Source organism: Trachurus japonicus, chromosome 13 (assembly GCF_045865225.1).
Source record: "Trachurus japonicus isolate A0001 chromosome 13, Traja_1.0".
Lineage (NCBI taxonomy): Eukaryota > Metazoa > Chordata > Actinopteri > Carangiformes > Carangidae > Trachurus > Trachurus japonicus.
The window spans coordinates 27,215,908-27,360,086 of NC_140919.1; the positions used below are offsets into that span (position 1 = coordinate 27,215,908).

Below are 144,179 nucleotides of genomic sequence, written 5' to 3' on the forward strand. Positions count from 1 at the left end.
TGCATTGATCTGAGAGCTGCACTAAGAGTTGAATGTGATGTTTGTGCAGCCAATGAGAAAAACTGAACGGAAAGCAGCTTCATCACCAACACACCCTGTTACTAACTGGATGAATAATAATAATAAGAATGAGATAATTGTAGTTGTGTGCTTCTCTAGGTGTGACAGGGTTTAAAACACTGTGACAGTGAACTGTTGATCAGTCAGATGAGATGACTCGCTGTTTTTTTTAAACCATGTTGCAACAGCAGCAATGGATAGGAGGAGGAGCGTCGACCGGAATAGCAGGCACTCAACTTTTACTTCCTATACAACACGCACGCACACACGCACATGCGCGCGCACACGCCGCCTATAGACACTCACCACTCACAGCTGCTTTAACTTTTCAGTCTCAACTTGACACAGGTGTTCACAGCTGTAGCTTCAATGAACTCTCTCAACTTGTCCATTAGCGCGTCCCGTTAGTCCGGATCATTAGTTAGCCGGACGCGCTCCTCAGCTGGAAGTCTCCTCGGACCATCTGTAAGCGGCAGGGCGCTGATTTACAGCCGTGATCGAGCCCCGACAGGCTCGTTAATCATCACTACCCGCTGCTCCCGGTGCTGCGGTGCTAACCGAGGGGAGTGTGTCTGTATGTGTGTGTGAATGTGTGAGTCAGCAGCATGCAGGACTCAGTCACCTCTGGACCCACACACAGTAAACAGTAGAGACCCGGGATACCCTCTCAACCCGGTCTAGTCCTGGATCACTCCCGCCGCCTCCCGGCTCGGCTCCACTGTCCGTGCGCTGGGACGCTCAGGGCTGAAACCCCGATCGGTTCACCGGACAGACACCGAGGACACCGTCCCGTCCTGCTGATAATGTAAGTCCACCAGCTCCTGCTGTCTTTCATTTCTTCTGTCATATTTGCTCTGCTGAGGCTGACCCGTCTCCGGGCTGCTGTTGTAGGCTGTTAGTGATGATAGAAAGACAAGTGCAGGCAGATGTGATTGTGTTTCACTATGAGCACCAGCACCACCCTGAACACTGGAGTCGGGGTAGACCAGTCCTGCTCTCCCAGTCCAGAGAGCTTAGGTCGTTGTGTGCTGCACTTCAATACTAATAGGCTACACTTCACCAGCCTGTGCTCAAACCGACACAATATAACAGCTGATAGTGTTTCTAATTAGCTCACGGACGGTATAGGTACAGAGACAGCACGAGAAAATCATCATCAGCCTTTATGTAGTCTAGAGTGTAACTTGCTCCATATTTAAAAAGATGAATTTATCCCAAGACCTTTAAGATGTGCAAACAACAACTTTTTTGCCTACAAATCTTCGATGTGAATCGAGGGCAGTGTAAAAAATAATTTGTTTTTTTGTTTTGTTTTGTTTAGCTTTCTCTGGGGTCAGATTCTCTCCATAAAGACGAGGAGTCTGTACGTAGAGACGTAGGCTACTTCTTCTCATCGATCCATAGGCTAATCTGATGATAGTCAGTCAGATAAGTTTGGGGACTTTTGCAGTGAACTGCAGAAACTCAGCTGAACACTGCAGTTCACTTGCCTCTTCATCATCATTACCATCATCAAACAGTTGCATGAGAACAGGAGAAACTGAGGTGCTGTCCCCAGTGGCCAGTCAGGTTGTAAAAGTCACTACACGTCACAGTCATACTGGAAGCTGTTATGAGGAATGAAAATAAATGAATTACTGTAGTGACATGTTACAGTAAAAGATCTTTGTAATGAGGTAATTTCTTAGGGCATCTGTCAAGCTAAGCTGTATCATCAACATCTGTATTTACACAGTAAAACCCCACGCAGTCAGTCACATATGAATCCTATGACTAAGTGCTAGGGCCACAGTAAGGAGAACATATCTAAAAGTATAAAGCCATATTACAAGTATAAATCTGTGATTTTACATGAAAGAGTCATAATCATATGAGAATAAAGCCATGATATTATGAGAATAAAGTCACAATGGTATAAGAATAAAGTGTTGATTTTAGGCTCGCAGATACATGGAGCTTCCTGCAAAGTTAATCTTTTGGCTCAGGACACTGATGAAGAGGAAGATTATTACTTTATTCTTTTTTATTTCAGATTCCTTTTTTCCTCTTTTTTTTGTTTCAAAAAATGTAAGCTTCGTACCATGTAGTCGTTTTCAGCCTCCTGGTGTTGATCAGTCAGGTCTGTCCTGCAGTCCGTCTCAGGTGAAGATCCAGTTGGTGCTCGTGACCGAGGCAGTATTTGAATTGTCATCCATATGGGACATCTCAAATAGGGGAATAATAAAAAAAAAAATCCTTGCAAAACATAACATGGATTACCTGCAAAAGCCAGTCTCTTGCTCAAAGTCCCTGTTCATCTCTCAAAAGTAAATATCTGTGCCAATGAACATGTCAGTGCCATCAGAATGACAAGTCCTTGTGTCATTGTGTACGGATAATACAATCAAATTGCTTAGTCATGTTTTCAATAAGAGTGTACTCTGGAGGGATGTTCTGATGTAAACTATGGCTAAAGTTTTGATGACAGTTATTGTAAATTGTAAGTTATACCTTAGTGTATGTGGGACGATTGATTGCAAGAGAGTGGACAAGATTCACATTTACGCTTTTACTGTTTGTGCTGTCATTGTTGACAGACCATGTCATTGTGATACAGAAAGGAAAAGACAGCAGCACAAAGGAAAAAACAAAAGTAGAAATATGAACATAGGACTTCCTCTTCTTCTCTCTGGCTGTTGACCAAGTCCAATTCCAATTTGTCCTTATTGTCAGGCATTGTAACGTTGTGTTGTGCTCCAGACTTGCCAGTTGATGGTTCATGAGATGCACCTTTGAGCTATTTCAGAAACTGGTTGATCATTGGTTGATCTAATTTCCCCTCGTTAGAGAAAGTCAAGATTCACCTGGGAGCAATTTACCAATTAGGGGCAGATATAAAAAAAAGTCTAATGGAAATGTAGGCTATATAAAAATGCTATTATGACAACTTGTTCAACCATTTTGCATGTAAAGACTTATGCGATGAACTATTGCCTATTCAACAGAGACCCATTATAATACATTTTGATCAACATTTTGACATAAGCAATTGATAAACAGCAGAGAATTGTACATGATCATTTGCATGGATGTACCAAAGCATTTGTAACACAAGTAGTTGACACAAGTAGTTTTGAGAACTTTAATTCTGATCGGAGAAATGTACCAAAGCGACTGAGAAAAACTGTAGATAATGGAGAGGCCTTTTTATCTGGTTTCCTGCCGCCCCTGTAGCCCCCTCCACAGCTTGTTACATTTCACCTGTCCTCTGGGGGGGATGGGCAAGTTATCTAACATGACCCTGGAAAAGGTGCTGTGTCTTTCATCTTGTCAAAACGTACAAAGGGATGACCCAGGGAAGAAAAAGAACAAAGGAAGAGGAGGAGACATAGAGAGCTACAGTACTGTTATGTGATGACATGAATACTCTATTACATTTATAGTTACCATTGTTGGAGCGGAATGTTAATGCCAGCTCACTTTTGGATGACAGCAACATGGATTGCTAATCAATAAATAGCTTGATCATCAGTTAACATTAATCTTACCTTATTTTCAGGGAAATTGGGAATTATTGATGTTCTGCCTATTCAGGTGTTGTTTTCACCTGCTACCTGTTATCTTGTAATAATCTCACTGTCACCAATGAGCTTAGATTGGCTAAATGACGATGGCATGCAGCATTAATGACAAACACCCTGCTATGGCAGCATGAGGAAGACATGATGACACTATCACATAATGTTTTTACACAAGATATTTTGTAAGCAGCTCTGTCGACTTTCCATTGACTTACATCTGGAGGTAGGCTTGGTTGAGGTGAGTCTTGCTAAACTTCGTTCCTCCAGCCAAGCTGGTGAACAAATCATCAATTTAGGGAAGTGGATATTACGCACTGTGTTGACTTTAAACTCCACAAACTAGTTGACAGGCTTCAGCACCCCACATCTGGCCAATCATTGCACCTTTACTTCTGCTTTTGGCCTCATCGCATGAGATACTGCTTTGGCCTTTGGTCTGCGATCATACTTAAGGTTTATCTTAACCATAAGATCTTTCATGTTACCTATGGTAAGCAAACTGAGTAGACTTTCCTCTCTTTCAACCACTGCTGCAACTAGACTAGAATTCGGAAATAGAGGTTGAATGGTAGTGGATTTTTAAAGGCCAATATAATAATTTAAAAAATATTGCTGATAAATTAAAATGACTGTAATCAGTGATGGCCACCCCTTGGAATCTCCTCAAATATGTACAAGCCTGGTGAACGTTCAGTCCTGCCTGAGCTAACACTTATGTGAAGTGATCATTGTGCCCTAACTGGGTCTAATGGATCCATATGTATAGTCAGGCCTGGCCTGCACAAGCAACCTGCTCAGACGCACTCGTTCAGGCAGAGTTTGCTGGACATTATATGCCTTTACAACCCACACATGCCTGCAGCAGCGGGACTCACAAGCATTACTACATTTTTTATACAATTTAATGCATTTGACAATCAGTGGTTCTGCTCAATATCATGGGAAGCCTGGACTTTGCACCGAGTCCAAGTTGCAGTTATTGGAAGGATTTGTGTTAGTGTAGAAAAAGATTTTGTCTAAAAGATCATCAGCAAACAGCCTGAACGATACATCAACAAATTAATTTATATCACAGCTGGTGCAGAGTAGTCATAGTTTAAACTCTGATCAGTAATGACCCATGTCTGTTCCCAGGCGACATTTGTGTGTTCACTTAAATGTTCATGTTTATTCTTCAGGATAAACACACAGGGCTCAACCATCTGCTGCACTGACAACATAAACACTCATGCATCGTGTGTGTGTGTGTGTGTGTGTGTGTGTGTGTGTGTGTGTGTGTGTGTGTGTGTGTGTGTGTGTGTGTGTGTGTGTGTGTGTGTGTGTGTGTGTGTGTGTGTGTGTGTGTGTGTGTGTGTGTGTGTGTGTGTGTGTGTGTGTGTGTGTGTGTGTGTGTGTGTGTGTGTGTGTGTGTGTGTGTGTGTGTGTGTCATACCTAGATGACCACAAGTCAGAAGCTTGTTTGTGTTACTGTATCGTCACATTATTGTTACTGTAGCAACGTGTCCAGAAGTTGGACTGACTTCTGGGTATCACTGACATGCAGAGCAGACATCTGGGTTGACAATGAAACCTGTGTCTGACCACTCTTAGATAAACACACACACACACACACACACACACACACACACACACACACACACACACACACACACACACACCACAAACACAGGGGATTTTCCATCTTTGGTTTTTATTGAGCTCTATTTGGCATAACGTGTGTGTGGTGTGTGTGTGTACTATGTGAGTGATGGATGGTGTTGTTGAGCAGCTCTGGTTCTGTATGTCCCTCCTGGGATCCACTAGCTCTGCCTGATCGACCACCATGGCGCGTTATCTCTCCCTCTGTCTGTTTCAGCCTCTCTTTATCACTTTCATTCCTCCAACTCCTCTTCCTCAGAAGCTCCTCATCCTTCTCTCCATTTTTCAAATATGTTGTATTTGAAAGAGGAGAAGAAAGGGAAAGGAGATAGACTTTAAATTTAAATTCGTTTAGTGTCCATTTGGTATATCAGTGTAGGACTGAAAACATACAATTCAAAAACATACATACTGTATATAAACTTCACAGACCATGATAGAAGCTCAATATGCAACCCTAACCCAGGGGTGGACTGGGGCATTTTTGTCCCAAAGCGGCTCACAAGACAATCTGTTGTGTGCTACCAATGCTTTATTTATTTTTTATTCGCTGCATTTTTTCAGCGATTGTTTATCCATGTTGTCACCTGAGACCTAATTAGCCTTGCTTTGACACTGTCATTTGCCCAGTCAGTACCTGGGTGATTGACAGCCCCTGACTGAATGACATTTAACCAATTGTCAGTTCTGTGGGAAAAAAATAAATAAATCACCTGCTGACCAGCCCACGTTAGGGCATCGGCCTACCTGGACAGTGCCCAAGATGGCCAATCCACTGCTGCCTTAAAGACATGTCTGTGACATGCTTCAGTCAAAATACCCCAAGGATCAAACATCACAGCACTTTTCATCCTCTCAAAACAGCCTTGTTCAGAACGGCTGGGTTCAGTGCCTGCCCCTTTAAATGCCAATGAACCACTGCTCACCGCCTTTACCGGCACCAGTACTCACAGGTAGGGGTGGTATTATGCTAATTCAAAAACTAATGACATCATTACACTGTAACTCATATGGATTTCAACCTAGGGAGCCTGCAAATTACAGATTTTTTTTGTCAATTCTTACATCATGGGGGCGGAAGGCAGGTCAAACACCCAAATATATGTTAAAGAGCCTTCAAAAAGTGGTATTTCCATAATATGTCCCCTTTAAGATTCAGCAACATTCGTGATGACACAGATTGAAAAACATTTAAGTCAAGCGAAGTTCATTCATTTAATCCTGGAGCTCAGTGAGAAAAGTGTAAATAGCTTCATGGACAGACCAGTGATAAAACACAGATAGAAATTAATGAAAAAAATTAAAGATCTCACATAAGTCACATAAAGAAATATCAGCAGAGGCACAGCTGTTCACACTTCACACTGAGTGACTGAACATGAACAAACTTATCATGTGTGTGTGTGTCTGAGCTGAGAGGAGTGTACACAGACTGGAGGAAAAAAAATTGTTTTCTAAACTGATGTCAATATTGTTTTCAAGGAGGAAGTTAAGTGTCTCAACTGTTTCCAGAGAACAGTGAGGACAGTCCGTCCCGTGTGACGGTTACAGATGCACTGTAAGAAAAAAGTGTTGTGGCTACAGCCTTTTGTTAATTTACTGTTGGCTATATGTCTGTAGTGTTGTCATGTGTGGGAGAAGTGCCCTTTGGAGGATGAACTCTGATCCAAGTCTAAATATTTTTGTAGCTGCTCATTACTCTGAGGAGGCAAAAGTGAATAAATATGTAATTTACTGAACAGCTCTCAATAAAGAACAAATGTATGCCATTGAAAAAGTACAGAGGCTGTATGCTTTATATACACAAGGATATGAAGTGTATATTTTACCACACTGTGAAGTCTGTTTTCCCATCTGCTGATTGAGATGTGATGTTTATGTTAGATGAATTGTTACAGTCAGTCTGTTACCGGTGTGCTGAAGTGAAACTAAGTTACGACTTGGCGTATTGCATCATCTGCACTGAAAATTGTATTGAGAAGTAAAAAAAAAACAACAACTTTGACAAAAGTTTTTATTGACAAAAAATATCTAAGGCCACAATGTCCAACCAATATCCTGATTTGGATATTCTTCCTGTGACTTAGGCTGTGGTGAAAACGCAGATAACAATGAGCCACAGGAACATTTTAATTTAAAAGTATTTGGGACTAAAATTTGTACCTGGAACTAAAATTTTACCTGGTATTTTTGGCTGAAATACAGTTGTTACCAGAGACCCACAATTATTGCGCAAACACATAAATGAAAACATGAAATCTAATGTCCAATCCCTTTCAGGTGACACCTAAGTCAGTATATTCCACATGGGTCTGCTGCGCCGGTAGAGATCATGGGCAGCGGACTTCATTCTACTTCTGTAGCTACAGGTGAAGAGTAAACATGAACCATGTAAACACTGTGTCCCACATCTAAGGTTCAAAGGTCGACACTCAACTGTCCACTCTTCAGCCTACGCAACATTCAACACAGTTTGAACCATCTCAGACAGTTTCTTAGTTTATACCTATCACTCAAACGCCTCACACAGGAGCAGACTTTACAGTTTTTTTACAATTGCTAAGACCCTTCAGTTCAGTTCCATTTCTGAAACGCTTAACACAGTTACCACAACATCAGCCTGTGTGGACTATACAATTAACACATTTCTTATTCTTTTGACACACAATGCATGCCTTTAACACATTTAGAAAATGTTTTAACTTCTTTTACACACAAGTTCAACCAAAACCAAAACAGCAGATTCTAACTGCTAAATTTTCAATTGCCTTTACACCGTTTGTCAAAAGAGAAAACCTCATGTTCAAACATGTACAGTAGGTTAAGGCTGAAGTGAACAGCAGTTCACATTGTCGACTGAAACAAATTCATCTCTCCTATGTATATATATGACAGATTACCGCCTCCCTTGTCAGATGATGTATGGAGTCGAGGTTGTTAATTCAACATCCCTCTATACCCACCCACTATTGTTTGTCCATTTGTCCAAATTTCCTCGTATCCAAATGTTAAAGAGATGCACATGTTCTGAACATGTCCTAGTCTAGCCTATGTTCTCCACACCATATATACCTAATCCTCAATCTTGAGTTAGCCCAAACCTCTGGTGTCACTGGAGAGAATGGTGCAGCCTGACTCCAAACAAATGCTGCACATTGTCCTTCACCTCCATTTTGCCCAGGCGTGCAATATTACTTTGGTGGGAGGATGCTTCCCCTCCGACCAAGGCTCAGCAGCTGGGGGACATAATGTCCTATCTAAGCCTTGAAAGGATCCATTTTTCTGTCTATAATTATCAAATCATTTACCATCTATAATGTCATTTGATTTTTTTTTGGCATTATTACAAATGGTTTGTACAGTTCTCAAGCCTTGTTTTTTTATCAATTTATTTTTTCTCTTTCTGAATGTAAAACCTGACTTCCTGCACCTCTGTAATATACGTTTTTATAAATGGAAGTCTCAATCATACGGCGCTTGAAAGGGTTAAGACACCTGGGAACAATTTTAGTTTGTAGAAAATGAGCATAATATGTCTCCTTTAATATGTGAATTAATAGTGCACGTAAACGTTCTCTCCATCTGTTTGCAGGGCGGTCTTCGTCTCCACTTTCCTCCTCCTCTTCATCGTGGCAGTCGGGGTCACACCAATTATCAGCCAGACAGGTAGGTGACAGCTGTGACAGCAGAGGACACAAATCACTGCCAGCAGTCTAAGCAAACAGATGAGTGAGCAGCACACTGGGAATTCCACCTGAAAAACACAGTTTGTACTTTTCATCAGCTCTTGTATCAGGTCAACACTAATACACATCACTGTGAAAACGTCTGTGTGTAAAGACCCACATGTAAATGAGCAGAAAAGAAGCACAGATCCATCGATATTAAAAGTGATAATCATTATGCGTTGGCTCTATTTGTACAGACCACAGTGCAAAAGCCTCTCAGGTCTTTTTTTTGTTCATGTTGGTGCAACTCTGCAAAACTGGGGTTAATTAAAGCTGAAGCTCTCACCCCAAGGGACAGTGAATGGATGTTTCCAGGGAGAGAAGGGTCATTTGTAAGACTTTCTTGAGTGTGGAGGCGAGAAAGGGGGAGGGTGCAGAGGTGAGGTGGGGGTGGAGGGTGGGAGGTCGGCATGGAGGAGGTTGAATGGATGAAAAGTGAGCAGAGGAGCGGATACTGCAGGGGTGAGATGAGATGAAATTTGAATTAATCCTTTGGGGATACTGGTCATTACATCAACAAACTGCAATGCTACAGTCAGTACATAGAACGTGTGTAATGTCCCGTCACTTTGCCGCTGTAAGCTCATAATGTGTTTGTGCAGCAAGTGATTATGACCCAATAGTTGTATTTTGTTGCTAGGTGACATCTAGTGGCTGTAGTAATTGTGACAGGATCAGGGAAGCATAAAAAGACAATGTCCCTGTCAGACAACAACATTCACCACTGTACTGGATCAGAAGAATTATTTCACTCCTTGCATTCAGATCACATAAGACAGGACAAACCCAATATTGACCACTACCTGAAATCAGTAGGCCTATGTTTCACCAATATCAGGATAATGTTTCCATTTGTGTTATGCTCCTAATCATTCATCACATAGAAAATGTATTTGGATGGTACAATACTGTCTTACCTGCCTCTGTGTGTAATATTTTCAGGAACATGCAGAGAGCTATTACAGCATTTTTGTCTTTGTAACTGCAGGACAGGCAAAACAAAAAGAAGCATTCTTTCACTTGTACTTCCTTTATAGTCCCTGATATTTGCATTTAATCTAACACTTCTTGTTGTCTTGATATGGAGCGGAACACAGCTAAACCCTGCAAGAAAATAAAAGACCAGCAGCATGTTACAGATGAATGGATATGGTCGGTGGTGTGTGTGTGTGTGTGTGTGTGTGTGTGTGTGTGTGTGTGTGTGTGTGTGTGTGTGTGTGTGTGTGTGTGCACTGTTGTTCCTATCTAAGAGGGGACATCGGCGTCGTTACACATTCACCAACAGGGGACCAAGCAGCCAACAGGGGACTTTTTTTAGGTCCCCTGTTGGACATGCTTTAAATCAACTTAAAATCATGTGAAAAACCTTCTGGTTAATTTTTTTAACTTTAGCCAAGAGGGGACCTGAGTGTGTGTGTGTGTAAAATACCATATTCAGCAGTGCCCCGGCAGGCTGGAGCAGGGGTTTTAACGACTCATTCACACACGTCGTTTCTTACACTCCTCCATAGTGTGAACGACTTGCAGCCCCGGCAGCCTTTCAGACTGTAGAGAGGCTATCAAACAGGCTCCTTAGTGAACAAACCAGTACCTTGAAACATAATTTGTTATTCTTTGTAACAAAATATAAAGGTTCCATTTTCATGGATGTCTTAAGTTTGAACTCAACACTGTATTAGGTATAATAGAAATTTTAAAATAATGAAAAAATTGAACACCCATAACACAATTAGAAATAAAATGGTCATTTAGATCATTTTTGTTGAATTCTGATTAAACATTAAAAATAATTGACCTTGGTATTGTTGCTTGTCCAGTTTTTTTAAGCGCAGGGTTTCAATTTTATGTGTTCTCAATCTGTATTTATAGTAATTATTAGTTGATTTACATTGCAGAAAAAGGTCCACACTTGGTTTATATGGAATGACAGGGGTCCACTGTTGGTTGATGTATAATGACACGTTCCCACTTAGTTAGCATTGAGTGACATACACACTCCATCATATATGATTAAGAAAGAAATAAGCAAAAGTGATCATCCTTAAGAACAAACTTTCATCAAAACTTAAAACAAACATTTCTAATAAAGTAGCACCAATAATGTTGTAATTATTTTTTAAATGTAGGGTGTACTACTGCAACACACATTTCTACAGTCTATTAATTTTTTAATAGAGGGTTTTAAGATTTAGGGTAATCTTAATGTACGTGCATCATAAATCTGTATTCATAAGGATGTATTTTATTTACTGTTTTACATTACAGAAAAAGGTCCACACTTGGTTTATATGGAATGACAGAGGTCCACTGTTGGCTGGTACATAATGGCGCAGGTTCCCACTAAGTTAGCTTGGAGCGACATACACACTTGAGCATACGAATAAAAAAAAAGAAGAAGAAAATTTGATAGTTCTTATGAGAAAACTTTCATCAAAATGTAATACAAACATTTCTAATGAAGTAATAACAGTAATGTTGTGGTTTTTTTTATGTGGGGTGTACTGTGAAAACTCAATGGCAACCTACGATGATATATTATGTAGAAGTAAACCATCAAAGAGTAACTGATATTAACTCATTGAGTGCCGCGCTCCTTTCCAAAGTTTTAGTCAAGTGTACCGGCAAATTAGACCATATTTGACTTTTTATTTTAGAGCCATAGTGTATTCTATATTATTGCCACCAACACATACTGTAGCTCATTTGAAAGGTTTAACTTTATGCTTCAAATGGCCACAAACCGTTTGTTTCTACGTGCCTCCGTTCCTGAGAAAAGTCAAGCTAAACATGGCTGGGTTTCACCAAAATCCCTCCTTTTTTTCTAGAAAAGGAGATAGAGCGTCTTTTATGAAAGGTGCGCTGTTTGTGTCTGTCGCTCTTCTGACACTCGCATTTCTGGATCAAAGGGCTCGTATAAGATAAATATACACAACAATTGTTGTTCTATTCACAAAACCACCATCGGGGGCGGGGGGGGCGCCACTAAACAGCAATAACACAGACGCACCGTGCCGTGTCACAGCCTCTCGCCGCAGAACGTGAGGCTCTGCCGGCCACAGCGGCTCGCGAACACCGGTCCCGCCGGTGGTCGCGGTCCGTCTGTGGTACGGGTCGGTGGTGCCGGTCTGCTTTGACCCAGAGACCATCAGATTTTACCGCGGGAGGACTTTGGGGAGGACACGGTGTTGCTCCAGATGAAGACCGGGCGGGACAGTGGGCTGAGAGCTTCCTGGTTCAGCTCCCAGCTGCTGCAGCCTCGCGGGTGAGAGCGGAGCAGCAGCGGAGCAGCTGCTGCATCTGCATGCAGAACTCCGTTTGCAGAAGCTGAGTTATGATAAAAACTTCCAGATCATGAGCTGTCATGTGACTTTGATCGTCATCTATTTCAGTTCTCCTCGTCGTAGAGTCCCCAAATTTACATATAATGTGTATTAAAGTTAAAGTATTGGCACGGCAATTTGTTATCTTTGGGGGAAAATACAGAGGGTTTGGGAGATCATCAGTTTGTCAGAGAAACAAGGGATAATTCATTGAGAGGATTAATCTCACAAAGTCCCTATGTTAAACTATTTCTACAGTCTATTAATTTTTCACTGTACTGGTGTTTTATACTACTTAACTGCATTGTTGTCATGGGAAAAATACTTAAACTACTCACAGTTTGACATGAGAGCCACAAAAAGTTACTTTTTGGCCACGTACATCTCATGTAGATGAAGCCCTGTTGGGGCCACCTATGGTCAGCCTTTTACCTTTTAAAAGCATGTGATTTCAATCAATTTTAATGTAGGCCTACTTGCGTCATAAATCTGTATAGGAATTATTAGTTGATTTACGTTGTAGAAAAAGGTCCACACTTGGTTTATATGGAATGACAGGGGCCCACTGTTGGTTGGTGCATAATGTCACAAGTTCCCACTGAGATAGCACGGAGCGACACACACACTCCATCATGTATGAATAAGAAATAAATAAGCAAAAGTGATCATCCTTAAGATAAATTTTTCATCAAAACTTAACACAAACATTTCTAATAAAGTAGCACCAATAATGTTGTAATTATTTTTAAATGTAGGGTGTACTACTGCAACACACATATCTACAGTCTATTAATTTTTCCCCTACAAGAGTTTTATACTCCTTGACTGCATTGTTGTTATAGGACAAATATTTGGATTAAAACTCAGGGTTTTAGGTCACATTTAATGTACTTGCATCATGAATCTGTATTTATGAGGATGTATTTTATTTACTGTTTTACATTACAGAAAAAGGTCCACACTTGGTTTATATGGAATGACAGGGGTCCACTGTTGGTTGGTACGGAGTGACATACACACGGGTGGCATGGGTGGATAAGCAGAAATGAGAGAAATTGCTAAGTTTTAAGATACATTTTAAATCTAAATTTAATACAAACATTTGTAACTATTAATACACATAACACACACACAAACACATCAAACACACATATTTCAACTTAAGTAGCACTGGTGAAGTTGTCATTGTAGTTTTGTTTTTAAACATGGGGTTAGGGTTAGTTACTGTGAAAACTCAATGGCAACCTATCATGATACTTAAGGGAATATTTCAGTTATTGACATTTATGGATCAACAATAAAACATGTATGGGAAAATAAAAGAGGAGCTGGGGGGTCATCAGTTTGTCTGAGATACAAGGGATAATTCTTCTAGAGGATCGATTAACCTCAAAAGCTCAAAACTTTCATCAAAACTTAATACAAACATTTATAATGAAGTAGCAACGGTAATGTTGTGTTTTTTTATGTGGGGTGTACTGTGAAAACTCAATGGCAACCTACGATGATATATTATGTACAAGTAAACCATCAAAGAGGTACTGATATACGACAATTTGATATGGGAAAATACAGAGGGAATGGGGGATCATCAGTTTGTCTGAGATACAAGGGATAATTCATTGAGAGGATCCCTATGTTAAACTATTGCCACACACATTCACACAGTCAAAATGTTTTTAAACTGCCACGACCTTGAGAAAGCCATCCATGCGTTGCAGTAATCAGTTCTAGATTGGACTATTGCAATGCATTTTATGTTGGCGTCTCCCAGTCTTCGCTCAGTCGCCTCCAACTTGTCCAAAACGCTGCTGCCCGTCTTTTAACTAACACTAATAGACGTGAGCACATTACTCCTGTTCTTAACTCCCTTCACTGGCTCCCTGTCCCTTACAGAATTGATTTTAAACTTTTAATGTTTGTTTTTAAAGCACTTAACGGCCTGGCCCCACTGTATTTATCTGAGCTACTTTATTAGAAATGTTTGTGTTAAGTTTTGATGAAAAGTTTCTCTTAAGGATGATCACTTTTGCTTATTTCTTTCTTATTCATACATGATGGAGTGTGCATTTCACTCCACTTACTTACATTCAAAACAGACTGACTGAAACATGGGTACATGCAATATAGAGTCACAGAGCATTTTTATGAGCTACCATTCTCTGCCAGAAATGTTGTCTGGGAACAACATCTTACTTAACATGGCACAAGAAATTAGGATTCATCAGATTGTCAGAAATACAAGGGATAAGGCATTGTGTGGATGGAATAATCCCAAATAGCTCAATGTTGAACTGCTGCAACACAAATAAAAAAGTTGACAGTGGTGTGGACCGTGTCTGAGGAATATAGTTATTGCTGTGTCCTTGTCCTTTACAAGGCTTTGTAAGGCTTTGCATGTGTTTTTATATTTATGCGTTCCTTTGTTTCCCTTGATTTTCTAAATACCTTTTAATGAGTAGTTTAACAGGGGGCTTTTGGGGGTTATTCCGTCCACACACTGACATATTCCCTGTATCCATGACAATCTGATGAATCCTAATTTCTTATTCCATGTTAAATGTTGTTCTCAGACAGCATTACTACTAGCAGACAATGGTGGCTCATATAAAGGCCCTGTCACAGAATATTATAACAGGTAATTACACACATTCACAAAACTCATCAAAGAACTGACAATTCTTTAGACAAAATGGAATATTGCTGGTACACCCACTCTTTACAGTTGCCACAGAAGTTGAGTCACCATAGGCCATAGGTGCGTAGGTAGCACATGGCCAGCCTAAGACCTGGGAATACCTGTGTCTCAGTTGGTCTGATTTGGATAGAAGATATTGGCTGAAAGAAGGTAGAAACTCTGAAGCCCAACCTGAAAATGCCTAACGATCATCGTCAGCTACGACAAACCATCCCCCACACTGCCCACACTCAAGGACTGACACAGGTCATCTGGCACTCACTCCGCTCTCACTCCATTCACTCACTTCTCAGATCCCAGTTCAACAACTCTACCTGAAAGTTAGGATCTGTGAAATACATGAGTGCTGGTGACTTAACTACTTCAATGTAGAGGAATGTTTTGTGCCCACATCATAGACTGAAACCCCATTAAAAATGTTCAACTCTACTTAGAAAACTGTGTGTAAATGTAATGAAGTCACATTGCTTACTACAACATGCACAAGGTTATACACCTAGATAATAAGGAATATACACACTTGTGTTAAGCTGGGTACTGAAACGAAAGAAAATCATTAGGAAACAACCAAAATAGATAACAAATTAATTACTTAAAAATATAAATAAATTAGATAACGTTTTACCATCTTCTGAACACAATTAATTGAATTTGTTTATAATTCACTTCAGATGCTATGAATAAGGTAATATGGGATTGTTGAATGTACAAGCCACACATCCTAAAAGCAACCAGACCCATTTCTGCTGAGCACCAGTGTGAACTGAATACAGCTTTTATTGTGTACTTCCCACTTAATGTAAACTCTCTGATCCTGTGCCAATCCTGTACCTTTTGACAACTTTAAATTAGGTTTCAATTCATACACCAATTTCATCTATAGATGTGTATGACTATGTGATACAGTGTGTAATATACAGAAGGAAAAAAAACACAAATTTAGTTTTAGTTTTCATTTTTGTTGTGGACCAAAAATATTCAGACAGGTATACATGAACTCCAGTAGAGCTAATAGTTTGGTAAGTAAAAATGTGTGTTGCAGTAGTTCAACAGTGGGTATTTTGGAGTTATTCCATCCACTATAGCTGATTTATCCCCCGTATCTCTGGCAATCTGATTAATCCTAATTTCAGACAACATTTCTACTGGCACACAATGGTAGATCATATAAAGGCTGACAAAATATTATACTGATCACAAGGCATCACACACCTTTACAAAACTCATCAAAGACTTGACAGGGTGGATTATTGCTGGGACACCCACTCTTTACAGTTGCCACAGAAGTCCATAGGTGTGTAGCACATGGCCAACCTAGGACTGGGGAATTCCATTGTTTGTTAGTCTGATTTGGATATAAGATCTTGGCTGAAGGATGTTAGTCTTTTCCAGGTTGCCCTTCAGAGTTGCTAACGACCATCGTCAGCTACAAGAAACCATCCCCCACACTGCCGACAGTCAAGGACTGACACAAGTCGTCTGGCACAGATTTAAAGCCCTCACTCACTTCTCAGAAGCCAGTTCCACATTTAGAGTGGAGAGTGGAGGTAGAGTTAAGCCTACCACACACATAAAGATAATTGGGCTGATTTTGCCCCGATTTTCCCCTTCCGACCAAAGACAAAAATCGACCAATTATCCTAAAGTCTTAAGATTATTTTATGAGATTCTCTTGTAGTGTGTGGTGTGTTAAGAGTCAAAATTCTCACAACAATCGCCTCGGAAAACGTTCGCCGCCGATAATCGTAAATATTAAACATGTTCAATATTTACAAATCAAAAGTCATCTTGCGTGTGGAAAGCTGGTGTTGTGCTGAGAAGTGCCTGCTTGCCAAGCTCTGCATGCTGCTCGCGGCAAGCCACTTCTCGACACAACACCGGCAATCCTACAGAGAGCCACGGTGCAGCCCTGGCATTACACGAGGTTCACACAGACATTCACATACACGGGAGATTTCCTGATAGCCGATAGCAAAGACGGTAGCGATCATAGCCGGCAACAGCCAGCAATAGAGCAGCCATGTTTAAACGATCATGTGACCGCCGCTCACAGCCGCTTTACTGCTCGGCGTCCGAAGCCACAGACACACAGACACACACAGATGGTATCGTTGTAAAGGCTGAAGTGTCCCGCTTTCATTTTAAAAAAATTACATCGCTCTCATTGTCCATTCCGGAAATAGACCCGAAAGAGTAGCTACAACAATACGGATCTCAGTTTTCTGACCGGAGGGTCAAGATTCTGAAAAATCTTAATGTGTGTGTGGTGAGCTGTGTTTGGAATATCACAGCACACCACACACAATACGATCAAAACTGTTCAATCACAGATTTTTTATCTTCATGTGTGGAGTCTTTCACAGATAAAAAAAAATTTGTTGAAATTTAGAGAATCTTTATGTGTGTACCAGGCTTTAGGATCTGTGAAATACATGAGTGTTGATGACTTCACTACTTCAATGTAGAGGAATGCTTTTGTGTCCACATCATAGACTGAAGTCTATGGGTGGGAATTGAGAACTGGTTCCTCTTCAGAACTGGTTCCCACGTGATCATTTCCTTGGGATTGTGTGCGTGCATGCTTAATGATTCTGCTAATCGATTTAGCTTTTTTTTCTCCTTTGCAAATGTGCATGTTTCTAACCCAAACAACACATGCCATGTTCAGGTCAGAACGAAGGCAAACACGGCGTCGAGACAGAAGAGCTCTAAAGTGTCAGGGTAGATGTGATGTGACAAAAAATATTCTGATTTATAAAACACTGCATACACACACTTGCAAGTAAAGTGCCTGCAAGGCACATACATACTGTAGATAGTAAGGAATATACACACTTGTGTTTAGCTGGGTACTAAAACATCAAAAAATCATTAGGAAGCAACCCAAATGTGTAACAAATTAATCACTGAATCAGATTGCCATTCTACTATTTGTTTTCAAAATAAATTTGATTAGAATTAGATTTATTGTGTACCTCCCACTTAACTCATTGAGTGCCATTGACGTACATATACGTCAAACGCAGTTTTCTGCGGCTGGTAAATGGGGACGCTGTCGCCCACACTGTGAGTAATTTTGGGGCTTCTGGGATGTGTAGAACGAATGAGACTGTAGATCAGAGCAAGAAGTGAAGAAGAAGGAGAAGACGAGTGCGATCGCTACGGAGATAAAAAAGTTGGAAAAAGTTTAGATTTCTCGAGAAAAACGACGGGCAGAGCCTGGAACAAGTGTAACGTGGAGCTGTGATGAAAAATTTATCTTACGGATGATCACTTTTGCTTATTTCTTTCTTATTCATACATGATAGAGTGTGTATTTCACTTCATGCTAACTAAGTGGGCACTTGTATCATTATGCACCAACCAACAGTGGACCCCTGTCATTCCATACAAACCAAGTGTGGACCTTTTTTTCTGCAATGCAAAAACAATAAGTAAAATGCATCCCTATTAATATAGATATAGAATGCAAATACATTAAAATTGATTGAAACCATGTGCTGTTAAAAAGTAGAAGAGTGACAATAGGTGGCCACCACAGAGCTTCATCTATATGGGATATTAGGTGACTACAGAATAACACTTTGTGGCTCTGGGCCATCAGACCATGTTGAATCCTGAGTTTAGTTATTTAAAGTAGTTTTCCCATGACAACAATGCAGTCAAGGAGTATGAAACTTCATTAAGTCAAAAACTTGACAGACTGTAGAAAGGTGTGTTGCAGTGGTATATCATATTACTTAGTGAGGTTAATCCATCCTCTAGAAGAATTATCCCTTGTATCTCAGACAAACTGATGACCCCCCAGCTCCTCCTTTATTTTCCCATACATGTTTTATTGTTGATCCATAAATGTCAATAACTGAAATATTCCCTTAAGTATCATGATAGGTTGCCATTGAGTTTTCACAGTACATCCCATGTTTTAAAAAAACTGCAATGACAACTTCACCAGTGCTACTTTAGTTTAAATATGTGTGTTTGCATGTGTTTGTGCATGTGTGTTGTGTGTATTAATAGTTACAAATGTTTGTATTAAATCTAGATTTAAAATGTATCTTAAAACTTAGCAATTTCCTCTCATTTCTGCTTATCCACCCATGCTGGAGTGTGTATGTCGCTCCGTGCTATCTCAGTGGGAGCTTGTGTCATTATGCCCCAACCAACAGTGGACCCCTGTCATTCCATATAAACCAAGTGTGGACCTTTTTCTGTAATGTAAAACAGTAAATAAAATACATCCTCATAAATACAGATTCATTATGCAAGTACATTAAATGTGACCTAAAACCCTGAGTTTTAATTCAAATATTTTTCCTATAACAACAATGCAGTCAAGGTGTATAAAACTCTTGTAGGGGAAAAATTAATAGACTGTAGATATGTGTGTTGCAGTAGTACACCCTACATTTAAAAATAATTACAACATTATTGGTGCTACTTTATTAGAAATGTTTGTGTTGGGTTTTGATGAAAAATTTCTCTTACGGATGATCACTTTTGCTTATTTCTTTCTTATTCATACATGATGGAGTGTGTATTTCACTTCATGCTAACTAAGTGGGCACTTGTATCATTATGCACCAACCAACAGTGGACCCCTGTCATTCCATATAAACCAAGTGTGGACCTTTTTCTGTAATGTAAAACAGTAAATAAAATACATCCTCATAAATACAGATTCATGATGCAAGTACATTAAATGTGACCTAAAACCCTTGGTTTAATTCAAATATTTTTCCTATAACAACAATGCAGTAAAGGAGTATAAAACTCTTGTAGGGGAAAAATTAATAGACTGTAGAAATGTGTGTTGCAGTAGTGCACCCTACATTTAAAAATAATGACAACATTATTGGTGCTACTTTATTAGAAATGTTTGTGTTAAGTTTTGATGAAAAACATTATCTTAAGAATGATAATTTTTGCTTATTTATTTCTTATTCAAACATATTACATATTAATGTATTTCCTATTACTGTAATTGGTTGAAACCAGATGTATGGAGCATTTTGACTATTTAAAATTGAGATGATAGTAGGTCCCCTCTTGGACTGCTAAGAATGACAGAGGCAACACATTTATGGATGAGTAAAGACAGACAAGCAAATTATCTTTGTTAAGAAAAAAGGAATTCATTCATTAAAGCTGGTTTTAAGTAAATGATGTTGCTTATACTGCAGAACTTGATATTAGTGCATGCAGCCATGTTACTTCTGAATTGCATGCAATTCAATAAAAAAATATTTACTCTCAAATGTGGCCATGATTATATATATATATATATATATATATATATATATATATATATATATATATAATTTGTATTACAGAGACTTTAAAATAAGTAATGATAACTCTCAAGTTATATTATCCATTCTTGAAAGAAACTGAGAAAGTCATTGTTGTAAACAAAGACTCATTAGGTGAATGGGTCGTTAGGTGAATGAATGGGTGCAGACAGCTCCACTGCAGTATGTGGAGGTCCACTCTTTGATAGGTAAATGTCGCTCAGAGATCCAAGTCCCCTCTTGGCAATTTCTTTAAAAATAATTAAAAGTCACATTTTCAGTAATATTATGGTAAAACACCTTAAAAGTCAATTTTATATTCCATTTTTGGTTTTTCAAAATAAGCAGAAACATAAGACCCCTCTTGGCAGCTTGGCCTGACAGGTCCCCTCTTACCCCTATTGGTGTGTATGTGTGTGTGTGTGTGTGTGTGTGTGTGTGTGTGTGTGTGTGTGTGTGTGTGTGTGTGTGTGTGTGTGTGTGTGTGTGTGTGTGTGTGTGTGTGTGTGTGTGTGTGTGTGTGTGTGTGTGTGTGTGTGTGTGTGTTCTTGTACATACTACATTGTGAGGACCGGCGAGAGTTTTTAACCAACACTGTGAGGACACTTTTGGGATGTGAGGACATTTTGGCCGGTCCTCACTTTGTCAAGCTTTAAATTAGCTCTAAATGCTATAAATAAGCTCCCCTCTGTTTTTCACAGAGGGTCCTCAGTTTGATAGTAAGTTAAGAATTTTTCGCCAGAATTTCACACACTTTTTGCTCTCTGCTCCGCCTACTGGTGAAATTTGGTACTGCACCCAAATATTCACCAAACGCTTAGGCATATAGGACTAATCTCCTGCTGCTGTACTAAGACATTACTAGAAATCATGTTTGTTTTGTTTTGCATGGCCATTTATGATTTTTTGAAAATTGTTTTAATTAATTCAATGGATAATTATTGAATTTGTGCTATGACAATATTTTTCCATGTGATTTGTTTAAATTTAAAAGGATTAACATTTAAAATGTTATTATTATTATTATTATTATTAATAATAATAATAATAATAATAATAAGCAAATTAAGGCTAAGTGCTGTCCAAAACCCACTGTCATATTTGTGAAACTTTTATTGTCGTTTAGACTTCATTTTACATGGTCCAGATCCAAAACTACTCTACTTAGACAAGACAGATCATTAGTTACATTACTAGATCATGACAGAAGCTGGAGACCTACCAATTTTTAGTTATATAAAACCTTTATTCTATTTATGAAAATGCAATAAAGAGACATTTTGCTGTTTTTCTTTTTCCACGTCTAGACCATTCATGTCCGAAATAGTGAAAGCTTTTTTTCTAGTTTTATAGTTCAGTAAGAACAGTTTTCTGTTTGACACGTAGACCACGTTGGACCAGGTCCATATCCAAAATCACCATACAGAGGCAACTAGTACCTAGTACTAGATTAAATACTGTCTTTTTGGACAAATCATCTTCTTGCATGAGCACTACTGGTCTATGTGGTCTACATCTGGGGGAAAAAACAATTAAAATGTCTTTTTTTTTTCATTATCATAAATAAAGCACAGTGGTGGTGAGGCATTCCTTACTTTTACAATGTATGGCGTGCCATCACAACAGATGAGCAACAATGAGAGGACCACTGTTTGTTACCCTACAGTTTCCCCTCTACATCAGAGGCTGTGGACCAGAAGCCATCCTCAATGTCATCCATGACTCTACCTGCTGCATGCGGAAACTAATGACTTTTTTTTTTAAAGAGGGCAGTTAATGGCTCATTATAGTTAGGCCTATCTTCCAGTCGCCTTTAAAGCAGATATCAGGTGAATGTTTTTGTTAATATAAGTCCTAAATAGTCCTATTTTCTGTCAGCATCACTTCCATAGAGTGTTTGGTCTCTCCGTCACTCTGCTCTGCTGTAAACCAGGAGAAAACTTTCCTTGTAGGATACAAGTGTTATCCAATGAGGAGAGAGAACGGCATGAAGGGCTGTGTGTGCAGCCAAGGGATGCGCATGAATGTGGTGACGTAGGGACGAGGACCAATAGATGCCTGACGAGGGCGGGGGCTGCTAACTCATGGTGCGTTCAAGGAAACTCGTAACTTGTGTTTTTCCTTCCTGTGAAGTCATACCAGTTCGATCTGGTACGAGTTCACGGGTCGGAAGTTACGAGTGGCCGTTATAGTGACTTTCACAGGCAACAGGACGGTAAAAACACGAGCTACGGGTTGGAACGCTACAAAGTCGTAACAAAGCTGTAACTTACGGTTTCAAAAGCCTGGAACGCAGCATTAGACAAAACCACCGGATCGCTGATATCTGTTTTAATATGTGAAGTGGTCTGACTTCAGGAAAATGTTGATAATTCACGGTTTTATAATGATTATTCATTTTAATAGTTTTGGCTGATACAAAGACATGACATGGCCATAAATATGTGGCAAGGAAAATTTGATATTTTATCTTTTTCAATCATTACCTAGTTGAGTACTATATTCTTTATTTATTAATATAATATAAATACTTAAAGATTCCCTAAACCAAAAATCGTCTTTTTAAAATAATTAACATGTCAATTTAGTGTATGGGCTCTGCTACAAGGCATTTCAGGAGCAAAATTGCTAATCCACGCAATAACTGAGCATTTTAGACTTGAAAATGCAGTTTTAGTACCAGAGTCTGAAAAAACTGAATTCAATTTTTCAAATTGGAGTCCGTTTTCGTGCGTCACGAAACTATAGCAACCAATCCCGTTGATTTCCCCCCCATCTCATTATATAAATTACCCACAGGGTGTAAAGCTGGAGTAACGTACGTTAAACAGCGATGACGGCGACGTTGCTCTGTGCTCGGTGAGGAGCGGTTAAGGACGGTGATACCAGCCTGTTACCAGTAGCTCAGAGACTGTGGGCGTGGCCTCTGGATGCGAGCACCTAAAGAACTTTATAATTCACAGCAGCGGCGGCTCAGGAGCTCATGCCGCTGTTTGTTGTAGTAATTCACCGCGATAGCGGCACTTCACTCCTACATAACAGCTGGATGCACCACAAAATTATGTGTGGCAGCGGTGGCAATGTGGTAATGTCGCTGACTTATAATCTGTAGACTTGGGTTCGAATCCTGTGATCCATTTTCTTTCTCTGTCTTTAAACTTCATTCACTTTTCGGTTTACATTCAAATTTGCATTTTAATACAAAGACTCCCCAGAGGAAACACAAGCTTGCACTTGAAACCTGACGTGAGCTTCGTGTTTTCAAATCACCTGTCTGTCTTCCTTGCCCCTGACGCATTGACGCGGGGGGGGGGGGGGCAGCCAATGAGTGCTCGCGGCAGCGCCGCTGCTCGTTGAATACAGCTGTAATAACGTGATTTCAGGTCCTGAAACATTTGTAATATCTCTGGAAAAAGTCACTAGATTTGTCGCTAGTCGCTTTTTACAAAAGAAGTCGCCAAGAGGGTTTGGAAAGTCGCCAGTTGGCAACACTGCGCGCACCGCCGTTACCTAGCAACCCTGACCAAGCAAATCATGCATATTAATAAGATGTGAATTTTTCAATGAGGGAGAAATATGGACGTGTTGTTAGTGTCTTTGGAGATTTATTTTAAACAACTTTTTTTTATCAAAAAATAGTCATAGCAGAGCATTTTTACACATTTTTTTACATGCACATCATGCCCATGACAATGGGACTTGAGCTTTCATTAGTTTTCACAGCACAAACAACATGATTTAAAGTCAACAGTGAACATTACGGCCCTTTCCTGTATGTCATTCCCCCCTCTCTCTGCCTCCCATTTCCTTTCACACTCTGAACTGTCCTATCAAATAAAGGTATGAAAAGCCAAAAATACTGTATATAGGCTACTTAAAAAAAAAAGACAGACGACAGTCGCCATGGTGGGGATCGGCCCACATAATAGGTGCCAGGGGTCTGCTGCACTTGACTCGTCTTGAAACACAAACCAAGGAGTCCGAAGGGACAGTGTTGTTGTGTGTCCTTGAGAGGAACAAGAACGACAAACACACGGTGACCTTTGACACGTCTGAGGGTCGCACGGAACTCCACACAGTTGATGGGCCTCACTTCCTGATACACAAACTCAAATGTCTGCCTCCTAGCTTAAAGCGTTAGTGAATTATTTGGTGTAGATTTGAATCAGCTGTTCTAAACCCTCTCACGCCTTCTCTATTTCCCACTTGCGCTGGTTGGAGGGACGGAGGTGGGAAAGAGGAGGATTTGCAGTAGGGTGCGTGGTGGACGAAAATTGCAAAGTGTGCCTAAACACGACAGAGACTGGGAGAGAGCTACGAAATTAGAGCCCTTAATGTGAAAAAGAAAATATATCTAAAGGCATAAAAAGTGATGCACTTTTTTTTTAATTTAGACTTTATCCAGTTAAAGGAATTGTGTGAAAATATGTTTGTGTTTTATGGTCAAACGTCTTCAGTAAGGCAAAATACTGAAAGGGTTAACAGGGTTTTAGTGAGGTGCTGGAGAAGCAGAAGCAGGACTGGGGCTCTGCTAATTAACGACCCATCAACTCAGCAGCCAGAGCACTCTGTGCAAGGTGAAGAGTTCACCGGCTGAGTGACACTGGCTGCCTCTCACCTGTTAAAGAGACAGATGGAGAAATTTAAAAGACTGCAATTTCATTATATAAAAACAATGATGGAGGCTCATATTAATTCAAAGGACTATGAAATTTTGATTTGGAAATTTTCAGGAAATGTAAAGTATTGATGCATTTTCTTCCTCCATCTGATTCAAATTTACCCATCCTAATACAGCTCCTGAAGAACGGTTCAGCTAGAGAGATGGCTGAGGTCTAATTTTCTTAGATTCTAAGAGTTATATGCTAAGAGTGCAAGGAGGAGGAAAATCAATATACAGATCATCTTTACAGTATATGGAACTGTACAGGACAGATAACTATCCCTCAAGATTTTCTCCTCAATAACACAAAATTTTATTTACTCTGGGAATCTCATTTGAGACTTTTGCTGAAAGTATATCAGACAGACAGAATAGTGAACTCAAACAGTATGTCACAAAAGAACATCAGAGAAAGTTACAGATACCGGAATTAACTTTAACAGAGGTTTATCATATCATGTAGCTCGTGTTATGGTGGTGGAGCACTACAAGTGGGTCCACAGTCTCCAAGAGATAATAACAGACTGAGATCTGGAAAGTCTGTAGCTACAGAGTTAATTCATGTTATTTTTCATATTTATTAAATCATAATTTCCACATCATCTTTGATTGCCAGTTTTGTAAGCAGGGTTTCCACCGAATCAACTGCCTTTTTTTTTTTTTTTTTTACACACCGCAACATATGGTTCACGTCATAACTTCATATTTTGGCCATTCAAGCTTCCATAGTCCATAGTTCACTTGTTTGTTTGATAGTTCAAAGACTTTTGGTTAAGTAGCCATGGATAGCTACCCCGCCGTCATTGCGGCCATCGCCGGCCATCGCTGGCCAAGTGTGTTCTGTTTCCTCATGATAACAAGATAAATCTTATTTTAAGAAGAAAAGTTTTGTTATCCTGAGAGAGCAATATGCACACATCTTGTCACCTTTGATTTTAGGGAATTTCCATCTGTCATTTGAAGGGTTAAAATCCTGTTTATGATGATGGAGATTATTTTATGATCAAGACTGAATGTGGGAAAAAAAATATAAAAAAAATACACTCATTATATTTTTATTCATATTTATGAATATGTACACAAAATGTATATGAGGGTTTTTTGAGAATGCACTTGTTGGAACTGTGAAAATATGTTCAGGTGTTAGGGTCAGCCTTCATCAGAAAGGCAGAGCAGTAACAGAGTTGTTGAGAGCTGCTGGAGAAGCAGAAGCTGGGGCCTCTGCTAATTAATGGCCCATCAACAGCAGCCAATCAGAGCGCAAGGTGAAAAGTTCAAATCGGTCCTCACTCTGATGGTTAAAAACTTTTTTCCTGAAACTTTGTTTTTCACACAATCTGAACGAATGTATAGTTTGTTGGTTCCCCCTAGTGTTCAGACATATGTTTCCTGTGTTGACATGAGGTCTAGAAATGCCGGTCCTCACTTTGCAGGAAATTCACTCGGTCCTCACTATGCAGCAAGTACAAGAATGTGTGTGTGTGTGTGTGTGTGTGTGTGTGTGTGTGTGTGTGTGTGTGTGTGTGTGTGTGTGTGTGTGTGTGTGTGTGTGTGTTGTAAGGTAGAGGGGTGGGATTGTAGTGGTGGTTGGGGGTGGATGGAAGGATGAGGCTGGAGATATTACTGTAGATGGATGGATGGATAGTGAGGGAGGAGGAGAAGGAGGTGGATGGATGTTGTGCCAGGTTTTAATACAAAGACTAATACTCTGGCTGGGAAAACCTGACAGGTCAATTACCAGCATACACGCACAAGCGCACACACACACACACACACACACACACACACACACACTGCACAAGTGTAGAGAGCCACCATTACGTAATCAAGCATTCAGTGTTCAGGATCTTGAAAACCAGCAGTGCTGAAACGGTTCTGAACTTCAGTTACACTGAATCAGAGCTGATCCTCAGCCTCTGCTGCTGCTGCTGGGACAAATTCATTTCACCTTTCATTTAACATGAATGGAAAGATGTCTGTGAACATAACTTCTGTCTTATCTGGGTGGCAATTAATGATTATTTTGATTATCAAATCATTTACCAAGTATTTTCTGCATAAGTCACCAGTAATATTTATTGAATACAGTTACTGTAAATAACTGGAAAATGTGATGCATATTTCATGTGTTGTTTAAGGAATAGTCAAAGTTTAAATTTACGTTGAATATCAGATTTATGCAGTTGTATGCAAGAGTTGCAAACACTGCAAAAGCGACACAGTGGTATTTAGAACTAGTTATGAAAGTTGCTGTTAAAATTCATGTAATCTTTAATGGATTTGAGGAGTTGATGTTGCACATACAGTGGCGGCCTATACAGTAGGTTGAAAGAGTTTTTTTGATGCCCAAGTTCTAGAGGATCATGGTTCTTGTAGTATTCCATAGTCCTATTGGGTTAAATGTTCTTATTTGAGTTATGAAAGACTCCCGTGTCTCAGGGATTAAATTATTCCTTGAGTTCTTGGTATGTAAGAGATTCAATAATTTTGGTTTCTGGTTCTGATGTTCAATGAAGGTGGCTAAGATATATCAATAGGGTTTTCAGGTGATCATAATGTCAAGTTTCATTAAAATATTTTCACTTTTTGTTTGTGGTCTTTTGGGAGTTTGATTCTGTCTGATTTCTTTGATAGGAGTTTCAGTGACGGGTTAGGAGGATCTCTAGATGTCTTGGCATCTTGGATCCTAAAAAGGAGCAGTTTTATTGATCCTTTGGCTGATTTGATTGTCTTTCCAAGGTATTAAAAATTGTTTGAGGTTTTCAGAGTGGATCTGTGAGGACATTTCTGTAGAAGGGATTATAATCATGCAGTTACAACCTTTGGTATAGGATCTTTTAGGATAATGAGGATCCAAAGGGATCTTTGAAGAGGCAGTTGGGGGGTTATTCAACTTAAGGGATGCTTCATCCTCCTTAGTTCCCGTATGTAGATTTTTATTTTTTATTTTATTCTTTTAGATTTCTAATCGGTGACCTTTTAGGTTCCCTCATCTCATCTGAAACAATGGAGGAGACTGTCACTGAAGAGCTCATTAGTCATCACTATTCTGATGCACAATGAACACTCATCCTCTTTATCCCCCATCTAATTAACTCATCTATTATAAATGAGGACCTGGATGAGTGTCTCTGTGATTTGAGTGATTGATTGATCGATTGAGTGAAGACTGAGGACTTAAGTCAGTGCTGAAATCATTAGTCAGTATTGCAATCTAAGCTCATTTTGATTGATTGATTGTAATGTGAAAATGTACAGTTTCCCTTTTATAATATGGTGGACAGTTAGAAATGTTTCCGGAGACCGGTTCAAGGTTCAAGGAAGTTCAAGAAAAGCATAATCATCCCCGAGGGGCAATTTGTATTACAGCCAGCAGTGTCGCACACAACCATCAAGACACATACAATATCACAGTCAATCTTTGGAGACATTGCATTAAATCATATCATTGTTATGCAAATGATAGTGAGTTGTACCTGCTGTTTCTTGTTGCAGACATCTGACAAACTTTAATTTATTCATTACTGTCATAATCTGTCAGTATGTCTTTTAAAATAGGAGGTCTGATGTTTTTCTTATCAGATTATTTAAGGAAACACCATCATGAGAAATGCTAAATCTGACATTTGCTTCTGTTTCAGAGCTTTCAGATCACAACAAAAATACATCACTGAGTGCTGGACTATTTTCAACAGGAGGTCTGTTCACATCTGTCTCACTGCTTCCAATGTCTCTGTTTTTGCACTGCAGTTTGTTCTACATTTAAGAAATTAAAAAGGAGAAACAGTTAAGTGTTTGATGAGCAAATCAGATGAGTTTCAGTGTGCTAATGGAACAGCTACTGTCTCTGCTTTCTTCCTTTAATGAGATGGAAGTCTAACAGCATAATTTGTTTAACGAGGCCAGTTAACGATTACATCCACTGAGCTCTGTTTTATTCTCACATAAAACAATCGGAGCAGGAGCAGGAGCCTGGACTCACACTATAATCATGCCCATACTGTTTACACTTTAAGCCTTCATTTTTACACCCGTAGTGCACCTTACAATTATCATGTATTAATATATACTTTGACCACTTTGCTGTAATTGTATACGTTGTTTGCATTGTCAAAAACTGCACATGAACACATTTACTGTGCACATTCATAACTGAAGGAATACTCAGCTGAAAGCTGAAAACTCTGTGAACGTGGCATAGTGATTGTTCACAGGAAACAGGAAGTCTGCTTTACATCTGCCCTCAGTTATTATGTTATTTTTTTATTTTGGACAATCTGCCCAAATCCTGACACACGCACTCTCTCTTGCTCTTTCTCTGTCTCTGTCTCTCTGTCTCTCTCACAGAGCCCATGTGTTATGACTGGGGGGAGTCCAGAGAAGGGGCGGTCTCAGTCCTAGAGGGACAGGCTGGTTGGCTCTCCTGTCCTCTTTTCTCTCATCCCTCTGTCTATAACTACACATCCACCCAGAGTGCTGGACACAACCTCTTCTGGTACCGCCTCCCCGAGGGCCACGACCTGGAGCAGCCAATCATGTACAGGTGCAGCTGCAAGAAGTTCATCCTACTGTCTCTTTTTATACCAGAGTTGTACATGTAAAATGAAGGACGAGTAAACGCTTTGTCTCTTCAGCAGCTTCATCACAGGTCTACAAGGGCAGTGATGAGTGAGAATGAAACTATGAATTAATAAGTGTATATGAAAAAAATATAATATTTTTGACACAATATATAAATATAATATGTTGGAGGTGTTTCACCTTTCCATCATTTTATTTATTCAGAACGAGTCAGTTCTTGTTGCTCCATTCACTAAAGACCATTGTCATTGTCAGATCCCTATTCTTCTCTTCCTGTCTGTTCCTGATACACACCACAGTAGCTGTTTCATCGCAGTATTTCAGGATGTGGCGAGACTCAGAGTTGTATTTAAAGTTTGCTGTATACAGAGTGAACAGGAACAGAACCAGAACAGTCCCCTGTAGAGTCCCAGAGCTTCTCATCACGCTCACTCAGACACAGTTACCCAGCCTGACGTTCGGCGGTCGTCTTGTCAGGTAATCCACAAGTGATGTTAGTTGCACCTGAAAAATAAAAGAACTTAATTGTCAAGTAACCTCCTGGCTCATCCACATCGTCAAGAAGCCAAGAAATCAATATAGTCTGCGGTGCAGCCAACCGTTCTGTCAAGGTCAGTGTTGTTGCTGTTTTCATTTTCCTGTGTCTACAGCAGCACATTGAGTCTGTGGTGGTTGCAGCCTGCCTCAATCCACATGGTTTATAGAAAGGCTGGAGAAAAGCCTGGTTATGATCTCATTCGTCAAGTGGTGGTAGAGCTCAGGCAGTGTAAACCTCGTTGATGTTTGTACAAAACATTTCAAGTGTTGTATTTTTTCTCAACAAACTGAGTGAAGCCAGTCAGGTGAGAGGTGACATCGTAAAAATGCCTCAATATCTGGATGCTTGGTCTGAACTCTTGCAGTGAGCATGTGTGCATGCCACTCAGACTAAATGAGACACTTTGAGAGTAACTGAAGGATGAAGTGCTCTGTAACGATTTCCCTTCCAGAGAGGATGTATGTTGTTTTGGAGGGGAGCAGCGTGATTAGTGTCACTGAGGACATTAGATTTTGTTCTAATGTCGTTGTAATTGAATCGGATCTGATTTACATTTGTTCAGGCTCTAATGAATGATGATGACTCTCCCCTGCAGCTCGCGTCTCAGTAAAGACAGAGAGAGGCTGTGGCTGCAGCCGGCCGTGGCTGAGGACACTGGACAGTACATCTGTATGTTACGGTGAGAAACTGCACTCCCTCAAATCACCACGCTCTTTGTTTTCTGACAGAAGCTTCATCTGAATTAACAGATATCTATAATTAGCAACATTTGATTAGAAGGAGACTGAATGGCTCTGAATTAAAAGTTTTCTTTAGATTATTAGATAAAATGCTCAGATTCTTAGCAAGGTTTTATGCGTTGTGTGGGTTACATTTAGTTTCAGGATATAGCCAGCTGTGTCTGTGATGTGTTTCTAAGCACATCAGATAGCTAAAGCTAAAAAAAAGAAAAGGACTGCAACATTCAAACATCTGAAAAACAAGCCTTCAGGAAGAAAATCCTTATGTTGAAGGTTGTCATTTGGTCTCACATCAGCGACTCAGAGGTCGGACCCTCAGATCCTCCAGATAAAACCTGCTGCTCTCTCAGTTTCGATCCTCCGGCTCTTAATCAGCTAAAGTGGCTCTGAGAGCATCTTAAAGATCTGCTGCTGCTGTTCAGCTCAGGATAACAGAAATGGAGCTTCAGGGCTCAGATCTGACCCGTCAGCTGGACCCGGTCCAGACCTGCATGTGACACTCAACAGGATCAGTTCATTTACTAAGAGGGGGTCTGCAGTTCACAGGGCTGAGAGGATGAGGCAGAGCGAGGGGGTGGACCACTAAGGTCTGGTCAAAACCTAATAAGTTCTAGTCTGATGTTGGATTCTGATTGGTCCTGATTTACCATAGAAAAAAATATGCTCCCATTGTCCTCCAATCAAAATGCTGAGAATTGCTGACACAGAGTGTTGTGTTTGTGTGTCAAAGTGCAGACAAATAGGTGTGTGTGTGTGCTTGTGTAAGATCTTCAGCATCAGTTGTGCAGTCTAATGTATGGTTAAAAACAAAGATCATTTCTTGTTGATTATTCATCCAATTATTTAATAAATTAATTGTTGTTCAATCTATCAAATGTTCAAAAACACCACACAGTTACACGTCTAGACTCTAAATACTTGTAGAGAAGCTACAAGATGTTGAATTTTGAGCATTATGCATCTCAACCCCAGTGATCTGAGGGATTGAACACACACACACAGTTTGTATGGACAAACCTGAGTAAGTGTTATCATTACCAGTCAGATACTGACTGGAAGCCCGTAATCGACTCAGTCTCACACACACGCACACATGTGCGCCAATCAGCAGCATATCAGTAATAGATGGAGATAAGTCTTTGCCAAGAAGTGCATTACTGCTCGAGCAGAGTGTGCTTTGACGTTCTGTGGTAGAAGATGTGCAACACACAGCAGATATCTGAGTTCATTAATCTGCTGCTCTTGGTGTTAACGCAACTACAGCATCATGGTACACAGACCTGGAGGAAGATCAAAGCTGTCTGCCCAATCTGATCTAGTTTGAGCTTCCTTTGTGGTCATTTGTCACATCGTTGTTCCTCTGTCATTGAGGGCACCCACACAAAAAGACTATTCAGAGTAGAGACAGGTGTCTGTCCCAAAAAACAAGCCTCACGCTCACTGAAGACGTGACCTGGTTTTGTGGTTTTTAATTGTCCTACTTTATTTTTTCTTCAGTTTTTTTTTCTGCACCAGAGATGAACTCAAAGGTCTAAGTCAACCACAAGTCCCAGAGAGCAATGTCATCAAATCAGAAGAGGAGAGAGGATCAGTTATGTTCAAATGTCTCCTCTCTCTGTCTCACAGCAACAAATCGTCCTGCAGTAAGATCGCCATGCGTCTGAAGGTGGTGAAACTTGATGATGTGGCCCGTGAGCCCAGCTGCCAGGCTCCAGTTGCCGTGGTGACTATGGATATGATCATCCCGCTGCAGGAGGGGAAGACCCTGGAATGTCCCAACATACAAGATGCCACCAAGATGGCTGACGCTGACACTCAGCCAAGTGTCACCTGGTACCACGTGAGAACAGACGGCATGGTAATGCAACTGTCTGTCTGTCTGTCTGTCTGTCTGTCTGTCTGTCTGTCTGTCTGTCTGTCTGTCTCTCTGTCTCTCTCTCTCTCTCTGTCCGTCTGACCTGTCTGTCTTGTCTCCCTCTCCTTGTGTCTCAGAGGTGTTACGAGTACCCTTTCTGGAACACAGACCGGACGAAGAAAGGAACCAGTCTTCAGTTCTACGTCATGACAGAACTATACCAGGGTGTATATGTGTGTACAGTCAGCTACCTGAGGAGAGGCACAAAACTCAACTTCACCAGGAGCATCAACGTCACTGCAGTCAGTAAGACAGCCACACTGCCACTCACTACACCACCGTTACCACTGCTGCTACCATTGTACTGGGGAGAATATGACTGTGCCGTGTTTCTCTCTGTCAGATCCATCCAAGCTGCCCAAGGAGCCCACCATCCTCTACCCGACTCTTCACCAGGTCTTCACTGTCAAACAGGGTAGGTCAACTACGTCAACTGTCAGACAATGAAACAAAATCAAATCCAACAAGCCTTTTAGTTTAAGCATGTGTCGTGAGACCAAGAGAGCACCCAGTGGTGATTTAGAAATATCCACCAAGACTGAAAGCTTGAATATGCACTTGTATTATAAGGATGATAAGGATATTTAAGTTCCTTTACTTAACCACTTCCAGATGTTATGGGATGACACTGGTGAAGGTTTTCTAACAGGTCTGAGCTCTTTGAAGTGACACTTTTGTGCAGCCACAGCAACATTATGAACTGATTATGTCTGATTGGCTGCCCACTTGTGTCCCACCTGACTGTGTCATGCATCATGGGGGACTCCTGTGCTGTATGTATATGAGGCTGCAGACACATCGATCAGTGCAGATGACACTCAGGGGTTGTTGTTGTTGAAGGATGCGGTTGTCACGGTGATAGAGTGTTACAGCAGAATCGGTCACTGCGGTAATTTGCCATCGATCAGAAGTGGTCAGAAAGAAAACCGCGGTCATACATAGCAGAGGCGGCTGCCAGTGCAGTGATACTGCAGGGATAACAGAATGATTCAACACATCCATGTCCTCTCTTAAAGTAATTCTACTGTCCAGTCCTGTTGCTATGACCTCTCAGACAAGTGTTTCTGTCCTCAGACAAATCAGGTTGTGACCATCACATAATATGTACTGGTTAGAATAAATACTTCCCAGAATTCTCCATGTGTCGCATACTCCTGAACATTGACTTCAAATATGAGATATACATTCACATAAGGCTCTGAGGAGTTCCAGTGCTCTTCTCTTTCTATAGCTCTTTAGCCACCAAAGTCTGATCAGTTTGTCCAGGTGAAGAAGTTCCCTCAAGGTATTACTGAGATATTGTGTCTATGAGAATGGGACAGAAGAACAGCCCCCTGCTCTGACTGCTGTCTGTGTGGAGGAATAAAAGCATTGTCTCAGTCTGGGGCCACAAACTCACCCATGTTATAAATAACCTGAAACAACAAACATAAACCCAGAGGCAACCAGCCTGTATCATCACCACTGTGGTGAACAGTGGAAGCTGTCACTGCCCTCTGTTGGTCAGGTTTGTAACATAACTGGACTTCAATATTCTGTGAAGCAAATTCACAGATTTATTTACAAAAACATAATATTACAGAAATACTCCTGAGAAACTGAACTATGTGCTACTGAATTGTGGAATGAAAAGGTTAAACTGTATTTCATTGTTTCTGAGTCAGTTCTCACTGTCCAAGCATCTGTAAAGCAGCACAGAGGATCTAACACTGAGGCTTTGTGTGCTTTATGCTGCTGCTGCATTAGATTTACAATATCAAGCATGATGAAAATACTGTAGATAAGATAAAAATATATTAAACATGGAATGCCTCAAAGGATGGTACTGGTACACGTTTGGGAGTGTACAGTGTATTTCTTTGTGCAAGGCATAAGTGTCTATGTTTAGCTAAAGCTGAAATACTTGTGTGGATATTTGCTCTGTAATACACTGGCACACTGTGGATGCAACAGGAAGGTTTTTTTGTTGTTGTTTGGTCTGTCCCGTTTGTTTTTTGGCCCCCTACTCCATAATGTCATGTTTGCACCGACCTATGAGCAATGAACTAACTCTGAGGCTTCAGCAGAAATTTGACACTAAACTCAACAGCGAGGGTCGTTACCCTGGCGCTGATGCACTGACACCAGATTTATAATCCTGAACCACACAGTGTAACCACAGCTCTGCTTCCACATGAACGAGTGACTGCATGTAGAAAACCTCTCGCTTCTGATTGGCTCGTTTTCATTAAGCGACATCCCGCCTGCCAACCTGCAACAGGCCGTGACTGGAGGATAATGAGTCCTTAGCTGCAGATCTTTCCAGCATTTAGATGATGGCACAGACACACAGCTGGAAAACAGCTGGATCTTCTTGATAAATTCAACTCCGGCAGTTCAGCAGGCGTTCACATTTTCCTTTGACAGTTTAGCTAATCAGTCGAGCAGTGGCTGTTGTGACTCCGTCTCTCAGTTGCAGCAGGTACAATTCATCAGTATTGTCTTCCTCCGTCTCCTCCACCTGCAGCAGGACCCTCAGAACATAAAGCTGCCGTGTCAGTGATGGAGAGGCAGAGCGTGCTCTGCCAACAACTTCTTTTAAATTGGTTTTTCCTGAGAGCAGCTTCAACAGCTTCTACATTCACAGAGTTAATCGTCCGTACAGAATTAGTGGAGACTGCAGGAGCTCGTCCCATAAAACAGAACAAGCTGCTAACGGTGTGTAGGGACGCACCAGTCCTGTACAGACACACACACACACACACACACACACACACCATTAAAGCACACATTATGTACATGTGCGGTGAATATTACTGCTGATGAAACTGAAGAGTGTGTGAGCAGCAGGATTACAGTCACCAACGTGTGTTCACTTGATAAATATTCAAGGAAACGCGGTCTTGTTTACAGGACTTCAGGTGCAGATGCTCTTCACTGTCTCACTTCACTTCACCGTTTATTATTTGATCAGAGACAGCAGCTCCCTTCCCATTTACTGTAACACCAAAATGTCACAAGGTCATCTCATGGTAAAAAAAAAAGAAGAAACAGAAACAGAAACCACACGGCAGCTTCTTCTGTAACCACAGAGCCAGAGCTCTGATGATTCAAAACTATTTGGGTTTCCAGTACAGTGCAGACATCAGACTACTGCTCCACGTAGGGAAAAAACCATGACAACAAAGATCTAATACTGATGAAGTATTAGTTAGACTGCTGTGTGTACCTGTAAGAAGATATCATCTGTCCTGGTGTACTCTCCATGGGTTTCCATGACAACATTGCAGCAATTGCACCTGCTCAGGTGGGGTAAACTTTGACCTCTGGTGTTACTCCCACATTACATCTGATCTTCATCACAGTTTCTGTAATGCACTACAACACATGAAGCCTCAGTGTGCTGTTATTCTGTATTCTTCCTGTCAACACATCTAGTTGTCCGATTGTTAGTCTGTCGTGTCTGTGGCTCAGCTCCAAGCTCATCCGTTCCTACTGAAGGTGTGATCATAAAACATCTAGTTTGTTTGTTTTTTAATCTCCTGAAACAGTGTCTCACTGTCATTTGAATGGGACACACTGGAAGACATGGTGCACAGGTCTAACTGGGTATATTGGTTGCTCTCCCCCTCAGAAACAGATGTGCGCCTGGTGTGCAGAGCCCTGTTCCCCTACCTGGAGACCCCCTGGGAGATGTGGTGGACCGTTGATGGGAAAGCGCAGTATAAATTTCCCAACCAGCGCTTCACAATAAGCCACAGGTAGAATGAAAACATCCACCTCCAGTTTGAGATGTGGTCACCTCCTGTGTTTCACTGCTGTTTGTCTTTTTCTCTTTGCTGGAGAAAAAGACAGGAATTGCATAAGCATTATCACCAAACTGTGGTTACAGTACCACAGTAAAGGTACTTCCTGTAGTTAGAATATCACAATACTTACCCTATTGTAAAATTACTTGAGCTTAGAATTATAAGGTTCTATCTCCGTTTTGGGTAGTTCCGAGATATTGAGCATCAAAGTTCCAACTCGGCTTGTGTTTTGGTTGATAGAACCTTTTTATTTTATGAATAACTAATTAAAAAATGTTGAAAATTTAAAAATAACACCACACAGGCATTAACAGACCACTAATGGATGATATTATGCAAAAAAACTCAATTTTGAAAAAAATGGAGATAGAACCTTATAATTCTAAGCTCACGTATTGCTATTATTATTACTGATTATTACTATTACCAAAAAGTTCAAATACGTATATATACATATAAGTATAGTACCTGAGTGAATGTTGTTTACTAAACTATATTTCAACACCCCTAAAGCAAATCTCTCTCCAGATAAATAAAGTAGCCCTTCTTGCTGGTTTCTGAATCCCTAACCCCCACACCTGACTCCCAGTAAAATCTCTGATCCCTGCACTGTGGTTGACTCACAGCCCAGAGCTCCACAGGTCACCACTGACGACATCTAGGGTCAAACACACAGGATTTATTGGGCATAAATCCTCCTGCAGGTCCTGAGTGACTCAACAGTCTGTGTTTTATTTTGAAAGATATGCGGTCTGTGTGTGTGTTTGCAGCCACATCAATTATGACCTCGGGGACCGGACAGAGGAGAGTGTGCTGGTGATCCAGAACTTCCAGTCTGAGGACCTGACCAGAGAGTATAACTGCTCGGTGAGGAACGAGCGAGGCTTCGAGACCCGCAGAGCTCTGCTGGAGGAGGAGGGTGAGGAGCAAACACACACGTCAGCCTCTGATTTGTGAAGCTGGAGTCAATAAATATGTCTCCACCCTCTCTGCTGTAGTGCCACATGATACTCAGACAGTTTGGTAAATCCTCCTGTTTGTCGTCACAGATCAGCTTTGAGCTTTGATTTCCTGCTGACGTTTCACAAAAAAACAGATTATATGTATCATCATGTATCATTGTCATCATTGTCATCATTGCCATGGTCTCTGAATGTATCAGTGTCACTGCCGTCGGTGGAGTTGGGTTGTGGTCTCGGCGTGACCCTGGTCCTCATGCTGCTCCTCTTCGTGGTCTATCACGTCTTCTGGTTGGAACTGCTGCTGCTCTATCGCTCCTGGTTCGGCACCGATGAGCGACACACAGGTAAGCAGCAGGTCACACTACAACCGCTACACCTGCACCATGTCACCTGCAAGGATAACATTTTTTATGTTTTTTATTATGAGTGTGATAAAACTGGTCTTCAATGGGAACGAAGGGAATTCTGTAAACGTTGTAACATGTTCTCTCATTGCACTTTATATTTATTTATATTTTGTTGCTGCTGACAGAGTCAGGTTAAGCAGCAGGTGTAGGTTTTACTGAGTGTGAATCAGCTTTTTGTTGAATTGAGAAAGAAGCAGGAGAGGAACATCCTGTGGAGGAACTGAAACTGTCCTGGTGTTTTTGCCATGTCACCTGCACCACTTCAGTCTCAACGTTCTGGTGTTTAGTGATGATTGTTTCTGCCTGCCTGCATTCACAGCATTAGATTATTAAACATTGTACCAGTTCTTTAGCCCTTTTGGCAGATTTATTCAAACTTGGAGACACTGTGGATGGAGGAGCTGCCAGCTGAACCATTTTCACTGCGCAGTTTTATAGCGAAGCCTTTAACTCTGAAAATCAAACATCACCTCCATTGAATGCCAGTAAAATTTACCAATTGGTTGTAAAAGTTTTACCACTCGCATTTATTTTTTTGCCAAAGGTATCACAACATTGTGAGGCAATGCAGCTCCAGCAAGGCCCTGTCTGATGTTGATGCTTTCAAGGACACTTTGACATCTGAGAACTGAGTTCAAATTCAGCACATGTTCACTTGAACTCAAGGATGAGCTGATTACATTTTGGTGGTCAAAGTTCAAAGGTCACACAACACTTTTGAGCCATTATTACAGTATTAAAGAGACACAGCAATTGCTATTTAACCCTGGATAAATAGGGATGTAATCTATAACTAGTCTGAGTGGAGAAGGCAGATGTCTTTGAGGAGGTGACTGGAGTTTATATTTTGTCTTGTGGCATCAGCCGTACACTAAAATGATTTTTTAACAATCCAACATTATTTAATATAATATAGGATCCATGAACAGAGAGTCATTTCTCAGCCTCTGCTCACAGCTGCATTGTCACCTGAAGAAAACGTGAAAAGGTTGAGTGAAGATCTGTCTCCACATCAGGTTTCACTGCCTTTTGATCTTTGTAGACATAAACTGTAACGAGCAGCAGCAGCAAAGAGTCGACATGAAAACTGATGCAGGATTCAGAAAATGATTAGAGGGATCATTTGTGCAGGATTTGTGCCTATGAGGAAACAGTGCTGGTTTGATGGTTCGTATTAGGGAACACACCCTGTGGTGAAATCATTTGTTTTTTTCCATGGAAACAGTTTTTTCTGATGATGTCATATCTCTGAGGTGCTGACTTTGTTTCCTGTGCAGATAACAACGTGGAAACTTACATATCAATCATAAAACTCCAGAGTTGCACTCTGTTGATTATCTGTGTTTGTGCGTGTGTGTGATCAGATGATAAAGAGTACGACGTGTACATCTCGTACGCGAGGAACAGCGAGGAGGAGCAGTTTGTTCTGATGACGCTGCGCAGAGTCCTGGAGAATGAGCTTGGATACTCAGTGTGTATCTTTGACAGAGACAGTCTGCCAGGAGGGAGTGAGTACACACACATACTACAGCATGACACACACATGCTACATCAGACACACTGAAACGGCAGTGCACACATTTACGGCACTACATTTCATCATGATACTGCAGCACACACACTGATGCTACAACACAGTACACATACAGTACTGTACACGAACTGCACCACATGTCTGGGGTGATATGCCCAAAAGATTTCTGACAAAACTATTTGAAATAGTCAAAACCTGTATAGCAGCAGTAAAAGACAGTGCTTTAATGGAGAGGAAGGAGTAAATAAGTAAGACAATGAGTCCATGATGGAGTAAAGAGCAGCTTGTAGCAGTACTTCTGCTGTGAAGGTCAGGTCAACCAAGAATAGACACATACGGACAGGCAGGACCATCCATCCATCCATCCATCCATCCATCCATCCATCCATCCATCCATCCATTAACCATCCTCTCTCCCTGCAGCCATCACAGATGAGACACTGAGTTTTGTGGCTCGTAGCCGGCGGCTCCTGGTGGTCGTTAGCCCAGGCTATGCCTCTAAGGGCTCTCAGGCTCTGCTGGAGCTGAAGGCTGGCATCGATGGCATGGCACTGGACGGGCACCTGCGGGTGATCCTGGTCCAGTACAAGCCGGTCCAGAGGCAGGTGTGGGTCAGGGAGCTGCGGAGAGCCCGGGTGGCCCTGGCACTAGTCCGATGGCAGGGGGACAAGTCCAAAGAGCTGACGTCCCGCTTCTGGAAGAGACTGAGGGTGGAGTTACCTGTGAGGAGGGTTGGCAGCAGGGAGGAGGGAGAAGTGGACAGTAAGGAGGTGGCTCTCATGAGGCTGCACAGTCAGAACAGCACAAACTCCCAGACAGGACTCATCACCACCACTGTCAAAGACCCACAGAAAGTCTTCAACAGTGCAACGTAGCCGTGATGGAGGTCAGCAGCTACACATGGCCCAAGTGTGTGCTGTCTGAACGGAAGTGTACAGATGTTTTAAAGGATATGAAGTGTGTCAGTGATCTACAGAGAGCTTCCCTGCTTCAGCATGCTAAAATGATCCCAGTAGCAATGACAGCATGTTGATGTGAAGCAGGTATCATGTTTAAGGTAATCTACTGCTATAGTTTACTAATGTTTCTGATTTACTTCACTTACTGGTAACATTGGTACAGTTGAAGCTGATGGGGATGTCATTTGATTTTTAGGCATTTGGTTGTTTACTTTTTGACCAAATGATCCTCCATGTTTCTGCAAAAATGACACAGCAGTTCAGCCTGCAAAGCAAAACTGTCAAACCATGATGGTGCTAAGAAAGGTCAGGTAATAACCAGAATTATCTGAGATATTTACTATAACTAAAACAATCTGATGACTGAAGTACTCCTATCAGTACAAGTTCATCTCCATTGGCTTCACACGTAGTGAAGGTAATGAGGATAGGTCCCAAGTTTGGTCTGAGGGTGGCACTAGAGGAAATGGATCATTATTAAAGTACAGTTTAAGTGGTCAATGTCTCTAGAATGTGATCAGAACCATCTCGTCCAACAGCAGATTGACATTCTCCACTAAATATGGTGAGGCAAAATAAGTTGGAAGAAAACACTCAATCAAGAGACAAAGGGACAACTCTAGGAGCTCATAAAGAAATACTACTACTACTACAGCTAACCTACAGTATAAGTGCAGAATCATTTCCATAAATCATCTAGGCTACTGTTCATTGAACTTTTTATTTTATTTTGTCTGTCAGAGTTTTGTTTTATTTTTCAGAAGTCTAGCTGCAGTGTTTGCATGAACTGGCTAAATTTGCACTGAATGTTTTTGTTTTGTTTTGTTTTGTTAAGTTCGGAGTTTGGGCTTACCTTGGAAAGCAAACCAACCCAATACAGCAGCTGATAGTTCAAGACACATATCAATCAAGTTAAACAAATACTTCCTCTTACACCAAGACACATTTGAAGAAGTGAAATACGTTGAGCTTGTAGCAATACACACATGTAGCATCTCTCACTTTATCATGACTTAGCATTTTAGGATTGCTAAAACTCTACCATTAGGATGTTAGCAGTTTCAGTCTGAGAGGCTTTAAGTTGTGCCTTTGGATAACCAGAGGTGTTTGATTACACTGTAGCTTCTGTATAGGAGAGGAAACGTCAACGGATGACTTAGGTCAGAAGAATTTATTCTCAGGGGATTACTGTACTAATGTGATCAAGATATTTAACCCTAAACCAAAGTGTTGGAGTCTTTGGCAGTTTAATACTTAAACTCACAACTCCTGTTCACATAAAATGTGTTGCCTTTTATATAAGGTCTCAATACAGTAGAAAAATGTAGAGATTCTTGTGTCTTTTGAGAAAAAACTGAAATTATTGCATCTTCAGAAAGAACTTTTGGAGGGTTGTAACTATTGAATAAAGTCAGACCTCTACCAAAGCTCCACCTAGAGGTCATTACAGGGACTGCATCTTTTTACCCTTAAAAGTCACAATTATTGTGTAAAATTGAGAGTTAGGAGTCATTTTTAACAGTTTATTCTGGTAACTGTGGGATGCCTCAAGGCTCCATCTTGGGTCCCATTCTCCTCTCGATTTATATGCTTTTCTATATAATATTTCACCGCTTTGCAGATGATCTCCTTATCTACCTGCCTCCATCCAAGGCCTGCTGAACAGTCTTAAAGACGTTCACACAAATCTGCCTGCACAACAGTGAATGACTTACTCAATTTGTGAAGCCACTGTTGAACTGCCACTTGTAAATTAGCTCAGTGCGATAGACAATGGTCTTTGGTTCCATGGGTTGTGGGTTCAATCCTCAACTGGTGCAAATTGAACATTATAAGGTCAACTGTCCTGTCTTCCTATTCTCCTGTTTGTTGCTCAGAATTTGCCTAAATTTGCCAAAATTAGCCCGGACCCGACCCATTGCTGCGCAGCAGCTATAATTTTTAATCTTGTTTTTAGTATAGCTTTTATTTGTATTTTACTTTTATTTTAGTGATGATATGTGATTGTGATTGTGATTGTGATGAATGAATGAATGAATGAATGATTGTTTTGAATGTTATTGAATGTTATTGATGATTTGTGTTGATAATTTATGTTGTTTATTTTACTGTCATTTTTATTGCTGCCATTTGATTATATTTATATTTGAAGGACTTCTCCAGCACTTTGGTCAAATAAAACACAACAGCTTCATACTGTTATAGGGAAGACAAAGATCCACGAAGGAGGATTTCATGCACTGCGACTTTCAAATTTAAGTTTTGTCACAGGAAATATAAAACCTGCCTGAACATTACTTTTCTTTATTTCTTTTTTCTTTTTTTTGTGTGTGCAGGGGTAGGGGCACAGCTTTCACTGTTATCAATATATTATAATAAATGCATAAATCAAATATAAATGATAGGTATGTAATTATTTGATATAAATAATATATTATATAGAATTTTAAGCTATGCAACATGCTATTCATCTTAAACACTTAGAAACAGTATTGTAATGGGAGAATGCATTCCGCACTTTGTCACACTCTGTGTTGTAGCAGTTTTTGTTGTTTTTTGTAATAAATGAGTTTTTCTAATATCATGCCATCATTGTCATTCATTTCATTGTTTTTCATTTCATTAACGATTCATTTAGCTATAGCCCAAGTTAGGTTCATAGTCTCTTCTAAGTTACTGTATTAGAAGTTATTCTTGAGTTTCATGTGGGGAGTTTATTCTGAGAGTCTGTTTTGTTTTGTTTACAAAAAAGGAAAAGAAAAGAAAAGGTTGAGGACTTGGTGGTTGGTTTTGCAAATTTTATGTAGCTGCAGTTAACAGCCACTATATAAAGAGGAGCTGCTTAATCCTCAGAGTTTCTGAACCGTGACTCAGGGCAATCAGGCTAAAGCTCAGTCTGGATAACATGGCCTGCTTTTTGGAAGCATCAGAATTTGAAATGAATTATCTGATATCTTATTCATTGATATTTTATCAGTTGTTGTTTCCTTTTTCTGTCTGTCCTTTGGCAGACCTATCACAGGCCATCCTTCAGTCGATGCAGCGGAGCCGCCGCCTCCTTTTCGTCCTCAGCCCTGACTTCCTGAAAGAAAAAAGCTTCAGCCTCCTGGAGTGTCGTCTGGCTCTGTACCTTCAACACAGCCACCAGGCCTCCATTGTGGCTGTTGCTTACCACTCAGTCAGTAAGCTGCCCTGTGTGGAGGTGGGCCAGATCCACCTGGCGGCTGTCAGCACGGTCAAGTGGCGAGGGAGTCGATCTGAACCACGGCGCTCACGATTCTGGCTGCGGCTGAGGCTGGCGCTGCCTGTCCGGCCTCTGGCTCTGGGCAGGAGGTTAATTGATAGCACGTCTTCTCACTCAGACCTGGCTGCTCTGGCACAGCAGAGAGTTCAACAGAAGCAGAACCAGTGGGACAAAAATAATCAGACCCACAGAAACCGACGGGCTTCAGCCAATCATAGCCACAGAGACAGACAGGCCCCACTTAGAGGGAAGGGCAGGGTGAAAAGGGGGGGTACCCGCAGGGAGGAGGGGCTACGGCACAGCAGCAACTTCTCAGCGTGTGCTGTGTTTGTTGGCCAGGTGGAAGACAGAGTGGTGGAGCAGCCAGTGGAGACAGAGATGCAGCAGGTGACACATGAGAGGACTGAGATTCGTTCGGACCCTGTTCCAGAAACAGATCACACACCAGTTCCAGACACCACTCATGGCACACAATCAGCTCCTAGCCACATCCCTATATCTGTCCCAGCTTCAGACCCAGGCCCTGACTCCGACCTCCCAACCTGCGCAGAGGATAACAGTGGAAAACATGAGCAGTAGCATCTGATTCCAGACTTTTATACAAACTGTAAATGAAGCTGATGCTGTGTTGAGGAAAGGCCCAACCCTAACCTTCAGGATTCATCCTGAAAGGAGGAGGAATGTCACACATATGGGTTCAGTCAGTTCCTCTGGACTGGATGACTTTGTGACTGTTTAATATGTTCAGTGTTAATGTTGATGATGTTGTTAGTCCGCAGAGCTCAGGGCAGCAGGGACAGGAACAACAAAACAAAGTTAGAACCAGTTGGTCAAATGCTAAATGAACATTAGAAACTTTTTGTGTGTAACACTAACACATTAACAATTGGTGCCCTGGAAAATATGTAATTCATGACATATAAAATGAATATGTTTTATATCTGACTTTTGAAGCTGGAACTGACCTGAGTGAGGTGTATTAATGATGAGACAATTTGGTGTGTTTATCATCTGCTCTGTTTCCTGCCACAGTCACATTCACTAAGATTTCTGCAAAAGTAGTGTGGGTATCAACCACGTAGTCTGTGACTCATTTGACTGAAATGGAAAACAATGTAAATCTGTTATTGGATTTAAAAACCGAAACAGACAAAAGTGAATCACGATGGTTTGTTGTCTTCTGTTACTTAAACTTAAAATGATGAAATTAATGAAATTGTATGATCTATTTTTTTTTTTTGCAGGTTGCATGTATGACAGGTTGAGGCTTAAATGATACCTTTGTCTGAAGTCTCTGTTTAAAAATGACACCAAAGTTGACTGAAATAAAACATAAAAGTGAAATCTATCCAAGGCTTCATCTTTCAAATATTTTTATTAGAGCACATTGTAACATTGTTACATTATCTATATCATACACATCCAAGAGTATAATGTATATCCATATAGAAATGTGTTTCCTTTTTAGAACATATAACAATGGCAAATGTGAATACAGAAAAATAAACGAACAAAAACAAAACCTAAATACCCAGCCTTACCCTTCCGTCTAAATACTACTTTATTATTATAGTAAGGGGGAAAACATTAATTTCCACTACCAGGTGTGAGATAGTGAATGAGAGGTGACCAAATGTTTTCAAAGTGTGGGAGTTTATCCATAAGAGTATATTTTATTCTCTCTACGTGGAGAGTGTTAGTAAGATCACTAAGCCACATCTTTGTGGTGGGTGCTTCTTTCTTTTTCCAATGCATGAGGAGTAGCTTCTTTGCGATGATGAGACTATAGGAGAGGAAACATTGTTGGTAGTTGTTTAACCTTTTACAGTAATATTGTCTGATATTCCCAAAATATTGATTGATATTAAGCCAAAAGATCTTCATTAACGTTCTGTTCACTGTTCACTAAATGATCATCCTCTTTGTCCTCATGGTTGCCAACAGACTTCTTCTGGACTAACTGGGCATCACGTGGAAGGTAGATCAGATCCTGATTTAATAAACTGTTCTCAGATCAGTCTATGCAGCTTATACTTCTAATAATGAATGATGCTCTTGTGTTTTACAGGGTTCACAGTAGGTCACCTGACTTTAATGAGTTACTACATGTGATAATACACTGCTGGGCCGGGACCTCTGTCAAAACACAGAAAGAAAGAAAGAAAGAAAGAAAGAAAGAAAGAAAGAAAGAAAGAAAGAAAGAAAGAAAGAAAGAAAGAAAGAAACACCCGACACAATATCACTTTCAGGTTGCAAAAATGTTACATGGCAACGTGTCCAGTGCCACCTGCGACTGAGGAATAAAAAATCTGCCACGTCCAGTTAGATACTCGGACATCTGTCACTATTCTGCTCATCAGGATTCAGTGGTGAAAGTGCAGGTGAAAGATGACCTTTCTAAAAACACTGAGGATGAATGTGAAAGCATTTCACGACACAAACAAAAAGCTGATACACACTCCATTCTTTTTATGCTTCAAAATTTTCAAAAATAATAGGCTAACAATTTTTGTATTTTTAATGAATAAAGGTTTGTATCTAAAGGTCAGTTTAATCCTAATCAGCCTTCTGGCATCCCTCATCTCACAATGGTCTCACATTGTGTTGTACTCAAAGTGCTGTTTGGGATTGGAGGGATTCTGGGAAGTGTAGGAAATTACAAAGTGAAGTCAGGTTGTTATCTGTGGACTGACTGTAGTTTTTTTTAATTTATATATATATATATATATACATTTTGTGTTTGTCAGAGTCTGTGGTTTGGGGGGATCTGGATGAAACTGCTGTCTATCAAAGTGAAGCTCAGTTCCAACAGAGCACTGACACAGTCACAGTCTGCAGTAAGACCTGTTCACAGATGCTCTATCAGTTCATATGTCATCTTGTGTGGCTGAGGTTGTGTTCATGTTTTAGCTTCAGACTTTATTGCTTTATTTTGAAAATCTCCAAAGTGAAGTGTTAGAGGTTGTTTTCCTCACAGCTGACTCCTGCTCCAGGTTCACTGACTGATTTCATGTCAGTAAAAAACTAATGTTAACACTGTGTTACTGTAAAACAGGAGGGCCAGAGGAGTTTTATTTTGAAATCCTGGCTCTGTCTGGTGATAGATGACAAGTGCATCAGCAGGTGTCACTGTTCACCACTGAACCTGTGTGTGTGTGTGTGTGTGTGTGTGTGTGTGTGTGTGTGTGTGTGTGTGTGTGTGTGTGTGTGTGTGTGTGTGTGTGTGTGTGTGTGTGTGTGTGTGTGTGTCACATTTTAATGTTTGGTTAAGATAAGGACAAATAACTTTATTTTCTGTAATTTACTGAAACCTGGATTTCACACAATATGTGAAATTTGATTTTAATCCCTGAACAAGGACAGTGTTCATGAAATGACCTGAAAAAATGTGCAGTGGAATAATAATATTTACAGGGATAAAAATAGGAAAAACAAAAATATATATCAGGTTTATATATGTGACCGATGTTGTTCTGTGACCTGCCTTGAGCAAGTTTCAAACCCGGGTCTCCCGCACCGCGGACGATGATGCAAACCGTTTCGCCAAGAGGCCAATGGCCACTTGGCAAGTGGGTTAGCACGTGTTTTATGGGTGAGTGAGTTTAACTTCAGTACTGTACCACTAACCGCCACACGTCGTCACTTCTCCTCATGATTGTGGCTATACATGCGGACCTCCGTTACATATGCTCAGTAAAAATGTAAAATACATAACAGTCTTGAGTTTTACTGCACAATAAAATGTTCAAATGTACAGAACCATGTGGAGGAGATAAGGATTAATCAGTTCATCAATCTGAGTGAGTCTGTCTTTGATCTCAATGGTGTTTGTCTGAGTTTAGAGTCTGGAGGATGTTGTTGTTGAGTTTCCTTCAAATTCACTGCTTGAGCTGGCTCTGCATCTTCACTTATATGTCACCAGCCCAGCTCCCTCCTGTAAGACAGAGGGGCCTTATGGGTAACCTCACAGGTAAGTCAGTAGAAAGTGCTAAGACAAGCTCAGAGGAGCAACAGAAAACTGTTGAGAGGCTGGAAACTGGGTTTGCTGCCAGCAAGTTAATGTAAATGCTACTTAATTGCCTCATCATTCACTCAGCCAAACAATCCAAGTGCTCCCACAGAGAAGAAAACTGATGTTACGGCTCTCTGAGCAGAGCAGATAAGGACGTATTCACTGCACAGGAGAAGAAGATCTCGCCCATTGCTCCTCAGGGATGGGTTAAATGCAGAGAAAGAATTTCACTGTACTAGCTATGTGACAAATAAAGTACCTTTACCTTTACCTTTACCTTAGGACGGCCTGAGAGAATTTTTCATAATGTCTGAGGTGACAAAACATGTTTTGTGCGTGGACCAGTGTGTGGATCAGGTTCAATAATGTTCCCTCCCTTTAAACTTTGTGTTTGATCTCAACCAACTCATCTTTAGCTGCTTCACTGTTGCTCCATCTTCACTGCTATGAGCTGCTCAGCAGGTGGAGGACAGAAGCTCTGCATGGTCGGGTGGAGCTGCAGACTCAGCTGATGACTCTCTGCGGGTTCATCACTAAAACTGTGTCAACCCAGTCTGAAGGTAACAGCTGCAGGCTGTGGAGGTAATAAATAATATTTATTGATTTGTTTAAAGATAAACACATGATCAATCTCGGTGTTTATCTTCAGCATCAGTCTCCACATTACCATGATCAGGTCAGGGTAATCAGTTACCCCTGGTCCGCTGACCATCGGTCTCTTTTATTGTTGTGGAGAAAAAGATGAACAGCACATTTACAGCACTTCTATCATTACTGAAGGGAGTGGGGCTCAGCTGGATTTGCTGTGAAAGGATCAGAGAGAAAGTGAGAAACTCATTAATGTGCAACACTGAGCCTTCTTGTTGGCATTCATTAATTCATTATGCTGCATTACTGCCTCCTTCTGCTTCCAGCTGTAATCATCACTTCCAAACATCGCAATTGGGTATGGACCAACAAGTCTCAGCCAGGATCATCACTTTTTAGTGCCTGGAAACACTTCTGTTGTGTTGGATTGTCCTGGTCAATCACACTCAAATGTGATCAGGATGGAAGTAGCCTATGTATGAAAATGTGCTTGGAAAGTATAGTGCAGCTTAAAAACTAGCTGAAAAGAAGAAAGAAAACATCAGACTGGATGCTGTTTTTTAGAAGAATCAGTGTAAATAGTTGTATTCAAATTTGTCTCTCTACCAGGTTAACTCTAAACAATGGCTGAAAGGACAGAGAAATTTAAATCAACATCTACAAGAACTTTAAAGATAACTCACAGTGAGAGTCTTTTGTGTTATTAAACCGAGGTGTAGACCTCTCTGTGCTGACCCTCTCCAATCATTTACAACCTGTTTCTATGGGCGTTGATGGGGCGTTGAGTGTTTTTTCTTCTTTACTGTAATCCTTCTGCTATTTCCTGAAAAGTGCTGCTTTGTGTTAAAGCCGATTTCTTGGTTCCATTGAGTGAGATTACAGTAATCAGCTGACGGACAGGTTGACCTCAGAGGCTGAGAGCAGAGACACAGCTCACACAGCTTCACTGTCAGGAGTTCAGCTGATGGACACCTGGACTGTAGGTGGTCGTCAGATTGACTTCCCAGTTCCCACTCCAAGAGATGAAGCATGAACCATGTTATAGTAGCTGTATCTGTCTACAGCCTTACATATAACACTGAAATGTTTATATATATATAGTATATGTATATCACAAAAAGTTCTGTCCAATTTGACTGACAGACTGCACCCTACAGTGACGACCTCTTTCAAAATGGTGCATTTCCCTTTTATATCCCTAAGACAGTCACACAGTTTGACAACGTTTGAAGTGAGAAATGTGCATGATATTTTGAATATCTTTATTCAGTTCAGCTTCCTTGGGTTTTTATTGTGGCTATGTTGGTACAAACAGTGAATAAGAACATTCTGAAATCCCTTGGGTCATCTGTGCAGCTCTAATGCTACGTCAACACTGAGTGTTGTAGTATGACAAGAGAAAATCATTACCATGATAACTAAGTATTTTGTCTAATGATAATCAGAGAGCAGCAGCAGCAGCAGCAGGATGGTGTGGTGTTGCAGGTTTACAGCAGGTCAGATGGTGCAGTGTATGTGAGGCTGCACAAGCTTGAATGAACCTGTTATAATTCCTTCGAACAGAAACCATTGAAACCAAACCACTTCCTCTGTGCTGGGTCAGGTTTCAGTCCTGAAGCTGAGCCGCAATCTGACTCTAATCCAGTCCTCCTCTCACTGACTGACACACTTCAGAATAACTCCCCTGATGATGATGATGATCATCATCATCATCAGCAGCAGCAGCAGCAGCATCATCAGCATCATCATCATCAGGTATTTCATTATTTCTCCTCTGTATGTTGCTGGACAGTGAGGGTCATCATAAGACATAGATTTAATGCCTCAAATGAAATTAAAAAAGCCAAAGGGGGAGAAGAAATGAATTATCCATGGGAGAAAAGAAAAGAAAAGAAAAGAAAACAGGGGGGCTTGCAGAAAAACACCTAAGCTGTTAAAATAAACTGTAATTAGTCAAGGCCCAGAGTATCATCCATCATTTCCATTCACATTTCCTGCTCTTACTCACTGTGTGTGTGATTGGGGGAGGGAGAATCAATGGGAAGATGGTAGAGTTCATTTCATTTAACCTTTATTTAATTCTGGAGCAGAAACCTAATTTTCCATGATGATGGAGAGCACAGAAGAAAAATCAGTATAAGCAAGCGTGGCTTGTTAAGCAGTTAGTGAACAGACTCACGTGAGTTGGGCCGATATCAATGCAACATTTTCACAACAAATTCCACGTTTTGTGACCTCTGGCCTGCACATATGTTGTCCAATAAAAATCCATCTTCACTGACATGATCTGTGAGTGGACGGAAAGCCAGAGAGTCAAACATGGAGGATGCTGTCACCACTTGAATCAATGTCATGGAGAAGTTATTAGTACTGTAATAAAAATTCGGTTTTAGTAATCAACCGCTTATAGTGATCAAATTGACTCTGGACAAACGTGATCACTATAAGCGGATTCCACTGTATCTTCTTTCTTTACAGTGTTTTCCCTCTTGTAGATTTTCACCAGGAGCATAATGAGAAATGATCTCCAAGGAAACTAGTGCTGCAAACAGTCACCTGTAAGCTTTGCAAATTCTTTACAAACTCTAGCAGGGTGAGACTAAAACCTCTGTGAATTATTTCTTAATGGAATGTGCTCATAAAAGTGACTAATAGAAGCACAAAAAAGCTCAATAAATAAATACAGCACCACCCGGCCTTAACTGAATCTTCTTGTCTGTGTAGATTGAACTCTTCTGCTCAGTGTCATACAAAAAAAACTTGCAGTAGAAAGGAATCCTTTTTTTTTCTCTTGGATCTGTTACTGAAACTCATCAGGCTGCATTAACAGAGACAGTGGTAGGATTTATATCAGCTCCCCAGGGTGTAGAACATGGTCGTCACCCTGACCTGCTCCCCTCTGTCGCTCTTTATTGTGCTCAGACTAATAAAGCAGAAATGGCTTTTAAAGAAAAACAGACTCCTCAGCGTTTATTAATGCGAGCATGCAGCTCGGCCAGACACTCTCCTCTCTCTGGACCATCCATCATTACCTCAACACTAACGTGTAGCTCTGCGAAACCAGGCGCTGCAGTGATATGATGATCAATTAAAAGTTCAGTTCAGAGGAGTTTTCTGTGGCAGCTACAGACCTGATCATTTATACTCTACACACATGTGGGGTTTCTATTTTATTAAGATTCAGGCTTGAATGAGTTTAACTGAAACACATATGAATAGGTTGCTCCCTATGAGTTCATAATGCATTGAGGGTAGAGTGCGTCCCCCGTTCACTTACTTTCCACGACTTACAATATAACTACTGGTCATTTACCATGTACTTTACGGGTCTCACAGTATAATTATATTATTATTATCATATACCATACTTTCTGGGGAAAGTACATGGAAACTTAATTCATATTCATCAGGCTCTATCCTTCCTTCGTCTTCAGGTACAAAATGCTGCTGCCTGTCTTATCACTGGGACAAACTGTTCACATGACTCGTCTGTTGGCTCCCTGTTAGATTTACAATCCATTTAAAAATGTTACTAGGCCTACTGAATTTTAAGGTTTGAAATGGCCTTGTCCAAATTGCATCTCAGATTTAACCAAATCCTGCATGTTTAACTGAAGGGGGCGTGGCCTGACACAGGATCCAACGTGGATCTGTTGGAATCTCAGAGCCGATATCAGATTCAACAGTTCAGATGCTTGTGTGTAATTCGGTCTGCTGTTTTCTGTGGCGACTAGTTGGACTGGTTATTAATTATAGCTGTTAGTTAAATCATACTGGAGTCAGGCCCTGTGCCAGCAGCACATTATGTCTGAGGTGTTTATGTTTGGACACAACTGAATGTGTCCATGGCACTGTGCCAGTGTAGAGGTACTGTGTGCATGTAAGTGTGTGTGTGTGTCCACAATGCCAAAGGTTGTCTCTGTTGGTCGACTTACATTCCACACACGCTTAGAACACGCGACCGCCGTTATTTGATCCACTGCTGGAACACCAGCCGCCACTCCCACTCCTCAGATTCATGTTCCTGTGTTTTAGACTCTCGTCTGATTCAAGCACTTTGTATTTCCTGTTACTGTAACATTATATTGATCTTCGCATTAACATCATGGCGAAGCTGTGATACAGAACATGTCAGTGCTGAACTGTGCTGTCAGTTATCCAGAGTGGTCTCATCACCACATCAGTTTCTGACCTGTTTCATATCATGTCCTTATGTGTGTGTGTGGGAGAGAGAGAGAGAGAGAGAGAGCACTCATTGGGTTAATTGTTGAGCAGGGGACTGCAGCACCTTGATATAGTTACTCATCATCAATGAGAATACCATGAGGACTATGAACCATTAAACTGAGTGCAGACGCGCACACACACACACACACACACACACACACACACACACACACACACACACACACACCAGCATGTCTCCTTTCATGCAGACAATCCTCTTGCTCCTCTGAGTTTTCTGAACATCTATTTGTTCAGAAAGCTCAGAGGAGCAAGAGGCAATACTCTGTTTTTGGAGAGTAACTGGACTTAGCTGTGATTTCATCTGTTTTTACTGTAAAATGATCACAGAGAAAATTAGGAGACACAGACTATTTGCCTTTTTTAAGGGTTATTTCTTTCTGGGCTTTTGCTTTTATTGCAGTCAAAGTGACAAACAGAGAGACACAAAGCAAAGGTCAGATTGGAACTAGGCAAGAGATTATGTCAAATGTCAGTGCTCCACCAGGTTAGCCACTGAGGCCCGAGCCTCAGCTCACAGCCTCCGTCTGGGACTCACAATAGTCTTCATTTAGTTCAACTCCACAATGTTACAGGCTTTCATTAGAAAGTTAACTCTCTGTGTTTGATATGTAGATTTGATGGTTAATTTGAATTCTTGTTACCGATGGCTTCTCTATCCCTCTATCGGCTCAGTGTGTCTTCTGTTTAGTTCTGCCTCTGTCTCCTTTAGTCAGAATGATACTGTACACATAATGATAATCATTTCCTGTAAAAGAGGTGAAGTTCAGGAGTGCTCCTCTTGCTTCACTGCAGTTCCTGAGCAGCTAGGAAGTCAGAATGGCTCAGACTACTGGTCAGCACTATAGCTGACCATTATGGTCAGTCAGTCAGTCAGTCAGTCAGTCAAATTCACGATAATCAGGACAAATTTCAACAACACCGGTGCCGAATGGCCCTTTGCTGTCTGTCTCCATAATAAGCAGTCCTTAATCCAGATTCAGGTTTGTTTTCCTCTTTAGATGATCCACCAACTTTGTGCTCACCGAGTGCACACCAAATTCACCTGTAATCACAGCCTACAACTAACTTTACATCTTTATGAATAATTTATATTTGCTGTGTGTTTGTGTGTGTGTCTTTTTATGTACATGAACTTGATGCAGCAGCATGCCTCCCCTGGTCCCCTCTCTGCTGCTGGTGTTCTCCCTCACTGATCAGTCCATCCAGAGGTCAGCAGCATCCTCACACTTATACATGACATATTACCCAGAACCAATTAGAGTGAAACACAGCAGACTTTCAGTCAATCTGTAACTACTGTACGTGTGTGTGTCTGCATCTGTGTGTGTGTCTGTGTCTATGTGCATATTGTGTCTGCATTGCTACACTGTAAAGCCCCCTTTTGTTCATTGATCAATCAGCTAATTACTGTTAGACACCAATCAATAGACTGTACACACAAACCCAAAGCTGTATGGATGTTGAGAACGGCCTCTTTCCCTGCTCAGTTAAAATAAAATGGTTATATCTAGAGCACAGTTTCAGTGGCCCAGCTCAACACATTGCAGTTTAACAAAGCACATGCAAACGGATAAAGCTCAAATAAATCCAGAAATAATCTCCAACACACCTCTGTCATCATAGTAAACCTCTTATTGACTGTTTGTATTAGAAATAAGTGTCGTTCTTTATGACTGTGCTTGAATACGAGAACACACTAGTGCTCTGGCAGACGGGGTAACATCATGGAGGCAGGGTTGGGGATAGTGGGGGTGTGGCAGCTCATTAAGAGTTAATGTGCTAATGTGTTGTTAATGTTACACCTACACCTGAGTGACAGCTGCTGGCTCTTCCCACCTCTCACCACCCTGCAGGACCAGCCATGTTGGACCCACAACTCAGCTAGCCTTGACCTCTGACCTCTACTTACCTTCTATCCTTCAGCTCCTCTGAAGAGTACCTGAGGAGTTTTTGTGACTTTGGCTGAACAGTGACAGTGATGTACCAAGCGGTCAAGCCATGACAAATAATACTGCCAAGCACAGCATTATAGCATGATGTCAGGATTTACTCCAGGGGAATTTGTTTTTTACAATCTGGACCTTATTAAAATACGATCATTTACTCACCCAGATAACTTTGTCATTACAAGTCGTTAGTAGATGTTAGTACTAGGTCAACCTACAAACCCCGGATGTTGACACAGGACTTTAATATGCTCATTCAATTTTAATTTATAGTCTAATAACATCCAGGTATTTACATGAATCCACCTGCTCTATTACACAGTTCACAATGGTAACAGGGTCATGGGCTCATACATCCCATTTAGCTTCTGGACAAGCAGGTGAGGCTGGAGCGTGTTAAAAGCTGAACTAAAAAACTGCAAATAAAAAACTTGCATGGGCCTTTGGATCCTCGAGGTGCTTATTTTATCAGTCACACTTAATGTGACAGTTGACGGTCTTGTCATTATGCCTTCCTTTGGTCGAATGGTCAGTGTGCATGACTCTTACCCGGGAGACTAGGGTTCAAACCCTGCCCAGGCCCTTCTTCCTCCTGCCACACTTATAGCATCCTCAGTGCGCCGCCCTTGCCTATATGCAAATTGTAGGGGGTCCATGCAGGCGCGGCGCCAGGATTTCAATTTTGGACAGGCCAGAGTCATTTTGGATGGGCCACTACTTAGGAAAAAATAACACTAACATACATAGAGCTGGAAATTATTTCTGAATGACTCGTTCGTGTCTATATTGCCCTGAAAGCACACACCATTTCTGCTGAGACGAGCGCGGTGCGCCGCTCTCTCTCCCGTTAAAAGTTAATCTAGCTCACCCAGCGGACCTCTCTCTCTCCTCGTATCTCTCTCTCTCTGCTGTTACTTGTGTGTTTAACCAAATGCACGAAAAGCCAAATCAAATCAGAAATGCGTAGCCCACTTCTTTTTAACTCACAGACATTTATTTTCATAAAGTAGGCTAATAAAATATCTGGACATTTTGCCATCGTTAACATTGAGACAACAGGCTGCAGGTGTAAGAGACATACAGGCTGAAGATAGACAGCACGGTGTGTGTGTGTGTGTGTGTGTTTGTGTGTGTGTGTGTGTGTGTGTGTGTGTGTGTGTGTGTGTGTGTGTGTGTGTGTGTGTGTGTTGCAGAGTGGGTGGTTCAACTGGGAGTAGGCGTGTGTGCGTGCGTAAGTGTGTGTGCGTAAAGGTGGGCACTCACCGGTGACACAGATGAGAGAGAGAGAGAGAGAGAGAGAGAGAGAGAGAGAGAGAGAGTCAGGGTTGGGAGTAGCCGTAATTTTTGTTGACCGCTACTCATTCATTCATTAATCACCCTTTTTTCCTGTTTAATCCGCCAGTCTCATTTTTACGTTTATCCATCCTTGCTGCGCTGTGATAGCTCTGTGCTGTTTTGTTACAATAAATGCACCAAAAGCATTTTTGGATCTCAGCGTATGTTTATCATAATCTACTATAGCGCGTCACAAATCTACGTACCTGAGGACCCAACCTCATACTCTCAGCGGCTTTAAAGGTTTGTGTTTGGAAGCCGCAACAGCAGGAATGGAAGAAGAATTCGGCAAATCATCTTATCACGCAAAAAGGCACAACAAACAGGTTTTGCACAATGGTTTGCACAGATAAGTCTTAAAATATGTGCAACACCTTCTCATCACAATCCATGCCATCTACAGTACGTTATCAGCTGTTATTAAAACCCAACTCATCACAGGATCATGTTATTAGACCACCGCTAACATTACACAACAAACCGTTAACAATTAATCCACACTCAAACCGAAGCAACAATAATGTTAACTGTATTTAACAAGCTGTTATTACAAGGTTTACAACTGATATGACAGACTGGGCCGTGAGTGTGTGTGTAAAGAAGAGAGAGAGAAAAAGTAACTACGTAAAACTGTTAGCTACCGTAGCTCAGGCGTCGGTCTCCCGTCAGGTAAAAGCTGCCATTTATTCCTCAAATGAAGCTCATTACGTTGTTGAGGCTCTCCGGTACAGTTATCCATCACTGCTGTTGAATTAGCCGCTAAACAGCTGGAAGCTAAAATCAAGGGGGCGTCTGTTTGTTTACAATTCACGAAAGCAACGTGAACGTACGTGCCGCTCACACTCAGTAGAGTTACGCAATGAGGCAGCGGACAACGAGACGGCGAGTGGCTTCTACAGCCACTGCCTGGCCGGAGGTAAACTCAGTTGAGTCGCGTTTATTAGACTATGAAAATCACCAGAATGCTGACACATTTAAACCTGTGGTAAAGTTATCTGAAATAAAAAATATATAATTAAACCTTAGATTAACTAAAGTTATGTTCACCCTGTCATTTTGGATGGGCCAGTTGTACAAGTGGGTGGGCCCAGGCCCGTTAGGCCCACCCATAACGCCGCGCCTGGGTCCATGTAAGAAGCCACTTCAAGTTTAAGCATATCTACAATTAAGCATTTCATAACGACTGGTGTTAAAGGGCTAGTTAAAAATGTTGGCAAATTCATTCACCATGCTATAAAATAATTATGTAACATTACAACAAACGAAGCAATTACTCAGAATTACTTGCTTTTGAAATCAATGCGCAATGTAGTTCCAGTTACGGATTGGCCTTGAAAACAACTTTTGAAATGTTACATTATTATTTCATAGCGTGGTGAGTGTGCAGGTCACAACTTCTCCACAAGAGCGTTTTGGAGTTGTTGGATTGTGTATTTGATGAGGGACAGGGGACTACTGTTTCTACCGTTACCTGAGCAGCTCAGCTGGCTCCACGTCTCAGTAAAAACAATGACGGACGAGACTCTGTACTCATAGCAGTGCCATCTGTTGTGCAGAGGTCCTCCAGCTTGTCGCAAAATAACCTCACATTGGTCAGTTTTATGGAGGGCAGTGGCAGTCGATTGCCTCTTTGATGGAGCCGTTGGCAAACACCACCTCGCTTAGAACAGTACGGGGTCATCCCTATGTTCCCACAGCCCTATGTTCCCTCAGCCCTATGTTCCCTCATTTCTAACTTTTGTTGTCACTGAAAATTAGGCCCTATGTTCCCTCAGCCTTTCGGTCCCACCATTGGTTGGGTTTAGGCAATGAAGAAAGGAGTTGGTTAAGTTTAGTAAAAAGACCAGGTAGAGGCTAGACAGGCCAGATAGATAGAGTCCAGATAGGTAGAGAGAGTCCAGAGGGAACATAGGGCTGAGGGAACATAGGGCTGTGGGAACATAGGCACGCTTCTCAGACCATAAGAAATATGGTCAACCTCCGGTAATGTCGCCATGGTTTGGCGTGTGTTAGGAGTGTCTGTCCCTCAGCGTGGTTGGCATCTAGTCGAGCGTGCTAGCTTGTTAGCTCGGTAGCCGCGTAGAGGTGTGTTGTGTCCCACGTCTGTTCCAGCAGGTACGCTGACTTTCCATGACTACTGAGTAGGTAGTCTGTAACATTAAAAACTGAGGTAGGCTACACAGAGCACTGCACAGACACAATAAAACAAATAAAAACACATCACAGATGCAGCGCAGCACTCAAGCCCAGGTCAGTGCCACCGATGTCGACGTCACAGCAACTCTGATCTTTAAAACCACTCATGAGAGGCCTGTGGGTGATGTCCATCTTAAAGTCTACTAATCATGAAGTCACCCCATAAATTATAACATAGTTCTCCCTTATGATACATGGCAGGTAGGTTGTGAGATCAGCACTGATGGTGGTAACAGCGGAGACTAAGGCCCTGTTCAGGAAACTGTGGCATTAAAGCTGAAACAAGTTAAGACTGTGGGAGAGAGACGACCCCTGACTCATTAGTTTGTATGATTTGAGGTGAGCCAAGCTGTCGGGTTCTGCGAGAACGTGGAGGTGAGGCCGTTCCCCGATAAGACGGGGTGGATTGAATTTCAGCCGCCCGGCCTCTTTAATGACCCCTTTCCCTGGCCGACACTCAGCCCACCAACAACAACAGAGCCTGTGATCTGGAACGGCCCTCCTTTCACATTCCTTACAGACTCCGAGGCCTCACTGCCTTCAAAGAGCCTCCAATCTGTCGGACATCTGCAGCCTGTCTTACCTTGTCATTAGAGATAGACCACTCACTCGGCCCGCCACGGACACAGCTCACTCCCAACTTTGCCTCAGCCCTAGCTCGCTCTCAGGAGACCCTGTGTTTGCCCCCCCAGGGGATGGAAACCCCTCGATCATTACCTGTGTAGGGCGTATCGGGGTGGAGGGGAAGGTGGGAGTGTGTCTCCAGGGAGCCGTCAGACTCCTTTTGTTCCTGTGGGGAGAGGGAGCTGGAGGATGGTCAGACTGGTTTAACTGGTAACTGAGCTAAAGTCTGAGGCGGGCTGTGAGACAGCAGATAGGAAACTTTAACAAGTCCTGGTCCACGCACACTTGAATCTGACACCTGAGAAGAAACATACCAAGTTTCCTGGAGGACACCAGATACGTTCAAAGGAAAAGGATTTGAACAGAAACCAAAGAGACAGGGGACAGTTGAAACACTTTTTTCATTTCTCTTAGCTACTGATTGTGACTGTTTGGACTCAAACAACCAAACCTTATATTACTGATTGGTGATTTATCATTCACAATATTTATTTTAATGGAATAACTGAGATGTTGTAGCTGATCCAAATCCTGGGGACACGGTTACAAATTTCACTTCTTCACTTTTGTTGTAACACTAAAATTTATGGATCTTTTTTTTTATAATATTAAAGTTGTACTTTTACTATAAAGCTAGAGTATTATATTCATTCAATGCTATTGAGTTTTGTTTATAACACAAATAATTGAGTACATGCGTTATATATGTACACATATATAACGCAGAACCTACCTTGAGTCAAGATAGGAACAATTTATGCATTTTATCACTTATGATGAATGGAACAGGGAAACATATAAGAACATGGGATGTTGGCAAAATATCTTTGTAACTTTGTATTTTCTTATGTGAAAATGAGAAATTATTGTTGTCCTGTTTTGCAGAAATTCATAGTTTGTTCTATTTTGGACTAAAGATGTTGAAACTACTGTTGTGCCGTGGTTTATGGTGATATTTAGACCTTAAAAACACACATTAAGTTTGTGTTGTGGTAAAATATTGAAGGAGTCAAAGTTAACCTGAGGAATGAAATGAGACAAACTAAAGGTCACTATTGACTCAACCTAACAAACCCGAAGTAATTGAATGTGAGGCCTGGTTTCTGTATGACTGTCAGTCAGCTGACCTCAGACCTGCAAGATGTGAGTGGTACAAGACAAGCAAACATCATGTTGATGTTAATGTCGCTTTTACAACCCAAACATCGTGTTGATGTTAATGTTGCTTTTACAACCCAGAGGTCGCTGCACTGAAGCTCTACTGATGTTCCTCACTGACACAAATATCTGACAGATTAATGAATTGGTAATTAAGGTTGTTGGGTTTGTAGCTGCGAGGCTTCACCAAGAGCAGGTTGTAAAAGAGAGACAACTCAGGCATATCAATTAGTTTTTTCTGTCACAGTTAATTTTGTTACAATTCTGATACAATTAGCTGCTAGACTGTCAGTGTAGGCCTATAGTAAATATTTGCGAATGTTAATGGCAGCAGAAGTTTGCACCAGATTCAGATCATTTGACAGTATGGTGACACTCTGTGTCAAGTTCATCTCTGATAAAGTTGTCAATTTATAAAAACCCAGACAACATTACTTAGAAATAGAAATATATACTGTGTGTGTGTGTGTGTGTATATATATATGTATATGTATATGTATATGTATACTGAATAACGTGTAGAACGTGTAGAAAAATCCATCTATGCACACATCTGATATTTCGCATGTAAGATGTGACATCATCACATGAAAATATTTCATACAGTCCTATGCATGATTGTGCACATTGTGTTCACACAATAATAATTTCTCATCATGTATTTTCTAAGTCTTCATTCAGGCACGTGTGTTTTATAACTCAATCATAAAAGCATAGGTTTTTGGTTTTTTTTAAAAAGGGGAATGAGACATTTTATGTTGTTCATTCACTGTTAATTTCTTTGCATGAAAATCACGATACAATATGTGAAACATGTGAAATACACATTATACCGTCACTATCCTGTCAAAACCACCTGTCTGGGTAAATGGTGGTGTTTCTGTGTGGATTCAGAAAATTATCTCAACCAAATAATCCATTTAAAAACTGAGTCAACATTTCAAAACATATATCACCTATACATCAAAAATGTGTCACAACGTTTAAAACATGCTTCTCACAGGACTGAGACCATGGAAATGTGGCAGTAAGTTAATTTATCATACGTAAAATGGTGCTCCAACAGATGATTAATTCACATGGGATTAGTCAGTTGGCTGTTTATGTGTCATTCATGTCTGGCACAAATAAAAATCACAGAGCAGACACCTGTGATGAGGCATGTAGTCCTAAACAGATTGTTTTTTCTTTGTACAAAAGCTTTAGTCATAATGTTAGTTGGATAGTTGTTTTAAAAACCAGCTTGCACTAATTTGTATCAGTTAATAGTTTGTTAATGGCAGTGACACCTTCTAGCTCACATCAAATCCAAGCTGGATATCATCAACCCTCGAAACAGAGGCAGCTTTAACATGTAACCTGTTTTTGCTTTCATTTACTTTAAGGCAACACTAGTCCCATCTTCCTTTATTCTAACAAGTCAGTGCAGATGTTTTGTCATCAGTTGGCAGTTTCACACATCAACATTGTGGGCAGTCCTGTTAATTTTTAGTGTTACACTTATTATAACTTGGCCCTGATAAGCTACTGTACATACCTACGTCTAATTAGCTACCTACCTGAAGTGTAAACTCTCCTGTAATGCCCACAGTTTGACCATAAAAAACAAGCTGGTCATTCTCTGGTTCCACTGGTTCTATAACTCTCTAAACACTTCCTAGTCTGTGATATTGAACAAAAGGCAACACAGGTTTGAGATCCTTATTCATGGCACAATCATAATGCTTCAACAAACAAACAAACAAAACTCATTGAGGAAAGGGATTTCCATTCTCAAATCAAAGGTGGCAGGTTTCAGGGAGTAGTAGCAGTTTGTACAAAGTGTGGCCTTTTGAGGGCCTTTGATTTGCTGCTCATATGTACAATCAATGGCCCAGGGCCCAACACAGGTACTTGTTCAGGCAACTACGGGAGAGAACCAATGTCTCGTTGAGGGGAGATGTTCCCTATGGTCCTTGTCGGGGCACCCAGGTGAAGTTCCACCTTCCCTCTGTGTCTTTCCTGATGAAGGCTTGTCCCTGGGGGAAGCTGTGGGTCTTGACGCTGCTGGTCATGTTGAGAGACATGCTGAATGCCAAATCTGTCCGGCTGTGAGGCGTGACAGGAGTCTGAGATCCCGCCAACAGGCTGGATGGGCTGCAGCCTCCGACAGGAGTCCAATGCGGGTTTGAGACTGGAGTTGAAGACAAGATGGGAGAGAAATGGATTCCTCCTGGTGAGCTGAACTGAACTGTGTCCTGTGATGGTGTCTGGCTGTCTGTCAGTGGAGACCAGTACGCAGGGTGTTCCTGTGATGATGTCTGCACCTGACTGGAGGCAGCGATGGAGCAGATCTCTGTCGTGTCTGGTGGCTGGGTGAAGGGCAGGGTGTTGTTTCTCCTGATCACAGCTTCAGGAGCTTCATAATGTCCATTGAGGGCAGTGGCAGTGAAGTCAGAGCGTGGGCTCGGAGAGGCAATGCAGTTCTGAGCTGATTCAGCAGGACCTCCACCGTTTGCTTCACTGTACCTGTACTCGGGTTGGCATGTGGAGCTTTGGCAGTAGCTGTGAGCAGAAGAGGGCGGGGAGGTGGAAAGTGAAGGGCTGAGAGAGTTCAGAGTGTATCCAGAGGAAGAGACAGAGGTGACTGCTGTGTCATAGACTAAACCTCTGAGGCCGTATCCAGGGGAAGACAAAGAGTCGTTGGACGTATCAATGGTGTCTCGGTCCTTCAGCCCCAGCGTTCGCAGAACCCAGAGATCCAGGTTTTGTTCTGAGGATGCAGATGTGTCAGAGGACTCGGAGGAGAACTCAGGAGTTAGGTTCCTGCAGACTCTCTTGCTGACAGGCTGATGACCACAGTTCGGGAAAGATCTTTCATTGACATCCATCAGGTTTCTCTTCAGCTTCCTCCTCCCATCAGCAGTTAATTTCTATGGAAGGGGGAAGGAACAGAGTGAGGTCACCTTCATATTTTGATGGTTTTATATTTTCATTATAAGTTCATTCCAGATCTGGGAATTACTGCACAGGATGTGGTTTGTTTCTTTAAGTGTTAGATCGGGTTATATGATGTGAGGTACTTAAGTGTTTTTTTAGTGTGTCTACCTGCAGTAGACAGACTAGCTCTAAGTTTACAGGAGCAGGAGAAACGTCTTAGTGAAGAGCTGATGTGCACAGGGTCAGCAAAGATGTTTGTAAAAACAACTCCACTACGTGTACCTAGGGTGAGCTCTGTCTGATTTAAACAGCTGATCTGTGGAGTAATACAGTGTGCACTTTAAGTGCATTCATGTACTGTATATTAATACTGTAGTTCAATGGTTCCCAAACTATGGTCACAGGGAACAGAACCGGTTTAACCAATATATACTTTCTGTGGGTATTGTTATAGTAGTTAAAACACTTATTTCTGCTGACGTTGTCTCCAGCAGCTCATCACTCAGCTTCTGTACTGGTGCTCCACCTGCTTCTCTACCTGATTCAACCTAAACTGAGAGCTGATCCAACAAACCTTAATTAGTAAAATGACCAGGGCTAATGGAGATTATTTCAATAAATGGAGGTTTCTAAAAAGGAGGTGTCTAAATCCAATCCTCCCCTCCACTCCTCTCCTCTCCTCTCCTCTCCTCTCCTCTCCTCTCCTCTCCTCTCCTCTCCTCTCCTCTCCTCTCCTCTCCTCTCCTCTCCTCTCCTCTCATCTCCTCCAGTACATTTTGAACTGTCATTACCATTATCTGTTGCGCCTTGTAGTTTGGCCTTGGTGTCTCGCACTCTCTCTGTGTCTCTCTCTCTCCAGAGCTACATCCCTGTGCACCAACCACCGCCTCTACCGATCTTCAATCATTATATATTTTAAGTGTAATATTTTACAAGTGCGATGCTCATTTTTCAAATATTTTCAATAATTTGAAACTCTATGGAAAGCCGCCCTGAAATGGACATTTCACTGACAGTGATGTTCAGTTTCCTGCCTGGCACTGACCGACTTGTGAAAATGATTATTTACTGTAATTGTTACAGTTTGAAAAATAACCACGGTCATCAGAGTGATGACCCGAGTGAAAGATCTTGGTGTTTAGGAAGCAGTGAGGGTGAGAACAGTTAAAGGATGGGATAATGAACTGACTTTGGCCTTTTCCTCGAGGGTCCTCACGAATGAGGAGCTGAGGAACTCTCTGAGCTTGTTGTTCTCCTCCTGCAGCCGGGCCAGCTCCTCCTCTCTCTGCAGCAGAGTGTCCTGAAGCTGGAGACACGTTCACAACATCAGTCAAACACAGCAAGACTCCACAAACTTGAGCTCTGTTGTGCACGGATGCATGTGACATAAATGCATAATTTTTAAGTATGATGAAAGAAATACTGGATTTTATATTAAAACTGTTCTTTCAGAAACTATACAGTGCAAAAAAGAAAATTACACCTATTCTCACTGCGCTTAGTGAATGTTGCAGTAAAACAATAAAAGACAAACTTGGTTCCATGAAGACTGACATATTGTGCAGATGTTAGTACCTGTTTGTTTCTCTGGAGGTGAGGCGAGAGCTGCTGTGTCCACATCGGGGCAGCAGGAGGAGAGCTGCTAGAGACATACTCAGACTCTGAGAAACAAAGAGAAAGACCAATGTTACTTTTAAAATACAATCTCTGTCTACAGTGGTAACACAATTATCTGTGCAAAAGAAGCCTTCTGAGACACTGACATCTTGCAGGTTGAGTCAAAATTCACTGCCGTTTTTAATGCTGTGTTTAAGTAGGATATTAACCATGTATTAATATATATTGTCAAGTTTAAAACAATAGTATTGGTAGCTTCAAATATCCCAAATTAATCAGCCTCTGTCGCTCACCATGTCATCTTTGGCTGTTGCCATGAAAGGGTTTTGAATTGGGTGGTGCTGACAGATGGAAGTTCTTGTCAGATCATCAGATGACACTACAGTTTACATGCACTTAGTTAAAAGTACAAAAGTGTCACTGTCTATTGCCAGAGCGCTGTCACGTTCAGTACACTCTTTGACTTGGTTTATCCTGTTTCTTTTCGTTTTTTCGTTCTTTCGTTTCTTTTTTTTCTTTCTTTTCTTTTCTGATCTTCAAGAATCCACTAGCCATCAACAAGACCCTCCCCCCAAGGTCAGCTGCCTGTCTTCCCCACTCTGGACTTCTGTACCTCAAATTTTAAATACTGTACTGGAGGAAATCTATTTGATTGGTCTCCACTGGAAATCAGCAGCTGTGACCGTGAACGTGTTGTTCTTGATTTGTTTGAAGGCGGTCAACACACTAACAGGCACCAGCAGTACATGGGCCATCAGGGGAACTGCAGAACTCAAACTCAATTACAGTTACTCAATTAACTTTCGAGACAACTTAATGAATTGAATCCTCTGAGTCAGGAGAAAATGTTAAAAAATGAATCTCCATATAAACTTGTCCAAACGTTTCAGCCGCAGCAGAGAGAACAGAGACAGATCTCTCATGTGGAACCTGCCGCAGCACTCGGGCACCCAGAGTTCAAAGAGAGGCGAGACGCTCTCCAGCGTGATGAACGAGCTGCAGGCAGGAAGAGTCCCACTCTGCTGAACGTGGCATTTACACAGAGGTAGATATCATATTTTTTCAATATAGAGTAAAGCTCTGTCAGCCAATACACAGGCAGCTGCACTATGTTCTGACAGCCACTAAATGATTTACATAATATAAGACCACTGGAATAAAACTGTAAAGGTCTTCTATTATCTATTAACGTTACATTGTTATTAAGTCCAACTGGTTTCAGCCCAGGGTCAGCTGTTGTGGGTCTGCTGTAAACACCCTCTGATAATACAAACTGTTGCTGTGTCAGTGGGTCCAGTTGACCCCCTCTCTCCCCCCTGCATGACAAGCTCTGAATTCATTCTTTGTTAATGTTTTCAGCAATGTTGGAGGCCAGGTAATGTCATTTCTCTTTGGATAGTAAGTTGCTATCTGCATACAGTCTGTTTCTATGTGGATGAAATAAATCAGTACTTCTTAGAAAGAAACAAAACAGAATCCCTCTCCCTTTTGCTCCCCATTCAACTTAACCATAAAGCTTGTTTCGCTACAGTGTGATGCTCCCTACTGGTGGCACCAGTGTGCATTGTACTTACAAGTGTAGCTCTCAATGTTTAAATATTATCTTACATTCAATGGTGGAAAGCAACCAAGTACATTTACTGTAGTACAACTGCGCTTCTGGGCTACTTGCATTTTATGCCATATTTTACTGAATTTTATTAATTTACAGATCAATGTGCATACAACATATACGTACTTTACTAACAAAAACACTACCATCAATTAGTGGATAATATTATATTCAGTAGTTTAATTAACTCTTGGCTAATTAGCTCTAATAATGTTTATGTGATAACATAAGAACAGAACATCATTCTGCACAATGAGAACATTTAGCTTTGATACTGTGGATACATGTTGTTTCAAACTCTGTTAAACGGAGGACACTTTTACTTTTAACTTTCTGGCTCAGTTAGTTTTGCTGAAGATTAAATGAGCTGTTTGTGGGAGCTGGACTCACCCCACACACTCGACAGCTCGTGCCGCTTCTCTCCGAGGTCCCTGAGGTCACAGGGGTCACTGGGATCATGGGCCCAAATAGAGGCCAGTGTTTCCATGGAAACGTCAACAGTGTCAGGGCCAAGGGCAAAATCCTGGAGCCTGAGGTGGTGATGATGATGATGATGATGAAGAGGAGGAGGAGGAGGAGGAGGAGGAGGAGGAGAGGGATTCCCTACAGGGAGACAGAGAGTTTGTGTGTGAATGAAGGAAAGGGAGGGTGTGTGTGTGTGTGTGTGTGTGTGTGTGTGTGTGTGTGTGTGTGTGTGTGTGTGTGTGTGTGTGTGTGTGTGTGTGTGTGTGTGTGTGTGTGTGTGTGTGCGCATGCGCGCATCCATGCTCGGCAGTGCCAGCTGACTGTGTGTTGATATGGTGATGATCAACACTTCACTCACATTTTAAGATCCAGACAAAAAAAACTCCTCTCTCTGTCCAACTTTCAAGTTTGCAATCGACAAATCAACACATACATAACACAATATGATCAAAACTATGTGGACATCTAAACATTCCCTGCAGATGTGCCAGATGCTGAACCTGCTCCCATTCAGATACACTGGAGCATCAGTGTCTGAATCCCAGCTTGTGTTACAGCCTGAGGTCAGAGCTCTGTGCAGACAGGTCAAGTTCACACCAGAACTTAATTTTCCTCATAAACACTGAGATTATACAAAACAGTTTCTAAAATGTTAATACAATTTAATTCACACGGACTAAGAAGTCTGAACAAGCCCAGACCCACACTAAGTCATATTTGAGTGATTTACAGTCACTCAAATAAAATAATGGGTATTTTCAAATTATATTTTTAAATCAAAAATCATTAAAATAATAAACAAAAGGGAATTGAGAAGATGTTTGAATAAACATGATGATCAAATTAAATGGAAATAACAGCTTTCTGACTGCAGTCAATAGCACAGTCACATAATAGCTGCTGTGAAGGACATGGAGCACATGTTTCATTTGTTATTACTTAATCACCATTTCTAATAAGACATGTTCAAATTCAGACGTGAACTCACGTGAACTCAACGGAGAATTGGATTTTCGTGAGATCTTCCTACTCAGACTGCACGTGTTGCGCGTCAGAGCGCGCGGCAGACTCCCCAAGTGAGCGACAGCAAAGAGGACTAAAAAACACACACACACACACACACACACACACAAAAAAAAAAAAATGTTGAATGAACCAAGATTAGTGGAATAATGACAGGAGACGAAATATCCTGACTCAGTAAGGAGGAATCCGGTGTGAGACTCACCGCGGACTGACACGGAGAAAAACCTCCAGCAGCTTCAACTGCAGCTTTTTGACACCCAAACAGACAGGTGTGTGTGTGTGTGTGTGTGTGTGTGTGTGTGTGTGTGTGTGTGTGTGTGTGTGTGTGTGTGTGTGTGTGTGTGTGTGTGTGTGTGTGTGTGAGAGAGAGAGAGAGAGAGAGAGAGAGAGAGAGAGAGAGCGCTGTCCAATCAGCCAGCCGGTCGGAGTCGCTGAGCTTTGTTTCCTCTGCTTTCCTCTGCCTCAGTCCGTCAGGTGTGCGGACAGAAGCTGCAGGAACAACGACACTGCTGTGTTGGTTTTGATTGAAGTTCTCTGCCTGTCTTGTCTATGTACATATTTCGAAAATATTTTTGTTATGATTTTTCATAGGCTACAAAATGTTGTGATTCTATAATTAGGCTACATGTTGCATTTTTGTATGCAACAGCTGAAAAAATCTTTATGTTCATATACTATTTGCTCTTTCTAATGTCCATATTAATGCACTCTGAGACTCTATATTTATGTCAAAACAAATTTCTACAATATAATCGCTCATTTTCTCAGGGCTCATGATGGAGCACCAGTGTTATAGCTAACATCAGGTCACACATGACATTTCATATTGCTGAAATGACAGGCGAGCTCATTTAGTCAAATTTAAACTGTGCAGTAAGTTTACAGGTTAAAGTAAGAAACTTTCCAACATTAATGTCTATTCTTGACACAGTCTAATTAAAAGTCTACCTAAAGCATTTCAACTTGCTAAGCACAGACGGAGTAGGCTAAGGCAGGCAAGTGAGATGTGCAGTTGACATCAGGGTTAAGAAATGGTACACCCCTCTATAGTGGAATATGATAATGCTTCAAGTCCCCTGAACTGTTGTTTTTTACCACACATTACTCACATTTACAGGATTTATTTTTCTACAGTTCAGACAGGTTTCACTGAGATTTACCTGAGGAGAGCTGGGGGTAGGGTGGGGAGCGGTGTGTCAAAATGGTTATAATAAAGCCGGTTAAGCTGAGGGGCAGTGAAACTCAATGTGTGAGTTGATACTATACTGCTTTGTACACACACTCTCTCTTTCAAACACACACACACACACACACACGCGCACACACACACCTGATCCTCCTCCACTGAGTTAACCTATAATCTGACAGCAGGTCAGTTAAACTGCAGCAACAATTAGGATCTAATTCACAAACTGACATACCAACAAGGTGACGCATTAAGAGAGGAGAGGAGAGGAGAACAAGTCATTCCACACACAGATCCAAGGGGCTTTACATTAAAACAGATCAACAAAGAATAAAAAGAATATGTTTCAGGGGCTGTATGTGAAGAACAACTTCATCGAATTTCAGATTCTCCATATTTTACTGGGCCACAAACTGGTGGATCCTTCGAGGTATAAACTATCCTGACTCCTGACTGATTCATTGTAGTGTTGTGTCATTCCCGAATGTTGCGTTCAAAGGAATGAATTGTTTGAGTGAACGAATTGAATGGAATTCCTTCCTGACCTGATTCGTTCTTTTCTCAGTTCAGTTGAGCTCAGCAGCAAGCATGCAGGCTGACAGAGGAACTGCCATGTGGTCTGGTGGGAACTTTCATTGCAAGGGAACGGTACATGTTCAGTGATGCATTCACTGAATGTACTGTCACTTGGGGCTGAGGGCTCATGTTCACTGAACACATATCACTCAAAGTAGTGTTGTTTGTGAACGTGCCGCTGTGTCGCTCGCAAACGTCTCTTCAGTAGCTACATTCAGTGAACGTGCCATTCAGACCTATAGGCTCACGTTCACTGTATGGTACATTCACTGAACGTACTACAATCGACACAATGATATGTTCGCGAATGACAAATATGTTTGCGGAGGTGTCGTTTACTGAATGTAGTACTGAAAGTAGTGTTGTGCTGCAAACGTGTCATTTTGTTGTCGCAAACATCTGTGCCCTTAAACTAGTGTTGTGACGTTCACGAACGAACCGATTCTATTGAACGGCTCGTTAACATGAACGATGGGAACCGAGTCACAGCTGGGAACCGTTCTTTTTTTTTTTACATCTCGGTGTGTTCATAACAGTTAATTGAAGCTGCTCCATTGGCTACGTAAGTGGCGTGCAAACTCAGATATTAGTGGGATATCTAATTTTGTCTTAAAATCTCACGCCATTATTTCCAAGATAAAATGAGTTACCCCCAGGCTGGCTTCTTAAAACTTAATAAATATTTTTAAAAATCAGTCAAATGAGCCAGTTTTTTGAACGGCTCTTTGAAAGGAACGGCTCACTAAGATCCGGCTCCCCTCAAAGAGCCATAAATCCCATCTCTACCATAAACGTATCAGTACATTCAGTGAACATACTACACAGTGAATGTGAGTCAGAAACTGAATCGTGATCGGCTGGGAGTCAGACTCCCACCAACCACTGAACGGTTTGGTGAACGGATTTTTTGAACAAATCTTTTTAAGGAACTCATTTTAGTGATTCAGTACTCTCAAAAGTACTGCCACTAATTCAACCACCACTAATTCATTGCACGCCAGAAATGAAAGTATTGTGAGAAAACAACACTGACAGAGAGCCTGAGTATTACACTGTTAAGTGTAAGTGATTGTATCAGCTTAAAGTACAACTGCAAAAAGCATCCAGATATGTATTTTATATAGGTTCATGACAGGGCTTGAACCAAGTTCCCTACACCCACTGCTAACCCTGACTCCTGATAAAACCAAGTGCTTAAAACCTCAATGTTGTTAAATGTTACATGTTGTCAAGGTTGTCTAAACTGAGACAGAGCTAAACTTGCATTCATGCATAGAAACAATAAAGTACATAAAAATCATTTAAGAGTCAGAGTTGAGTTGACTTTTTAATCTATTCTCAGCAGTTACAATCAATCAGAGGTGAATATAAACACAATTCAATTCTTCAGGAGGCTTGATTCAGCTGTGGGCAACATAATAATTATAGGATCACAAACCAGACTCTGACCAGAGGTCAAAGGTCAGTTATGGTGCTGCCTTGACAGACTCTTGTATGTCCATGTTTGAGGCTCAGTCTAACGAGCAGTGTGTCCCAACGACCAGCTCGCAGCAGACGTTTCTCCACCTCCAGCTGAGGCAGAAATCTGTTTGCCTCCTCCACCACAGGGAAACTGGCCGACCATTAAATTTAACTTTTCCCATTAGCTTTTGTGGCCGGTTAAGTGCTCGTGGAGGGGGGTTAATCACCTCCGCCAGCAGGCCTGCTGCACATCAAATAGCAGCAGAATGAACACAGCCACAGTCATATGTAGAGTCTGCAGGGGAGGCCCAGTGAATGGGAGGCTGCTGGTTCAAATCCCCTTGCCTACATGGCTAATGTGCTGTGGAGACTAATAATGTGGAACCATCTAGAAAATACTCAAAGCCTTTGTCGTGTTTACCAAAGTTTCTGGGTCAAAACCGAAACCAGTAACAAAATAAACCAGCATCAAAATGAATAACTGTTATGAGGACAGTGTCGACAGTGTATAGACAAATATTAACAAGGCAGAAAAATAAATAATGTGTGTGTGTGTGCGTGTGTGTGTTTGGCAAACAGGGGGTGTATGTGGGTTTGTCTCTCAGCAGCTCGTCCTCTCAGCTCCCCTTTGATGTCTCCTGGTGACCTGCTGAGCTCTCATTTGTAGCTACTAGCTCAGGATGACTTTTGCCAATTAAACTGAGCCTCCAGGCTGCCATAGTTAACCAAACCCAACCAGGAGGCAGCAGGTCAGAGGATTACTGACCCTATGCAGTCTCAAGTTCGGCAGCCACCTGGTTTCATGCAAAAACTCAACATCTTTCCAAGAATATTTGTCTTATTTCTTGTCAAAATGTCTCATTTCTAGTCAAAACTAATCTCTTTCCACTTAAAATAAGACTCATCACCTAAAAATGAACTTGTTTTTAGATCATTTTCACTTCTTTCAAACTAATTTTCACTTGAAATAAGTAGAAAAATCTGCCAATGAAAACAGGTTTTTTGTGCTTGTAATAAGAAAGAAAAACTTGCTCCACTATCAGATTTTTCTACTTATTTCAAGCAAAAATTTGCTTGAAAGAAGTAAAAAGTGTCTAAAAATAAGCTACTTCTTAATGTGATTAGTCTTATTTTAAGTAGAATGAGATTGTTTTGACTAGACATAAGACAAATGTTCTTGGTAAGAGTTTGAGTTTTTGCAGTGTAATGGGGGCTCTGCTGAGGTGCTCTTGAGCCAGGCACTGAATTTGATACACACACACACACACACACACACACACACACACACACACATAGTACATATATACGCATACATATGCATATACTTTTATGAGACCTGCAGTGACACACGTGTGTACCTGTGGAGCTCTTACAGCCGCATCAGGGTTAAGGTGACAGACACTTAAACAAACAGCCTCCAGTCCTGGCAGCAGTTAGCAGCTAATTACCCCTCAGTAGGGCAGTATGGGGCTACAGGTGGGCTACCTGGTGGTCTAACTCAGGTTCAGTGGGACAGATGTAAAACCCCACCGCCCCCCCTTTGACTCCTCCACCCTGCTGGGATCCTAATAACAGGGGGATGGACGACAGGATTTGTTGGACAACAGCGGCGGCTGCCTCACTGCCAGCAGCCTGCTCTCTACTGGACATCCACATACACACATGCACGCACACACACACACACACAAATACACATCGCAGACACACTGACAACCACTCCCACTATACACACACTTCATCTAAACCCGATCTCTCAAACACATTCACTTGTGAACCTTTAACCTGATCTAACGGCCACCAGAAAACCCTTTACATCCAATAACCACAACCATTTACCACCACCACAACACCTCCATTAGTTAACTTTAAACCACATTGTAGTGACCATAACAACCACAGATCCTCACTCAGTGACCTGAAACCCACAACCTGGAGGGTAAAACCATTTAGTCTAAAATAAACTGAACTGAAGGGGGACAATAAATCACCAGCTTTACAGTAACTCGTCACTGGCCTCTGAAGGAAAATAAGTCTTTTGCCCACTTTGCTTCTTTCGTGTCAAACAAAAGTAACATGTCAAACACAAGAAACAGAATATCAGTCATTCATGTCCAATGGCACAGTGGGTTTGTGTGTGTGCTCTGCTTGTGGTTTTCAGTTCTACTCAAATACAAATATTTCCCCGACACTGGAGACACTGTGGAGTTAGTGTCTGCAGGTATCATCTCATATTAATTATCCAAAATAGTCCCGCAGATGATACAGGGGCAATAATTCAAAACATGTATGAAATTACATCAGAATAATCTTGATGTGGGAAACGTATATAGAGAAACTTTGTCCGTGGTGAAATTCTGGTGGATTTAAACAGTAAATGCACAGGAACTTTGTCTTTACCAGTGATCTCAACAGAAATTTCTCTAGAGCCATTTTCCACTGGTCAGAAACCCGCCAAGACCCACTGACATCAGGCTTTTGTCAGTACTGGATGGGCTCAATCTACATCCACACATGGGTCACAGCCTTGAAAACACAGATCGAAGCATCTCACACTAAAAGGCTCTAACACTAGTCATCCCGAGGGATGTGAGTCTACACAGCAGTTTACAGCTCACTCTTTCCCCCGTGTCTGTGTCTAAGTGTGTGCTGTGTACCTGCCTGTGATAACATTTCTCCCTGCAGTTGTGTGTGTCATCAATCTGAACAGAAAAGCTGAACTCTGAGGTTGGTGTGAAAGGTGTTACGTATCTTTTTTTAAGCAGGTGTGCTTGCATTCAAAGATCTGCTTCTATCAGCTAATATTGGTGGAAATGATTATCAGAGATACCAGGATGTGCATGAATGAGAACCTGAACATCTGGACAGTCCTCTCTGTTCTTCACTAACTCAGTTTGATAGATAGCAGCAAACTTTTTGAACATATTTTTTTGAACATTTCTGGACCTGACAATCCAGATACTTCAGTAGCTTTAGTACAACAAACATATCATCTGCAATGCAGTTTGAATAAACTACCATAGAGACCATGCACACAACAAACATACTTGAAAGTTCCCACATATCATCTGTTAATCTCATGTGCCCATAAAGTGCAAAGGTGCACACACACACACACACACACACACACACACACACACACACACACACACACAAACACAGACACAGACACACACATTAAGTACTCCCCTCAAAACACAAACATTGGCACACATGACATGTAATACCCTCCTAACACACACACACACACACACACACACACAAAAGCACTATAACAATTAAACTCGGTGTGTGTGTGTGTGTGTGTGTGTGTGTGTGTGTGTGTGTGTGTGTGTGTGTGTGTGTGTGTGTGTGTGTGTGTGTGTGTGTGTGTGTGCGTGTGCGTGTGCGTGTGCGGCTGGACGTTGGCCTCGTGCTGCTAAGCTTCTTTTACATCCACAATGACGACCTGCTGAGAGCTCAGGGCCAATTAAAGCCCTGGGAGAGAGAGAAACACCTCCAGGCCTCTAACCTCGCTCGCCCAGGGTGCTGATCACAGACTGGAGGGACGAACCAGCTGCTGCTAACAGAACCCATGAAATTATGCTCTCATATTTCATCAGTCTTCCTGGGGTTAATGTGACAGGTCTGTATATGATGTTTGATCACAGGCCGACAACATCAATAAAAGTCTAACTATCTGATCCTGTCTGCCTACATAGGGGAGAGTGGGGTAAGATGAGCCATCAAGACAATTATAGTTCTGTTGCCAACTAATATGCATATATTTCAGGATGTTGTGTATCCCTTCAAACAAACAGAATTATGTGTAAACAGAGCTGTTTTGAAATGATAGCGTGTTCAAAAAAAGTGGTGTCGTGGCACAAAATTTCCCTCTTGTATGGGGTAAGTTGAGCATAGGAGCAGGGTAAGTTGAGTTTCCTAGCAACAAGGGGTGGCTCAACTTGCCCCTATGCTCAACTTACCCCAGTCTCCCCTACTCATCTAACGACTCTTATCTTCCCAGAAAGATGAAGCCTGTTGACTTTGGTGATCTTCTGACTTTTGCCATGAGTTTTAAACATCTCCAACTATTTATTTCTATTACATACAGTTCAGTTTATTCTCCTAATGGAGATTTCAGGATTTGATCATGTCCTGACTTTTGGCTTTTCCACCTCTTCAACCCTTACATTTCACAAGGAGAAACAGCAAAAAGGAAGCCACAACAATTCCAATGCCCATTTCTCAAACATTTTAGTTTCAGTTTCAGATTTTTCATTTATATACAGTATGTATATTCACATTTTTACACTTATCTTAAACAGGTATTTTTCAGTCTTTTCAGGTCATTCAGCCTCCTGCTTACAAGTTCTACTTTTACTCTTCAGATATTGCTTCATCTTTATTCATATTTGTTCAACAATGTTTTCAAGCTGTCATTTTATTATAAACATTTATGTATTTGAGTAGACTTCAACATTACATTTTTTCATACTAATCTTCAACAATTCAAGCAATTTAATGCAAAATTAACCTCCATCGTACAAGTTCTACTTTTTAATCTATTCTCAACATTTGCTTCAGCTACTTAGCAATGGTTCATCAGTTTTCTTTACTGTCAGGTTCCAGTACTTTTTGCAGCTGACCTCAACTCTTCAACTGTTTTCTGATTTTCAAAATTTTCTTCTACCTTTTTAACACTTAGACCTTTAACATATGTTTTACACTTATCTTAAAAAATGCACGTATATTTTCACCATTTCATGTCTTTCAGTCTCCTACTTAAATGTTCTATTTTTAATCTTCAGATATTGCTTTATCTTTATTAGTATTGGTTTAACAATGTTTTTAAGATGTCGGTTGTAATTTAAAGCAGAAGTAAACGATCCGGTCATTTTGGCTAATGCTGCGTTCCAGGCAGGCTTTTGAAACCGTAAATTACAGCTTCAAGTCACAACTTACGACTTTGTAGCGTTCCAGGCAACCCACTCGTGTTTTTCCGACCTGTTTTACCTGTGAAAGTCACTATAACGGCCACTCGTAACTTCCGACCCGTGAAGTCACGAGTTACGAGTTGCCTTGAACGCACCATAACGTCTTGTCAGCCGATGGAGTTAGCAGCCCCCGCCCTCGTCATGGATCTATTGGTCCTCATCCCTACATCACCACATTCAGGCGCATCCCTTGGCTGCACACACAGCCCTGCATGCCGTTCTCTCTCCTCATTGGATAAAAATTGTAGGATACAAGAAAATTTTTCTCTTCGGCTCAGAGCAGAGCAGAGTGACTGACAGACAGACCCGTGTTTCGGTCCAAACACTCTATGTAAGTGATTGCTGTCGGAAGATATAACTATTTAAGACTTATATTAACACAAAAATATCGCTTACTTCTGCTTTAAAGTAACATTGCGGAGTTTTTCGGCCTTAAAATAATGTTTCCAGACTCATTGCAATGGTAGAAAAATGGTTAATAGGATGAATGGTGCTGCCGCTGCAGCCTGAGCGGGGTTGCGTCGGCTGAAACTGCACTATGTAACTTCCCTGCACGGGTACGAAACACTGCCCCCCCTCCCCTCTGCGTCGAGGGAGAGACGTGGTGGGTAAAAGCAAAACTTACGTTCCCCTCCGGTCGTCGTCGCCGCTGCCGCCGCCACCGCCACCGCCGCCACCGCTGCCCCCCGACCCCCCTCACCCCCTCCTCCCCTCCCCCGACCACCCGCCACACAGTCTCCTTGCAAGTATGTGGGAAATACTGTCGTTTATTAATGGGAATAAACGCTTTTTCCCCCCAGACGATAGCGCTTCTCAACCAGATGGTGGAAACACTGAGCTGAAACTCCGCAATGTTGCTTTAAGTTCAACTTTTCACTTTCATACTAATCTTCAACAATTCAAGTAATTTCCTGCTATTTTTTAGACAAAATCAACCACCTTCTTACAAGGTCAAATTTTTAATCTCACCTATTGCTTCAGTTTGAAAGGGCTCATCAATTTTCTGTATGATCAGGTTCCAGTGTTTTGCAGCTGACTTTAACCATTCAAACTCTTCCACTGTTACAGTTGAACATGCAGGGTTTTCAACATTTTCTTCTACCTTTTTAACATTTTTGCTGCTTTTAGCCCTTCACCTCTCAGCTTACAAATTATACTTTTCAGCTATAACGTCAGCCTTTTCAACATCACTGCAGCAGTTTTTTAAGCTAATTCAGCATTGCTTCAGCAATGGTATTCGGCTTTCAGCATCCACACACATTTTCTTCAGGAAATCTAGTTCTTTTTTATTGTCACTATTTGTAGGAGCATTTATCAGTGATGGTGTGACCGTTTCACCTTCATTTGCTGTAACAGTATGCCTATGGTTAACTAGACTTGGCAACACATGAACCTGCTGCCAATGAGGTAATGAGATTATATTCTGGATGAGTGACAGCTAATAACACGTTACTAACTTCTCTAACAGTAGAGAGGCGTCAGGTGTCGTCGGGCAGCATGCCTCCCTCTGCTGTCTGAACAATACACTGACACTCACCTGGTGACATCAGCGGCTAGCACAGCTTTCATTGGCTGTCTGTGGGGTCACATCACAGTCAGGAGAGGTATGTGCGTGTGTGTGTGTGTGTGTTGGGAGGGGGGTTGTAGGCTACGTGTGTCTTCACTGAAGCGTTGTAAATGTTTGTGTGTGTATTTGGACAAAGCATTGGGGTGTAAAGAGGAAGAGATTTGATATTTCCTCTTATACTGTGTGTGTGTGTGTGTGTGTGTGTGTGTGTGTGTGTGTGTGTGTGTGTGTGTGTGTGTGTGTGTGTGTGTGTGTGCGTGTGTGTGTGCGTGTGTGCGTGTGTGCGTGCGTGCGTGCGTGTGTGTGTTGTTTTGAGTACTTTTGCCGCTGTCTGTCTGCCAATGTTACAGGTGTGTAGCTGAGAAGAAAAATTGAATGTTGTGTTTGAAAATTATTAATAATAATAAATAATGACTTCAGTGAATGTTAGAACATAAACTTGTCGACAGGAGTGGCATTTTCAGTTCCCTCAGCTGATCTTAGGTCCCTGAGATTCTTGAAGGGGTTATTAGGGATTTTGTTTTTGAGTCCAGCATCAAACTTCAGCAGCTTTGTCCAGAGGTGGAAACAAAAATAACATTGTCAACTCGTATCTCTGTCGGGTCTTCTTCTACTACTACTGAGCAGGGCCGGTTCTAGGCGGCATGAGGGGGCAGTCAGAAATGTGAAGGGGGCATCATGTGAACACATCATGCTCCAGCACTTTTTTTTCTCTGTGCTTATAGTAACTTTATTGAATTGGGTTGTTGGCTATGTGTCCAACCCCAACCTGGAGAAGTGGATTGCACTTTGTCAGGCCTCTACCTTCAGACCTGTCCAACTAGGGGCCAGGGGGGCAACCAGGGCCTTAGAGCCCTAATTTGTTACTGTCATAATGCAAAGAGCCACATTATATGGGGGGGGGGCATATACCTGAAGATGCATTGCAAACCCAAAGGGGGTGAAAACGGTGAGTAGCTAAACCCCTGTAGGGGGGTCTGGGGGCTTCCCCCCCAGAAAATTTTTGTGATTTTAAAATGTGAGTGAAGCATTCTGGTGTACTCTGAGAAGAGGGGGGGGGTCTACTATGGTCAAGAGAACAGAACAGAACATTTTAGAAAAGAACAGTGTCCCTTTTTTGGCAGATTTTTGTGCTACTGCAGATAATTTTGAGTATTTTTGAGTATTAAAATGTGCTTTCTCAACTTCTAAAATTTGGATTTGAGGGGGCAAGACATTTATTTGAGGGGGCACTGCCCCCTCTTGCCCCTCCGTAGAGCCGGCCCTGCTACTGAGTCTTGAGCCACCTGGTGTGGTTTCCCAACTTTTTTGTACTGAGGAACTGAGAAACATTAACTATGAACTTACGTCAGTGTTATAGTAAGCATTCAGAGCTATGGGACAGATGCACTGTTGAACAAAAGCAGTGTTACATTGCATAACATGTTTAATTAATTTTATAGGTATTGTGTTTTTAATTGATATTATTAAGATATCTAAGTACTCCTTTTATGTCAGGATGTTCAGGATTGAAATTTCAAGTCAGTACCTCAATCAATCACTGTGACCATGTGCAAACTTTTCTTTCCCAGCCATCATCCTTTAATGTATAAAGAAAAGAAACAAGCTCTGATGTTTATTGCATTTGTGACTTGTGTGAAAGTGCTTGAATGAGGTCATGACTGAGAAACAAGTGCACTCAGGACATTTTAATATTTCAGTCAAACAGCAGCAGGTTGAAGTCGTGGTCTGCAGGTGTGTTGTTGTTCTCACCACAGGTTCCCTCCACTCCACAAACTAATCTGGTTTAATCCCAACAGGAATCCAGCAAACTAACGCCTCTAAATCTCAAATCTGACCACACAACTTTTCATTACTTCCATATTAGAGCTCTGTGCTAAGACGGCTTGATTTAACACAGCAGTTAATGTCCCCAAAACAGCCAAAATACATGTGAGCACGCACAGGTGATTGTTTTAGTCCTTTTAAAAAAAACTCCCACCAGTGTCCCGTAGAGGCTGCAGTTATTACAGCCACAGTATGAACAAGCTGAGTCTCCCCATCAGTGGAGCTGAGAATGTAAAGAGACAAAAGGTCAGGAGGTCACAAGGAGTGAATCCTCTGGGGACAACAAATTCAGTTCCAGTGAACTTTTAGATCTTTTCACATAGGCTACAGTTCACTGGAAAATATTATATAATAACATTTATTTATCAACACATAATTCATTTAACATAAAATCAAAGTCAAACAAAGAAAAGGTTAAAAACTCACTTCTGTACTGGTTTTGGTCCTACCTAGCAAACAGAAAGTTATTTTTGTTTCAGATGATGATTTTACCTGTGCTAGTGGAATGATCGGAGACCAGTAGGCTATCTACGCAGCTACCCACATTAAAAATTGGATATCCCAAAATTTCTTAAAATTCAACCCTGATAACACAGAACTTCTCATATTTGGACTAGAGTATATCTTAAAACAGATACAGCCTCTCCTCCCCCATCTTTGCAATGCCTGATTTATCTGCCTAAACAATCGAGCTATTGGACAGCTCCAAAGTACCCCAAACTCAGTAGCTAGACTTTTAAACAAAACTAAATGGTCAGCCCACATCACACCAGTCTTGGCTTCATTGCAATGGCTTCCCATCCCCTTTTGAATTAAGCCTCTAAATACCTTGGCACCAGGATACATAACAGAGCTCCTCTCATCTTTCCATCTGAACAGGCCCCTCAGGCCTGCAGGTCAGGGCCTTCTCGCTGTTCCAGAGTCCAGGTTAAAAGCAAACGGTGATCCAGCCTTTGCAATCCTGGCTCCTCGGCTCTGAACAGCCGCCATCTGAGCATCAGGTCGGCCGACATGGTTTTTAAGTTGCGTCGTAAAACATACTTTTATAGAATGGCATTTTCAAACAACTAACAAAGCTGATTCTTTCATTTGAGGGTGTTAGTGTATTGCAAGGATGTTCTGGTTCCTTACGCACTTCATTTCTATGTTGTTTGTATGCATATGCACTATTTGTCCATTTGTGTTGTGTTTGATAATGTTTTTCATTGTTTGATTAGGTCTTTTTATTTTAGGAAAGCACTTTGTGCTTTTGTTTGAAAAGTGCTCTATAAATACAACTATCACTCTTATTATTACTGGTAACCAGTGAGGAAAGACCAGTGCAGGGGAGATCTGCTCAATTCTCTTGGTGATTTAAGTATCACATTTGATCCTCACAGTGGACATGAATTTCCCAATCAATTAGTAAAGTAATTTGCATTTGTGTTTGTATTCCTATTCCTATTCGTATACATGTATTCGTATGTATCATTATGAATCAAGGAGAAGACTCAGAGCGTGAGGCCTCTTATCTCTGATGTCATGTCATGAGGACAAACTCTGTACTCTGTGAGGGTGACAGCAGCTCTCAATGTTCCAGACACCTCATTTACACACACACAAACGCACACACAGTCCCCTGAAAGACCAATGCAGCCGCTGCCACAAAGGCACCAAAATAGAGCAGAAAAGGCTGAGAGAAGAACTGTTGGTGGTTGTTGTGTCTCTAACCCAAATACTATAGAGGGGAGGATGGTGTGAGGGGTGGGGTGAGGTGGGGGTCCTGGAGAGCTACGCCGAGTGTCTGAACAGCAGCCAAGCCTGAAGGGGCAACCACAGAGCCAACAATGCTGGTCACCCTGGTAACGGTAGTAGTTGTAGTAAAAGCTAAACTATTGAAGGATTGCACAATAATCATGAATGTGGCCCTCAGGGAAAAATACACACAACCTTCCTTTAAATGAGTGATCTGTGATTTTAAAGCCCGTGGGAGGCGACTGGTTATGTTGAACTGCAGGTGTACCTGTCTGTGTGTGTACCTGGATCACATACTGTAAATCCTGAAAGTTTAAAACTTACATCACCTGTCTACATGTGAGTGTGACTGAGGTTTTCAGTAAGACTTCAGATGATTGACCAGTGTTTGTAATTGTGATGATAATGATAATAACCTAATTTATGTAGTTAGTTACTGTATGTATGAATGAATGAATGAATGAATGAATGAATGAATGAATGAATGAATGAATGAATGTTTTATTTCCGTGTCATGCCACCACTGTGGCCCATCCCATATGAGATTACAAGACACAATAACAAATACAAAAACAAAAACTAGACATTCCTTCCTGTTGGTGTTGCCCGTCACACAGCTGTGACATAAATAAACAACTTAAGATCACTTTCAGTACTCAACTATATAGGTATCGCTCTTCGTCTCATTGCCCAAGCCTTTTCAAGAAATAAAGAAAATGCAAACTGTATATAGTTGGTTACTATACTATACTATACTATACTATACTATACTAATCAGAAATAAAGAAAATCCAGATGAAAAAAAGTCTAAAGTACCTGAGAGAACTAAAAAGTGTAGAACAAAAAAATAATGATTAAAAAACAAACATGAAGAATCAATTGTATGCAAAAATCATCATTATGCAAAACATCTGACAATAAGTGACAAGGAGCAAGGAGAAGTACAATATGAAATAACAATAGCAGCAATGATAAAGGATAAAACATTATTTTTTTTTAAAAAATGAAAAAAGAAAAGAAAGGAAAAATGTGTCAAACATTACCAAAGGCTAAAACAAAGAACTGGATTTTTAAGAAGAGATTTAAAGAAAGTTAACGTCCTTGTTCAGATCTTAATTGTGGGTTGGGAACATCCCATGTCAATAAAGGACGACCTGACCTTTGAAACGATTCTGAGCCTGTTGACGTCCAATCTTCTCCAACACCACCAGAGTCCTGACTTCAGGTGAAGTTCTCAACTATTTGGAGATCTTTCCATGAGAAATCTACTCCCTCTGTTCATATATGTAATTTCTGTTTCTATTGTTCCTGTTATGATTTTCTCCTGACTGATATATGGATGGCAAGAACTAGGGATGGGATGTCGCCAGCTGGAGCTTCACTGACTGTAACAGCATTAGAGTGATAACTGTGGAGCACTCCAATCAGAACAGACATTTACTACTATATATCATTTACTTGTTGTGTTGTGGTGACCCTCTGTGTGGCATTTGATTAATGGATAACTGTCAGATTTCCCACTGACCACTTGAAAACGTCATTGAAGCTTTTATTTTTGAAACCATCTCGGATGCATGAGAGAGATTTCTGAGAGGAACATTGTTTGTCTTGATGTAAAGAAGAAAGAAAGGACTGTAACACCACAGCAGATGTTTACCCATGTTTTCATTATAGTAAAACTGCAGGGCTGGAGTGGTTGAATAGCTCTCGCTGATCCAGTATGTTCCACGACAACTTAAAGCCAATTAAACACATTAATAACATACGTGTGTCTGTCTGTGTCTGTGTCTGTGTCTGTGTCTGTGTCTGTGTCTGTGTCTGTGTCTGTGTCTGTGTCTGTGTCTGTGTCTGTGTCTGTGTTCATGTTCGGTTGCAGTGTGTGTTGTCCCCGTAGTGATGGAGCAGCAAGCGTCCCCAGTAAGCATGCTCAGTGAAATTCACCAATCAGAGTGACACTGCCACTGTGTGACTGCCAGAAACACACACACACACACACACACACACACACACAAAGGACCATTAACATTCAATTAATTACCATTAAATAATTAGCTCTATATTGGCATCAAAATGTATCTCACTTGCGCCAAACAGTTTACAATTAACATGAATTTATCATCAAATGGTCTGAGTGGACCACAAATTTCAGCAAGATGACATTCATAGAAACCAAGTAAAAAGACAGAAGGGTGATTGGAAAACAACCAGTATGAGTATGAAATAAGTGTGTTGTAATTAAAGGGTAAAAACACAAAACTACTGTTTCATTTCTGTCTGTGCATGGAGCAGGCAGAGGCTCCTCTAATGGTTCACGTTGGCTATGATAGTCTATTCATTGTCTACATGTTTGCAGCAGTGTCCTCCTTCTAATCCCAGCAGGGTGGGCCTGTGTCGGCCTGGCATCAGCATCATCAAAGTGCTGTTTGCGTGCTGTTGGTTTTCAGTTTTATGTTAACATGGTTTACCGCTTACGGGCGCCGGGACTTGGCCTGTCCATCAAACTCTTACCATCAGCCATCACCTTGCGTTACACTTTCATCTCTTGCCAGGAGCCACCAACCGCTCGCTGACACTCTGATTATATGTGCTTTTTACATGGACTACATTAACAGCTTCTACCCTTTTAACCTGTCAGACTGACAGGTAAACAGATACTGCATGACAATGACTGCATGTCAGTGTCAGATTATTAGACAGATACAAATACTTCAAGTGGTGTTTCTTTGAGGGACAGACACTATAATCAGATTATCAGTGAGATAACCGAATTTAAAATGTTATCTGATCAAACAGATTAATGCTGCAGCAGTGTTTAGTAGAATAGAAAGGTTAAATGCCACTAAAAGATTTAGACAGTGTAACTGCTGTCAGTCAGCGTGTCCCTTTGAAGACCTCTGAGAGACAGTTTCAAGGTTTCCAAAGCCACACTTCACACTTGTTTTCTTCCAAATCAGAGTCAACAGCAAAACACTATACTGATGAAAATCAGAATCCAATATGATGCCAGTTAAAGGGATAGTTCACCCTAGAATGATATTTCGCTCATTATCTACTCACCCTCATGTTGACTAAGGGCTGGAAGAAGTTTCAGAGTCCTCCGTCCCTTCTCTGAGTTACAGGGGGTCTTAGCGTAGCAGTGCATTTCAAGGCAACGGTTGTAAAGGGACACCAGAGCTCTTCGTAAAAAAACACACACAAAAAAACATCCAAATACCTCCATGATGCTCGTATGTAATGTCCGTCTTGTGCTGAAGCCCCAAATTGCGTAATTGTCCCGAAAAAATTAAATAAGTCCACATTCCAAGCATGTTTGTAGCATTAGCTCTGTGTCTGTTGTCCGGTCTTCCGCTGCCAGCGCGCATGCGCAAGGTTCGCACTGAGACCGACTCGAGTCTCAGTCTGGTTGCGCATGCGCGCTGGCAGCGGAAGACCGGACAACAGACACAGAGCTAATGCTACAAACATGCTTGGAATGTGGACTTATTTAATTTTTTTCGGGACAATTACGCAATTTGGGGCTTCAGCACAAGACGGACATTACATACGAGCATCATGGAGGTATTTGGATGTTTTTTTGTGTGTGTTTTTTTACGAAGAGCTCTGGTGTCCCTTTACAACCGTTGCCTTGAAATGCACTGCTACGCTAAGACCCCCTGTAACTCAGAGAAGGGACGGAGGACTCTGAAACTTCTTCCAGCCCTTAGTCAACATGAGGGTGAGTAGATAATGAGCGAAATATCATTCTAGGGTGAACTATCCCTTTAATAAAGACATTCATTTGTGTCTTCCAAACATGAAAATATGCAGTCCTTAGATTAATAAAATTGGGGAAAAGGACTGAAAGGGAAAATAACAGAAATGCCTGCAGTTCTTGAGGTTTCCTGAGGAGCGTCTGGGTGTCCCAGAGGGGGTTAGGTCAGTTCTACAAGGAATTTCCATGATTTTTTTAAAACAAGTTTTAATTTCTCCAAGAAGTTTTAAATGTTTTTAAGTAAGTTCAAGGGCCTCCTGTCCTGAGACAAAACAGTGAAAGGGAAGAAGTGGTTTGGTTAGATTTTGAAATGCAACTTAAGGGGTGAAGAAATTCTAATGGTTTAACAGATAGGGCTGTCAGGACCATATTTTGTTGATTGAAGGAATTACTAATTATATATTAATTATATATTAATAACATATAAATGAAACAGAGTAAGGTCGGTTTTGATAGAAAAATGTGGAAAAAATGCTCTCTGTCCAGAGTGAAGATTCCTCTTCTCCTTTATTCTACTGCCACACTGTGGCGTCAGCTGGAACCGCAACTGTGGGAGGGAAAGAAAGTGGTTTCTTTTTATTTACTGTAAAATATCATTACTGTGTCTTCGAGTGTTGATTTAGTATTTGTGTCATTCAAATTTCTGTCAGGTTTGTTCATCAGTGAACATCTGTGACCCTGGTTCATTTCCCCCCAACAGTTTAATTGGACGAGCAGAGGAGACCAAACAACAGCAGAAATGTTTTGTCACCAAGTTCCTACTGCAGCTCAGTCACACCCAGGTGATGCTGGGAAAGCAAAGGAGAGGTGTGTTTTTTGTGCTGATTGGCGCCCTGTGTCCTTTTATGTGTTTAATCAGTAATGAGTCAATCACATGGATCATTGACATGGCTACTGAACACACACACACACACACGCATGTGCGCGCGTGCACACACACACACACACACACACACACACACACACACACAGGTTAATTGGGTGGAAAATGAGGATAATGTGTGTGATGTGAAGCAGCTGGTACAGCAGAAACAACAGCCCTGTGTCCTCTGTCTTCTGCTCCATCTGGACCACATCCAAAAGTCCACACATTAGCAGCTGCATAATTTCCCTTAAATGATAAAATGTACGTACAAGACAGCAGCAGCACCATTCTCTTAATTTTAGGCAACATCCAAATGCTGAAGAAGTGCAATACCCTGCCATCAACCAGGCAGTGTCACACTGCAACATCAATAAATCCTGGTAAAAGTCTCCTAGAGAGACTGCGGTGGTCATTACAGACACAATGTGACAGAACAAATGTTACAAATACTGTAAAAGCCGTAAGTGTAGTTTGTCCCGAGAGTAGAAGAACGGTCATGAATAAGGTCATTAGTAAGATACCATTACTGTAAGAAGGATGAGAGGATGGATGGACAGACAGATCGATAGACAGTTGGAAGGACAGACAGACAGTCGGACAGATGGATCGACCATTAGGTATTTTGCATAAACTGGTGGGTAGTAGGCTACGTATCTCTGGATAGATAGATAGATAGATAGATAGATAGATAGATAGATAGATAGATAGATAGATAGATAGATAGATAGATAGATAGATAGATAGATAGATAGATAGATAAGCCCAAACATCCATTTTCAGCAGTAGTCTACCATCTATGCCTACTTCACACAACCATGTGAAGAGATCCTATCCCTTTAATCTGGATGACCTGTTAGTTTGTTTCCAGCCTGGCCTCGTCTAATCACACGTCACAGATATTAACGTAGTTGTGGACCCAAGTGTTGCTGCATGAGCCATAATTATCCCTCAGTTTCTCCGGTGTTGGTGTCAGTGGAGAGTTTCCGGCAGCAGCTGATTGATTTCACAGGTTGAGCTCACGTTGATGAGTGGAGTCGACTCCCGGTCAAAACCAGGAAGTCATGACTCAACCATTTATATGTGAGTGTGAAGGAGCTCAAGCAGGTTAGAGAGTCTGGAAACTGGGAATCCCAGTTTCCCACACACCACCCCACCCCACCCCCTCTCCATAATCCCACCGGCTGTATGTGTTAAATAGATTTGTCCTCCACCGTCAGCCTGTCCAGCGCCCTGCAGTTTTCATTATCACACAGAAAAGTGCAGCTCCAGTCTACAGAGGCATCTGTGAACCACATCACATCCTGTAGCTGTGAGCATGTTGAGGGAGTCGAACAGGGCAGGGGTCCAGTGTCATGCTAAAAGGCACTTTGGTGCTCCTCAGCTAGAACAGAAATCAAACTTTAGACCTTGTCTCATGACTCTGTCATCCATCAAGCAGCAGAGTTGTGTGAGTCTGCTCCAGAAAGCTCACCCCACGTCCCATGTGCAGTGTGTGAGTTTCACACATTTCTCACTTGGTTTTGAGCCTTTTCCAATTAAATTGATTTTGAACATGAATGAACTGTTGAATCATTTGTGGTTACTGTGGATGGCTCATAATTCTGATTCTGCTGTGTAATAATTGCTCTGGCAGGGCGGACATTTACATGTTTAGTTCCTTTAGGCCCTTTTCCACTGGCAACAACCACTAAGATCTGTTGGTTTTTGCTGGCAATAAGAAAGTGGTCTAATCATCATTCACACCCAGGTCACATTACCTGAATGTTTACCCCTTTTCCTGTTGTAAGGCCTTAGAGCACAGACAGACAGACCTGTCACCTGTCCAGGTACCAGCTTTGTGCAGCTTCAAAATGTGTTTTTTAAACACACAATCACAGATTAAAGTGTCTGACACAATGGCTTCACCAATCTCTCAGGAGCAACAACCTGGGGATGAGATTTGTTTTACCAGATTTAAAAACCTGCTCATTTCAGTGGAAAAGGGGTATTAGTCTTGTTTTCCCTCTCTTGTGCTTGGCGGCCTGAGCTTAACCTAAGCTTCCTCGGATGTGTATTTAAGTCTCCAGCAGTGTTCCACTTCAGGGGCCTCTGAAATAGTCTACTGTGGTCCTTCATGGCTATTGCTGAATGCAAAGGCCGTTTTGAAATGGCCTGAGGAAAATTCCTCTAAGTGTCATCAGCCTTGCCCACCACAGGCCTAACTGTTGCATCACAGAGCCAAGCAATCTTCGTGTTATTTTTATTTTATTTTTTTAACTTTTTGGTTTAAATGTTCAGTTGTTATACTGTAAGTTTGTTGTTGCATTGTTCCAAATAGTAAATTCTCAAACCAAAGAAATCTGTGATCCTTATCATGGTTACGCTGTTTTAATGGTCGCCTGTCAATGACATAATGTCCTCTTTGATCATGTATCAGTGTTGTGGTTTCCTGCCACGATTTCAATTGAACGGGTAAGTTTGAGTGCTTTGAATGATGGATGGTAGAAAGTTCCTGAGGGAGGAAGCAACACCTTGTCACCTCTGGTTCACCTGCTCTCAACTTTGCTACATCATGCTGGATGATGATGATGATGATGAACTTGAGGCAACATGAAGGGACATAAGTGGACAGCAACTGGTCAACAGGCCACCTGGAGATACATGTATATGCTGATCTTGAACCACGTGTGTGTGTTTAATGTTGTCTCCCATCTACAGGGCTCATCATTTACACAATGTGTTATCCACAATTCCAGAAACATATCCCTTCTTTTTTTTTTTTTCCATCATGGAAACACAGTGAAAACACAGAGTGCTGTGTTCCTCCTGGGAGCCGACATTGGAAATACAGCTGCTGGAGCCTAAGAGTGTAGTAACTGGTTTGTTGAAGAAAGGTCTCAGGGTCCTGATGTTTGAATGGACACAGAAGCACTAAGGTGTAGGTTTTCTAACAGTTGATATTCTTGTTAAGGCAGGGCAAGTTCATTTGTATAGCCCATTTTTTTTACAAACAGTTTGTCTCAAAGGGCTTTACATGGCATCGTAACAACATCTTCTGCCCTTATACGCTCACATCGACTGAGGAAAAACTCCCCCAAAAAAACCTTAACAGGGAAAAAATGTGAGAAATCTCAGGGTAAGCAACATGCAATAGATGTTGTGTACAGTACAAATAAGAAAACAGTTTGCAACATGGAATATAGGAAAACAATGTTTTTGAAATTGAATTGTTCAGTCAACAAAAGCTGATGAAGGCAGCTTCTGGTGGGCAGGCTGGGCCATATACAGGAAAAGCAGGCAGAGTAGGCCAGCTTAATGGGAAAAGAGTGACACGGTTAAATCTCAGCTTTCAGAGTGAAAACAGTGAGGTCGGGGAAAGCTGGAGGTGAGAGGCGGAGGACGACGGGGAATATCCAGGGGAATCCTACAGGCTTGATTTGGCCAAGAGAAGCTTCAATCATAAGATCTCAGTCACCTGATCTCTGAGAATCAAAAGCTGGAGCTTTACATTGTTAGTGCAGAGTCAGCATGACAGCAGGCTGACGGGAGAGGGGCTGTAGGACCAGGCCCAGTCCTACAGGAAACACAGGAAAAGTACTTTCTCTATCTTTTATTTTGGGAGCACCAGTAAAGACAGATTTAACTAAGTTTTAAATTATGGGAGTGTGCTTTGCCATTGTTATACTCCCTCACATGTGAAAAACCATAGGGGTCCTTTAATCCTGGTGAACAGGTGTAAGCAGCTTCTTCTTCTCCAGACAGAGGAGATGAAGAGTCTCCAACTCCAGGAGTGGCTGTACAGGACGCTGTATTCAGGGCATGATGATGGTTTGCCATAGCATTTTGTCAGCCAAGTTGGCGCCACATGTCCTAATGGCTGTTGCTATTGGTGATTGTGTTGTCGCTGTTGCCACAGTGACATTACAGAGGATGCGGGCTAAAAACTGGGAGCCAGATTCATGACTCACCTGTGGCTCTATATTTGTTCCTCACCTTAAGAGCAGGTCATGTGATTTTAAACTTTACAGTTTGACCTCTGCTGATTCACCTCCAGTCAAAGTAAAAGCAAAAACACAGAAACACATCACTGGAGTAACAGAGTCGACAGTGTTCAGATGACTCTGCTGAAGGAACATGATGGTCTTACAACAGGAAACTGAACTTACGTACTGGTCCTGGTCCAGGCTGTGGCCTTAGGATCAACTTAAATTTAATAATAGTAATGAAAGACAGTGTGTCTGAACAGGATGCATTTAGTATGTCTAGGCTGATGATTTTTCTTTACCGGCTGGTTTCAAAATCGACACCAAAGGGTCCAATGAGCGGCACAAATTGTAATGTCTCTGACCTGGGACATCCACAGTTGCCTGCTGCCCACTGGCATTTCTTCCTCAGCCATTTTTTAAGTAAGCAATATTTTTGTGTTAATATAAGTCTTAAATAGTTATATCTTCCGACAGCAATCACTTACATAGAGTGTTTGGACTGAAACACGGGTCTCTCAGTCCTTCTGCTCTGCTCTGAGCCGAGGAGAAAACTTTTCTTGTATCCTACAATTTTTATCCAATGAGGAGAGAGAACGGCATGAAGGGCTGTGTGTAGCCAAGGGATGCGCGTGACGCAGGGACGAGGACCAATAGATCCATGACGAGGGCGGGGGCTGCTAACTCCGTCGGCTGACAAGACGTTATGGTGCGTTCAAGGCAACCCGTAACTCGTGTATTTCCGACCTGTGAAGGCGGACCAGTTCGATCTGGTGCGAGTTCGCGGGTCGGAAGTTACGAGTGGCCGTTATAGTGCACTTTCACAGGCAACAGGTCGGAGAAACGCGAGTTGCAGGTTGCCTGGAACGCTACAAAGTCGTAAGTCGTGACTTGAAGCTGTAATTTACGGTTTCAAAAGCCTGCCTGGAACGCAGCATTAGCCAAAACGACCGGATCGCTTACTTCTGCTTTAATGTATCAATTAGTATCTATTTAGCAAACACGGTAACACTTTACTTGATGCCTATCTCTATAACACATTATAACCATATTTATAATGAGTTATAATGCAGTTATAACACTGTATAACTATAGTTATAAACACTCATAAATGATCATAATGCTTTATAACAATAATCATAACACACTATAAAGCATTTTATCTTGACTTATAAGGTCAGGTATTATAATACGTTATTATTGTTAGTAACTCGTTGACAATGCCCACATTTATAATGCATTATAAATATAGTTATAATGTGTGTTATAATTGGCTTATAGACGTGTATAACTATCATTGTAAACACTCATAAATCACATAAGACTTTATAACAATAAGCAAAACACATTATAGAGCATTATAACTCTATTATAATACTTGATCTTATAAGCCATTATAAAATGCTCTATGATGTCTTATGCTTATTGTTATAAAGCCTTATGATAATTAATGAGTGTTTATAATGATAGTTATACACGTTTATAAGACAATTATAACACATTATAACTATATTTATAATGCATTATCGATGTGGGCATTGTCAGTGTCACAATTATTGTCACAATTATAACCTATTATAATACCTGACCTTATAAGTCATGATAAAATGCTTTATATTGTGTTGTGCTTATTGTTATAAAGCATTATGATAATTTATGAGTGTTTATAATTATAGTTATACAGTGCTATAACTGCATTAAAACTCATTATAAGTATGGTTATAACGTGTTATAGAGATAGGCGTCAAGTAAAGTGTTACCGCAAACACTATAGAGTGAGTGAATGAGGACAGTCTAAACACAGCTACTGCGCATCCATTGTTCTGGAGAGACACAATTATCCTTCTCAATACTCACATTTTCCAGCATGTCCATGTGTGTGTGTGTGTGTGTGTGTGTGTGTGCTGTAAAGGCAGTCGTGTCCTGTGTGTGTGTTTACTTGTCTCTTTAATCTTGTTTAGTCCATGCAAACACCCTGATGCATCTAACAAATCTATCTGCCTAAATTTATTTAAGCCTGTATGTTCTGCTCCCATGGCAGCAGGGATGAGGTGAGGTGAGGAGTTGGTTGACTGTGGGGTAACATGACATCACAGGTTGTCACTAATTAAAGGGTGCGGGGGTTTCCGTCATTATTAGCCTGTTAGCTGCAGTGTCATTACTATTATTAACCCAGGTGTGTTTTCTCAATGATCCAATCCTCCGTCCTGACTAAATGGAGGGAGAGTGCAGAGGTCGTCCGGCCCCAGAGGAAAGCCCACCATGGAAGAGGACCCTGTCACCCTAGGCAACAGCAACACAAACCACACGACTTGTCTCGTAGAACTTTCTCTTCTGTACAAAGAAAGTTTACAGTTGTCGTGAGTCATGTATCGTTGACAAAGCTAAAGTTACAATAGGTGAAGGGTTGGCTTACCTTACTGTCACTGATACTGCTGAGTCAGCATACGGCATTGAATGTGACCCATGGTCTCCCTTAATGCTGGAGACTCTGAATTTCCAGCTTTTTTTTTTGTCTTCACTGTTTCAAACAATCCGTTATTTCACAAATAAATGTGATGATGTGATGAATTTTGAAGAGAACATGTTTTTAGTCATTTCTTTAAAAGGGAAACACACCCTGTTTTATGATGTGAAGCTCTTGGTCCTGGGTGGTGTGAAAGCACTTATCATAAATCACGTTGGGCAAAACCATCTGCCAAATGAATTACAGTAATGTAATGAATGAAATAAATACTATGATATATAATGAAGACATTTCCTTCCACATAAAACATCATTGTTTACATAATTTAGCGCATCAGCCAGCACTGCATCTTTTGGTACATTAATGTTAGTAACTGATCAGTGATGGTGAGTGTATTGTGCAGGGGAACTTGTCAATGAAGCATCACTTAGTCAAAACACCAGAGAGGAGCTTTAGGTTAGTTTCAGTCTGAAGATGATGCATCAGCTTAAATCACATGTTCATCAATATTTAGTCATCTTAAGATGCAATTTTTGAGTTTTAAGTTTAAGTTACTCCATAAGTAAACACAGCTACATTTTAGGTTAATACAACATATGGATGTAAACTCAAAATTACTATTAGTTATATTTACTTTATATTTAAAGCAGAAGTAAGTGATATATTTGTGTTAATATAAGTCTTAAATAGTTATATCTTCCGACAGCAATCACTTACATAGAGTGTTTGGACCGAAACACGGGTCTCTCAGTCACTCCGCTCTGCTCTGAGACGCTACAAAGTCGTAAGTTGTGACTTGAAGCTGTAATTTACGGTTTCAAAAGCCTACCTGGAACGCAGCATTAGCCAAAACGACCGGATCGCTTACTTCTGCTTTAACACTACACGTGTTATAAAGTACGTCCTTGATTTGATTCCTCATAGTGCCAGTGTTGTTACTGACGTCATGTAGAAGATGAACTTGAACAACAATAAAAGCAACTAACTAACTAAAACTAACTAAAGAACTAAAGTTCTTCAATATTGAATATATATTAAAAAAAATATTTGCTCTCCCACTCTTCCCTGATCTTCTTCTCAGAAGGACAGTGAATCTCTGACACTCAGATCTACAGAAATTTAGTCAGACAAAGTTGTGATCGAGACATGATGGAGGTCAGGCTGAGGTGAACACTCCTTGTGAACCTTTGTTGTCATGTTTAGATAAAGTTGTTATGGGGAGTTTGACTGACATTGAGACAGCTGAGTCCGTCTCATCCGCTGTCTCTTCTGTCCCCAGTGCTCCCAGTGCTCTGCATTTAGGGAGCAGCAGATGCAGCGAGACAGTTTGCCAGTCCTGACTCTGAGAGCAAGACAACAGATATGACGTGTTTATTTTTAAAGAGTGAGCTGCAGGAGGAAAGGAGGTGAGAGGTGGTTGGGAGGTGTGATTGCTCCCAGGAGCTTTCATTAGCAGGTAATGGACCTGATGTTGAAATGTCAGACACACACACACAGTGGAAAAGAAGCACAGGAAGTGATGTCACAGGAGCGGAGGTTGCTGATTGGACACTAGATTCCCGGGCAGCAGCTATAAAACCTGATGTGAAGCTACAACATGACACAGAAACAGAGAGAAGAGACGACACAGCAGGACACACACACACACACTCCTCCTCACAGAGACTCCACTCCACACTGAAGGTACAGGCACTGATACACGTACATGCATGTTACTCTGTTTGTATGTATGTGTGTGTGTGTGTGTGTGTGTGTGTGTGTGTGGTGGTGGGTGGGTGTGCAGGTGTGCAGGTTCACACACCTACAGGTGTGTGCTCCAGTGCAGAATTCGACTCTTTGCAGCTGACCGTTGGTATCTAAATGAGTTTTTATTAATGAATCTTTTATTTGATGATGATGTCACTGCAGTTGTTGGTCTCCTGTGTGTTTTGTTTTGCTGTGAATTTGCTGTCAAGAAAACCAATAATAACTGTTTTGATTGATTGATTGATTGATTGATTGATTGATTGATTGATTGATTGATTGATTGATTGATTGATTGATTGATTGATTGATTGATTGATTGATTGATTGATTGATTGATTTTGTTCATGTAAACGACAATGTAAAAAAAAAGTTACTGTAATTGGTGGTGTTTTGGGGAATTGGGGTAAATTCTTGTTTTGGACCCATATTATTTATTTTTATGTTTGCACAGCCCTTTGTATTGTTTTGCATGATTTTGCAGTTGACATATTGTTTAAGTCTGATATTGGCATGCCATATTTTGTCTTCATCTTATATTGTGGTACATATCCTGTCTTATAGACATTCTGTTAGACTTTAGATTAAATTCTTGAATAAGTGGGAGTGTATTGAAAGTTTGATTCCCTTTTCAATTACATTTCCTTTTGGAAGGACAATCTCCAAACAATCTCTAAATTAAAATTAAAATGCTACAGGAGTTGAGTGTGACGTGTTCAGGTGTTTCCTGATGGATCTAATCTATGATGATCTGTCTGCTGCTGGGCTGCAGGGAGGAAACAGGGTTTTTTTGTGAATGGAAGAATTTGCAATGTGTGTGTGGGTCCTGTCATGTGTATAAATGAGTGCTGCGTCAGCAGTGCTGTGAATGGCAGAAAAGTGTGTGTGAAAATGGTTGCAAATGATTGTATACGTGTGTGACCACAAGACATCATCCAGCATGTGTGTGATGTTGAAGGTAAGTGCGTTGCTGTGTCATCTGTTTGGGGGAATAATGTGCATTTCAGTGGGTGTGTAGGCTATGTGTGTGTGTCTGCGTGTGTGTATCAGCGGGGAATGCAGGGGCGTGCACGTGACGTGCAAACGTGCATGTGACGGTCAAAAGGCATTTATTTGCAGGGATGGAAAATGCTAAAATTAGCCGATGTTGCTGGACAATACACTTCAGACGTCAGCTGAGCTAAAACTGTCATGCTGTGTGTCTGTGTGTGTGTGGGTGGGTGTGGGTGAGTGGGTGAGTGGGAGATGAGAAAACTTGGTTTGGTCGACACCTGTCTCTGATTCCAGACTCCACACTGATTCTCAGCAGGTTTCTGTGTCTGTTGTGACAAGTGATATGAATGAATGAATGAATGAATGAATGAATGAATGAATGAATGAATGAATGACTTTTATAATTGTGTCATGTATACTTCTGTACTTCTGGTTTTGTCCGCAGATTTCATGAAATAATACCTCTCTCAAATCACCATACTTTGTACAATATAAAAGGAAATGAGACTCACTCTCTACTTCATCTAACTCACACATTTCACATATTCTGCTCTCCTCTGGAATTTCTAAAACGACCAACCGATTCCACGGTCTAAGCAGTTCACATTTTCGTTGTACACATCCTGGATGATGTCTTGTGGTCCTGGATAACTTATAACAATAATAATCAGTATAAAGAGTAACAAAAGTTTTGATCAACACCTGAATGATATGCACAAACATACACAGCACCTGTTTGATGTGAACTTTACATCCTCAGAAAAACATTTTATCACATCTGACAACACAACACCAGATACGAGTTAGCATGCCCGGCACTGGGACACAGATCATATGTTGTCTGGTGTCTGTGACCTCTGACCTCTGTTCTTTAGGAAGCTGCTGCTGTGTTCATGTGCAGCTGAGAGAGTCAGACATCCTGGACTCCAAACAGAAGTGTATCTGCAATCATCACAAGAATTACACATGAATTTTATATCCTTATAAAATTAGTAGAGGAGTGACATGCCACTGTTAGGAGCATGTTTTACGACTGACGATGTTAATTAAACATCATCAGTTACGACATTAATGATACGACAGCTTCTCTAATCAGACCCAGCTCCTTTGGTCCACATTTCAAAATGTCCTTGGACAAGTTCCTGAACCATAAACTGCCTCTGATGTACTCTTGGTGATTAATTGTGCGTGTGACAGAGATGTGCTGATCTGACTCATTAATCACATCTTATGTTGAAGTAATTAATCAGTGTCAGACCATAAACTCCTCTGCAGCTGCTGCAGACACTGCACTGTGGTCAGTTTGATCATCACCACACCTCATCAGTGATGCATTCATGTTGATCTTGTTGTTTCAGATGCAGTTCTCTTTGCCGATCTCCTGCCTGCTCTCCATCACTCTGCTGCACTGCAGTGTCGAGGGCTTCAGAGTCCAACATCAACCTCAGGTCAGACACACAAACACACACCACAGAAGTGTTTTTAATGTTGACTGAAGTTTGGATCACAGAACTGAGCTGGATGCAAATCCCAGTGATTTACATAAAATCAGTAACATTGGCTTTTGCAGTTAGACATCAACTGTTATTGACTTGTTCAACAGAAAAATTTGCTGGAAAACTTAACACTCGAAATAAACAGTTCATCAACTACTAGCTGATATCCTACAAACAGGTTTAATATATAGGTGCTGGATGAAACTCAGAACCTTAGTCTAAAGTATACAATTCAATCTATTTATCAGTAAAACAGTCTACATCAGCATGTAGTTTTAATGTTAGTCCTTTCCTTACACAGCCTGGACACAGAAAAACAAATCAAATAGTAGAAGCAGAATCTAAAACAAAGGAACAAAATGTATATAGAATCATTCTGTGTAGGGCAGTCTGTACACAAATGCAGCATTTCAGAGTTAAATGTTCTGTGATTAAAGTGGAAACTACAGTACGGTCAATACATTTATAAATTAATTCCATTGAGGCTGGAGTATTTCTTTAAGTTGAAATAGATTTGTGAGTAGAAGAACTTGTCAGCTACATTTACAAGGTCTACTTTGTGGATCACACATACAGTATACAGTATTAAACTGAGACCAGTCTCCGGTGAGGCCTGTAGTCTGGTTCTGATGTCGTAAAATCCCTGGTAGAGTGGTTAGATTGAGTCAGGATCAGACGGTGAGGCGGCAGATCAGATTGTGTCCTCTCAAATCACCCCGAGAGCCAAATCAAACAGCCCCTCCCTCCGAGGGCCCCTGTGCCGATATCAGGTGATGTAACATCAGAGCGAACAAAGCCCTGAGGTGCAAGCGGCCGCAGGACACAAACCTCAAGGTGGTCGCTGTTTAGTCTGGACGAAACCTGATCGTCTGACTCATCAGAGGCAGCAGGCGGACAGGAAGTGAGAAACTGCTCGCTGTCAGGGTCGTGATGTAAGAGATGATCCACAACATGGAGCCCTGACGTAGGAAAACAGTGAACAGAGCAGGGTGGCTTTCCTCTGCTGAGGTCAGTGTTTTCTATACGGAGACTCCCTTATAGAAAACAACAGCTGGATTTCACATCAGCCATGATATCACTGTGAAGTCAGCTGTTGACAACTACGTGTAAATACAGTGTTGTGCAAGTTCACAAGAAGAAAATGAGCCAGTTAAGGTTCATAATTGATTATTCTGGATGTATTCGTAAAAACCTCCTCTCCATCCATCCCCAGCTCCAAACTAAATGAATCACTGTTGCTTCCCATACCGTCAGAGACAGCTTTGATTCTCCTGGAGCAGAGACATGAAATGCCCCCTACAGACAAAAAATAAATGAATAAATAAAAATGCCAATGTGTGGTCCACATAAAGTCATAAAAGTTATAGTAAAGAATCTTAAATCAGGTCTAAAATGTACAATGTGCAATACCTTCAGCCCATGCTGGCATTAACTTACCTCCATAAGGGGAAACCCTTTGACTACAAACTCATTGGCCATGTTGTGACATTTTTGAATTTAGTTACAAAACAAGACTTATCCCAGCTTTCTGTGATTTCAGTTCATAGCCTGATCCCACTGTGTGTTACCTTCAGTACATAGACGTATCCTGTCCTGTCCTTGTGTTCCAGTATGTAGACCGACCCGTGTTAAGACCTGTGGCGGGTCTCCGGTCCCGTGCTGCAGGGGTGAAGCCGGAGGAGCTTACAGCAAAGCTGCTCCGACTGGATGACCTGGTGAGAATGGAGAATGACGTCATGGAGCCAAAGAAGAAGAGGAGTTTCCCTGGCAACAACGCACCTCTGGACCGCCTGTCAATCAGCTCCATGGAAACCAAACAGGCAACAAACAAGCAGAGGTACAGTTGGACAAGTGTGAAACACCTGAGATACATCTGTGGTCCTGCCAGGTAGTTATCGGAAGACTCAATAGAGGATGACTCAGCACAAATGAGTTTCTGACTGATGATCCACTTCAGCCTTCTGAGTCTGAAAAGTCTACTGAGCTGCTCTGGTTGTCCACTATAATGGAGATGAGGCTCAGTGTAAGCTAGAGGAGGAGGATGAAGAAGAACTAAACATATAATAAGACACACTGAAGCAAACGTCTCTGACTGAAGTGAATGGCTGTATTGTTCTACTGTCAGTGTTCAGTATTTTCACTTAGGCTGCACTTTGTTAAATGTGAATTTGTGAAGTAAGGATTTCAAACAGTATTGATCAAATGTTGCTTAAAACATAAAATAAAACCAGGTTTTCATCTCTGAAATACAGATTAAGATTATGATAATAATGATAATGTTTTGTGTATGAGTGTGTGTGTGTGCTGTTGTTTCCAACAGTGTCTTCCATTCCATCCCTGTTCACAGCAAAGCAGTGGAGTTGCCACGACGACGAGTCAATTCTCCTCCAATTGATAGGATTGGCATGAGTCGCCTTCCAAACAGCAGAGGATAGGCCACACCCGCTCCCCCTGACCTCCCGCCCCTCTCTACAGCACACCCTTTGGACAGGTACAGTCACTGTTCTCTCATTCACTAAATACTGATGAGTTTCATGAATGACGTGTTGGCTCCTCCCTCTCTCTGCAGAGGACTCACCACTGATGCATGAAACAGCCAATCACCAACTGCCAGTCACCTGCTGAGACACGCCCACCAATCACAGTCAATGCTCCAACACCTTCCCTCTCACTTGGACACCAACCACCCCCAGTCCCGTCCCCCCACCCCGGCACAGTGATGAATGTTTAGTGATGGTGCATTCAGGTACTGTTCGGTAGATTCATCACCAGTGCAGACAAGTCAGGACCAAAGACAAAACAAAACTCTACTGTTTTATCTGATTGATCCACATGGTTTGATCAATGATTATGTCTTAATGAGCAACAGTAAAATAAAAAACACATTCAAAAGCCTCATTTAGTTTTATACAATCCTACACTGAGCTTAATGTGACATGCTAATGTTTGGTACACAGAGGCATCTGAGAAAGCAGACATTGAATGGCATCTGTTCTCAGCAAATCACATAACTCAAATGTCTGATGGAAAACCTTTTGCACTTTTTAATTTTTCAGTTTTTAACTCAGATAAACATGCATGTTTGAAAAACATGTTCACGTCTGAATTTTGGTGAATTAAAACTGAAATGTGGCAGCACATAAAAATCTGGAAAAAAAATTTTCATTTTGACTAAAAACTAAATCTCAGATGTGGAGCAGAGTTTCTGTTTTGGCAAATATAACAGAGCTTCTCAGCCAGTGAGCAGAGGCATTACAGTATTTGACAGCTGACTTTCACAACTGAACCGCCAATTAAAACCTTCTTGCAGTTTTTGTAGGGTGTCACCTGAATGCATCATCACCCTCTTCCCCTCCCCCTTGTAACCCTGACCAGAGGTCTGCCACCTCTACGCTCAAAGCTGAAACATGTGACAAAACTTGACTTGAGTTTGTCTGTAGTTGTATTTCTGGAGTGCAGCAGGTCTGTTCACAGCAGGACGCCACAGAGACGTTTCCACTGCACCAGACTCCAGCCGACCACACAGCTGTTTGATCATCAGGCCAACGTGAAACCTCTTTAAAGAGGCTGTTATAATTGGACACCTATTTTTTTCTCCATCATTTCCATTATGTTAATAAGTGTAGTGAGTTTTCTTTGAGCATTATCTACTGGTCATTATAGGAACTGCAGCTTTACTTTCCTTCTGGGAGAGGTAAGATTTAAACCAGTGGGGAAAGAAAGGCAGTAACACAGTATTACACTCTCCTGACCTTTCTTTATTTCTCCTTCTTCTTTTTCCTAATTGATCAAATTATTCTCATGTCTATGTTTAGCCCAGAGCAGGAGTTGGGACATGGTTCAGGGTTCAGAGCTGTGCTCCTCAAAAACGTCTTAAGATGTTTGTTTGACCAAAAACCTAACATTTCACTGTGTGAGAAGCCAAGAGCAAGATGCCTTTCTGTTTCAGAAGCTTAAAAGATATACCACTTCCTTCAGAGCACAAGTTTAGCAGAGACACAAAGCAGATTAGATCAATACATCTAAGCAGCTGAAGTCAAATAACAATTCAACAAATCAAATCAATGTATTTTCATTGATCAGTGTGACGAATGCTCACTACTGAGATTAATTTCTGCAGCCCCCGTGATCACTGACTTCTACACTGGCAGGATGAATAATTCCTGTAGTTATCATTCAGACTGTTTATCAGGCCACACGGTCGGTGATCAGAGGTGCTGGCCTCAGTATGAGCACGAGACCAAACCTGGCAACCTCACTGTTGCTGTTCCACAGTAATTCTTACTTTTCTCTTTGTGCTGATTAGCCAAAAACACTATTATAATCAGTGATTTTTAGGTGTTGACAGGTGTGTGTTTTTTGTTGGGGCTAGCCGTTTCCCCCTTTTCCAGTGTTAATACTAATCAAAGATTGACAGATCATGACTCCGGCTCTGTTCTGAACCCTTCAGCAGTATTTACAAAAACAACTTGTGTTGTTTGCATTTACATTAGCTCAGGCTTCAAGTCTTAAAAACAGTCTCAAAAAGTCTCAACATGAAGAATTCAAAAGATCCATAACAGAAGATGTTTCCTCTGTGTGTTTCTTTTTTTTATCTTAGAGAATAGAAAAACAGGATATTCTTTTAAAACCAGCAGACACCTGCTTGCGTTGTTTTCGCGTGAATAACAGCTTCCTGTCAGCAGCATGAGAAGCAGCAGGTTCAGGTTCTTACGAGTGCTGCATCAGCACATCACTGGGACCTGAAGCATGTAGAAGATTTACAGGCTGGTGGTGTGTGAGAGTGTTGGCTGCAACACACTGGTGCAGTGGAAAAGGTTTCCTGTTGATCCTTTGTTCCTGTTGATGTTCAGTCCTGTGCACCGACTGTTTAAAATGCTTCTTACTGCCTAATGTTTGAATGTGCATAATAAAGAGTAAATGATCACTGTGCTGAGACTGTTCTGTTCTTAGGGTCAGGTGTTGGCAAATGTCTTTACTTTGACACAAAGAGCTCCATCAAGAAAACGCAGCATTCATCTGTCCATTACGGCATATTTAAAAAATTGACATACAAAGTGACACAGTGGAGGGTAAAGGCCCCATGCTTCAACTAGTCTCAATTAATACTGGACATTTAAAATGTACAGCATCAATTACAAAAACAATCTTTCTAAGGTTTTTGAGAAAAAGAATGTTTGTGTTTCCTATAGGTAAGAATAATTTCAGTCACTCTGATACTCTATAAACTAAATTTAAGAAATTAAAAGGGCTCAGATTTTCCTACCAGTTGAACTTAGGCCATCTTGTCTATGATGTGCATCACTAAGTGTTCACAAATCAGTGTGGAAATCACAGAACCATGACACTGGTATAGTAGCTGCAGAACTGAATCCATCAGAATCTTTTTGTTTTAGGTTTCCCTCTGTTTCACAGTAATCCAGTGATAGCACATCCGTACATCATTATACACAGCAGCCAGGATCAGATGACTAACCTGCCACTTTTCCGGAGAGTTGACAGGTGTCAGGTACAATACAATGCAGCTTTTCTTTGTCTCATGTGACAGTAAACTAAATATCTAGGGGGGTGAGGTGGAAAAATGTAAGATATCACCTTTATTTCGAGGAAACCAATGGTAATTTGTTGCCATTTTTTTTAGAAAAACACAAGTCTTAATGACATTTTCTACATACAAACATGAATTGATCATGTAAATGACTCTGGTTGGTGCAGCTCTAAATCATTAGTGACCATAATTTGCACCCTGACAGCAAAGATTGTAGTTTAGAGAAGTTCAATTGAAAAGTAGATTTTTATTTCCATTGAACTTTAACAGAACAAAAGAGTTCAGAGAGCAGAGGTAAGTTTGTGTCGAGTCTTTAATACGAAAACTATTATCTGATCCAGAACAGTGCAGACAGATGGGCTGATTCACACAGTCAGTAAAACTGACTCGGATGAATCAGATCTCACATTTTCACTACAGAGTCCTGGTGTCTGTTTAATGTAGAGACTGATCCAAATCAAACAGCAACAGTGTGACCTGTGTGAACACAGTCCTAGAGAGAGATTACACCTGTACAGGAGCAACAGGAGCAGAGAGGGCACAAAACAGACTGAGGGGTAGTTCTGGCCGGCCTATTAGCAAAATACAAACACCTTCACATTCAGAGTCAAAGAGGGTTATGGGGGGATTTTGTTCTTATATCCAGTATCAGAATGAACCTGGGATCTCATCTCAAACTACCAGGATCATCACAGGGCAACCTGATGTTTAGTATTACTTCCTTCTGTCTGTCATTGTTCTTTTCATTTTCACCGTTACTGGTGTTGGCTGGTTAATCTTAACTTTGCCTGCATATTGGTGGTACTACTGAAGTCATGTTGTCTGGTTGTGAAAAACGTATAGTCCTGTGTACTCAGAGACTGCTTTTGTTCTTCATGGAAAACAACAGCTGTGAGAAAACCTTACAATGGCTATACAGATTAGCTAGTCTTAATGTTCAGAGTTTGGTTTTTACAGTTTTATTTTCTTGAAACAAAAAGAGAAAACTGCCAATAAAGTGAGAATTGTAATTCAATTTTGATATTCAATAAGACCAAAGCACATAAACATGATTAAATCGTTTTCTATCGAGACAAATTCTTAGAAATGTCTAAGTGGGTGAGCAGATCTTTGTCTTCAGCTGAAGAAAATATTTCAAGGAATCAATGGTCAGAAATTAAGATGAGTGTGTAATGTGTAATGGTTTGCAGAAATTTCTGCCACCTGCTTATTTGAACTAATGTTACAGACCTTGATGAACAGATAAAGATCATTTAACTGAACGATAAGCAGAAATTATGAATATTAGTTACATTAGTTTTCATTCAAATACACTGACCAAGCCAACTAATGTAACTGTAGTTAACCTAGTTGGCTAGTAGGTAAAACTAACGCACTGCTAAACCAGTCACTTCTGTGATATAGCTGCATGTTGGCTAACTTAACTAGCTTGTTGGGGAAGCCACCATAGTGTTCATTAGTTAATTATCAACACTTTATAACCAGTTAGCAGGTTAGCTTGCATGCCCTCACTTCTGGCATTATTTCATATTATTTACTTGACTATAGCACAAAGGCTAATTAGCTGGCTTGGGGTAAAGCTAGCATTGTGCTAACATTCATTGACATGGAGGATTCAGTTGGTTTTGGAGCAAATGTAGAGGTAGTTGATTGCCAACACAAGTTTATGTTATGGATCCAGCTTGTTCTGCAAGACCTGGATAGCTCTGAGATATTGCTAACAAAGCTAAGTGATAACATAAGCTAATGTTATAGATTTTGCAAAGTTTGGGATAACTAATCTAGCTGACAGCTAACATTAGCTATTATGATGGAGATCAATGTTAGTTTATTCCTGATTTGTGACTTTAAGGTAAAGCAGAAATGCCAGCACCATAGATACAGTTAGTTTTGAGCTAAAGCTAATGTAACTAATGTCCTAATGTTTGGAGATACAATGACCTTAGCTGACTGCCAACTTTAGCCCAAGGATGATTCTTGATCATGTTTATGTGTTTTGGCCAGGCACAGGTGTGTGTCTCTGTAGATGTTCACACTTTGACCTCAGCTCTTAGTAAGCCAGAGCTGGACCTGAGGAGGAGGGGGGGGGGGGTTGTTCAGGAACAAAACATTAAAAAAGAAAAAAGTGAATAAATCCTATGGAGGTTAAAATCAGAGTGGCATCCGGTTGCCTTCAACACTGATTTTAACAGCGTGACCCGTCTTCGTCAGGCGGCGGATGTCAGCAAATCTACGCATCTGTTTATCAACGCGGGACAAACCTTTCTTGACTGGACCCTGAGGGAAGAAACAGACACAGAAACAATAAATTAGAAACACGTTGATTAGAGTATAATTTCTTTATGCATCTCTGCTTTAGACCTTCTATTAAATTTGACACGTGTCATCTTTTAAAATTTGGAAGCAGTGATGAAAAGCAGTGTATTTTCTACGCAGTGTTTCATCACTCTTAAGCCCATGTTACTTCTCCAGAGACATGCAGTGGGAGTTGCATCCTCAATGAAGCCTCCGAGCTTCCTGTCATCTCTCTGTTACATTATCAATCATTGGAAAATATTCCGGTTTCCCAAAATATATAAACTCACTTAAACCTTAAAATGTCAAATAAAACCACAGAACTTCAAACAACAGCTGATGACAAAAAGGCCAGGTATAAAAACATGGAACTGTGATCACATGATAAATTCATTACACAATTGAGTGATTATTGCAGGTCTGCTGCTCAAATTTGTCTGTTTTTGTTCAAAGTTTTGGTTTCATCCTCTCAAACATGAACGTTGGCTTTTTAAAATGTGTTTTCTTTAACAGTTCAAGAAAAGAAAAACCAACATTTCCTCATACTGGAGAAGCTGAAACCTTCCATTGCACTTTTTCCACAGAAATCATTGATTGATCTTCAGCTCTAGCATCGTCCCCTTTCAGCGGCTGTGTCAGTTGAGCTGTTAGATTGTCAAAAAGATGATTGATCATTGCAAAACAAACCAGGCTGATGGCTCAGGGAAACCTCTCGTCACCTGGACACTCAGCATTACAAGTAAAACGTGTAACGTGTCCTGCTTCATAACATGAACAAGGGGTCTCCATCAGACTCATCACAGGTTCAGGACTCCACACAGTGCCGTATGCTCACAGGTGAGTCATGTTACTGGCTAAAACGGCTGCTTCTCCCAAAGTCAGATGCGCCACTCTGACTTTTATCTGGAAACTTTTTTCAAGGGAAACACCACACACAGCTGCACCATCACTGCACACCATGCAGAAGGACTTACTGCCCCCCACAGGCCAGCTGCAGGAACTACAGGGGCATTCTGTTTCCCTCTATGCTGATCTTGACAGCTCCCTGTGGCCGACGCATTTTCCTCTCCTCAGCAAAGCGCCGCTTGTGCTTCTCCAGCAGGCTGAGGCCTTTCTTATAGCCGCTCTACAGAGGACCAATCACAGCTAAGCTCCTGAACACAAACCTCCACTGACAGGAAGTAACTGATCATCAGGACCATTCTTACCATTTTTACCCAGTTTACTGTGTTTTCAGCCTAAAACCACTCCCAGCTGCTTCATCATCATCACAAAAACTGTCAGAACAATGTTATGCAAATTATTCTCATAATAAAATCGTTTTTTATGCTACAACTGTCAACCATAATTTACTAAAAAAGTCATACTAGTTATACTTTGACAGTGTATTTGTTGTGACATCCCTGCGTAAACAATAAAGAGCTCTGAAAAACATTAAATAACATTTTACTTGATAATTGTGTACTATTGTCAGGTATTCTCTGCTGATGTTGACGTCCCTTACACTCTGAATGACTGTCACCTTCTACAGGTGACAGTCATTCAGAGTGTGGGCACCTGGTGGGCTTCCCCTTCAGACTCTTCAACATGAAAACTGAGTCAACACGACAACCCTCCCTCCATGTACTCACTCTGCTGGACTCCATCTCTACATTCCACTTGGGTCGTACAACGTAGTCTTTGTTGGAGGGCATCGGGACTCGGGCCCTGGCACAGAACCCGGGATCACCGGGTCTCAGAGCTCTGCAGGGAGAAGGACCCAGTTACAGCCGAGTTAAGTGTCTGTCTTATCCTTATTGTTAAAGAATTATATTTCAATTTCATTCAGGTTCATATTCTCATCTGCAGCCTCAATTTATATGAGCATGATCATATTGCCATTATTTTAAGAATCAGCAGCTCTGACAAGCACCACATCTGTCTCTTTAGGCAGAATCCAGACAGAAGATCCACACGTTCATAACTTTTCATTAATATTATGTCCTATGACATCTGGGCTTTGGTTTGGATCCAGCTCCTAGTTGTCAATTCCCTGGATAATACACTTACACTTTGACCATTTTAAATGACTAATTAATGACCAATTAATGTTTATTCAAACAACCAGGTTGTGTAACTCTGACACTTACTTTTCCTCTCCAGTGAGCTGCTTCTCCAGGTCTCTGCGAGGCGTCTGACCCCCTGAACTAAGGAGGGGAGGTGAAAGAGAGAGAGAGAGAGAGAGAGACAGTGGGTTTATATCACAGTGAATGAGCAGGAAATGACTGACCAGGGTGGCAGACAGGCAGATTTCACACCTGAATGTTTTAGCACAGCAGGACGTCCAGTCTGCCGACGACATGCAGGATGAACGTCCTGCTGAGCAGCACCACCAGCAGAGTCTCCATGCTATTGTTAGAGTTGTCCACCTCACAGCAGTTAGTCGACGGGTCAGTGCTACATAGTGTGACTTGTGGCCATCGAGCCATCTTGGGAACCTTACCTGAATTTCTACCAGAGTCCAATTTTAGTTCCTGATGCCTGAACATTCGTATGGCACAGGAATAAGCTGCTACATGGTGTGTACAGTGTCACTCACACAGTAAACTGGTAGCTCTTTATGTGTACCAATGCTGGGACAATGCTCAGGCAGCCCTGCTAAAAAAAAAACTTCTGTCATCAACTTGGTCCCTTACACGGCTGTGTAAGGAAGTTCGGTCCCTCTCTGTGTTTGGATTCACACTTTGAATTCCTGGAAAAATCTCAGCCTAGAGGCTTTGCAGTGCAACCATGCAATTGTATGACTGAACCTGATTGGTGGAGAGAAGACATCAGGTTCCTCCGCCCTCTCCACCTTCTGAGGCTGACTGGGGGAGGCGGAAGTGGGGGGTTGGGGTGATATGGAAGGATGAAGAGGAGTAAAAGAGGAAAACTGAGTAAAGAACAAAAAAAAAAAAACAAGACAGGAGAGGCTGAAGAGGACGAGCACAAAATGACGATGAGGAGAGCAGAGAATGAAAAGAACATGAGACATTAAAAAGAAGGAGAGACGGGTCATGTAGGATGAAAACAACTAGAGGAGCTGGGAGATGTGACCTGAAACCCACCGAGACCTGAGCAAGAATCACTGTCACGTCCACGCAGACTAAAACAACATGTGGGTGGTTTTCATACTTATGACGCATCATAAACCTGCATTATATTGTGCTCAGACGGGAGCGACCACAGAGGCTGGCAGCAGCACAGAGGGTTTGGAGGTTTGTCAGTGTGCCAGCATCACAACCTGCAGGATCCAGCCATTAACATTTCCATGTGTACAGATTTAAAGTGATACGCCAACATTTTTTTTTTCGTGTCTTGCCTCACTCCCGAGTCCATGACAAGCAGATAGACACCATCCTTTCGACTGTGCGTGCAATAACAAGGGAGATAGAGCCGTATCACCCGTAATTAGCTTAGCTCAAACACTGGAAGTGTATCGGTAATGGTAGCCTGCCTCCACCTAAAGTCATCAGAGACACTCTTCAGCATCACTGAACGGACCGATCTTCATCTCAGAGCTGACAAAACTCTCCGGTAAGGCATCTTGAGCGGTCAAATTACGGTAATGGGACGAGATCAGTCAAAACGGAGGGTTCAAGCAAAGACGGTTTATTTTGGTTGAAGCTAGCTACATCGAGGGTAGGTTAGCTTCCTATTTCAAAGTAAAAGCACTTCTGTATGTAAAGAGCAACGGGTGTTTTATTTTGTGAAAGTAACCGGAAGTAACCGGAAGTGCGTTGGTCACAATAGCTAGCTTGAGTAGCGCCAAATTCGTCCAAACAAAATTTTCAACAGCTGGTATTTAGACAAATTAACGACACACTGCTGATCTAAACGGCTACTTTCTCGCCTAAAAATGTTTGAAATGTTGATTAAGTGATATATTTACAGAGTTTAGAGCTAAAATGAAATCAGCTTCTGACTTCCAGTGTTTGAGCTAAGCTAATTACGGCGATGCGGCTCTACCTCCCTTGTTACTGCACGCACAGTCAAAAGGATGGTGTCTATCTGCTTGTCATGGACTCGGGAGTGAGGCAAGACATGAAAAAAAATGTTGGCGTATCACTTTAAATGTGTGTGTGCGAGGGGGTGTAGTTATGTATGTAAATATGGTGTGGAGATTGTGATAAGTAATAACTGCTCTGTGTTGGGGTGAGGAAAGAAAGATTGTGTCAAAATGTTTAAATAACTTATGTGTAACGTTTCATTAACATTTATGGCACAATAAAGAATAAAATAATATTTATGGGAACATATTCAGGGTCATTCACGTGACATTGAACACTTCCCCTCAGTGAATGTGTTTGGTCTCCATTTGTCCCTTCATATATAGCCTGTTAATACAGTGCGATGATGATGAGTGCTGTGTGTAATGCTGTGGAGCTCAGTACCTCAGTCGTCGTCTCTGAGGCATCTGCTGGTCCAGGTCTCTCTGCTGCCGCTCCTCTCTCGTCATTCCCTTGTAGTTTGACGTCAAGCCAAAGATTGGCCGCGACCACTCATCTAGACACAGCACACATCCACTGGTCAGTCTGAGCTCAGTGCAGTTCAAGCTCTCTTTGATGTGATTCACAAGCTCACACACATTTAAATACCAACTGTCGGAATTGCAATTTAATTTTTGCCGAAGCAAGACCTAGGACATGTGGAGTTTCAAACCCACGACCTCAGTGTCACCAGAGAATGTGACTACTTAACACAAACTGAGACCATGGAGTCACATGTGCAAAATTGGTTCTGATTGTTTAAGGAGAATCATCAAATATTTTGTTGACTTTGGATCAAATTCAAGAGGAAAATGTTGCACATGTGTTGTGTTTGTTTGAGAGATGGCAGAAGAGAGCCAGACAGACAGATAGAGAAAGAGAGAGACACACAGAGAGTGAGAAAGAGATGCAGATTATATGGCTAGCCCCACTGTTGCAGTTGCCAACACACAGCACTAAGTGTGGTGAGGTGAGAGGTCCTTACTGATGAGTTTGAGAGCGAGGTCTTTGTTGGATCGAGACTCTTTGGGATGTTTGTACAGGAACATGACGGATCGGCCGATCCCACTGTGCTTCAGAGTCTCCTGACTCACACTGGGCAGCTGCAGGAGACACACGGTCAAAACACTACAAACCAGCCCAACAGTCCACCTGCCGTGACCACCTGTACTCACCTCCTGAAGGATCCTGAGCAGCTCCTCTCTGATCCTGAGAGCAGGCAGTGATTTATCTGGAAGAGGACTGATCCACTCTTTAATGGCGGACATCACTCCGCTGTCAATAAACGTATCCTTCAAGTCCTGTCTGAGGGACAAACACCACAAGAGCACCATGAGTGATGGAGGTGTGAAGAGATGTGAGGTATTAAATGTAGTGAGTTCTTACTTCTTCAGGTGCATCACGACCTGTGGCAGTAGAGTGAGTTTCTTCAGTGCTGGTTTCTTCTGACTGTTCAGAGTTCGATCCTCCTGTTGAAACAACACAAGTCAGTCAAGTGCTGAGCAAAACAACAACACCATGGCTGAAGGTTTGATTTTGACGAGCAGACCTCTGCAGCCTCGTTCATCTTCATGATCATGGCGCTGACAACATCATCAGCGTCGCTGATGAACGTGCCTCCATCACGGTGTCTTCTCTTCCTGCTGTTCATAGCTTTCCTCTTTGCAAGCATGATGTCGAAGTCAGACATGAAGCTGGTGCTACACACACACACACACACACACAGGTCACAATTTGTTCTGCAATTACGACTTTTAGATAAACTAAAAAAAAAAAGTGATCTTGTACACTTATACTGTGCTGTTTGTGGCCTGACATGGTATGACTCTGTATCTGCAGCCAGTTAACACAGCTCCATCAGTGTGTGAGAGCTGAACTGATTCGAACTAAAACTGTTTTCGGTCATTATTTCTATGCAGGTGTCAGCCAGGGGCAGGAAGTAAATAATACTATACCATAAATTTTACTCAAGAACTTAAAGCAGAAGTAAGCGATCCGGTCGTTTTGGCTAACTTCTTGTCAGCCGATGGGGTTAGCAGCCCCCACCCTCGTCATGGATCTATTGGTCCTCATCCCTACGTCACCATATACACGCGCATCCCTTGGCTGCACACACAGAGGACCGCCCCTTTATGCCGTTCTCTCTCCTCATTGGATAAAGGTTGTAGGATACAAGGAAAGTTTTCTCCTCGGCTTACAGCAGAGCAGAGTGACTGACAGACCCGTGTTTCGGACCAAACACTCTATGTAAGTGATTGCCGTCGGAAGATATAACTATTTAAGACTTATATTAACACAAACATTCCGCTTACTTCTGCTTTAAGTATTATTTTGAGGTACTTTCACTTTGCTTGAATCTTTCAAAAATATACTATTGTGTACTCAACCATTACATTTATCTGATAGCTGAAGTCACAAGTTACTTCTGACTACCTGAATGGGATCAATTTATACAATATAAGCAATACAAAATGTATGTTTATAGTTCAGGTTCAACACTTACATATTGCTATATCAAAAATACCAAGGTCATAATCTAAGAGTATAACATGTTGGATTTTACTTTGACTTATAATGGTGTAACCTTTTAGTGTGGTACAGTATTAGTACTTTTTTCCATCACTGCTGATAAAAAATTAACGTAACATAATATAAATGTAATATATTACAGTTAAACTGGTGTTTCTTACTCTTGTCCGCTGCGGTCAACTCCCTCATCAGAGTCGGAGTCCTCCTGCTGCTGCTGCTGCTTCCCGCCCGCCTCCTTCTTGTCTGCATCCAGGTCCTCCTGGTTGAAACCCTGCAGCAGGAAACAGAAGCCCATTAAACATCTAGTATATAAAATAAAATGCATTTCCATCAATTAATTTCATATCCAGAAATTGAGCAGGATAGTTAACCAGGCTGTTTGACACATCTCTTGAGCTTCCTCGTGTTTTTTTTGTTTTGTTTTTTAAATCAGTGAGGTCTACCATTATAAACATGGTGTTTTACATGTTGCGACCATTAATTATTTATAAATAGTTAGAGGTAAAAGCAACAGTCTCTAAGGCTATTCATCATATATTCTCTTTTTCCAGATGTAAACCACCTGAATCCCACTGAATCATCAGAATGTAAAAATACCATTGGCGTGAGAGTAGTACACTGAAGGCGTCACAGACAACATGTGTGCACTCACCGTGAACTCCTCCCCTTCCTCGTCCCCAGACTCTCCAAAGATGTCTGCAATCATTTTCCTGCAACAAACAGAGGGGTCAAAGGTCACACCAGCAGCTCTCCATTTGGACTTGGTGGTTGAGAGTTTGTTACAGCAACAGTCACATCACTATGTGTGCTGATTAATCAGGGGTGCAAACGGGTCAGGACCAAAAAAGAGAGGAATTGTCTGGCGTGGGGGGGGGGGGGTGCTCACCATTAACAAATGATTACATTACAATATCATGGAAAAGTCAAGTTCCAGTAGTTCAACCCCCCAACCAAGTATTGATTGATTGATTATAGACATAGTTTTCAGAAGGCCAACATTTCTATATTAAAAATGCTTTTTAAAAAAAGATCCTTTGCAATATTTCAATTTTGGAGATACTGAATTTTAGGTCTTCACTGAATGTTAGTCATAATTATTACTATTAAAATAAACTGAATAAATAAAGACATGGGATGTTTCATTCAGTGTGTAATGGACATATAGGCCTATATAATGTGTTAGTTTCACTTTAATTGAACACATTCTACATCGCGGAGGCGACGTCTTTCCACACAGGGCTTCCTTCACCTCTGAAACGGGGCAGAGCTCCGTGGAAACACCTGCCTGACACAGCAACGTAGGGAACCGTGCATGTCCGCGGCGCACAGCTCCACAGACATGCACGGGGGAAAAAACGGCGTCGCCGTTGCACCGACTGCACGCGGATATGCGCCGCTTTAATGAGCGCGCATGTCGCGCGTCTACATTGGAGGTCGGCTGTTATCAGTGTAATCAGAGACAACCATGAATGAGTTCGCCTCAGTTTCACGTGATTGTCACTGTCAGCCTGTTTACTGACCCCAGCTGAGACACTGAGACCCCCCCCCCCCTCCCAAAAACAAAAACTCTTTGGATCTGAACGATTCACACAAGTCACCTAATTGGTCATGAAAAAAGCGAGTTTCGCTTTTCGGCGCGCTGTTTGCATCCCTGTTAATAAACCCTTTCCCCCACAAACGCCCACGTGTGGTTTCAGGCTGAAATGACAGGCAGTTTTCATATTTAACATTCAGGTGATGTGTGTTAGCTTGTTTCAGCACTTTAATGAAGCTCTATGATGTTTCCACTGAATTTGGAAATTCAATTTTTGATGTGGTTGACATCAAAGTTACATTTTTGGTGTCTCCCCTTGATTTTGGGGAAGAGTTCTGTGAGTCTGAGCAACATGTGACAGCCGGGTGAAGGTTTATACTGACTGCCCCATCAGCAGGTCAGTGATTGTGAAATTCAGCCTGGTGTTGTGTGTGTCTACTGGTGTCCAGCACTCACTCCTCCTCGTCTTCTCCAGAGTCGCTGTCGCTGCCGAACAGCGCCTTCTCATCCTTCTTCCCCGCCTCGGCCTTCGATGCCTCGTCGTCACTCCCACTGTCCGAGCCCAGCTCTCTCAGTTTGGCTGCCAGACTCTTATCAGGACCGCCTGAGGCCTCGTCGCTGTCTGAGTTCTCATCGTCCGACACCGCCCGACTCCTCTTCGCTGCTGACACAGGGACCACAAGGAGAAACATGTGAGCCTGACATCTGCATAGAGCTGACATCAGAGTCTTTTATATGCACCAGATTCTTGTATCTTATGATACACTTATTATATTAAACCTGCATTGTCTACTACCATCTAATCTGAGAGATCTGTCATAACATGACATCCCCCCTCTGCTCATAATGCTCACTTCTTATTGACAATAGGAAAGATGTATAAACAGGGTGCAGGGGGTCAAAATAGTGTCGTTATATATTAACAGTCGTTAACGTAGTCAGGTACAACATCATCACTACAACCTCAATGTGAGAACATGTCAGTGATTTTACACTTGTAACAGTGAAAAAACTGTACATTATAAACCTGATAAAACATATAAGATATATAGTAGTAGTAGTTCAATAACAGGAGAAAGATCAAAATGAGGTGAAAAGACTTGAGCTTTGATTTCATTGATTGTGTGCATTACTGTAAAATCATCACAGAGAGAAAGTTAGAAGAGATGGGCCGTATTCCTGTTTCTGAGTCAGAGGGGAAGAGATCTGTAAAAACTAAGACCAATTGTCAGTTTTCCACCAGGGGAGCCAGCAGGGACTGTCTTTCTGTTTTTCCGTAACACAACTCACGGCCTCCATCTGGATCTACAATTTACTGCAGAACACCCAAACCCAGAGCCTGACAGACTTTTATTGGAAACAGCTCTCTTTATTAGAAGCAGCACTGCGCTGACCACTAGTTGAAACATCAGTCATTCAGTCAGTGGGTGTCAATCTAGATTTATAGCTGTCTTGTAACATTTCGTCATTATCTCAATGTGTGGTGAAGATGCAGGTCACAACTTGTCCACCAGAGCGTTTTGGAGTTGTTGGACTGTGTATTTGATGAGTTTAACGAGGGAAACCAAGAAATCCCATTAGCCTCCGTAGCGTAGCTCTGAGCAGCTTGCGCTCTGCTCCGCCGTTCTAAAAATAGCTTGCACCAACACCAACAAACCTACTCCTAAAACTAAAGGGATTGTGGCAATGGGCCAATTTATTCTGTTCATCCCTTTAACACACATGCACAACAACATTTAGGGTGTTTTCACACATGTTTAGTGCACCCTAGTGCGCACCAAATGTTAAAATGATACATTGTTTCATTTTTCAGTTAGTGCGGTTGCTTTCACACCTGTTTTTTGTCACTCGGGACCAAACTTGGAGAGCATCATGTCTCCATGACTGCCGGTTGAAATCTGGAAGCGCTGATTGATAAAACTCTAATGATGGAGACTCAAGAGCCGGTTGTTAGTAGCTCTGGTCATTTATTTCTATATTGTTTGTATGTATAACTCTTGGTAAATGATAGTTCCGTACCAAATGTTAGTTTGGTACTTCCGGCTGGTTTCCGGTTGCGTTCACCCAGCTCGGTCCCGTTAGTTCCCGGTTAAACGTTAAACACAGGCAGACCTCTGCTGCTCGGTAACCAGCTGCTCCGCGGACACAAGGGACGGACCCGCCGACCTGTCCAGTGTCTCAGCGGACACGCACCGACGGGTGCCCTGCTGCTGCTGCTTCGTTTGTGGGTAAGAGCTGCGTAGGACCAGAGCACCGGGCGGTCTCCCCGCTGCGTTAACCCGTTGTCAACAACTACGGGAGCCCTTTTAGCTCAAACTTGTTGAGTTCGCCTGGCAGTTGGGTCGCACCAGAGTGCGGTTGCTTTCACACATCAACTAGTGCCCACCAGAGTTCCCATGGGAGTCTGGGCTCCAGCATGGGCGCCTCTGCCTCCCTGAGGCTTTTACAGTTAAACTCATTCCTGAGTCACAGCTGCTGCTCTGTGAGTCCCACACCACCGTTACTAGGGATGCACCGATGCATCGGCCGAACATCGACATCGGCCGATGTTCGGCTCGTTAACTGCCATCGGCCATCGGCAAAAAAAGATGACATTCACCGATGGCAGTGGCCGATGTTTATGTTGGTTTAAATGTCGCATGAACACTGTGCTCGGGAGGAACCTTTCTTTTTTCCTTTTTTGGGGAGGAAGATATTAGTGGTGCAAAGGATCATCATTGATCCGTAATCTGTTCGGATCTTCGGTTCGGCACATATGTGATCCACGGATTGATTTTTGAAAAAAAAGTTGCGCGCATGTTTAATAAACACACTTGCAGCGTGGTCATGGCGAGCCAGCGAGAAATCAATAAATGGAGCGGTGGATTACATAACTGTCATAAACATTACGTTACGCAGCATGTCTGTGTCGCGGTGCCACAGAGACAAGAGCTGAGACACGGACACCGGGGGGGCGGCCAGGTAGCCTACTACACTGATGTTACAACCAGAGAGACACCAGGTGAAGGCAGAGAGCCTCCGTTCTCACTTGTAACCAGTCACAAGTCATGTAGTTAACTACCACAATTACTCTGGGGCTTTTTAATTGAGGTAAAAATGTAGCACAGCCACGGGAGAAATCCTGCTTAGTTCCTCTTTCAGTGTACATTATACAGATTATTTTTAGTTCATCAACCATTTGGAAAAAAAAAACCTTTCATCATTCTGTCTCTGTGTTCCTGCAGATAAAGGGGGTTAGGGAGAGAAGTCTAAGTAATTTTACATATTTGAGCATTTTATAAAAAAAAAAAAGTAATGCTATAGTTACTTTTCCTGGTAACTACTTTTACCATGTAGCAACTCTAATACTAACTCTAGGCCACTGTAAGTGTTTTAAGGTTATGTCAACTAAAAATTGACATTAAAGGTTGTTTTTGTTTCATAAATTTGTCTAACTGAATTTGTGCTCGTTAAATAATAATATGATGAAGAGCTGAAAGACTTTTAAAATAGTTCAGTAATGTTTCTGTGGCACCAAAGACGGAATAAATAACAAAAAGAAAAAACATCGGCATCGGCCATCGGCCAAGTTGTTATTTTAAACATCGGTATCGGCATCGGCCCAGAATTTCACAATCGGTGCATCCCTAACCGTTACTGATGTCACCACAGATGTTGAACCATGCATTCAGAAGAGAGAGATTGTAGAAGTCTAAGGTAAAAGCCAACAGCACCTACCTGGCTTATCCTCCTTCTCCTCATCCTCATCCTCACTGTCTGAGAGGATGGCCTTCTTCCGCTTCACTACAAACACACACACACACACACACACACACACACACATCAACAAAGTGCTGAAGGAATATTTCAATATGCTTTATCAACCACAAGTCACTGCTCTTATATTTCTCTTAAAGGACAATTCCAGGCGAATTCAACTCGGGGGTGTATTTTCATATCATTTTAGGTCTAAAAGAATGAATCTGAAGATTTTCAGTTTAATTGCTCCTGTTTTGCGGTAGTTGCGTCTGTCCCCGCATCGCCACGGCAGCAATGAATGGGAGTGGATGTAAGTCCCGCTGTTTAGGCTGTTTCCAGCCCTCAAAGCCGCAATTTTTTTCCACAGACAGCGTCAGATGGCTACTCAAACATGCACCGAGAAGTTCAAGTTCAAGCAAGCCGACATGTTTGTAAAACTAGATCTAATTCAAAGTCTCCCGGAGTCTCGCGCGAGACCCAGTTGCCGTGCGCGGTGTGTTCACATGCAGTGGGAAAAGTTACCGTTTGTGTCATAAACACAGGAATATCAACTCTTTACTTGCTTCAAGTAAAAAAACTTCTTGGCGCATGTTTGAGTAGCCACCTGACGCTGTCTGTGGGAAAAAATGTACACTTCAAGCAAGTAAAGAGTTGATATTCCTGTGTTTATGACACAAGCGGTAGCTCCTACTGCGCCTGAATACACCAGCACTGCAACTTCGGGCTCGCGCAAGACTCCGGGAGACTTTGAATTAGATCTAGTTTTACAAACATGTTGGCTTGCTTGAAGTAAATAAACTTCTCGTGCATGTTTGAGTAGCCATCTGACGCTGTCTGTGGAAAAGAAATTGCGGCTTTGAGGGCTGTAAACAGCCTAAACAGCGGAACTTACATCCACTTCCATTCATTGCTGCCGTGGCGATGCGGGGACAGATGCAGCTACCGCAAAACAGGAGCGATTAAACTGAAAATCTTCAGATTCATTCTTTTAGACCTAAAATGATATGAAAATACACCCCCGAGTTGAATTCGCCTGGAATTGTCCTTTAAAATCAAGACCCTTGTGGAACCGCTACGATCTAAGGCTCCAGTGGGAGGTCAGAGCTTTAATACTGATAAACTGACGATGCTTCAAGGGAATATTTGTGACCACTGTTAGACACAGACAGATAGACTGGTGAATCTGAAAGTTATAATCTGTAACTTTTACATATCAAACCGACTAAAAACAATTAGAATTTATGATGACCTGACTTGATGTTCTACATTCTCTAAGTGAATCTCTGACTTTTACAGTGAAACGGATTCAGCTGCTGGTAGAAACCTGCTGACCAGCAGACGCTGCAGGACTGATAGTGATGATAGTAACAGGAGTGAGGACAACAACTCCCATGATCCCTCACTATTTCACAACAACACTAAACACAGTATTTTGTAAGTGCTTCGACTGGCTTTTAAACACACACTCTGTAGGCTTCTCTCAATGTCATTATCTTTATGTTCTCCTCTGTCCCACCTCTGAATACACTAAATACACTACGTTTTATTTTTGTTGAGAAGAAAGTTCTGATGTGAGGTCAGTACCTGGCTTCTCATCGTCACCGCTGTCTCTCTGCTCCCTCTCCTCGTCCTGTTGTTCTCCATCACTTCCTGCAGCAGCTTTCCTCCTTCCTCCGTCCACCTCCTCTTCGCTGTCAGACTGCATCACAGCCTTCCACTTCTCTCCTCCCCTGCCCTCCCCCTCCTCCTGCTGCTGCTTCCCCCCCTCCTCCTCCTCCTCGTCCGAGTCTATCTGTGCTGCCTTCCGTCTGGCAGGTGTCTCTGTGTCAGAGTCACTGTCGGCGTTTGACCTGTTGGACGCCACAGGTTTGGTGCCCTCGTTCTCCGAGTCGCTGTCTGCAGCTGCTTTGTGCCGGTCCTCCCCCTCCTCCACGTCGGAGCTGCTGCCCCTCCTGCGTCTCACAGGGGACGACCCCTCCTCCTCGTTATCCGAGGCTCCGTGTTTGACCGGCGACTCCTCCTCGCCGTCCGATCCGCTCATCCTGCGCTTGACCGGAGAGTCGTCGTCACTGTCGGCGGGACGGGGAGCCTCCGCGTCTGAGTCACTCTTGTCACCGTCATCGCCGCGCCTGGGGGCCTCACCCTCGGAGTCGCTGTTGGCTCCTTGGCCGTCCTCGTTGTCGGAGCCACTGGCAGCCCCGCCGGTCTCCATGGCGTGAGGAGCATCCTCGTCATTGCTGCCCTCGTCCTGTTGAGACAAACAGTGGTGGGTGAGTGTGACGGAAACGACAGCGGCTGCAGGGGATCGTTTCATCAGCTAATGTGGCTGAGATGAAAAGAAATGACCATCATGCAGCGCCATCGTCCTGACTGAGCTCTGACGGTTTCCAGAATGTGGAGATGAACTCATAGTTAAAAGAGCAATGATGAACACAGACGGAAATGGCTCAGATCTTTTATGACAAAAACCCAGCTCATCTTTGAATGGTGATCATATTGTGGAAATGTAAGTTTTTTTCATTTTATTCAGGTGAAATTAAACCAGTGAAAATGTAATAATTAAATATAGCTTCAGATCTTCTTCACCATATTTGTTGTATGCATGCATGGATTAGAGTTTCTGCGCCAGTCCACACAATGCACACAACATGTTTGTCTTTTATAAATCTGGTCTCTTCAGTGGGAAGTTGTGTACCCATATTTCAAACCCTGATTTGATTTGTGTACAAAATGGGTCTGCGTTTCCACATCAATCCAATCAAAGAAGCAAAAGACAGTCTAGTGTCAGAGAGCTGCAGAGTCTGTGAAGCTGCTGAGATCCTACACAACAGCAGCACAGATACTGAGGCCGGCACAACCGTGGTTTCTGACTAATAGCTACTGATTGACGTACAAGAGGGTGATTCAGTTTATGGATTTGAATTTGATGGGAAAATACTTTCACTTCCACACTATTTGGGCCATTTACAAACAAATTATAATTAATCTAACATGAAACATCGAGGCCTCAGTCTGACCTCAGATTGATGTCTGTCGCTCCTCATGTCCTCACCGTCCGACCCATGGTGTTCGTCCTGGACCGGAGTGCCACCGCCGTCATCTACAGAGCACACAACAGATCAGAACCAAAACATCCCATTAGTACCTTAACATTTCTGCAGAAGGCCACAGAGGACCATATACTAGTGTACACACAGACCTGAACCTGGCTCGGTCCTACAACAGTGTAACTGGCTTAGATTCACTTTCATGGTCATACGTTAAAACAGAAAGATTTCAGGATCCTCTACAGTCTGCAAGTCCATGCACAAAAACACACATTTAAATTACCAAATACAATATATTGCCCTTTTTTCTTGGTGCACAGCTACAACTTTCAACATCAGCATCACATCATAGTGTCACCATTAGCCTACATATCAAGACTCTTTAAAAGCAGCAACACCAACCCTATACAAAAACCCTACACATTTTTGAAGTACAGTTTATAGTATAGAATATTTAATCTTCACGTCTGCTTTTTTAATTAAACATAATCTTTTGATTTTTGAGTGAAAAGAAGTAAATCCAACTACTGCAGTAGGAGTTGTAAAGCACAAGCCTCTGTCCTGTGCTTATTTCTACGTTACTTTCAAATAAATAAAAACATTTTAAAATGTCAGGGCAGTACAAAGGCAGGAAGGACAACAATATCTTAGGATCTTTTACAGTCTGTTAACCACAACAGATATCTTTCAGTTTCACTAACATAATGTCCAATATTATCACAAAATCGCCTCATCTTGATGTCAATAACTGTACGCAATCAACACTGAAGCCGTGAGTCGTGAGTTCAGCACGATGCTGACTGATAAGAGACGTCAGATCAAAATTAAAGGTATGAAATACAAAACATCGTCGTTTATCTAAGACTTTAAAGGTAAGTACGTACGACTACGACGGTGGCTGACGATGTGATGTTCATCAAGCTAAAACGAAACGTTTCCTGGTTGCCATGAGCTAATCACAGACCACCGTGTAGTTGGGGGAATAAACAAACAAATAAAAAAAATAATATCTTCTGTTACTCGTTTTTATAAAGTTAAACTTAACATAGGCCTCTCTGTTGGTGAGTAAATAGTCACCGTTAGTTAACGTGGGTTTGTTGTTTAAAATAGGAAACAAAGCAGGAGGACGTTGTTTACCGGAGCGGCTCCCGGACATGAAGTCGTCCTCTTCTCCGTCCATCTCTCAGACGAAGACAGATTGGGGTTGAGACCTAAACACGGATGCGATTCTCCGTTTACTCAACTTTACTACCGAAGCGAGAAAAACAACCACGAACTAAATAAGGACGCGTTTCGACAGCTAACAGCTACAGCTAACAGCCAACCGCAGCAGCCTCAGACCCAAAATGGAGTCACTGCGGCGCCTGCGCATGCGGTCGCTTCGTAATAACGTAACAGCTTTTTTTTTTTTTTTTTTAAATATATAACCTTTATTATAACACAGTGGTTTAAAAGAAACTGTAGGGCCTACGGTTTCTTTTAAACCACTGTGTTATAATAAACTGAATGAACTGTTGTTTGGTACCATTAACATGGAATCAAATTATCAAATTACTTCACTGGCTGGAAAAACGAGAGTTCCTGTAGACTGCATACCAAAACAAAAACATGCAATAATGTAATAAGCGAAAGTTGTAATTTAAACTTAAAAAAAAAAGCCTATTGTTAGCAGGAATGTGGATTCACTAGCCAGTGTCAGTGACATTGTGTAGTCAAAGGAATAAGTGGGCCTATGAGTCAATACAAGGGGGTGAGCAGCTCACCTGCGCTCACCTTAGGCATTGAGGCACACCTCTGAGAGAGAGAAAGAGAGAGAGAGAGAGAGAGAGAGAGAGAGAGAGAGAGAGAGAGAGAGAGAGAGAGAACCTGAGACTAGTTTTTTTTTTTTTTTTTAAATCCAAAAAGTATCTTATAATTCTAAAAGAATTACCGGCAGATAAAAGGGAATGGCTTCTGAATGTTTCTTTTGTTTGTTTTGGGGTTTTTTTTATAAATATTGATCAATTAGGACACATTGGCAGAGAGTGACAGGGAGAGAGAGAAGAGGAAAGGGAGAAAGACTAAACACTGGCTTGCAGTGTTTATTTTTGTGATGGGGTGGTTCTCCCCATGTCTGTGTGGGTTCTCTCCAGGTTCTCCAGCTTCCTCCCACAGTCCAAAAAACCTATGGGAATAAAATGTGTTGTGTCATGGGCAACAGGGTTTCTTAGTTATACATAGACCCATATGTACAAGACTTATAATCTTATATAATATTTTCATCCTATTACCATGTAAAAAGTCAGCCATTAGACTGCCTGAGTAAAGTCAGTTTACAGGTCACTTCATTTCATGGCAAATGGAAAAGGCTTGAAGTGAATTGGAGGAAAGGCTTTAATTCAGCACAGGAAAACAAAGTCAAGCCAAAGAGGAGTGAACTCCTGACTGTCTGCAACAAGTTTACTGAAAGAGCTCATCAGGAACCAAACTCAGACTGTGATAGGAGAAGAACAAATGGGATATCAATAGCCTACATCAAAGTTAACAGCCAGCCCAACACCACTGATGAAAAAAAAAAAAAGGAATCACAAAGGTCTTACAGAAAGTCACATATTTAAAAACCCTAATATTTAAGTCAAAGAAATCTGGTCAGACAAAGGGACAACACATCTGAAATAGAGAGGGTTGCATTTCATTTTATTTCTACTTTTATTTCTACAGAGTTTCTGTAGGACTCAGACCTTTTTAATACCACATAAAATGTAATACTTGTGTTACCAACTTAATTATGGACAATGCAAACAGTAGGAACAATATGACTTATGACTATTTAGTGACAATTTTGGCACTTCAGCTTTGATTTGAATTCATTAATTGATGATCAAACACAAGTAAAAAAAAACAACCTAATATTTCATGTAACACCAGCAACATGGAACAAAGGCACTGGAGAAGTTTGTCCTAAAATCAAATAGAAACCATGACTAAGAGGGGCAGGATATTAAAACATATTTACCTTTTCAAATAAAAAGTCAAATATTTTTACACCTTTACAGAGTTTTCTTTTTTTTCAGAAAATGGAAATCAATCTTGACACGAAGAGACCCAGTTGAAGAACAGGACAATGTTTGCCCAGCCTTACATAAAAACTCGAAGGGAAAACAGTGCTGACCATAATGAAGATTATCATGGATACCAAAATGAGCAGATGTACATACAGCGGTACAGACATGTACTTTGCAAGGATGAAGTCTGATTTGAACCCTGTTACTACCCTTAACTGTTTGTATCAGAATCAGCCCAGCATTTCTGCCTTTTTCTTCTCTCCTCAGACTCTGGGTTGTTTCTGATGCCTGGACAAGCTCTGGTGACTTTCCAAATCTCAGTAAACATAGAGGTTAATTACAGGTGTTTATATTGTTTTGTCCACTGCATTTATATCACAGAGGCTGTCCAAACTACAGAACTCTTCTCTCTGTACATGCAGTTCAACAACACCATAGACTGCAGCCTCCAAAATTACCACTTCCCCAAAACAGTCTCTACACAAACTAAACATAATGTGTTAGGTTTGGTAAGGTGTACCTAATAAACCACCAACTGAGTATATTAAATGCAGCTAATGCCACAATGGAAGACTTCTGCCAATAGCTTGCTGTGTGTAAAGATGATGTTATACTACTTGGCAAGGAAAGTTTATCTACACAGGTTGTTGCTACATAAAAAGCACCGAGGAAAGATAGAAAAGACAATATAGAAAAGACAATATAAAAGGCACACAGGTTTAAATAAGCTAAAAAAGAAAAAGAAAAAATAAGATCAAATAGAGTAAGACATTTTAAACAGAAGAATGAGATTTCCACAAGTAGCTGCTGAAAGACCTAACATGTGGTCCGCTGTGAAGAATAGATAATCTGTAAACAATATTCATAAAGTGGTTAACAATCATTAAAAATGTAATGTTTTCTGGATATTTAGATACACAATACAGGAGCTGTAAATGTAATGAGCATGAAGCTGTAGTAAAGCATTAGGTTAGTTGTTTGCCATTCGACTTGTGATGCTCTCTGGCCGACCTCCTGCTGCACGTGCACTTTTCTGTGAAGGTACTCGAGTGAAAAGTAAACCCTCCATTCAACTCAATATTCAACGTCACAAACAAAGACACTGTGGTGAACTGGTGGTTTAGTAAACTTTGGGTCGGCTGAACCCCGTCCTGACTGGACGCTTTGGTAGCCCGTCTCAGATGTTGGTGAGCATAGTGGTGCTCACTACAGAGACAGTGAGGGTACCAGGGAGGTCGTTGTCACGGCGATCGCCCTTGTCCCTCAGGTGAAGGGTTTGCTGGAATTCACCTTGCTCAGCTGGCAACGTCACCTGACCCATGAAGGCGTCCATCAACACGTTATGGTTGTAGATCTGTGAGACACAGTAAGAGAGGAGTTCACTGACTAATGTCACAACATTCACACATCTACACAACTCTGTGTCAGCCTGACAGGCCCACACGCACACCTGCACACACGCACGCACGCACACAAACACACACACACACACAAACCTCAATGGTGATTGGCTTTTTGGCTTTCTTCCTGTAGAAGAGTCCCTTGGTGTCGAAGACGGGGCTGCGTGTGTTTTTATGGACTGGAGAGCGAACTTTATCTCCTTCACAGCGAATGATCACGTAGGGATCTGACACTGGAGACACAGACACACACACAGTTTATGGTTGTACCAGGGAACATCTATGTATGGGACAACGGATGGAAATTAGCCTGTGGCTACAATCCGGCTTGTTCACGATTTTATTTTACAACAAAATCAAATCATATGCACACTGGTTACCTTCAGTAATGGTTACATCAGGCACAGTAGTGTTTAATTGTTTATTAAGGATCCCCATTAGCTGGTACCTTTAGTGTGTTACATATAGGCTACTACATAAAGCTACTGATCAACTGTTGACTAAAAGCACCAGTCACCTTACATCTACCAACAATATCCCCCCAAAAATAAAGGTTGTGGAGGAAGATGATGAAGGTATTAAGCAAATATCCAGTAAAGTATCTTTCTCTCAGAAGAAGAAAAAGGTCAAACCTACCTCCATCAGAGTCTTGTCCTGCGAGTCCATCAGCCCTCAGTATGTGGACCTGAGTGACCATGGAGGGATAACCACACAGGCCAGACCAGCAGGTCTCTGGAGGCTGGTGCACCGTCAGCTCCCTGCAGGATGGACAGAGGGAGTCACGTGAAGTGAGTCTTGTGTTTGTGTTCATGCTCACGGCTTTAGCTTATGTCTATGTTGACTTTCTGTTGCCTCCACCGCCAAGTGGAAAAACCTTGCTGCTTCAGAGGTTCATTGTTATAGTATATCTGCAGCCTTTTTTCAGTGTAAATTATTTCAGGTCTTTTCTGTTCTAGTTTGTGCACATTTCACCTTATTGAATTTAGACATAGCTGTAACAGGATTATCCACAGATATTGTTTGTGTTTCTTTCCATATCGTATCAAGAACTTTATTCATGGTTCTGTTTGGTAATTGCTCCACCTCTTTCACATGAACACTCGGTAGCCAGACAGGTGAGCCAGGACTAGTTCATTACCAGCTACATAGCACACGTTATCAGGACAGCCAATGATCTGATCAGTGAAGCTTGATAATGAAAACTTATCCTGTGTAAGCTAAATTTGCTTCACAGTACAGGCCTCCGGTGCTGTCAAACAAAATACTGATTTGATTTAAATTATGGTATTTTCTTTTTACTGCACTCTGTATGTCAGTTACTGAGAGATCACAACTTGGTTGATGTCATTTTGAAAGCATCCTCACGTAAGGGAGAGAAAAAAGGATAAAGATCACTTATCTTTATAATTTGTTGTCTTTCAGTTTCTTAAGTTTTCATTTTGCTTCATTCAAATATCTACATTTAAGCTTTTCAGTTTTGCATTTAAAATTCTAAAATATCATAATCTTTTCTTTTTCCAAATTCCCATAAAAAAAAAGTTATCATTTAAATCTCCTATGATGCAGCTCAGCAACAAACAGGGGGAAACCAAGGGGGCAGTTGTTGGTCTGAGAAATGAAGCTCACTTCCGCGTTCAAAAAATTGCAATCCCCTCGGCTTCCTCTGGGGGCTGGTGTCAGAAAGCAGCATTTCCCCATAGACCCCCATGTTAAAATCGCCGATTTTACATCCTCAATAAACATGATCAAAGCCTGGTGTCATCAGGTTTTTTGGTCTCAACCGATAGTTTCTACCCCCGCACACACTCTGAGGGGGGTGGATTTTTTTTTAACTCTACCGTTTTACTGTTATAAGGTTAAATTCTCGCCAATTAGGGCGCGGAAACGTTGAGTGACAGGTCCGAGCAGCTCCGTGGACAGCTGCTTCGAGGCCAGTGGGCGGGTTCGCGGCCGGTAAATCCAACATGGCGCTGTTCAGGCCGCCATATTTGAGTCACAAAAACAACTCCCCAAAACCAATGGGTGACGTCACGGATGCTACGTCCATATTTTTTACAGTCTATGGGGGAAACACAACATATCCTTACTTGCAGTCTGACGACACATCAGAGAAGATGCGGAGCAGAAAGTCTCCTTCCAGGCCGGGGTCAAAGGTCGTGGGTATGATGACGTACCGGCCCTCAGTCAGCTCAATGCGGAGGAACACGGACCTCGAGTTGATGTAGGTGCTCCCACCAACCTTCTGCTGGGTGGCATGCATTCGGTAGGTCCTGTTCAACTCCACCTGTACACACAGACACAGCAGCTTTTTGACTCTGTGTTCATAAGACTGCTCACACCAAATGTTTACTTTCACTGTGTTGTACACAATCACAGAGCCAAGCACGCCTGTCATACACACAGACACACAGACACACAGACACACACACACACACACACACACACACACACTCAGCTGACTCTGTGGATGTCGAAGCCGATGGCCAGGTTTTCTCCTCGCCCCCCTCTCAGGTTTGCTCTGCGGTCTCTCTGCTGCAGACAGATCAGGATCTCGTCTTCCGGCTTCTTCACATCAAACACGTACTACACCACAGAGAGAAGAAATATTTATATGTCGTTAGAGCCCATGCCTTCTGGGTGCAATGTTTTGCATCAGAGAAAATCAGGAAATTATGAGTGAAAAACACCTGCGGGTTCTGGAGGAAGGAGTGCTTGTTGTTGGTACAGCCCCCCGCTCGGTTGAGAAGTGGATCGTCGTGGCGACGCCAGGAGCCTAGCATTACAGCTTCCTCCCAGGTCTTATGGAAACTCAGGTAGGATGTGTTGATGAGACGACAGAGGATGAGGTCTGTGAAGTTCGCAATAAAATCATCAAACGTCATCCTGCAGAAAGGGAGAGAAAGAGGAACAGATGAGTAGAAATATTTTGTTGTGAGATCACGATGATGTTTGACAAGACAGAGAATAAGGAAAAACAAAACAGGAATAAATAACTCACTGGTCCCTTCTTTACTAAAGGAACCTAAGAAGGTTAAAACATGGTCTAAATAGCCATTTTTGAAGAAAGGCTTTTTACACATTTGAAGAAGAGTGCCTTTGATTTCCCTTTTTTTACTATTTTTTTTTAATCTATATTCCCACCAAAGAGCACCTTCCTCACACGATTAGATGAACCTTAGGAGCATTCTGGACTTTCTTTTTGTCTGAAAACATCCTGTCTTAGGAGGTTGACTGACAGGAAACTGTTTTTGAATTAATGGTCAGATCGCATCGTTTTTCCATTGAGGAGAACTTTTTCTGTAAGTCACAAATTGTCTCATGCAGGTACCTGGTATCTGCCAGCAGAGGGCAGCATTTCTCTGAAACTCACCAGAACTCTCCGTCATCCTGCACCGTGACGCCGATGTTCTCCCTCTCACTCTTGCTGACCTTCTGCCACTCCTCAGAGCTGCAAACAACCAGACACACCTGCGCTGTTAGTCATCAGTGAAGCTATTGGTTTTTACAAATTAATAAAAACAACCTAGTAAAAAATAATTGAACAAAGCAAATATTAGGCAGGCATGGAAAGATGAGCTGAATGTAGAGTTGGAAAATGATAGCCTTTTTCTCGTATTTATTCTCATATTTTCTCTTCCATTTTGAAAAGCAATAAACATATATTAAAAAAAATAAACATGGGTTAACATTAGGAAAATGACATTAAACTTACTGTTTCTGTGCGCTTCTACACTTTTGCAGTCCAATATTTTGGAACTACAAATGTCACAACTGACTCAATGTTGTCTGTCTCTGTCAAACAGCCAGGCTGCACTTTAGATCAACGTCTGTCCCAACTCAAATTGTACATAGTGAAGCTTTGAATGGATTACATAAAAAGTATTTTAAGTGTTTTTAATCATAATTAGTGAATGAATTGGTGAGTTATGGCCAGAAAGGTAACAATGACCTCTGATTATCAAATTTTAGTTCCCTCAGAGATGTTGATGTGAGTGGGACAGACGGATGGTCTCGACTGTTGCTGGCATGAAATCCCAACATCCTCTCAGACATAAAACCCAGCTCTGAACATAACTTTTTTTTTGCTATAAATAAATATAAATAAATTTTCATGATGTTGTTCCAGTATTTTTACTTCAACAGAAGGTCTAATGACTTCTTCCACCATTACCTGTGACTTCACCACAGTTAAACCACATTTCTGCACCGTCACAGTTAATAGTCTTTTCCCCTCTCCTCCTCCTCCTCCTCCTCCTCTTCCTCTTCCTCACCTGTCGCTCCAGGGCCCGTTCCACTCTCTCTGTCCCCAGGGGTTTCTCATGCGGATCATGGTGAGTTTGTCAGACCTGAAATAGGCCAGCAGGCCGTGACCCAGTCTCACCCTGCGGACATCTGTCACAGCGTAGGCGTGACCCTTCACGAGGCCACAGTCCAGCCTGGCCTCCATGTCTGCAGCACTGGTTGCCTGGAGTGACACAGTGGCTTGGTTCAGTCAGTGGATTCAGTTGTTTCTAAATGAATTAACTTACTCATTCGGCAGGTGTGTGTTCTGGTGTTAGCCCCTTCTCACCCGAATGGAGCAGCTGATGAGGCCTCCTCTGTTGTGGACCTTGAGGACTCTCTCAAACAGCTCGCTGCGTTTCTCTTCGTCTTCTTTGACTCCGTTCTCCATCAAGTCCATTGGCTCTGACACGCCCCCAGTGAAATCCACCAGAGCGTCGGCAGTGTTGCCCCCGTCCAGCGCCTCATAGCATCCAGACATTCTACAAAACACACACAGGCCATCAATGCCTACATACACTCGTACAGATATGTTGTGTTATTCAAACTTAATGCATTTGTCTCAGATGTCACTAATGACTCAACATAATGTTTACTCAATTTACATAATTGAAAATATACATCAACACAGATGAAATGAAATATGAAAAACTGAGGGTTTTTTTTAATAATGTGATTTCTCTTGTTCCACTTAAAATAATATCAAGCCTATACATGGGGCACTAATGTGAACTTGGCTACCTGAGGCCAGAATCAGAACAGTGAATCAAAAACACCAAACAATATATTAAGCCGAAGGACACTTCAACTAACTGGAGATCTGCCCTTTTTTTCAGTCCACAAAGCCTTTTGATCTAGTCTTGACTTAAGAATATTTATTAGAGCAGCTTTAAATAGCAACTGTGACATTAGCAATACTTCTCCCTGAAATCATACTGCCATATCTTTAAACCAACACTGAACTGATAACAAGAGGAGTAAATTAACAGGCATGTGTAATACCTTGCTTGCTTGCTTTCCTTAAATAAGGCTAAGGGTTGATTTCCACTCAGGTAGTCAAATGGTTTGGGCAAATTACACAACAAGGTCAACAAGACATCCCTTACTCTCTCTCTGCAGAGCAGTTCACTGTGCCACACAGACAGACACTAACACTGATGGTCATTACATAAACACGTTAACTCAGGGGAGTCCCTTCACTGTCAACAATCACTATAACAATTATAAAACTATTGACCAAGTGACACACACACACACACACACAAACTAAGTGCTTACTTGGCATAGGCCTTCTCCACCAGGGCGCTCCAGAACTCATTGCTGTCATTGGAGTGGCAGTATACCAGCTCTCCGTTCACGGTGGGCAGCCGGTCATCGATCACCACGTCCACCCACTCACCAAACCGCCAGAACCGGAAGTGAAAGATCCCAGCGTACGACTCAGGTTTTTCTTTGTCCCACTCCTGGTCCTTCCAGTCAGGAATCACCTGGGAAAACAGAAAGACCACGAGTGTGTGGTCATCATCTCATCAAAGCTCAGGTCTGATATTTGTATAATGACTGTTAACTGTTGCACAGTGGCACAAACTGTTGGGCTTCCATACGTGTGTAGCCTCCATGTGTCTCCACCCCCTTTTAATCCAATTTCAAGCCCATTCTCACATTTTTACAAGTAACACAATTTTATTTGAAATAATATTCAATTAACATACAAAATACAGTTCTTCAAACGCAGTTCTTCAAACGCAGTTCTGTAAGATTTCCGTCCAGACTGTGGAACCATTTTAGAACATGTTTGTATGCAAGCCTACACTGAATAGTGGGGAAGGCTCTGTACTTTGTATTTTGTGTTTTTTTTTCTTTTTCCTATTTTTACTTTTATTCTGTCTTTCTTTTATTATCTTATTGTGCTTTTATGGCAATATGGATCCCCTTGGGTCTGAAATAAAGAAGTGAATGAAAAAACAGATTGGAGTCACACAAAAAGTAAATATGTATATGTGTATGTGTACACGCATGTGTTCCTTCCTGAAGAGTTGAAAAACATCAGGTTTCCACCTTAATTAACCTTCAGTATCTATAATTAACACAAGCAACTGAGGATTCACTAAGTTTTTAACAAGGGAGTGACATCTACCCATATCCTGCCACAAGATCCCCAGTGACAACACATTAGTACTGACATACACACACACACGCAACGACAAGCCTCACTGAAGTGAATGATATAAATAAATAACTGATCCATTGAGCCAAGACCAGCCAACATCCCAGAAGCCCACAGGAAACTCCCAGAGTTCCCTCTTGTACGTCATCATGGCCATCTGTTGCTTAGCACCCTCACACATCTCCCACCTGCTTAACATCCTTCAAAAAAGTCGTTAAAAAGTGGTTTTATTTGATATTCAAACATTGCAAAGCTTTCCCTAAGATTCCCTCAGATTATTATTCAGTGTTGGTGGTTTCAGTAATGTTAATGAACCCACAGTGAGACTGCAAACATTTATATTAACTGAAACACAGAGAGAAATAATGTAAATCTCAGTATGTGCTATGTGTGGTCAAGACATGTCATGTCTCAGGTTTTAAAGGACTGATACAAGCTTAGCAGGGCTGAATCTGCCAAAAGACGAATTATTCTAACTGAGACTGTTTTCACATTGATCTATTTCCCAATGCTCACCCCTCCCCTCTCCAATTCTGTGTGGCATGCCAATCAATGTGTCCTAACCCAACTACCCTGTAGGCAAAAGAGACACTGCTACACTGTGATGGAAATAGTTGAAAAGGGGAGGGAAGGCAGAGACAGAGAAGGCATATAAGCCTATTGGAAAAGAGAAACAGAGATAGGAAGCGGGAGAGAGAGGTTGGAATCAGATAGTCTACCAGAGCTCTCTATCCATCACAGCATCCATCAGTCAGGCAAGCCCTGCTCGTTTTTTAACCCAGGATTAAAACCTTGATGTCAGACATGGAGAAGGCCACAGCTCCCTCCAACACCATGGTGCTGCCATTCAAAGAAGACACTGCATTGACAGAGGTGAGATTCTCACTTTGACAACTTCCAACATAACACGAACAGTGTTGTCTGTCATCATGTGTGTGGGTGCAATTTTTGATTCCAGAGAAAATGTAACTGGATGCATAAGTCATACATCTAATTGGTTTGTGCACATCAGTAAAATGTCAACAGTGCAGTGTTGACAGCTAATTAAATGTTACACATAAATATTTAAAAGTCATACTTGTACAATCCTCTATATACACCAAGTTCGCGTTTTTTGTTGTACATAATTGGATCAGCTGCCTTCAGGAATTACTTATATACACTTGAACTTTTCTCTATGGTTACATGGACAAAATCATCTTCTTAACATGTTCCTGGCGTTTTGAATGTCTAGAGTCTAATGATCAGTGGGTCTGTTCATCAGATCAGAAGAGATGTAACACTGACTGGCACTCGGCGTGATGAGACCGGTCACTGTCTAGGTCAACAGCTCCAGGGCTTTTGTGACTGTCATCAATTGTAAATGTTCACTACTGAAGCACAGAGAAGGGAGATTTGGAGCTACAATAACAACTGAAAAATTGATCAGTGAAAGCAGTGACTCAAAAGTGTATTAATCACCAACATGTAGATTAGTGATACAATCATTTTGCAACAGGTTTAAAAGAACAACACAAAGTGCTTAAAACTCAAGCTCTATCTCTTGCATCTCGTGAGTCCAACTCGTGGAAAGGCAACACAGACAGTATATAAGGCTTTAATTTTCAAGGATTTAACTTGTGTTTTGACAAATTGGGGAATGAGGTGTTATTATTCTTACAATTTTTGTTGTTATTCATTGACAAAGGATGGTGCCATTAAACAATGCTAATTATGTCACACTAATACAGGGTTAGTAATATACAAAAGTAACAAGATCAGATCAGTTCTTGATTCAAAACTTGATGCAATTTAGGCCTGATTTCTTGTATTTTATTTTATTTCCTTTGCACATTTGCTTCTGGAGTAACCTGTTATAAGAATTTCATTTGAGATGAATTCAATTCTATCTAATCTAAGATAAATTAACACCCATGCATCTTTCAGTTCCAGATTAGGCAACAACAATGGTCCGAGTTGACTGAGAGTAAGATGACTGATAAAATATCAATACATGTCAGACAACACAATATCAGTTTGAGACATGGCAGGTTGATGCGATGGGTGTGTGTGATTAATGTACAGGTATACCTGAGCAGAGACGTGTCATCAGCTCGTACATACTCCTCAGCCCTGCAAGCCTTTCTTCTTTACACAAACTTCATGTCATGCAGCTTTGTAGGAATTAGTATAGGAGCAAAGGGAAAGAAGTGCTGTGACCTTGTAGAGAGAGACAAAGTCCACTTGAGGAGGAGGTCGTGGTAGATCGATGGATCGTCAATACGCAGCAAAGAGCGTCTGATTTTGTCAAAGTGCTTATCTAAACCAAAATCACTCTTTCATTCTAAACCAAGCAGAGTCATGACTGTTATAATGGTAACTATGGCAATGTAGGTACGCATGTCACTCCAGGTCGCTCTTAGCACAGCGCAATAATAGAGTAACCATGACAACCAAAGTCTGGTACCTGCTATTCAGGAGCAACTCCTATGGGTCGTGTCAGAAGACTGAGAAAAATGTCCCATCTGGTTGTTCAGTTCAGATGACTGGTGAACTGGTTGACTGGTGAACTGGTGAACTGGTTGACTGGTGAACTGGTGAACTGGTGAACTGGTGAACTGGTGAACTGGTTGACTGGTCAACTAGTTGACTGGTGAACTGGTGAACTGGTGAACTGGGGAACTGGTTGACTGGTCAACTAGTTGACTGGTGAACTGGTTGACTGGTGGACTAGTTGACTGGTGGACTGGTTGACTGGTGGACTAGTTGACTGGTGAACTGGTTGACTGGTGGACTAGTTGACTGGTGAACTGGTTGACTGGTGAACTGGTTGACTGGTTGTCTGGTGAACTGGGGAACTGGGGAACTGGTTGACTGGTGGACTAGTTGACTGGTGAACTGGTTGACTGGTGGACTAGTTGACTGGTGAACTGGTTGACTGGTTGTCTGGTGAACTGGGGAACTGGTTGACTGGTGGACTAGTTGACTGGTGAACTGGTTGACTGGTCGGCTAGTTGACTGCTGAACTGGTTGACTGCTGAACAAGTGAACTGGTTGACTGCTGAACTGGTGAACTTCGCTCACAGTGAGATGAGGGACCATGCCTCATGTTTCTCTCTCAACCATCATCTCAGACAACATCTCAAAATGTAACAGGGTTTACCTCCTCCTCCAAGCCTTTCATCTCCAGTGCTGTCTCCTTTGTTCCTTTATATCCACTGCAGATGATGCGTATGCGAGTGTCGTCTTTGCAGCGGACGGGCCAAAAGCGCCAGGACGGTGAACGTCTGCTTCTTCCTCATGAGGCTGTGTACCGGCTAGACTTCAACACCCAGGAACTGAAATTCTCCCAATGGTACTTCTCCCTCTCTGGCCACGGTCGGGTCACCATCACTGGTATTTCCCAGCACTGGACCCCTGATCTCACCCACCTGATGACCCGTCAGCTACTGGAACCAATCGGAACATTTTGGCGCAATGCCAACGACCCAGACGATTTGCCTCTCAAATGTCTGGAGGCAGACATGCAAGAGTTCGGTGAAAGGATCGCCGAGCTGGCCAAGGTCAGGAAGGTCATGTACTTCCTGTTTGCTTTCAGGGAGGGGGCAGAGGCCGCAAATCTCAGCTGCTCAGTGGAGTTCACACCTGAGAAATGACTGTTCACCTTTTACCAGTGCATACCTGCTAGATTATTGGAAAAGCATCACAATATATGTGCAGCCTTTGACCTTTAAAACATTGCACTAGAGCAGAAAGACCCTGTATCCCCTTTTCAAGCCCTCAGTAACCAATACCTCAAAACCTCAGCATAAATATTCTCCCGCCCGAATCTCAAAACTCATTCCTTCTCACCTCTGAGTTATCTACAGTTAGGAAAACGCATTTTAGCACAAATAACGTTTTAATGTCAAAAGCCAAGTCAAAATTTTATAGGCATTAATCACAAGCAAGTTTTAGGGAAAGTAAATGAAGTATTTTTCACTAAAAAAAAGCATACATATTTAGTAAAAAGCAAAAAACCTTAACAAAAGGTAACATAAGTATGAAGGCACTTTATTTAAACTGAATATGGAACTAATTCTCTTGAAATTTCCCTGGTGCTACTTAAAAGATCAATGTATCATCAACATGAATCATCAAAATAAAAAAGTCCAAATCATGCAAAAGTGTGAGCATTCAAAAAATGTCTATTCACAATATTAATTTATAATGATGTTGACAATTCATAATCACCTGAAGTTTTAAATTTTTTTATAATGAAATGATCTATGTTTGAACATGAAACTTATCACACACAAACTAAGAGTTAGAGGATTCCTCCTGTAAATAAAACCTGCCTTTACTGTTCAGCTGATCACTGTGATCATATATGTAATGATTGATTTGTTTCGAGTCTTTGCTGTTGTTGCTTTTTTGTTTCTGAATTATTTTACTGCTCACAGACGTGAAGTGACAGCTGGATGCAAAACAACTGGCAGTGAATATCAAATATTCACATTGCATGACTGTCGGCCTGACACAAAACTGATCAATGGAGTGGCATCTATTAAATATTGACTGAAAGCTTTTTGTGTGTTCTCATTGGTGCTGTCTGTTATTGGCGTTATTGGACAGAGAGGGAGGAGGGAGGGGACAGAAACAGAGAAGATGACAGACGGTGAGGGATAATGGACCAGCACGAGCACAGTCTCTGGTGTTGTTTTGGAGCTGTAGTTGACATTTTGTTTTCCTTTTTGGTTATCTGGGCAGTCTGCCTTCTGTCTTGCCATGAGCTCAATGACAAAAGAACAAACACTACATGCTATCAGTGCAGTGTTTCTCTCTGCCATCATGTGGTGTTCTTGAGTTATTGTGTTACATAGAAAAGCTTGTTTCCTCTAAAAACCAAACCAGCTCAGCAATCAATAATCAGTTTTTTCATCCAACATGTTTGTCTGAATGTGCTATAGTAATTTGAATGTGTTATGTTAGCGCTAAAGAGTTAGAAAAATATCCAATAAATCAGTGTTTTCTCATTAATATGCAAATTTATGCAGTAAGCCCCACTCATATCCGAGTTGGGCACCTGTGGAGGAAGTGTGGAGTTTGCACTATGTATTGTTCTCAAGTTATGGTGTTAGCAACAGTGGATCTACAGATAAACAGTCACAGACACCAGTGTGACTACTTGTCTCACAGATAGCACCACTATACTGTACTACAGTGCAGTGTTAACACATCCTGTATGAAGTCTGTACTATAAATTGTGACATCTTTAATTTCAGTAACAGAAGAACATTTCATTGCCTTGAAAAGCATTTTCAACATGTTGTTCACACACATGCTGTTGTGATTTAATGCTTTTAGTCTAATAACAACGTTACTACCAGTTCTCTTCACATTGGAACAACAAATGTTGTTTTAATTTATCAGGCTGACTGTGTAGTTTGCCTTCAACCCACCAGAGGCCTAACAAGCATTTTAGGAACAGTGTTTGTCTTTGCACCATTGACGGGTGTCAAGACAACGGGCTGCTCCACTGAGGCAGTCCCACTAAAACAGACTTTAATTTCCCTCCAGCTGATGGAAAAGTGAGCGCTGCAGAGGAGCTCTGAGACCAGACAGGAGGACTGAGGTAACCAACAGTGGAAAAAAAATGAGGACACACACGATTCACAATACACCGCACATGCACACAAACACACACATTGATGAAACTCTGGTAACACATTGTGACACATGTTTATAATAAGTGCATTTAAGTGGCTAGTAGGTGTGGATTTATGTGTGTTGTATGTCCTGATGTTTCATCCCTGTGATTGACTGGTGACCTGTCCAGGCTGTACCCCACCCTCACACTACACTATGTCTGCTGGGATTGGCTCCAGACCCCCCTGAGCCTACATGGTATAGACAGTGGGTGGATGGATGTAAGAATGGATGGATGGATAAGCTTCATGGACGCACCTGTCTTATCCCAGACTCATTTTGTAAATACACACACACAGACACACACACACACACACACACACACACACACACACACACAAACGTATGGTGTCTTTCTGCCATCTATCTGTGAATGTGTCACTGGATGAAACTTGGATAAAAGTGTAATAATGTTGTCTGTTTACCACACAGACATAATATCACAGTGGTGACAGTAATGACTAAAAGAGTCGTCTAATCTTAAAGCAGAAGTAAGTGATATATTTGTGTTAATATAAGTCTTAAATAGTTATATCTTCCGACAGCAAACACTTACATAGAGTGTTTGGTCTGAAACACGGGTCTCTCAGTCCCTCTGCTCTGCTCTGAGCCGAGGAGAAAACATTTATCGTATCCTACAGTTTTTATCCAATGAGGAGAGAGAACGGCATGCAGGGCTGTGTGTGTAGCCAAGGGACGCCGTGAATGTGGCGACGTAGGGACGAGGACTATGGTGCGTTCAAGGAAACTCGTATTTTTCCGACCATGAAGTGGTACCAGTTCGATCTGGTACGAGTTCACCGGTCGGAAGTTACGAGTGGCCGTTATAGTGACTTTCACCGGTAAAACAGGTCGGGAAAACACGAGTGGGTTGCCTGAAACGCTACAAAGTCGTAAGTTGTGACTTGAAGCTGTAATTTACGATTTCAAAAGCCTGCCTGGAACGCAGCATTAGCGAAAACGACCGGACCACTTACTACACTGCTTTAAGTGTTTTGCCAAACATGTGTTTTGCCTTCCTCGGGAAAAAGAGTGTTTGCTTTGGTAAAACCGACATAACAACTGCACAGCTGTAACTACAAAAAAAACTGGGGATGGTCTCTTTGCATTTGTCTTACCTTCTGCCATAGAGCCTCTCTGGAGGCCAGGCTGGAGCAGGCTGCTACAAACCAGCAGTTTCCCAGCTGGCCTTGGTGCAGGTCGTGGGCACTGATGCCATCTACAAACAGATGAGGGTCGCTGCTCAACTCCTGGAGGGATAAAGATGATCACAATCAGTGTTAATCATGTAATGAAAAATTTTGATGTTAACCCATATTATGTTTTACAAGTGTTGTATAATCATGATTGTGATACAGTATGTGATACTTAGTTAATCCCTTTGAAGACAGACAGCAGAGAGTTTCACTCAGGAAAGGTTAAAGGTTAGGAGCCAGAGAGGCTCCCACGATAGAGTGTCCTGTGGAAATTTACAAGGGATTGTTGTGTCCTGGCGGTGAGGCGGGGCAGAACCACCGGAGGTGCCATATTTTGTCTATTGGTATGTGTTTGGGAACTATAAAGATAGTGAGCCTGTGAACATCTTCAGTTCACTCACCCACTGATCGTGTGCTGTTCAGTTGTACGAGTGTGACTCCATTCATGAATGTTTTTATTAAAACTCAAGAAAGACAGCCGACGTGTTAAGCTTTTCTTTTTAATTCTTCATTGAACCAAGAGAACTAATTTTTGCCACCACAATCATTAATACACAAAGTCAACAGAGTGAGAATCTTTATACTATAATACAGCAGAATGATTTTCTATGTAAAGATATGGTGGACTAATGATATCCTGAGCAAACTCACAGCATATGCCTATAGTAGCCAGTCCGGCTGTGACAATCGGCATCCACTGAATGATTTTACTAAGAATATTAAAAAGAAAAAGAAAAAAAAACCTGTTCAGGCCAGTAAGATCATAGAGTCAGTGAAAATAAAGAATGAGTCATTAATTACTTAGTTCACAATATTGAACTTCTACGAGAACTTCTCTTTCAGAGACAGAAACAGTGAGTAGTCCACCAGCTCAGTCACAGTTCTAATTATAACACAGTCCACTATTTTAGTCCTTCTCTACTGTTCTCTACTGTTTTTCTACTGCTGTTGTGTGTGGACCTACTCACTGACAGTAGAAGAATGTGTTCCAGGTGTGGGTGAATGTGGAGCAGCAGGGTGTAGCCTGGGTACTCAGTCAACCATCATAAGGTAAACAGGAGTAGAAACGCCCTCAGATTAAAGCAAAGCCAACCACAGAGACAGGACGGAGGCCAAATGAGAGGGCTGTGATAAACCACACACCCCCAGTCAGATCTATGTCCTTTACTCAACTACATACTAGACAGACATATAGATGGCTTACATAAAGCTTACTTATTCACAAGTCATATCTGCTTTGAAACACATCAAAAGTACAAAATATAATGTACAATTTTGGACATGGCCTGCTTCCAGACTTTGGTAGTTAGTTACACAGTACGAGTAACAGAGAGTATGAGCTCCTTCCTTTTCATTTAGTAAAGTCAAATGACAAATAAAGAAACCGAAGCAGATCTCAAAGGCTCCTCGCTGGGTGTCCAGTCTTTAAATTAAAAGCCATGATTCTAAGTATAATGTACAGTACACACCCACATACAGCACCATAAATATCCTCGTCTGTTCAACCACCAGGTCAGGTCTATAGCCTGGTGGCTGTCCTCCTTCATCCTCCTCATATACAGTATGTGGGTTATGTTTATAATGAATAAAGCCTGCCACACACATAAAGATAATCAGGCTGATTTTGCCCCGATTAAATCATGTCATAATCATTGAACATATTATTCCTGTTATTATCTCTCTCTACCTCCTGACTTGAATATTAACTGTTGTTGACTGAGTCCACCATTGTCTACGTGTAAATATAATAACTGCAGGCTGTCACATCAACCACTTCCACTGTTGTGCTTATCTTTCTGTGACATTCGTCCTGAATGCTCATCAACTCACACCAGCCTTAATTACTGCCTGAGCATAAATACACTTACAACACATCGGTGAACTCTGAACAGCATCTGTCCCTGAAGTCACACTGAGGGTTCACTAAAATCCTCCTTCTTTGTCATCTATCAGTGACAGGTAGAAGGTCAGATTTTTAAACACACCCACACACACACACACACACACAGTGTAAACATACTTTCACACTGAGATTTCCTCTCTCTCACCACTCCCTGGACAAATCAATAATATTGATCGATTAGAATGTTTTAGTTTCCTGTTTAATTATTTAACTGCTCAGATCATGAATCATTGACGAGAGAAGTAGATTGTAGGCCTACACACAGAGTTCAGACTTCAGCTGAGTGCTTTTTATACAGGCTGATGTTGAACTTCAAATTGAGGCACTAAAATCACCTTGAATTCAAATCTAACTAATAAAAACATCAAGGCTTTGTTGCGATCAGTCTGTCATCTTTTCTGTCTGACTGCAGTTTCTGGTCTGAAACCTCAGTTCTTCTGACGACAGCATCAGCCTCATAAATAGCTAGGATTGCTTTGGAAAGCACATCAAAGTTTTCAATGAAGCAACAGGACAAACCAACAAATGAAAGCTGATTTTCACTCGCAGGATGCAGTTATCAAACAAATTCAAGGGTTATTCTAGACCGATGTCATTTGTTGGAGTTCTGCATGTGACAACAGCTTAAAATGATTCATGACATAAATTTCTAGACAGAAATAGGCTGTGATAGTTTTGTTGGGCCAGTTCCTCAATAATCCAACTGGAATAATAGTCTGGAATTAAGGACGACTCCAACTCCACATATGACCTGACTATTATGAAGTTGATGTTTTGTTTTTTTTGTTTTTTTTTTAATCTTTATTTAACCAGGCAGAATCAATTAAAGCAGAAGTAAGTGATATATTTGTGTTAATATAAGTCTTAAATAGTTATATCTTCCGACAGCAATCACTTACATAGAGTGTTTGGTCTGAAACACGGGTCTCTCAGTCCCTCTGCTCTGCTCTGAGCCGAAGAGAAAACATTTATCGTATCCTACAGTTTTTATCCAATGAGGAGAGAGAACGGCATGCAGGGCTGTGTGTGCAGCCAAGGAACGCCGTGAATGTGGCGACGTAGGGACGGGGACTGTTATGGTGCGTTCAAGGAAACTTGTATTTTTCCGACCGTGAAGTGGTACCAGTTCGATCTGGTACGAGTTCACCGGTCGGAAGTTACGAGTGGCCGTTATAGTGACTTTCACCGGTAAAACAGGTCGGAAAAACACGAGTGGGTTGCCTGAAACGCTACAAAGTCGTAAGTTGTGACTTGAAGCTGTAATTTACGATTTCAAAAGCCTGCCTGGAACGCAGCATTAGCGAAAACGACCGGACCACTTACTTCTGCTTTAAGAACAAGTTCTTATTTACAATGATGGCCTGACATGTAAGCGCCATTTATTATCGTTTTGCTATTTGCACTGATTTATACTGACTAGGAATACGTTTTGAGTATGCTTTGAATTTTGAGCCACCTGTGTTACAGTTAGATCTCATGCGGCTTCCGTAGAGAAAGCAGGAAGTGAAGTGTTGTTGTGTTGAACTTGTTGAATAAATGAGAATAATGGCGGAGCGACATAGTCGTTTTAACGTCTGCGTCGGCACCCAGCCAGCTCAACGAGTAAAGTGGTCTCCTGTCATATCTCATGAGTGGTTAAAAGAATAAGAAATGAAGAACCAAGAAAACAACCTAAGATAGCCACTACACTCACATTACAAAGCAGCAAAATTCAACCACATAAGTACAAAGTGAGAAAGATTGTGTTGTTTGTGTTGTTTGTGTTGTTTCTCACTCCTGTCATAAAAACTTGCACAGCTACATTTGAAGTAACTCCCCTTTAAATATTTCCCCCCTACAATATTTAATTATTTTTTACAAATTCTTGAAAAAAAACAACAACAAAAACGAAAAATGAGACCAGAAAACTCTCCAGGTATGCTCTGGGCTATATCTTATCATATTTTTCAGTCACACGTTTGCTGCAGCCCTGATTCAAACACAAATATTTTCTAATTTTTGGTTGTCTTTGGAGTTTTCTATTATTGTTATTGTAAAGTGCGTTGGGTGTTGTTGTTATTATTATTATTCATTAAAATTTCTCAGAAACTATGAGGGAGAGACCTCGAGGTGTAGATCTGTCCTCCAGATATTTGCTCAAATACTTGTTCTGAGAACAAACACAACATACATTACACACACACACACACACACACATGCAGATAAAGATAAAACAAGATTTCTGGTTGTGTGAGTGTCAATTCAGTGGAGTAAATTCCACAAATTCCTCTGCCTATTCACTCCACTCTCCTGTCTTATATGAACAATCTGCTCTGTCTCCACCAGCAGCCCCTTCTCCCACCTACTGTTTCCTGAGTCTGTTTCTTGTCTCTATGGCCTCACGAACCATCAGCTGATCGGTGGTGCAGCTGTGTGTGTGTCTCCGTGTGAATGTGAGCGACTGTTTAAGGACTAATCTCTTGCCTAATTGGCGTCACAGTGCTCATACTTTTCTGTACGTGATTCCTGTTGTTTGTCTAAAGGGGATAAACTGTGTGTTTGTTACAGCAGCTTTGATTGAAAGCAGAAAGTACTTGTAACTTTTATGTGGATGGCTGTTTGCTGAGTTTGGGCTCAGACGAGGCAGCAATGCAACAAGCTCAGTGCTATCTGTAAGAGAGGTGGACTTGTTTTGGAGAAATGGGTGAGCAACAGTCGTTCAGTGCTGCAGACCATTGCTGAAGATCACTGGGCAAAGGATATCAAAGAGCTTGTTCTGGACAGAGACAAACTTCCTATTGAAAGAGCTTTAGGTTGCTCTGTGTTGAGTGGGACTCAAGATGGAAGTAAAACAGGAGTCTCTAACCCAACATGGTATGTTGTCCACCATCAGCTCTGTGTATGACCCTTTGGGATTTCTGTCACCAGTAACTCTGTCTGCTAAGATGCTTCAACAAGAGCTCTGCAGGAGAAACTGTGGGTGGGACGATGCCATATGACCAGACATCTTACATCAATGCGAAGTGTGGCTACAGGAGGTCAAGCTACTGTTATCATTCAAGGCTGAGCGAAAGAAAAACTTTGGTGACCCCATGCAGCCAACTGCATCACTTTGCAGATGCCAGCAAAGATGGCTATGGGACAGTAAGCTACATCAGACTGAAAAACTCAAGAGATGATGTTCATGCTACCTTACTTTTGGGTAAAGTTAGAGTCACACCTCTGAAAGAAACTATTCCACAATTGGAACTGACTTCTGCCGTCCTAGCTGCCAGAGTGGATGCTATAATAAAAGCAGAGCTTCAGATCCAGTTGGGCGAGTCTGTGTTTTGAACAGACAGTACGTCAGTTTTGAAATACATTAATAATGAAGACAAGCGGTTCCACACATTCATCGCAAACAGGATCTTAGCCATAAGAGAAGTCAGAGAGAAAGGATTTGAATGCCTTCCTCACAGCTGCATTGGCATTGGTAATCCAATATTTCCTCCTGAGTGTGGGTAATGTATGGTTTCGCCCACTGTGTCCCAGCAGTTGGTGAATGTTCCTGTATAAGCAGTATAAGCTGGGTCACTAAATCTGCATTTTTATATGTTAATATCTTGCTCTTATTGTTGTTGTTTATTGAATTGTCATGTCTGCTGGCCATGACAATTAGAGGCCGGTGTGTAAGAGCAGATTATGAGGAAATGAATGTTGATTGGTTCGCAAAGTGATTGACAGCATAACCTATTTAGCCTAGGAATCTTTGTGGTTACTCAGCTGTTTCAAACCACAAGGTGAAACAGTTTTTGAGTGCCATGCTGTACCATGCACCGTGCTGATGTGTGTGTGAGAAGATATTTGATTTTGAAAGTGTGAATGTAAAATAAATTAATTTTGTGCATCGTAACAAGAATCGAAGTGGACTTTCATTCATCTGGCACCTGGCATCGGGCAAACTAAGCATGTCAAATAGGTTTCCTGTCAAGACACCTCAGTGGCTTAAAGCGTTGGCTTAGCCTGCAGGTTATCAGGTACAGTGCTGAAATTTCTTTACATTCACTAGCTGTAACAAAGATATGTCCTGCTTCTTTTTTCTTTGTTCTCACCTTAGGCCTTTTCCAGGTGACCCGGCCGATGCGGTTGCTCTGGTAGAACAAAGACTGGTCGGTGGTGGGAAACAGAGGGTCTTCAAACAGAATTCCATTCTGTTGGCACTGCCTCCTCAGTGCAGAGAAAGACTGGCCTTCGTATGGAGCCACCATCCTCCTAAAACACACAGAGACACACTGTAGAGCTTTTCATGAAGCATCACACATCACACTCCACTGCAACACCATCACTTTGCTTCAAAAAACACATGATCTGCTTCAAAAAAACATGGGCTCTATTTTCGTAAACTAGGTGCAGGCGTGGCGGATCTGCCCTGCGCTTCGCCAACGAGGCGTGTCCAGGAGCAGTTTGCAATTTTCCTTCGAAGCGCAGCGGGGCGCATCCCGCCTACTTCCCTCCCACCGGCGCAAATGGCATAGAGGGAGGAGAGAAGGCGTGGAGTGGGTTTGACACAGCCGAGTCAGATCTTCACCAATCAAATGAGCTCCTCTCCTCGCCTTTAAATCCGCAAGGCGCACGTTTGATTTCACCATGGAAGAGAGAGGCAATTGACTTGGTGCGCACACGTCACCAAGACCTCACAGGCAGGTTTCCACAGTTCCAGGCACATTTAAATTGAATTAATAATCACAATAACCCCTATTTATTGTAACTATCTGAATCAGCACATACACGTTTATCTATATCGATTGTCCCGTCACACTGATGACAGATCAAAGGCTGTCGGCATGCGTAATGGAAACTCAACCTGACTGAATTAACACAGATGAAAGATGAGGATGGATTACTGCTGTGTTGACACTACACACTGTGCCGTTGCGATGATCTGCTATATTTATTTATTTATTTACTTATTGATTTATTGAGCCGCATCGTCACGCGACCATAACAAATAAAACTGAAAACAAATAAACTATCATCTCTCACAGCAAGTGAGACGGGAGGAAACTGATGTTCTGGTCCGGTCCAAGTTCGCAGTGTCCGGTCGCGCGAACAGACCTCACGGGCTGATGATGCAAAAGTAGTCTGGGAGGGAGGAGGTTATGATGTTATCCAGGTTTGCTCTGACATATTGAGAGCTGTTGCCCAGTAAAAAAAAACAAAAAAAAAAACACACACACCTTTTCCATTAATAAAGACACTCATATTTAGTAACCTATATTTAAACCCGTGTGCACAGATCACAACATAAACAAACAGCTGTGCGTAAAGGAGGCATCACGGAGCGTTTCTCTTTTTCTTTAGAATTTACCTGAGATGGGAGATGTGAATATCTGCTCACTATGATGCCGAGGCTGATTGTGGTTTGCTGTGAGAGATGATAGTTTATTTGTTTTCAGTTTTATTTGTTATGGTCGCGTGACAATGCGGCCGCTGCCCTCTAATAAATCAATAAGTAAATAAATAAATATAGCGGATCATCGCAACGGCACAATGTGTAGTGTCAACACCTGCTCTTGGGACATCCACGGCTGCTTTTTTGTCCCAGTCCCTCCCTGGTTTTATCTGTGTTAATTCAGTCAGGCTGAGTTTCCATTACGCATGCCGACAGCCTTTGATCTGTCATCAGTGTGACGGGACAATCCAGATATAGGTGTATGTGCTGATTCAGATAGTTACAATAAATAGGGGTTATTGTGATTATTATTATTATTATTACTATTATTAATTGCATTTAAATGTGCCTGGAACTGTGGAAACCTGCCCGTGAGGTCTTGGTGACGTGGGCGCACTGCGCGCTGGGCAGTCAAAATACCAGTCCGCTGGCTGCGCTTC

At 41.6% G+C, this 144,179-nt stretch overlaps 7 protein-coding genes across 17 annotated transcripts in view; 4 read left to right on the forward strand and 3 right to left on the reverse strand.

Annotated features, from left to right (window-relative positions):
- The first annotated feature begins 389 nt into the window (after positions 1 to 389).
- LOC146976122 (interleukin-1 receptor accessory protein-like) lies at positions 390 to 41,045 on the forward strand. Of its 2 annotated transcripts, XM_085795640.1 has the most exons (13): positions 390 to 865; positions 8,851 to 8,924; positions 28,600 to 28,656; positions 29,306 to 29,501; positions 30,673 to 30,756; positions 32,444 to 32,675; positions 32,810 to 32,978; positions 33,076 to 33,147; positions 36,346 to 36,472; positions 37,291 to 37,439; positions 37,683 to 37,826; positions 39,254 to 39,397; positions 39,847 to 41,045. In XM_085795640.1, coding segments are annotated over exons 1-13 (1,902 nt in total). In that variant the 5' UTR covers positions 390 to 863; the 3' UTR covers positions 40,299 to 41,045. The 2 variants fall into 2 exon arrangements, with proteins under 2 accessions (XP_085651766.1, XP_085651767.1); XM_085795641.1 differs by lacking the exon at positions 28,600 to 28,656 and having other exon boundaries at positions 435 to 865; positions 39,847 to 40,537.
- A 2,242-nt stretch (positions 41,046 to 43,287) lies between these two features.
- On the forward strand, positions 43,288 to 44,455 carry LOC146976123 (uncharacterized). Its single transcript, XM_085796686.1, has one exon. It carries the CDS (start codon positions 43,288 to 43,290, stop codon positions 44,203 to 44,205), a length of 918 nt encoding a protein of 305 aa, XP_085652812.1. The 3' UTR covers positions 44,206 to 44,455.
- A 16,259-nt stretch (positions 44,456 to 60,714) lies between these two features.
- LOC146976124 (geminin coiled-coil domain-containing protein 1-like) lies at positions 60,715 to 66,636 on the reverse strand. The gene is made up of 4 exons (XM_085794472.1): positions 66,272 to 66,636; positions 64,228 to 64,313; positions 63,842 to 63,958; positions 60,715 to 62,645 (listed from the first exon to the last, which is right to left on the reverse strand). The coding sequence occupies exons 1-4, from the start codon at positions 66,633 to 66,635 to the stop codon at positions 61,680 to 61,682; spliced, it is 1,533 nt and encodes a 510-aa protein (XP_085650598.1). The 5' UTR covers position 66,636; the 3' UTR covers positions 60,715 to 61,679.
- A 26,602-nt stretch (positions 66,637 to 93,238) lies between these two features.
- Positions 93,239 to 98,948, forward strand: ostn (osteocrin). 2 transcript variants are annotated; one of them, XM_085794473.1, is made up of 5 exons: positions 93,239 to 93,424; positions 95,836 to 95,925; positions 97,584 to 97,810; positions 98,321 to 98,464; positions 98,543 to 98,948. In XM_085794473.1, the coding sequence occupies exons 2-4, from the start codon at positions 95,836 to 95,838 to the stop codon at positions 98,406 to 98,408; spliced, it is 405 nt and encodes a 134-aa protein (XP_085650599.1). In that variant the 5' UTR covers positions 93,239 to 93,424; the 3' UTR covers positions 98,409 to 98,464; positions 98,543 to 98,948. The 2 variants fall into 2 exon arrangements, with proteins under 2 accessions (XP_085650599.1, XP_085650600.1); XM_085794474.1 differs by lacking the exon at positions 93,239 to 93,424 and having other exon boundaries at positions 95,815 to 95,925.
- A 2,868-nt stretch (positions 98,949 to 101,816) lies between these two features.
- On the reverse strand, positions 101,817 to 120,052 carry iws1 (interacts with SUPT6H, CTD assembly factor 1). 8 transcript variants are annotated; one of them, XM_085795645.1, is made up of 17 exons: positions 119,809 to 120,052; positions 118,642 to 118,724; positions 117,209 to 117,872; positions 115,604 to 115,669; positions 112,343 to 112,547; positions 111,005 to 111,062; positions 110,514 to 110,623; positions 109,373 to 109,523; positions 109,210 to 109,292; positions 108,999 to 109,128; positions 108,809 to 108,926; positions 108,229 to 108,340; positions 106,606 to 106,662; positions 105,946 to 106,002; positions 105,448 to 105,559; positions 104,791 to 104,942; positions 101,817 to 103,798 (listed from the first exon to the last, which is right to left on the reverse strand). In XM_085795645.1, exons 1-16 carry the CDS (start codon positions 119,849 to 119,851, stop codon positions 104,817 to 104,819), a joined length of 2,175 nt encoding a protein of 724 aa, XP_085651771.1. In that variant the 5' UTR covers positions 119,852 to 120,052; the 3' UTR covers positions 101,817 to 103,798; positions 104,791 to 104,816. The 8 variants fall into 8 exon arrangements, with proteins under 8 accessions (XP_085651771.1, XP_085651769.1, XP_085651776.1 ...); XM_085795643.1 differs by having other exon boundaries at positions 112,343 to 112,550; positions 119,809 to 120,039; XM_085795650.1 differs by lacking the exon at positions 106,606 to 106,662 and having other exon boundaries at positions 119,809 to 120,039.
- Positions 120,053 to 122,818: 2,766 nt separating this feature from the next.
- Positions 122,819 to 144,179, reverse strand: part of LOC146976127 (calpain-5-like) — a 29,082-nt gene continuing 7,721 nt past the window's right edge. For both annotated transcript variants that reach the window (XM_085795652.1, XM_085795651.1), the window contains exons 2-13: positions 142,400 to 142,559; positions 136,349 to 136,480; positions 128,675 to 128,883; positions 127,686 to 127,878; positions 127,387 to 127,580; positions 126,486 to 126,563; positions 125,803 to 125,998; positions 125,576 to 125,698; positions 125,203 to 125,399; positions 123,752 to 123,873; positions 123,212 to 123,348; positions 122,819 to 123,069 (exon numbers count right to left, since the gene is read on the reverse strand). In XM_085795652.1, coding sequence (XP_085651778.1) covers positions 122,893 to 123,069; positions 123,212 to 123,348; positions 123,752 to 123,873; positions 125,203 to 125,399; positions 125,576 to 125,698; positions 125,803 to 125,998; positions 126,486 to 126,563; positions 127,387 to 127,580; positions 127,686 to 127,878; positions 128,675 to 128,883; positions 136,349 to 136,480; positions 142,400 to 142,555 — 1,914 coding nt within the window. In that variant the 5' untranslated portion in view covers positions 142,556 to 142,559 and the 3' untranslated portion in view covers positions 122,819 to 122,892. The remainder of the gene's footprint in view (positions 123,070 to 123,211; positions 123,349 to 123,751; positions 123,874 to 125,202; positions 125,400 to 125,575; positions 125,699 to 125,802; positions 125,999 to 126,485; positions 126,564 to 127,386; positions 127,581 to 127,685; positions 127,879 to 128,674; positions 128,884 to 136,348; positions 136,481 to 142,399; positions 142,560 to 144,179) is intronic.
- On the forward strand, positions 130,223 to 133,365 carry LOC146976128 (olfactory marker protein-like). Its single transcript, XM_085795653.1, has 2 exons — positions 130,223 to 130,436; positions 132,767 to 133,365. The coding sequence occupies exons 1-2, from the start codon at positions 130,359 to 130,361 to the stop codon at positions 133,196 to 133,198; spliced, it is 510 nt and encodes a 169-aa protein (XP_085651779.1). The 5' UTR covers positions 130,223 to 130,358; the 3' UTR covers positions 133,199 to 133,365.

Bases quoted from the DNA above. Each gene is read 5' to 3' on its own strand.
- LOC146976124 (XM_085794472.1), bottom strand. From the start codon at position 66,635: ATGCGCACACACACACACACACACACACACACACACACACACACACAC. The intron at 63,959-64,227 runs GTACTAACATCT...ACGTGTCTCCAG, and splicing joins ACCTCCAGAGAAACAAACAG to CTTCAGGACACTCTGCTGCA. The intron at 62,646-63,841 runs GTCAGTTCATTA...CCCCTTCCATAG, and splicing joins CCCTCGAGGAAAAGGCCAAA to AAATTAACTGCTGATGGGAG.
- LOC146976123 (XM_085796686.1), top strand. From the start codon at position 43,288: ATGGCCTGCTTTTTGGAAGCATCAGAATTTGAAATGAATTATCTGATA.
- ostn (XM_085794474.1), top strand. From the start codon at position 95,815: ATGTTGATCTTGTTGTTTCAGATGCAGTTCTCTTTGCCGATCTCCTGC. The intron at 95,926-97,583 runs GTCAGACACACA...CTTGTGTTCCAG, and splicing joins GAGTCCAACATCAACCTCAG to TATGTAGACCGACCCGTGTT. The intron at 97,811-98,320 runs GTACAGTTGGAC...CCCTGTTCACAG, and splicing joins CAGGCAACAAACAAGCAGAG to CAAAGCAGTGGAGTTGCCAC.
- iws1 (XM_085795642.1), bottom strand. From the start codon at position 119,851: ATGGACGGAGAAGAGGACGACTTCATGTCCGGGAGCCGCTCCG. The intron at 108,927-108,998 runs GTGAGTACAGGT...TGTCTCCTGCAG, and splicing joins TGCTCAGGATCCTTCAGGAG to CTGCCCAGTGTGAGTCAGGA. The intron at 106,663-108,228 runs GTACTGAGCTCC...CGCCTCCCCCAG, and splicing joins CCTCAGAGACGACGACTGAG to TCAGCCTCAGAAGGTGGAGA.
- LOC146976128 (XM_085795653.1), top strand. From the start codon at position 130,359: ATGTCAGACATGGAGAAGGCCACAGCTCCCTCCAACACCATGGTGCTG. The intron at 130,437-132,766 runs GTGAGATTCTCA...TATCCACTGCAG, and splicing joins AAGACACTGCATTGACAGAG to ATGATGCGTATGCGAGTGTC.
- LOC146976122 (XM_085795640.1), top strand. The intron at 8,925-28,599 runs GTAGGTGACAGC...CTTCTGTTTCAG, and splicing joins ACCAATTATCAGCCAGACAG to AGCTTTCAGATCACAACAAA. The intron at 39,398-39,846 runs GTGAGTACACAC...CTCTCCCTGCAG, and splicing joins AGACAGTCTGCCAGGAGGGA to CCATCACAGATGAGACACTG.